The 144,179-nt window shown below is 44.0% G+C and overlaps 4 protein-coding genes and 1 pseudogene across 14 annotated transcripts in view; 2 read left to right on the top strand and 3 right to left on the bottom strand.

The window, feature by feature from the left end:
• LOC106608079 (ena/VASP-like protein) overlaps positions 1-22,750 on the bottom strand; it is a 147,355-nt gene extending 124,605 nt beyond the window's left edge. For both annotated transcript variants that reach the window (XM_045721005.1, XM_045721006.1), the window contains exon 1: positions 22,353-22,750. In XM_045721005.1, coding sequence (XP_045576961.1) covers positions 22,353-22,357 — 5 coding nt within the window. In that variant the 5' untranslated portion in view covers positions 22,358-22,750. The remainder of the gene's footprint in view (positions 1-22,352) is intronic.
• A 1,513-nt stretch (positions 22,751-24,263) lies between these two features.
• LOC106608073 (echinoderm microtubule-associated protein-like 1) lies at positions 24,264-38,286 on the bottom strand. 4 transcript variants are annotated; one of them, XM_014205753.2, is made up of 7 exons: positions 38,074-38,286; positions 33,485-33,670; positions 29,153-29,297; positions 28,846-28,962; positions 28,269-28,297; positions 27,451-27,477; positions 24,264-25,233 (listed from the first exon to the last, which is right to left on the bottom strand). In XM_014205753.2, the coding sequence occupies exons 1-7, from the start codon at positions 38,222-38,224 to the stop codon at positions 24,941-24,943; spliced, it is 948 nt and encodes a 315-aa protein (XP_014061228.1). In that variant the 5' UTR covers positions 38,225-38,286; the 3' UTR covers positions 24,264-24,940. The 4 variants fall into 4 exon arrangements, with proteins under 4 accessions (XP_014061228.1, XP_014061229.1, XP_014061230.1 ...); XM_014205754.2 differs by having other exon boundaries at positions 29,153-29,294; positions 38,074-38,281; XM_014205755.2 differs by lacking the exon at positions 38,074-38,286 and adding an exon at positions 36,060-36,510.
• Positions 38,287-42,249: 3,963 nt separating this feature from the next.
• LOC106608075 (bromo adjacent homology domain-containing 1 protein) lies at positions 42,250-84,047 on the bottom strand. Of its 3 annotated transcripts, none has more exons than XM_014205756.2 (7): positions 83,219-84,047; positions 53,718-55,502; positions 52,903-53,261; positions 52,533-52,692; positions 50,964-51,043; positions 50,386-50,477; positions 42,250-46,857 (listed from the first exon to the last, which is right to left on the bottom strand). In XM_014205756.2, the coding sequence occupies exons 2-7, from the start codon at positions 55,480-55,482 to the stop codon at positions 46,668-46,670; spliced, it is 2,646 nt and encodes an 881-aa protein (XP_014061231.1). In that variant the 5' UTR covers positions 55,483-55,502; positions 83,219-84,047; the 3' UTR covers positions 42,250-46,667. The 3 variants fall into 3 exon arrangements, with proteins under 3 accessions (XP_014061231.1, XP_045576955.1, XP_014061232.1); XM_045720999.1 differs by lacking the exon at positions 83,219-84,047 and adding an exon at positions 72,440-73,494 and having other exon boundaries at positions 52,903-53,192; XM_014205757.2 differs by lacking the exon at positions 83,219-84,047 and adding an exon at positions 72,440-73,481.
• Positions 84,048-90,750: 6,703 nt separating this feature from the next.
• On the top strand, positions 90,751-92,795 carry LOC106608072 (uncharacterized; annotated as a pseudogene).
• Positions 92,796-98,360: 5,565 nt separating this feature from the next.
• LOC106608076 (nascent polypeptide-associated complex subunit alpha, muscle-specific form) lies at positions 98,361-120,606 on the top strand. 5 transcript variants are annotated; one of them, XM_045720997.1, is made up of 14 exons: positions 105,840-105,999; positions 107,248-107,287; positions 107,401-107,642; positions 107,849-108,076; positions 108,303-108,594; positions 108,810-109,196; positions 109,487-110,385; positions 110,521-110,615; positions 110,720-110,765; positions 115,483-115,665; positions 115,873-115,984; positions 116,116-116,262; positions 116,946-117,098; positions 117,341-120,606. In XM_045720997.1, exons 3-14 carry the CDS (start codon positions 107,535-107,537, stop codon positions 118,888-118,890), a joined length of 4,200 nt encoding a protein of 1,399 aa, XP_045576953.1. In that variant the 5' UTR covers positions 105,840-105,999; positions 107,248-107,287; positions 107,401-107,534; the 3' UTR covers positions 118,891-120,606. The 5 variants fall into 5 exon arrangements, 1 of the variants encoding a protein (XP_045576953.1); XR_006770321.1 differs by lacking the exons at positions 107,849-108,076; positions 108,303-108,594; positions 108,810-109,196; ... (6 more) ...; positions 116,946-117,098; positions 117,341-120,606 and adding exons at positions 98,361-98,557; positions 99,905-101,267; positions 101,424-102,177; ... (5 more) ...; positions 105,090-105,318; positions 105,450-105,640 and having other exon boundaries at positions 105,837-105,999; positions 107,401-107,636; XR_006770324.1 differs by lacking the exons at positions 107,849-108,076; positions 108,303-108,594; positions 108,810-109,196; ... (6 more) ...; positions 116,946-117,098; positions 117,341-120,606 and adding exons at positions 98,377-98,557; positions 99,961-101,267; positions 101,424-102,177; ... (5 more) ...; positions 105,090-105,318; positions 105,450-105,640 and having other exon boundaries at positions 105,837-105,999; positions 107,401-107,636.
• Positions 120,607-144,179: the final 23,573 nt, after the last annotated feature.

The raw sequence follows: 144,179 nt of genomic DNA, 5'->3' as shown, positions 1-144,179 counted from the left end.
CTGAAATGCATTCCAGGTGACTAGAGAGAATTTCAAAAGTGTACAAAGCAGTCATCAAGACAAAGGGTGGCTACTTTGAAGAATCTCAAATATAAAATATCTTGATTTGTTTAACACTTTTTTGGTTACTACATGATTCCATATAAGTTATCTCATAGTTTTGATGTTTTTACTATTATTCTACAGAAAATAGTAAAATAAAGAAACACCCTGGGATGAGTAGGTGTGTCCAAACTTTGGGCTGGTACTGTAGCTTCCACAGATTACACAGACACAAAGAATTAGAAAACAAATCAAACATCGATAAACTCCCATATCCGTTAGGCGGAATAACACAAGGTGCAATCACATCAGCAACATTTGTGGCCCGTTGCCATGAGAAAAGGTCAACCAGTGGAGCTCAAACAACATTGTAAATACCACTAATATTTGTCTGTTTATTTATCTTCCCCCACTGTTCGTACTGCAACTATTTTCACATTGCTAAAACAGTGTACATACTGTAGCTGATAATATAACACTTGAAATGCCTTTATCTTTTTTAAACCGTTTTGAGTGCAAAGTTTACTGGTAATTTCTAATACTTTTTGGTTGATGGTTGATGTTATTAAATTGATGTTATTAAATTTGTTTCTTCTCACTTTTATTTATTGCTTATTTCCCATGCCAGTAAAGCCCCATTGAAATGAATTGAAAGAGAGCAAGAGAACAGGTTAGAAAGGGAAAGACACAGACAAACAGACAGATGGAGAAACAGGTAAAGAGAGGGGAAAGCCAGGATAGACTGGGGGCAGGGAGAGAGAGTGAAATAAAACATAGGAAAGAGGGGGAGCGAGAAAGAGAGAGAGTGAGAAAGAGAGAGAGAGAAAGAGAGAGGGAAAAGAAACCCTGCCATGGTTTGGTTGCATACTGGGCCCCTCCCCCCACCTCTCTTTCTCTCTCTCTCTCTCTCTCTCTCTCTCTCTCTCTCTCTCTCTCTCTCTCTCTCAGGTTAGTGGTTGGCTGCAGATTGCATTCTAATCCTTAAAGAGACACACCTTAATTTGTGTGTGTGAGAGAGAGAGGGTCTGTATTTGTGTGTGTGTGAGAGAGAGGGTCTGTATTTGTGTGTGTGAGAGAGAGAGGGTCTGTATTTGTGTGTGTGTGAGAGAGAGAGAGGGTCTGTATTTGTGTGTGTGTGAGAGAGGGTCTGTATTTGTGTGTGTGAGAGAGAGAGAGGGAGAGAGAGAGAGGGTCTGTATTTGTGTGTGTGAGAGAGAGAGAGGGTCTGTATTTGTGTGTGTGAGAGAGAGAGAGGGAGAGAGAGAGAGGGTCTGTATTTGTGTGTGTGAGAGAGAGAGAGGGTCTGTATTTGTGTGTGTGAGAGAGAGAGAGAGAGAGAGGGTCTGTATTTGTGTGTGTGTGAGAGAGAGAGGGTCTGTATTTGTGTGTGTGTGAGAGAGAGAGAGAGAGAGAGAGAGAGAGAGAGGGTCTGTATTTGTGTGTGTGTGAGAGAGAGAGGGTCTGTATTTGTGTGTGTGAGAGAGAGAGAGGGAGAGAGAGAGGGTCTGTATTTGTGTGTGTGAGAGAGAGAGAGGGTCTGTATTTGTGTGTGTGAGAGAGAGAGAGAGAGGGTCTGTATTTGTGTGTGTGAGAGAGAGAGAGAGAGAGAGGGTCTGTATTTGTGTGTGTGTGAGAGAGAGAGGGTCTGTATTTGTGTGTGTGTGTGTGAGAGAGAGAGAGAGAGAGAGAGAGAGAGAGAGAGAGAGAGAGAGGGTCTGTATTTGTGTGTGTGTGAGAGAGAGAGGGCCTGTATTTGTGTGTGTGTGAGAGAGGGTCTGTATTTGTGTGTGTGTGAGAGAGAGAGGGCCTGTATTTGTGTGTGTGTGAGAGAGAGAGAGAGAGAGAGAGGGTTTATATTTGTGTGTTTGAGAGAGAGAGAGAGAGGGTCTGTATTTGTGTGTGTGAGAGAGAGAGAGAGAGAGAGAGAGAGAGGGGGGGTTTGTATTTGTGTGTGTGTGTGAGAGAGAGAGGGTCTGTATTTGTGTGTGTGTGAGAGAGAGAGGGTCTGTATTTGTGTGTGTGAGAGAGAGAGAGGGGGTCTGTATTTGTGTGTGTGAGAGAGAGAGAGAGTGTCTGTATTTGTGTGTGTGAGAGAGAGAGAGGGGGTCTGTATTTGTGTGTGTGTGAGAGAGAGAGAGTGTCTGTATTTGTGTGTGTGTGAGAGAGAGAGGGGGTCTGTATTTGTGTGTGTGAGAGAGAGAGAGAGTGTCTGTATTTGTGTGTGTGTGTGTGTGTGAGAGAGGGTCTGTATTTGTGTGTTTGAGAAAGAGAGAGTGTCTGTATTTGTGTGTGTGTGTGAGAGAGAGGGGGGGTCTGTATTTGTGTGTGAGAGAGAGAGAGGGTCTGTATTTGTGTGTGTGCGAGAGAGAGAGGGACCGGATTTGTGTGTGTGAGAGAGAGAGAGGGTCTGTATTTGTGTGTGTGAGAGAGAGAGGGTCTGTATTTGTGTGTGTGAGAGAGAGGGAGAGAGGGTCTGTATTTGTGTGTGTGAGAGAGAGAGAGGGTCTGTATTTGTGTCTGTGTGTTGGAGTGCTAACAGCCAGTCCATTAAAATACTGCAGGGGAATAGCCTTCTGTCTGACACATACCATGAGATGGAGGGAGAGAGAGATAGGGAGGATAGGGAGAGATAGAGGTAGAGAGTAGAGAGGGAGAGAGAGATAGGGAGGATAGGGAGAGATAGAGGTAGAGAGTAGAGAGGGAGAGAGAGATAGGGAGGATAGGGGGAGAGAGAGAGAGAGAGAGAGAGAGAGAGAGAGAGAGAGAGAGAGAGAGAGAGAGAGAGGGAGGATAGCGAGAGAGAGGGAGAGAGAGAGAGAGAGAGAGAGAGAGAGAGAGAGAAAGAAAGAAAGAGATAGGGAGGATAGCGAGAGAGAGGGAGAGAGAGCGAGAGAGAGGGAGAGAGAGATAGGGAGGATAGGGAGAGAGAGGTAGAGAGTAGAGAGGGAGAGAGAGAAAGAGATAGGGAGGATAGCGAGAGGGAGAGAGAGAGAGAGAGAGAGAGAGAAAGAAAGAGATAGGGAGGATAGCGAGAGAGAGGGAGAGAGAGCGAGAGAGAGGGAGAGAGAGATAGGGAGGATAGGGAGAGAGAGGTAGAGAGTAGAGAGGGAGAGAGAGAAAGAGATAGGGAGGATAGTGAGAGAGAGAGAGAGAGAGAGAGAGAGAGAGAGAGAGAGAGAAAGAGATAGGGAGGATAGCGAGAGAGAGGGAGAGAGAGAGAGAGGGAGAGAGAGAGGAAAAGAGAGAGGGAGAGAGGATAGGGAGAGAGAGAGAAAGAGATAGGGAGGATAGCGAGAGAGAGAGAGAGGGAGAGAGAGAGAGAGAGAGAGAGAGAGGGAAAGAGATAGGGAGGACAGAGAGAGAGAGAGAGAGAGAGAGAGAGAGAGAGAGAGAGAGAGAGAGAGAGGGAGAGGGAAAGAGATAGGGAGGACAGAGAGAGAGAGAGAGAGAGAGAGAGAGAGAGAGAGAGAGAGAGAGAGAGAGAGAGATGTATAGTCAGTACACAGGAGAGACAGCGGGGGGAGAGTAAGAAGAGAGAGGGAAGAGTATAGAGAGGGTGACAGAGGGTGAGAGTGTAAGGGCCAGGGAAGTGATCGGGAGGGAGGGAAGTGTGTGTGTGTGTGTGTGTGTGTGTGTGTGTGTGTGTGTGTGTGTGTGTGTGTGTGTGTGTGTGTGTGTGTGTGTGTGTGTGTGTGTGTGCGTGTGTGTGTCCTCGCAGCTGTCTTTAAGCTGATCTCTGGTCAGGTTCAACGGCGCTCTCCAAGGTCAGAGACCGGGGAGCTTTGGAATTGGGCAGGAGTAACAGCTGCAGCAGCCAATCAGATCCATCGCTTCTGTCGCCAGTCAAACCCCTGCCACAGCTGATTTTTCAAGAGCTCTCATATGGGGGAGGGGCAACGTCAGGTTTAGAGCAGACGCCTTTTGCTTGTGCTGTTAAATCCACATACAGAAACCTTCATTCTTATCTGCTTCATTCATTCTCCCACCACTATATTAATGGCCTGGTTCTACACTCACTGGAACCCAGAGGGTTCTCCTATGGGGACAGCCAAAGAACCCTTTTAGAACCTTTTTTTCTAAGAGTATAGGAGTGTGTAGCAAGATGAGCCCATGTGACTATGTGGAGATAGTCATCACACGAATCCAAGATGGCGTAGCAGTCAGACGTCTTTGTCTTTGTCCTGTCGTGTCCCTTGTATATATATTTTTACATATTTTCCTTCGCATATCTTTTTTAAATATTTTCCTAAACCTCAACTTCTAAATACTCTCCTGCAACCCGCCTCACCCAATGTGGCGTGGATCTGTTTTTTCTAAAGTATTTCTATTTACTTCGGATCTGGAATCCCTCAACTGAAGCTAGCCAGCTAACTAGCTACCAGCTATCAGTCAGCAAACCACTGCTAGCGGTCATCAGTTAACCTTTAGCTCGGAAAGCTCTCGCCAGTTCGTACAACGTGACTCAAACCAGAACATAACGGACCTATTATTATTTTTTATTTTTCTTCCCCATATCCCCGGATTCCTACCGCAAACTCTGAACATTTTCATCTGGTTCTTCGCAACTAGCTAACCGCAATCCCGGATGACTACTCCTGGTTAGCGTTTCCATCCCGGAGCAAGCACCAATTAGCCAGAAGCTAGCCTGGTCAGGGCTCCTGTGCTACCACTGAAGTCCACTCCTGGGCTACAATATCCGGACCCCTTCTACTGCCGGTACAGGGCACGGAACCCCGCCGATCCTCTACGACTGGAATATCGACATAATCTGCCTGAGGATTCCAACAGGCCCCTCAGGCGCGATGTCCGCAGAAGGCCCATTCTGTTAACCGCGGCCTGCTAGCTACCTAGAGCTACTTGGAACCCTACTAATTCCACGGCTGGTCTATCGACGTCACCGCACGAAGAGGAAAAAACAGACTTACCCCCATTGCGACGTCCCCCAAAGGCTAACTTGCTAGCCCCGGTCTGTTAACTGCTAGCTTGCTTGCCCCGGTCTGCTAACTGCTAGCTTGCCTACCCCGGTCTGCTAACTGCTAGCCACGGTCTGCCAACTGCTTGCTTGCTAACCCGGTCTGCTAATTGCTAGCTTGCCAGCCCCGGTCTGCTAACTGCTAGCTTGTTTAGCCCCGGCCTATTAACTGTTAGCTTGTTAGCATCGGCCTGCTAAGTGTCTGAACCCATATGTTCACTTGGCTACGCATGCCTCTCTCTAATATCGATATGCCTCGTCCATTACTGTCCTGGTTGGTGATTACTGTCTTATTTCACTGTAGAGCCTCTAGCCCTGCTCAATATGCCTTAACCAACCATGTTGTTCCACCTCCTACATATGCGATGACATCACCTGGTTTAAACGTCTCTAGAGACTATATCTCTCTCATCATTACTCAATGCCAAGGTTTACCTCCAATGTACTCACATCCTACCTTACCTTTGTCTGTACACTATGCCTTGAATATATACTATCGTGCCCAGAAACCTGCTCCTTTTACTCTCTGTTCCGAACGTGCTAGATGGCCAGTTCATATAGCCTTTAGCCATACCCTTACCCTACTCCTCCTCTGTTCCTCTGGTGATTTGGAGGTTAATCCAGGTCCTGCAGTGCCTAGCTCCACTCCCACTCCCCAGGTGCTCTCATTTGTTGACTTCTGTAACCGTAAAAGCCTTGGTTTCATGCATGTCAGAAGCCTACTCCCTAAGTTTGTTTTACTCACTGCTTTAGCCCTCTGCCAACCCGGATGTCTTAGCTGTGTCTGAATCCTGGCTTAGGAAAACCACCAAAACCCTGAAATCTCCATCGCTAACTATAACATTTTCCGCCAAGATAGAACTGCCAAAGGGGGCGGTGTTGCAATCTACTGCAAAGATAGCCTGCAGAGTTCGGTATTACTATCCAAGTCTGTACTTCTAAAAATCCATCTTTCCAGAAACAAGTCTCTCACTGTTGCCGCTTGCTGTAGACCCCCCTCTGCCCCCAGCTGTGCCCTCGGTACCATATGTGAATTGATTGCCCCCCATCTATCTTCTGAACTCGTGCTACTAGGTGACCTAAACTGGGACATGCTTAACACCCCGGCTATCCTACAATCTAAGCTTGATGCCCTCAATCTCACACAAATGATCAATGAACCTACCAGGTACAACCCCAAATCCGTACCCTCAAATCCGTACCCACGGCACCCTCATAGATGTCATCCTAACTAACTCACCCTCCAAATACACCTCTGCTGTTTTCAATCAAGATCTCAGCGATCACTGCCTCATTGCCTGCATCCGTAATGGGTCTGCAACCAAACGACCACCCCTCATCACTGTCAAACGCTCCCTAAAACACTTCTGCGAGCAGGCCTTTCTAATCGACCTGGGCGGGGTGTCCTGGAATGACATTGACCTGATCCTGTCAGTAGATGATGCCTGGCTATTCTTTAAAAGTGCCTTCCTCACCATCTTAAATAAGCATGCCCCACTCAAAAAATGTAGAACCAGAAACAGATATAGCCCTTGGTTCACTCCAGACCTGTCTGCCCTTGACCAGCACAAAAACATCCTCGAATAGCCCCCGTGATATGCAACTTTTCAGGGAAGTTAGGAACAAATATAAACAGGCAGTTAGAAAAGCTAAGGCTAGCTTTTTCAAACAGAAATTTGCATCCTGTATTACACACTCAATAAAGTTCTGGGACACTGTAAAGTCCATTGAGAATAAGAGCACCTCCTCCCAGCTGCCCACTGCTCTGAGGCGAGGAAACACTGTTAACACCGATAAATCCACTATAATTGAGAATTTCAATAAGCATTTCTCTACGGCTGGCCATGCTTTCCACCTGGCTACCCCTACCCCGGTCGACTTCTCGGCACCCTCCACAGCAATCCGCCAAAGCCCCCCCATTTCTCCTTCACCTATCTAGATAGCTGATGTTCTGAAATCGCTGCAAAATCTGGACCCATACAAATCAACTGGGCTAGACAATCTGGACCCTCTCTTTCTAAAATTATCAGCCAACATTTTTGTAACCCCTATTACTAGCCTGTTCAACCTCTCTTTCGTATCGTCTGAGATTCCCAAAGATTGGGAAAGCTGCCGCGGTCATCCCCCTCTTCAAAGGGGGTGACACTCTAGACCCAAACTGCTACAGACCTATATCTATCCTACCCTGTCCCGCTCAGCCCAGTCAAAACTGTTCGCTGCTCTGGCACCCCTATGGTGGAACAAGCTCCCTCACGACGCCAGGACAGCGGAGTCAATCACCACCTTCCGGAGACACCTGAAACCCCACCTCTTTAAGGAATACCTGGGATAGGACAAAGTAATCCTTCTAACCCCCCCCCCCCCCTAAAAGATTTAGATGCACTATTGTAAAGTGGTTGTTCCACTGGATATCATAAGGTGAATGCACTAATTTGTAAGTCGCTCTGGATAAGAGCGTCTGCTAAATGACTTAAATGTAAATGTAAATGTAAGGTCTTCGAAAGCCAAGTTAACATACAGATTACCGACCATTTCGAATCCCACCGTACCTTCTCTGCTATGCAATCTGGTTTCAAAGCTGGTCATGGGTGCACCTCATTACTGTGCAGCCGTATTCATCGACCTGGCCAAGGCTTTCGACTCTGTCAATCACCACATTCTTATCGGCAGACTCGACAGCCTTGGTTTCTCAAATGATTGACTCGCCTGGTTTACCAACTACTTCTCTGATAGAGTTCAGTGTGTAAAATCGGAGGGCCTGTTGTCCGGACGTCTGGCAGTCTCTATGGGAGTGCCACAGGGTTCAATTCTTGATGTTGCTCTTGCTGCTGGTGATTCTCTGATCCACCTCTACGCAGACGACACCATTCTGTATACTTCTGGCCCTTCTTTGTACACTGTGTTAACTAACCTCCAGATGAGCTTCAATGCCATACAACTCTCCTTCCGTGGCCTCCAACTGCTCTTAAATGCAAGTAAAACTAAATGCATGCTATTCAATCGATCACTGCCTGCACCTGCTCGCCTGTCCAGCATCACTACTCTGGACGGCTCTGACTTAGAATACGTGAACAACTACAAATACCTGGTGTCTGGTTAGACTGTAAACTCTCCTTCCAGACTCACATTAAGCATCTCCAATCCAAAATTAAATCTAGAATCGGCTTCCTATTTCGCAACAAAGCATCCTTCACTCATGCTGCCAAACATACCCTCGTAAAACTGACCATCCTACCGATCCTCGACTTCGGTGATGTCATCTATAAAATAGCATCCAACACTCTACTCAACAAATTGGATGCAGTCTATCACAGTGCCATCCGTTTTGTCACCAAAGCCCCATACACTACCCACCAATGCGACCTGTATGCGCTCGTTGGTTGGCCCTCGCTTCATACTCGTCGCCAAACCCACTGGCTACAGGTCATCTACAAGTCTCTGCTAGGTAAATCCCCGCCTTATCTCAGCTCACTGGTCACCATAGCAGCACCCACTCGTAGCACGTGCTCCAGCAGGTATATCTCACTGGTCACCCCCATAGCCAATTCCTCCTTTGGCCGCCTTTCCTTCCAGTTCTCTGCTGCCAATGACTGGAACGAACTGCAAAAATCACTGAAGCTGGAGACTCATATCTCCCTCACTAGCTTTAAGCACCAGCTGTCAGAGCAGCTCACAGATCACTGCACCTGTACATAGCCCATCTGTAAACAACCCATCTATCTACCTACCTCATCCCCATACTGTATTTATTTATTTATTTATCTTGCTCCTTTGCACCCCAGTATCTCTACTTGCACATTCATCTTCTGCACATCTACCATTCCAGTGTTTAATTGCTATATTGTAATTACTTCGCCACCATGACCTATTTATTGCCTTATCTTACCTCATTTGCACTCACTGTATATAGACCTTTTGTTTTCTTTTTTTCTACTGTATTATTGACTGTATGTTTTGTTTATTCCATGTGTAACTCTGTGTTGTTGTATGTGTCGAATTGCTATGCTTTATCTTAGCCTGGTCGCAGTTGCAAATGAGAACTTGTTCTCAACTAGCCTATCTGGTTAAATAAAGGTGAAATAAAATAAAAAACACACACACACACACAAACACACACACACACACACACACACACACACACACACACACACACACACACACACACACACACACACACACACACACACACACACACACACACACACACACACACACATAGACCATCACTGCTGTGAATGGCTCACACACACTGCATCAATCACTCTGTCACTGTCAGTCACATCGCTAATCAAGACGCAGTCATCACAGGCACAGAATTACGGACGCACATATACACAGTTGGAGAAATTCATCATTAAATGATAGCCTCACTTTACAGAAGACAAAACAAAGTGTACAAAGTCTACACTTAGAAAAAACAGTTCCAAAATGGTTCCGCAGCTGTCCTCATAGGATAACCCTTTTAGGTTCCAGGTAAAACCATTTTTGGATTCCATGTAGAACCCTCTGTGGAAAGGGTTATTTTTGTTGTTGTTGTACTTTAACCCATTTTTCTCCCCAATTGGTAGGTACAGTCTTGTCACATCACCGTAACTCCCCTACAAACTCAGTAGAGGTGAAGGTCGAGAGCCATGCGTCCTACAAAACACAACCCTGCAAAGCCTCACTGCTTGCTTAAAGTGGAAGCCAGCCGCACCAATGTGTCAGAGGAAACACCATCCAGCTGGCAACTGAGGTCAGCTTGCAGGCACCCGGTCGCCACAGAGTCACTAGATAGGACAAGGAAGTGCCGGCCGGCCAAAACCTTCCCTAACCCGGACGACGCTGGGCCAATTGTGTGCAGCCTCATGGATCTCCCAGGCACAGCCAGCTGTGACACAGCCTGGGATTGAACCCGGGTCTGTAGTGACATCTCAAGCACTGCGATGCCCTAAACAGCTGCGCCACTAGGGAGGCTGTGGAAAGGGTTCTACATTGAACCCAAAAAGGTTCTACCTGGAACCAAAAGGGGTTCTTCAAAGGGTTATCCTATGGGGACGGCCAGGGAAACCCTTTAAGGTTCTAGATAGCACCATTTTTTTCTAAGAGTGTACAAAGTGTTTGTTATCAAGGCTGTTCAATTAAAGCTACTACTGTCTCAAAGTACTATACAATGACAACGAATGGACAGAGTGTGGGAAAGGAGGAGAATGGCAGCCTTACCCATAATCGTCCAACGAGTACATGGCCTTGGAGAGAAAGAGGAGAGGAGAGATGCAAAGAGGGGGGAGAGGGGGGAGAGGATAGAGAGGAAGAAAAGGGGTACGAATCTGACAACTGTCAAGCAGGAGGCACATGCCGCTCGTCGCACCCCTGACACATACAGAGAGTGAGAGAGATAGAGAGATCGAGAGAGAGAGAAAGAGAGACAGAGACAAAGAAAGACAGAGACAGAGCGAGAGAGACAGACAGACAGACAGAGAGAGAGACAAAGAGAGAGAGGAAGTGAAGGAGGGAGTCCAAAGATCTGTGACATCCTGTCTTCTTGGGTAACTCAGACAAGCTCATCCGCTCAGGGGATTGAATGGCAGTGGCACACATACAAACTGAAACACACACACACACTCTCTCTCTAGCTGATCTTTTTAATTACCACACACTGCAGGGAGCTGGCAGAGGGGAGGTAGGAAAAGTGTGTGTGTGTGCTTTTGGTTTTACCATCCTTTTGGAAACCAGAAGTCCTCACAAGGAAGGATAGTAAAACAAGGAAAATTTGCACAAGTGCGGACATTTTGCTGGTCCCCACAAGGAAAAAGGCTCATTCAAATCAGCTATTTGGTTAACCTGTTAGCAGTCGAATGGCTTAGGGGTAGAAGCTGTACATTAATACAGCTGAAGTCGGAAGTTTACATACACTTAGGTTGGAGTCATGAAAATGACACAAGTCATTTTTCCAACAATTGTTTACAGACAGATTATTTCACTTACAATTCACTGTATCACAATTCCAGTGGGTCAGAAGTTTACATACACTAAGTTGACTGTGCCTATATAAACAGCTTGAAAAATCCCAGAAAATTATGCAATGGCTTTAGAAGCTTCTGATAGGCTAATTGACATAATTTGAGCCAATTGGAGGTGTATCTGTGGATGTATTTCAATGGCTACCTTCAAACTCAGTGCCTCTTTGCTTGACATCATGGAAAAATCAAAACAAATCAGCCAAGACCTCAGAAAATAAATTGTAGACCTCCACAAGTCTGGTTCATCCTTGGGAGCAATTTCCAAATGCCTGAAGGTACCATGTTCATCTGTACAAACAATAGTACGCAAGTATAAACACCATGGGACCACGCAGCCGTCATACCGCTCAGGAAGGAGACGCGTTCTGTCTCCTAGAGATGAATGTACTTTGGTGCGAAAAGTGCAAATCAATCCCAGAACAACAGCAAAAGACCTTATGAAGATGCTGGAGGAAACAGGTATAAAAGTATCTATATCCACAGTAAAACGAGTCCTATACCGACATAACCTGAAAGGCCGCTCAGCAAGGAAGAAGCCACTGCCCCAAAACCGCCATAAAAAAGCCAGACTACGGTTTACAACTGCATATGGGGACAAAGATCGTACTTTTTGGAGAAATGTCCTCTGGTCTGATGAAACAAAAATAGAACTGTTTGGCCATAATGACCATCGTTATGTTTGGAGGAAAAAGGGGGAGGCTTGCAAGCCGTGAAGCACAGGGGTGGCAGCATCATGTTGTGGGGGTGCTTTGCTGCAGGAGGGACTGCTGCACTTTACAAAATAGATGGCATCATGAGGAAAGAAAATTATGTGGATATATTGCAGCAACATCTCAAGACATCAGTCAGAAAGTTAAAGCTTGGTCGCAAATGGGTCTTCCAAATGGACAATGACCTCAAACATACTTCCAAAGTTGTGGCAAAATGGCTTAAGGACAACAAAGTCAAGGTATTGGACTGGCCATCACAAAGCCCTGACCTCAATCCTATAGAAAATTTGTGGGCAGAACTGAAAAAGCGTGTGCAAGCAAGGAGGCCTACAAACCTGACTCAGTTACACCAGCTCTGTCAGGAGGAATGGGCCAAAATTCACCGAACTTATTGTGGGAAGCTTGTGGAAGGCTACCTGAAACGTTTGATCCAAGTTAAACAATTTAAAAGCAATGCTACCAAATACTAATTGAGTGTACGTAAACTTCTGACCCACTGGGAATGTGATGAAAGAAATAAAAGCTGAAATAAATCATTCTCTCTACTATTATTCTGACATTTCACATTCTTAAAGTAAAGTGGTGATCCTAACTGACCTAAGACAGGGAATTTTTACTGGGATTAAATGTCAGGAATTGTGAAAAACTGAGTTTAAATGTAGTTGGCTAAGGTGTATGTAAACTTCCGACTTCAACTGTACATGCATTAACAGAACCAAATAACAAGGATTAACGACCGGTATTACAAGCGGTAGGCTACCACATGGGCAATCATTAAAGTGCATTGTGGGCCGACACTGTATAGCCTAGGCTACTATTCTACTTTTTTTTGCCAGGTTGGAGGTGATTGGAGCATTGGCCATTTGACACAACATTAGCGCATTATAGCCTCAGAAATAGAACAACCTTGTCGACCGCTGTTGAATCATTAATGAATAGTCAGACACATCCAACTCTTTTTATAAGACAGATTGATTTATTTACTAGCAAGCAATGAAAATGTGCATTGTATAAAAGAAAGTCCACAGAAACAATTGTTTTTACTGAAGTGCCATAGTGCTATACACACCGTGCATCTAGCATTTAGCATCTAGTGTCTAGCATCTAGCACCTAGCATCTAGCACCTAGCATCTAGCACCTAGCATCTAACACCTAGCATCTAGCATTTAGCACCTAGCACCTAGCATCTAACACCTAGTATCTAGCACCTAGCACCTAGCATCTAACACCTAGCATCTAGCACCTAGCATTTAGCACCTAGTGGAGTAGCTGCTGTAGCATCAAAGGACAGTTGGAAAGAAGAGGAGACGTGAACACTTTAATAGACAAACTAAGTTAGCAAAAACAATTGCTTATAATCATTAGTAAACACTCCCTCTATTAGGTAAAGTTTATCCACATGAAAATAAAGTTAATAAAAATAAAATAAATTATAAATGAATGTAGGCCTATGGTTTTATTTTATTTTCATGACTGTCTTCATCCTTAACCATCAGTTACGTGGTTATTCACAGCGCAAGTGCTCAGCCCTCAATTTCCTGTATTCCACAATCAGCTTCTTTGTCTCGCTGACGTTGAGGGAGAGGTTGTTGTCTTGGCACCACACTGCCAGATCACTGAGGGCACTATGGTGTTGAACGCTAAACTGTAGTCAATGAACAGCACTCTCAGCTAGGTGTTCCTCTTGTCCAGGTGGGAGAGGGCAGTGTGGAGTGCAATAAAGATTGCGTCTTCAGTGGCTTAGGGGTTAGGTTTAGGGTTTTCAATTAGGGTTAGGGGCTAAGGTTAGGGGGGAAGTTAAGTTTAGGGTTAGGGTTGGATTAAGAGATAGGGTTAGGGGTTAAGGAAAATAGGATTTTAAATGGGAATCAATTGTTTGGTTCCCACAAGGATAGTAAAACAAACATGTGTGTGTGTGTGTGTAAGAGAAAGAGAGAGAGATTGGGGGCGTAGAGTAAAGGAGGGCACATTTTTTTTAAATCTTATTCAAAAAGACTTGATTACCTCTGACTCTCTTTGTGGATTATTCTGACACAACACACTGCAGCAGCCTAGCCACACTGCCTTAAAGACTCTGCATGGTCAATCTGACACCTGCAGTAGCCGTACAGCATTTACTGTGATGCAGCCTCCGCAGAAATCAGAGCAAACATACTTTTTGCGCTTCTCGGAGCTGAGCAGAGCTGTTGTGAAGGAAGCTGTCAAGGAAGTGAGTTTGTATTTATACCGGACCTCCCACGGCCACCTACCGTCAACCAATCATGTCAATGCGGAGTGCTACAGCGATGTGGTACGGCGCTCAATTTAGCCTCCGCAATCATACCGTCCTTAAGCAGCCTCCCATTTTCAGAGCATGCATAAATTAGCATTTAGGAAAACAGTCATTTATGACGCTTGATGATGATGCACTACAGCTCTCCTTCCTTACTCTCTGTTCTACATTATCACAGCTTTACGTAACTTACTTCACCAATTTACAACCAATGTTAACTACATTTCATTTCATTTCATTTCATTTCATTATGCAACCAATGTGTGAGTACTTACATTTGCAAAGTGGAGAATAACTAGGAGAAAAAAAGTACAGAAAATATTTACAAAATAATAAACAGGAAGAATAACAACATAAACTGACCGAACCGAGACTAAAAAATTCAGGCAAAGCTGATAGCAATCAATGTGCTAAACCGTGCCTTATGTTACACATCAATTTATCAATGATCTTCCACCTGGGACGAACAACACAGTTAAAAACATTGCGCTCTCAAACGTACCCCTGTTTGCAGTCACAATCTCCTACCAGGCAAAGTGATGAACACCTCTACAATTACAAGGAAAAACAAAGCACGCCTTTATATTTCAATTACCTGAAGCGATGATTCTTAAACAGGATTACTTTGTAGTTGTATAGAGTATCTTGTGTGGCCGCAAACAAATGTTTGCCACCAAAATCAAATTCATTCTGTGCGACCACAGAAACTCTCATACATTCACGTTTCACGTGTTCAACCATCAAACTATCGGAGAAAAATGCTGCAAACATCAAAATGTCTTCTAAAAAAACAGTTTTACTGCATGAATTCGAAAGATACAAATTCCACAGCTTGGAAGTGTACTGTATCTCTCAGCCGTGCCTCTGCCTCATATCTAGGAGTTAGGATTTTCCAACAATTAACTATAGTTTACTTCAGAGCACACAGCTGTGGGACTACAAAGCACTCACCTGTGCTAGTTCAAAGTGCACAGTGAATGGATTCCACCTGGAACCAAGCCTTACAGTAAACCTCAAAGGACCAAGAAGATCCATATAATTCAGCCGCAGGGGTTGAATTACAGGGGTGCTCAGGTTAGGGGTAAAGGCTTGAAAGGTAGCATCATGGTACTCTCATAAGCAAAGGATATTCCAGAAGCAGTGACTATAAGCCTAGGTCCAGCCCCATAGTTTCAGGGTATCCTCAAACAAAGATATTGGCACGTATTCCCATCTCTCTACTGTCTGCAGTACTCTCTGTGGTGCATCGAGTAGTGAGGGGGCTGCCATGGAACTGGAATTAGTCACTTGAATTATACTTGGTAGTCACCCCTAGCTCAGCTGAAACAAGCACACACATATCACCATCCACCAGCACACATATGGATCACACACACACACACACACACACACACACACACACACACACACACACACACACACACACACACACACACACACACACACACACACACACACACACACACACACACACACACACACACACACACACACACACACACACACACACACACACACACACACACACACACACACACACACACACACACACACACACACACACACACCATTAACCACACACTCCAATACACATCAACCCAAACCATTAAGCTTCGTGCTAGATCGATGGCCCACATGCTTTCAGTGCTAAATTACATTTCAGAATTCTCTCACAGGGAGGTTTAAGTGCATCAGTTATATATATATATAAATCAACTACAGCTGGATAGAAGTGTTAGGCTTTTAATTGGACCTGCTGGAGACAGAGAAATGACCTAAACCTGTCTTTTTCATAATATGTATACTAACACCAACACTACCTAAAGTCTGTCTCTTCTATACTCCCTCCAATACTTCCCAGCAGTAATGAGTGAGTCTATTCTCACATTAGTCTGTGGTTAATGGTTGGCTTACTCGTTAAAGGGTTTAACTCACCAGTGTGACAACAGCAGATTCATTGGAGACGACACTGCTGCTGTCTGATCACAGTCACAGTAAAGACTATCAATTAGAAGTCGACCCATTATTCACAATGGCCGATTAATTAGGGCCGATTTCAAGTTTTCATAACAATCGGCAATCGGCATTTTTGGACACCGATTGTGGCCGATTAAATTGCACTCCACGAGGAGCCTGCATGGCAGGCTGACTACCTGTTACGCGAGTGCAGCAAGAAGCCAAGGTAAGTTGCTAGCTAGCATTAAACTGATCTTATAAAAAACAATCAATCTTAACATAATCACTAGTTAACTACACATGGTTGATGATATTACTAGTTTATCTAGCGTGTCCTGCGTTGCATATAATCGATGCGGTGCCTGTTAATTTATCATTGAATCACAGCCTACATCGACAAACGGGTGATGATTTAACAAGCGCATTCACGAAAAAAACACTGTCGTTGCACCAATGTACCTAACCATAAACATCAATGCCTTTCTTTAAAATCATTACACAACTATATATATTTAAACCTTCATATTTTGTTAATATTGCCTGCTAACATGAATTTCTTTTAACTAGGGAAATTGTGTCACTTCTCTAGCGTTCCGTGCAAGCAGTCAGGGTATATGCAGCAGTTTGGGCCGCCTGGCTCGTTGCGAACTGTGTGAAGACCATTTATTCCTGACAAAGACCGTAATTAATTTGCCAAAATTGTACATAATTATGACATAACATTGAAGGTTGTACAATGTAACAGCAATATTTAGACTTAGGGATGCCACCCGTTAGATAAAATACGGAACGGTTCCGTATTTCACTGAAAGAATAAACGTTTTGTTTTCGAAATTATAGTTTCCGGATTTGACCATATTAATGACCTAAGGCTTGTATTTCTGTGTGTTATTATGTTATAATTAAGAGTATGATTTGATATTTGATAGAGCAGTCTGACTGAGCGGTGGTAGGCAGCTGCAGGCTCGTAAGCATTAATTCAAACAGCACTTTCCTGCATTTTCCAGCAGCTCTTCGCTGTGCTTCAAGCATTGAGCTGTTTATGACTTCAAGCCTATCAACTCCCGAGATTAGGCTGGTGTAACCGATGTGAAATGGCTAGCTAGTTAGCGGTGGTGCGCGCTAATAGCGTTTCAATCGGTGACGTCACTCGCTCTGAGACTTGGAGTAGTTGTTCCCATTGCTCTGCAAGGGTAACAATGCTTCGAGGGTGGCTGTTGTCGATGTGTCCCTGGTTCGAGCCCAGGTAGGGGCGAGGAGAGGGACGGAAGCTATACTGTTACACTGGCAATACTATAGTGCCTATAAGAACATCCAATAGTCAAAGGTATGTGAAATACAAATGGTATAGAGAGAAATAGTCCTATAATTCCTATAGTAACTACAACCTAAAACTTCTTAGCTGGGAATATTGAAGACTCATGTTAAAAGGAACCACCAGCTTTCATATGTTCTGAGCAAGGAACTTAAACGTTAGCTTTTTTACATGGCACATATTGCACTTTTACTTTCTTCTCCAACACTTTGTTTTTGCATTATTTAAACCAAATTGAACATGTTTCATTATTTATTTGAGGCTAAATTGATTTTATTGATGTATTATATTAAGTTAAAATAAAAGTGTTCATTCAGTATTGTTGTAATTGTCATTATTACAAATAAAAAAATAAATCGGCAGCGGGTTTTTTTGGGCCCTCCAATAATCGGTATCGGTACTGAAAAATCATAATCGGTCAACCTCTACTATCAATCAGCAACTAACAGGAGACAGTAATAACATCACAGAGAGCGAGAGAGACAGAGACAGAGAGAGAGAGCAAGAGAGACAGAGCGAGACAGAGAGGGAGAGGGGCCTCTATATTCATAGCAATAAGAGAATACTATGTAATACATCGTCTCTATCTTGTGACTTTGAAGTGCTAAAGAAATGCAAAGAAAATAAAGTTAACTTGAAACATGAATTGGAACACAAAAAAACGTACACAAACACACCATGACAAGCCAACAGGGTGAAACCGTGAGTGCACACACGTCAACAGGCAAAACTATGCCCACCACATACCCACACACACATCCTGAGAGAGCCACCTTCTCCAACACGTTCACATCTCACCTTAATACACATAATATTACTACTCTAACTGATAACCTGCTAATAGACTTAACATGTAATAATATGCCTCAATCTGGTCTCAGAGCATTTCATATTATTCTGTACGTAAATCCAATAAAGTTTATTTAGTATGATATGTTACGATTGGTGTGGTGATATGTTATGATTGGTGTGGTAATATAAGACAGATGGTTGATATAGGCAAAAAAGGACCCAAAGGTTGCGAGTTCGAATCTCATTACGGAAAACTTTTGCATTTGAACTAATTAGCAACTTTTCAACTACTTACTACTTTTTAGCTACTTTGCAACTACTTAGCATGTTAGCTACCCTTTCCTTAACCCTTTTAGCTAACCCTTCACCTAACCCTAACCTTAACCCTTTAACCTAACTCCTAAACTTAACCCTAACTTTAACCCTAACCCCTAATCCTAACCCCTAGCCTAGCTAACATTAGCCAGCTAGCATACATTAGCCACCTAGTTAGAATTTGTAACATATCATACGTAATGGGTGATGGACATCCACAAATTAATACATACCATACGAAATGTAACATATACTAAATGGAGTGTCTCGGATTTATGTACTGAATAATACGAAATTCTCTGAGACCAGGTTGCATGACTGGGGCACAGACTTAAATATTATCATGCCTTATTTTAATATAATCCCCCTCACCCCTCTCACCTCACCCTTTTTATAATATAAATTGTAATTCGTAACATATCTTACGAAATGGGTGATGGACATCCACAAATTAATACATACCATACGAAATGTAACATATACTAAATGGAGTGTCTCGGATTTATGTACTGAATAATACGAAATTCTCTGAGACCAGGTTGCATGACTGGGGCACAGACTTAAATATTATCATGCCTTATTTTAATATAATCCCCCTCACCCCTCTCACCTCACCCTTTGGGAAGTTTAATTCAGATAAGTAATTTATTAGTTCCATTTAAGCAAAACCCCATACACTTGGGGTTAGTCTGATTAAATAGGAAACTCTATTAGTGATGTGAAATTCACCATGAACGTGACTGAATGCAGGTCAGTGTGTGTGAACCAACAGTGAGAAAAGCTTTTAGTCCAGTATACTGTAGGTTAACTCTGAATGGAAACAGTGTCTGCATTCCAAATGGAACCCAATTCCCTACGTAGTGCACTTTATAGGGAATAGGATGGTATTGGGACGCACCCAGTGAGGTTCTGAGTCTGTAACCTTGACTAATGTATGTTTGACCTGTAGAGATTACTTCATCTGGTTAGAATCAATGGCCATTATGTCACTGTTAGAGAGACCAACAATCACTTACTGGCCTACATACATAGCATGGAGAGGGTCACGTGATGAACATTTGTCACAATACACAAACACACACAATCAATCAAGAGCATACATGAAAGTGCATGCACACTGACACCACGCGAACACACACTCACACCCTAAAACACCCATACACATTACTACAGATGAAGAATGGTTGAACCACAGTCAATGTTGCCACCTACTGTACAGCTCTATAACAGTGTAGGCTACATGAGTTTACATCCCCAGCCAGACATATATGACGGTCACAGACATTATGTAACCATTGAAGTCAGTCAGTTTGGTAGGGTCAGCTTGGGTTAGCTCATGGCACAGTAAGCATACAAAAACAGCTGATGAAAAGTGTCTTGGGTAGGGTATACGCTATGCTCAATGCCAGGGTGGCAGGGAAGGGGAGAGGGTAAAGGAGAGACAGGGTGCATGGGAGAAAGGGGAGGAGATGGGGATGAGGGAGCAGTGTGATAATGGAGGTGGAAAGAGTAGGCCGGAGGCCTAGGTGAAAGAAGGGGAGACAGAAGGAAAGGTGAGGAGGGGACCTGACCTGTAGATAGAGGGCACTGTCTGACTGTGGGCATTCTTGGCACACTCCCACTCTGACCTTGGGAGATACAGCCTAGACACACGCACGCACACGCACACACATACACACACACACACACACAGAAAGAGAGAGATTGGCTGCCCAAACACTGCCAACAACAATTAGCCTCAACCTGGGGTTCCTCTGCCTGCAGCAGACCTGTGCCAAAGGCTGGCAGTCACCACAGAGCGACAGTAAAACCTTGGCGGATTGGCCACGATTCAGTGTTACACTACAGTAAGGCCAGTTCTGATTGGGTTGGTGATCTGATTTGCAGGAAGAACTGTCCCTTTTGGTTAGGGTGGCTGTGTTCGGTGTGAGATTTGATAGAGCAACTGAGTTCTGGGTATGGCTCAGTGAGATAATACTGGAACTGGCTCAGTGAGATAATACTGGAACTGGCTCAGTGAGATAATACTGGAACTGGCTCAGTGAGATAATACTGGAACTGGCTCAGTGAGATAATACTGGAACTGGCTCAGAGAGATAATACTGGAACTGGCTCAGAGAGATAATACTGGAACTAGCTCAGTGAGATAATACTGGAACTAGCTCAGTGAGATAATACTGGAACTGGCTCAGTGAGATAATACTGGAACTAGCTCAGTGAGATAATACTGAAACTGGCTCAGTGAAATAATATGGGAACTGGCTCAGTGAGATAATACTGGAACTGGCTCAGTGAAATAATATGGGAACTGGCTCAGTGAGATAATACTGGAACTGGCTCAGTGAGATAATACTGGAACTGGCTCAGTGAGATAACACTGGAACTGGCTCAGTGAGAAAGTACTGGAACTGGCTCAGTGAGATAATACTGGAACTGGCTCAGTGAGATAATACTGGAACTAGCTCAGTGAGATAATACTGAAACTGGCTCAGTGAAATAATATGGGAACTGGCTCAGTGAGATAATACTGGAACTGGCTCAGTGAGATAATACGGGAACTGGCTCAGTGAGATAATACTGGAACTGGCTCAGTGAGATAATACTGGAACTGGCTCAGTGAGATAATACTGGAACTGGCTCAGTGAGATAATACTGGAACTGGCTCAGTGAGATAATACTGGAACTGGCTCAGTGAGAAAGTACTGGAACTGGCTCAGTGAGATAATACTGGAACTGGCTCAGTGAGATAATACTGGAACTGGCTCAGTGAGATAATACTGGAAATGGCTCAGTGAGATAATACTGGAACTGGCTCAGTGAGAAAATACTGGAACTGGCTCTGTGAGATAATACAGGAACTGGCTCAGTGAGATAATACTGGAACTACACCTGCATTGCTTCTACACCTGCATGGCTTGCTGTTTGGGGTTTTAGGCTGGGTTTCTGTACAGCACTTTGAGATATCAGCTGATGTAAGAAGGGCTATATAAATACATTTGATTTGATTTGATTTGAACTAGCTCAGTGAGAAAGTACTGGAACATGGTAAATGCTTTTGAACCAGTAGGAGCTGCTGGTCACAAAACGGAGACCACAATCAACACAAGACACAGAGGGGAAAGCATTCCCTCTATTGGAAGTAAACACTGATCACAGACCAGTTGACCTGGGTCTGTGTGTCTTGTGTGTGTGTTCACCTGAGCATGTTGCAGGATCTGATGGCCTGATAAAATTACATTTGTAGGTTGTTTTTGGTGATGAGAAATCCTATAAGTTAATGTTGTGATCAGACAACTGTGTACCCTACAATCCAAAAAGGCCCATAGAATCAAAACCATAGAATCAAAATTCCAATTCCATGGCATTCTGGAACCATTTATAACGCAGAATAGAATTAGAATGGATTGAATTATATTTCTATGTTAGAGCCACCACTTATAACCATGTTACACATGACGCACGTGTAGTCTGGTTTCTATGACAACAGATCCATCTGCAGACTACTCCCTCGGTGTTGGTGACACATCACAGAGATTGTATGGGAGCACGAGCAAGAGCTGGGTTGAGACGTTTGCTGCTTTTGTGTTTTATCAACGCTTTCTCCCCTGTGTCTATGGCCATGCTCGTTGCTTTTTGACACTGAAGCGGATTCCTTTTCCCCTATTCACATGGAGAATTCACAGCCCCACCTCATAGGCTCAAATAAAGGTAGAGTCGCCGGTCATCCTAAAAACAAAATTTGACTATAATAAAAGCCTGGCTTTAAGAGCGGCATATTTGCTAAGTGCGTCCTCGACAGCACGAATAAAATGTTATACTATGAATTTGATATTTTCGGTTTATCCGACTCTATCCCTTACAATCCCATCAAGTCCGTCCTCGAATCTGATCCAGCCTTGCAGTAGCAGCAGCGGCAGTCTGTGTGTGGTTCATTGTGCATTAATAACGCGGACGGCCAGAGCATGCTTTGCTTACCTCATCTTCTTCTCTCCACCGTAATGATAAATGACGAATGACCTGTATTCAATATGTCACCCTTTCTGGACGATTCTCTCAGTCCAGAATATAGTCGATGTAAATATTATAATATGTATTATGTAGCTATAGCCTAGGCTACGCCAATGCTACGAATCCTGCCGGCGATATGCAGAGCAAGGTGCTAGAAAGGCGACAGGGTGGGGTAAATGCCACAAAACGATGCCACAGTTTTAGTCTCTTTTAAAGTGAATCTCTAACCAGTCCCTCTCGAGGTCCTGCTGGTGTTTTCGGTGCCATTTCAGAACGCTACGGAGAACTGTCCTGGCGAGAGACCGGTCTGTGCAGCTGACAGCGGCTTCTGGGGTGCCATCTTCCCTTCGTCCAGCACACGGAGAGTGGACGCGCGGGGGGGGAGGGAGGGAGGAAGGGAGGGATATAGAGGGGGGGGCAGTCACCGTGGCTTCGTTCGCTGAAGGTCTACAGCTGCTGTAGCTACTGTACGCTAAGTCTATACCACCCTTCTGTTTCCTCTCCAAACCAATGATATTCAATGGTCGTCGGGTTCAAACTCAGGTTTCTTTTTTGAAGTGTGACCACTAAGCCTGTGACCCTGACAACACCACCAGGTAATAATGTAACATGTCTAGCACTTAATGTAGGCTTGGTTTTGGGTTAGGACACCTGAAACCTATTTTTATTTTATTTATTAATTTAACCTTTATTTTACACGACTAAGATCTTCTGACCTGCATGCAGACAAAGTACAGGGCCAAGGACATAACATCAAGGAATCACCGACGACGGAATCATTGAACATAGCCTGCAAGATGGCAGGTGTGAATGATCTGTACCCAACTAAGATGCTGGTGTGGTCACAGACTTTCACTTCCACTGTCTAGCCTTGATTTTCAAGCCACATATTCTTCAGATACCATTAAAGAAGAAATATCCTTGAAGTTGAGCCAACTTAAAGGGGCATTCCAGTTAAATTGTGATTTTAGTTTTTTCTTAAATTATATTTCCACACTATGAGGTTGAAATAACACTGAAATTGTGAAAATTATGATAATGGCTATTTTGTTTAAGAGCCGGGATTTTCAGACTGTTCAGGTGGAATGGAACTTTTGGCCCACATCAAGACATTCACAATGTGATCTGTTTATCTGGGAAAGGGGGTGGGCTCTAGACCATCCCATCAGCCAATCAGGTCTGTGTATGTAAATATTTTCTATTTTGTTTCCTAATGCCTACACCATCAGACCGAGCATTTCAAGGGCCAAGGAGGCTCAGGGAAATTAAGTTGTTTTATTAGACATACAGTGATGATTTAAAAATACAATTACAAAGATTGCATGGGGGCTTTAAAGTCTCTGGGAAAGGAAACAGAGAGGGGGTGCATACACAGTAAACTAGCCTACCCAATGTCATGTTGTCACCGAGTTGGATAGCATACATCTAGCCTTCTGACCCTCACGTACGCTGAGGCCTACAGTTTCTGTGAGCCGACGGCAGAGATTTCTGCCCCACTATGCATCTCCATAGGAGGTTTCTAACAGAACTTATCCAAGATACTATGTACAAAACACACACACATTCACTCACACACACACACAGAGTAGAACTCCAAACACCATGGACATATCTTGTAATCATTTGTTATTACATTGTTATTATTACAGCAGGCTGTAGGGGGCGCCAGGTAGCCTAACAGTTAAGAGTGTTGGGCCAGTAACTGAAAGGTCACTGGTTTGAATCCCTGAGCCGACTAGATGAAAAATCTGACAACGTGCCCTTGAGCAAGGCACTTAACCCTAATTTCTCCTGTAAGTCGCTCTGGATAAGAGCGTCTGCTAAATTACTTTAAACATTTGTGTTGTAAGAGAAAGGAGAAAGAAAAAGTAGTCGAAGCAGGTGATCACTGAAATGTTTATTAATGGCTGTCAACAGAGACAGAGATACACGCAGAAATCGAATAAGAGAATTCACTCATACTGTACATCCCACCCAAAGTCAGGGAGATTTCAATGAAAACGCATACATCCATATTTTACTGACATAAAGCTACAAAACAAACGAACCTGGATATGAGTGTCTGCTAAATTACTCAAATGTAAAACGTAAATGACATTAAGACAAAGAAACAGCAGAAAAAATAGAGGCTTCCAGTTGACAGAGACAGAAATATGTAAGAAATTACAGAGAACAAAGTGAAGAGGACTATGGTCACTGATGGTGCTAGGAAATTCAACAAAAACAATCAAATAAACTCACTATTCTCTTTTCTGGTCATACAAAAACCTCAAAGCCAAACTTCGTAACTATCAGTCCATCTCAAACATTACTAAAGACAACCTCCACTTCTACAGTAAATACCTCACATTGGTATACATTTTACAACATTTGGAAAACCGATTTCTCTTACAGGCCTACACTTGTAATAGCCCAAATATACGTTGCCCTTAACCACAGATCTAGGATCAGATTACCCAACCTCCAACCATAACCATTATGAGGATTAGAACAATATCTGACCCTAGACCTGTGTTTAGGAGCACCTTCTACATCCTCATAGCCTACTCTATTGCCTAGTAACAGATCTGGAAGTAATGGCTTGGTGATTTGAGGGGGCTTTTGTAATTGAACGTGTCCAGAGGAGAATACGTATTTTGATTGGTGCTTTTCTGCAGGGGGAGGGTGAAGGCAGGGGGTGTTTTGCGTGTCTTGGGCTTGGTCCGGTCGGAGGTCAGGGGGACTCCTTTGGTCTGAGGGGGGGTGCTGGTTCTGGTTGGTCTGGAGTTGGGGACCGTGGGGGCTGATTTGGCCACTTCAGAAGACCCAGTCCTTTTTGTTTGGGGGCTCAGATAGATCTGCATAGTCACTAAGTGAAGAGGTGAAATGAGGGGTTGAGGGTGAAAGTAGGGAATGAAGTGAGGTATGTTAGTGTGAGCAGATGGTGAGGGGTTGAAGTGTTGGGGTGTGAGGGAGCAGGTGGTGAGGGGTTGAAGTGTTGGGGTGTGAGGAGGTGGTGGGGGGTTGAGGTGGTGAAGTGTTGAGGTGGTGAGGGGTTGAAGTGTTGAAGTGTTGAGGTGCGAGGAGGTGGTGAGGGGTTGAAGTGTTGAGGTGTGAGGAGGTGGACAGGGGTTGTAGTGTTGGGGTGTGAGGAGGTGGTTGGGTTGAAGTGTTGGGGTGTGAGGAGGTGGACAGGGGTTGTAGTGTTGGGGTGTGAGGAGGTGGTCGGGTTGAAGTATTGGGGTGTGAGGAGGTTGTGAGGGGTGGAAGCATTGAGGTGGTGAGAGGTTGAAGTGTTGGGGTGCGAGGAGGTGGTGGGGGTTGAAGTGTTGAGGTGGTGAAGTGTTGAAGTGTTGAGGGGTTGAAGTGTTGAGGGGTTGAAGTGTTGAGGTGCGAGGAGGTGGTGAGGGGTTGAATTGAGGTGGTGAAGTGTTGAGGGGTTGAAGTGTTGAGGTGGTGAGGGGTTGAGGTGGTGAGGGATTGAAGTGTTGGGGTGCGAGGAGGTGGTGAGGGGTTGAAGTGTTGAGGTGGTGAAGTGGTGAAGGGTTGAGGTGTGAGGAGGTGGTGAGGGGTTGAAGTGTTGAGGTGGTGAGGGGTTGAAGTGTTGAGGTGGTGAGGTGGTGAAGTGTTGAGGTGGTGAGGGGTTGAAGTGTTGAGGTGGTGAGGGGTTGAAGTGTTGAGGTGGTGAGGGGTTGAAGTGTTGAGGTGGTGAGGGGTTGAGGTGTGAGGAGGTGGTGAGGGGTTGAGGTGGTGAGGGGTTGAAGTGTTGAGGTGGTGAGGGGTTGAAGTGTTGAGGTGGTGAAGGTTGAAGTGGTGAGGGGTTGAGGTGTGAGGAGGTGGTGAGGGGTTGAGGTGGTGAGGTGGTGAAGTGTTGAAGTGTGAGGAGGTGGTGAGGGGTTGAGGGGTGAAGTGTTGAAGTGGTGAGGGGTTGAAGTGTTGAGGTGATGAGGGGTTGAGGTGTGAGGAGGTGGTGAGGGGTTGAGGTGGTGAGGGGTTGAGGTGGTGAGGGGTTGAAGTGTTGAGGTGGTGAAGTGTTGAAGTAGTGAGGGGTTGAGGTGTGAGGAGGTGGTGAGGGGTTGAGGTGGTGAGGGGTTGAGGTGGTGAGGGGTTGAAGTGTTGAGGGGTTGAGGTGTGAGGAGGTGGTGAGGGGTTGAAGTGGTGAGGGGTTGAAGTGTTGAAGTGGTGAGGGGTTGAGGTGTGAGGAGGTGGTGAGGGGTTGAAGTGTTGAGGTGGTGAGGGGTTGAAGTGTTGAGGTGGTGAAGGTTGAAGTGGTGAGGGGTTGAGGTGGTGAGGGGTTGAAGTGTTGAGGTGGTGAGGGTTGAAGTGTTGAGGTGGTGAAGTGTTGAAGTAGTGAGGGGTTGAGGTGTGAGGAGGTGGTGAGGGGTTGAGGTGGTGAGGTGGTGTAGTGTTGAAGTGTGAGGAGGTGGTGAAGTGTTGAAGTGGTGAGGTGTTGAAGTGTTGAGGTGGTGAGGGGTTGAGGTGTGAGGAGGTGGTGAGGGGTTGAGGTGGTGAGGGGTTGAAGTGTTGAGGGGTTGAAGTGTTGAGGGGTTGAGGTGTGAGGAGGTGGTGAGGGATTGAAGTGGTGAGGGGTTGAAGTGTTGAAGTGGGAGGGAAAGGTGTGGATGTGTCGTGGAGAGGGAATGGGAAGGGAAGAGAAGTCATGATGATACATGGTGAGAAAATGAGAGACAAGGATAAAACAAGTGTTCAAATACAGTGCTTACTTGTACTTTAGAAACCAGAAGATGTATATGCCACAGATTAGATTTGAGCTTTTAGTAGATATTATTCCATAAACTTGACAAACTTGACAGACGTTGTCTCTTCTGAGATAGATAATGCATGGGATCAGTAACAGGCGGTGGAGAATACAGTCATAGTATGTAGAACTCAGTGGAGGCTGCTGAGGGAGGACGGCTTAAAGTAATGGCTGGAATGAAGTCAATGGAACGGTATCAACAACATGGAAACCAGTTGTTTGATACCATTTCATTGGCTCCATTCCAGCCATTACTAGGAGAGCTAGACTAAGACATATCCAGTTGAGGTTAAGAATGTTATTCCAGGAGGTTGGACTGAGGTCTACCTTTACAGTGTGTCACACGCCTCGACCCTGTAGACAACAAACACAGAACAGAGAGAGCAGGTCACTATGTGGGAGTTATAGTAGCCACTCTAACCATTTGTCAGTGGTGTAAATTACTTAAGTAAAAATACTTTCAAGTACTACTTAAGTCGTTTTTGGGGGTATCTGTACTTTACTATTTATATATTTTTGTCAACTTTTACTTCACTACATTCCTAAAGAAAATAATGTAGTTTTTCTCCATACATTTTCCCTGACACACAAAAGTACTCATTACATTTTCAATGCTTAGCAGGGCAGGAAAATGGTCCAATTCATGCACTTATCAAGAGAACATCCCTGGTCATTCGTAAATAAAAAAAAAGAAAATTGTGCTGTCTGGTTTTCTTAGTATAAGGAATTTGAAATAATTTTTACTTTTAATACTTAAGTATATATTAGCATACATTTAGTATATGTATACATTTACGTTTGATACTTAATTATATTTAAAACCAAATACTTTTACTCAAGTAATATTTTACTGGGTGACTTTCACTTTTACTTAGTAATTACTTAGTCATTTTCTATGAAGTTATCTTTACTTTTACTCAAGTATGTACTTTTTCCACCACTGGCATTTATCAATGGTATGTTACAGTAGGATCAATCTAACCAACAGCTTGTTTTCCATTTCATTAACCTTAAATAAAGGTTAAATCCCCCCAAAAAATCATTCAACCTGGCCATTACTCTACCCAAGACCTGTTGTCCATCTTAGTGCTGCTCCCTGCTAGTGGGAAGAGCACACTACAGTAGACATTAAATAATGATCTTACCTACACTGGCTGTAGGCTCCTTGGTTTTGCTGCAAGAAGAGAGTGAGAAAGGAGAAGTTAGGCCCCATCCCACAAGCATGGAAATTATTCTCAATCTCACGTCTATTCTCAATCTCCCGCTCGTCTATAACAAGGATGGACAACTCCAGTCCACGAGGGCCACAGTCCTGATGCTTTTAGTTTTTACACCAGGTTACCCAGACACAGATATAAACCAGTGTCTGATTGACGAACAAGGATGAAAACCAGCAGACCTTCAAGGACCAGAGTTGTGACTCCTGCTGTAGGGATGTATTTGAAACTACGTAAGAGCCTTATCGACTCAGTACAGAACAGTTCTAGCCACGGGAAGATGTTTGGGCATGGGGCTGCTGCTAATGCAGGACTTATAAAGGCCCAGTGCACTACTGTTGTGAGAAATCCCAACAAAAATGTCTTGTGATTTGTTTCAGGGCATGCTACAGCCCTCTCATCACCCTTACTTTCCGTGGCTATGTTCAGAACACATTTAAACACCCCTTCTCTTTTACTGACACTGACGTCTAGGTTCCTGTGCAGTATCTGCCTACTAACCTACCTATCGGCTTTCTTACTGCCGGGGGCCGCTGTAGAGCCTGAGGGGCCAGGTCGGGGGCCGGGCCGAGCTGTCTTAGAGGTACAGTCCTTCAAACTGCCTGCTGAACTCTTCACACCACTGAGGGAGAAAGGGGGAGGGGGGAGAAAAAAGAGAGAGGTGGGGGAGAGAGACGTTAGAGAGAGTGGAACAACAGCAAGTGTATGATTCATTTGTTGAAATGTATCTAGCTAGAGTTACTGTAGAGGTTTAGTAATCATACTGTACCTCTCTGTGTTTGCAGGTGACTGTTAGTGATTGTGTACTGTACCTCTTGGCTGATGCTCCTGGTAAGGGGCTGTAGTTCCGTGCGGTGGAGGTAGAGGGCATTGTAGAGCTTGTGGAGCTTTTCTTCAGAGAGGCAAGGTTGTTCATTGATGGTCTGGACGGCAGGGCCAGAGACACAGGCCTAGCTGCTGGTGCATAGGGGAAATGTGGGTGAGGAGGGTGTGTTTGTGTATGTAGCATTGCCTCAGAGCCATAGAAAACATACTATACACATTTCTGAGTACCTCCAAGACATAGGATACTGATGTACTAATGATTTTGTTACTTTAGACAGAAACAAAAGTAGGGTGGTTGGTTGTGAAGGATGGGTGGGTGTAATCAACGACTGTCTATCAATCCAAAGGTTGTGTGTTGGGGACAACTGTAGCATTTTAGCTTACCCTAATTCGAAACCAAACCCAATTCACTTAACCTTTCACGTAAATTCACCTAACCTTTGTCTTATTTTTTTTAATTAACCGTTATTTAACTAGGCCAGTCAGTTAAGAACAAATTCTTATTTTCAATGACGGCCTAGGAACAGTGGGTTAACTGCCTTGTTCAGGGGCAGAACGACAGATTTTTACCTTGTCAGCTCGGGGATTCGATCTAATTCTCCCCATAATTCTCCTTTGATGTTATGACGCAACAAGCAACTTGGTCTCAGAGAAAGACGCATAATACTATACATCCTCCAAGATCTATGTAAGTTACATCATCCAATTCGTGCTATTGTACGACTGGGTAAGAAGCATGATACTGTACTTCCTCTAATTCATATGATATTGTGTGACCCCTATTCCATTCATAATGTAACCTAACAATGTAACATACAGTATCATACTATTTATTTATTTATTTTTCCCCTTTATTTAACCAGGCTAGTTGAGAACAAGTTCTCATTTACAACTGCGACCTGGCCAAGATAAAGCAAAGCAGTGCGACACATACAACAGAGTTACACATGGGATAAACAAACATACAGTCAATAATACAGTAGAAAAAAATCTATATACAGTGTGTGCAAATGAGTTAGGATAAGGGAGGTAAGACAATAAATAGGCCATGGTGGCGAAGTAATTACAATATAGCAATTAAACACTGGAATGGTAGATGTGCAGAAGATGAATGTGCAAGTAGAGATACTGGGGTGCAAAGGAGAAAGATAAATAAATACAGTATGGGGATGAGGTAGTTGGATGGGTTATTGACAGATGGGCTATGTACAGGTGCAGTGATCTATGAGCTGCTCTGACAGCTGGTGCTTAAAGCTAGTGAGGGAGATATGAGTCTCCAGCTTCAGTGATTTTTGCAGTTCATTCCAGTCATTGGCAGCAGAGGACTGGAAGGAAAGGCAGCCAAAGGAAGAATTGGCTTTGGGGGTGACCAGTGAGATATACCTGCTGGAGCGCGTGCTACGGGTGGGTGCTGCTATGGTGACCAGTGAGCTGAGATAAGGCGGGGCTTTACCTAGCAGAGACTTGTAGATGACCTGGAGCCAGTGGGTTTGGCGACGAGTATTAAGCGAGGGCCAGCCAACGAGAGCATACAGGTCGCAGTGGTGGGTAGTGTATGAGGCTTTGGTGACGAAACGGATGGCACTGTGATAGACTGCATCCAGTTTGTTGAGTAGAGTGTTGGAGGCTATTTTGTAAATGACATCGCCGAAGTCGAGGATCGGTAGGATGGTCAGTTTAAAGAGGGTATGTTTGGCAGCATGAGTGAAGGATGCTTTGTTGGCTAAATAGAAAGCCGATTCTAGGTTTAATTTTGGATTGGAGATGCTTAATGTGAGTCTGGAAGGAGAGTTTACAGTCTAACCAGACACCTAGGTATTTGTAGTTGTCCACATAGTCTAAGTCAGAACCGTCCAGAGTAGTGATACTGGACGGGCAGGCAGGTGCGGGCAGCGATCGGTTGAAGAGCATGCATTTAGTTTTACTTGCATTTAAGAGCAGTTGGAGGCCACGGAAGGAGAGTTGTATGGCATTGAAGCTCGTCTGGAGGTTAGTTAACACAGTGTCCAAAGAAGGGCCAGAAGTATACAGAATGGTGTACAGAGAAGAGAGTCTGCCCGAGATTTGAACCCTGTGGCACCCCCATTGAGACTATATGGAGTGTCACAGAGTTACGTACAGAATAATACGAAGATTCTCTGGTCTGATGAAACCAAGATTGAACTCTTTGGCCTGAATGCCAAGCGTCACATCTGGAGGAAAACTGGCACCATCCCTACGGTGAAGCATAGTGGTGGCAGCATCATGCTGTGGGGATGTTTTTCAGTGGCAGGGACTGGGAGACTAGTCAGGATCGAGGGAAAGATGAACTGAGCAAAGTACAGAGAGATCCTTGATGAAAACCTGCTCTAGAGCTCTCAGGACCTCAGACTGGGGCGAAGGACAACAACCCTAAGCACACAGCCAAAACAACACAGGAGTGGCTTCGGGACAAGTCTCTGAATGTCCTTGAGTGGCCCAGCCAGAGCCCGGACTTGAACCCGATCAATCATCTCTGGAGAGACCTGAAAATAGCTGTGCAGAGACGCTCCTCATCTAACCTGACAGAGCTTGAGAGGATCTGCAGAGAAGAATGGGAGAAACTCCCCAAATACAGGCTTGTCAAGCTTGTAGTGTCATACCCAAGAAGACTCAAGGCTGTAATCGCTGCGAAAGGTGGTTCAACAAAGTACTGAGTAAAGGGTCTGAATACTTATGTAAATGTGATATGTTTTTTATTTTAAATAAATGAGCAAAAATGTCTAAAAACCAGTTTTTGCTTTGTCATAATGGGGTATTGTGTGTAGATTGTTGAGGAAAAAAACAATTTGATGCATTTTAGAATAAGGCTGTAGCCTAACAAAATGTGGAAAAAGTCAAGGGGTCTGAATAATTTCCGAAGGCACTGTATATACTGAACAAAAATATAAACGCAACATGTAAAGTGTTGGTCCCATGTTTCATGAGCTGAAAAAAAAATGCCACAAAAAGCTTATTTCCCCAAATTTGGTGCAGAAATTTGGTTACATCCCTGTTAGTGAGCATTTCTCCTTTGCCAAGATAATCCATCCACCTAACAGGTGTGGCATATCAAGAAGCTGATTAAACAGCATGATCATTACACAGGTGCACCTTGTGCTGTGGACAATAAAAGGCCACTCTAAAATGTGCAGTTTTGTCACACAACACAATGCCACAGATGTCTCAAGTTGAGGGAGCGTGCAACTGGCTTGCTGACTGCAGGAAGGTCCACCAGAGCTGTTGCCAGATAATTTTATGTTAATTTCTCTACTATAAGCCACCTCCAACGTTGTTTTAAAGAATTTGGCAGTATGCTCAACCATGTAGCATTTACAAAAATATAAACAAAACATTCAACAATTCAAACAATTTTACCGAGTTACAGTTCATATAAGGAAATCAGTCAATTGAAATAAATTCATTAGGCCCTAGTCTATGGATTTGACATGACCGGGCAGGGGCCATCCATTGGGGAGCAAGGCCCAACCAATCAGAATTTGTTTTTCCCCACAATATGGCTTTATTACAGACAGAAATACTCCTCAGTTTCATCAGCTGTCTGGGTGGCTGGTCTCAGACGATTGTAAATAAGAATAGAATATCTTTCTAAACACTTCTACATTAATGTGGATGCTAACATGATTATGGCTAATCATGAATTAATCATAAATAATGATAAGTGAGAAAGTTACAGAGCGTCAAAGATCATACTCCCAAGACATGCTAACCTCCTCTGTTATTGGTAATGGTGAAATGTTAGCATGTCTTGGGGGTATGATCTTTGACCCTCTAACTTTCTCACTCATCCTTATTCCCGATTCATTAAGGATGACCTGTAATCATGGTAGCATCTACATTAATTTAGATGTCTTCAGAAACATATTCTATTCTTATTTATAGTAAAAGTGACTCCAAAATGACACAATACATGATTTACTAATTGGGCACAAAATAATCTGAAACACAACCAAAACAAACTGCAAATACATTCAACAAGTTTGTAGAGTCACAAGCATGATGTAGTCATTGCTTGCTAGGAATATGGGACCAAATAGAAAACGTTTGACTACTTTATTCATAAAGAATCCTTAGGGGTGTCAATCATTTTGACTCCTACCATTTTGAGAAGAAAAAAAAGGATTACTAGTTAAACATAATCTCTTTCTCTGAGCAATTGTATTAGTATAAAATAATATAATTTCCCAAATTCTTTTTGCATACAATATAGCTCATTATTTGAATTGTTTATTTTATACAGTCATTATTGCTCATCTTTATCAAGGATGTCAATCATTTCGGACCCCACTATGTGTGTGTACCTTTCTCAGCAGGTCCTTTCTTGGCGTTGGTGGCCTGGTGTTCCTCTGAGATGTTGAGTCTCTTGAGGATGTCTGCCAGGGCCATCTTCAGAAGCTGGATCTCATCATCCTGCATCTGCATCCGCTGCTCCAGGTATGTCAGGCGGTCTGCTACATCTATCCCGCTCGCTGCAGAGCTGCGGTCATCTGGGGAGCACAACCACACACAGAGTTAGCCCACTGAGCTAAAGCCACTGCTTCAGGTACGTCAGATGGTCCACTATATCCATCCCGCATGCCACCAAGCTACGGTAACATAGACAGCTAAAGCCATTTGTACCCAACCAGCGCCACTAACACTGTCTTAGCCCAGTGAGCTAAAGCCACTGCCCATTGGGCAATTCAAGACCATGTTAGCACACACACACACACACACAGAGTTACTGATGCTTCCAGGTGATTGATATAGACTCATCAAACAGACTCTGAATAGAGTCACAGATTCATTAAAATAGACTGAACAGAGTCACAGACTCATACAGACTGAATATTCACACAGATTCATCAAACAGACTTACCAGTCCCAGACTCAAACAGAATTTTTCACATATCACAGACACCTTACACAGTAACATAAATACTGTAGACATAAAAGCTGAAACAAACAAAAGCACGTGCACTATAATTCACACATAACAAACACCACACACACATGCCACAGACACACATCATTCGGATAAAAACCAAGAGACAATATTCTATAAATTACATCAATAGGAAGAACACTCCTAATAAATTGCATAATTTTGTATATATATACTGTTCAAAAAAATAAAGGGAACACTTAAACAACACATCCTAGATCTGAATGAAAGAAATAATCTTATTAAATACTTTTTTCTTTACATAGTTGAATGTGCTGACAACAAAATCACACAAAAATAATCAATGGAAATCCAATTTATCAACCCATGGAGGTCTGGATTTGGAGTCACACTCAAAATTAAAGTGGAAAACCACACTACAGGCTGATCCAACTTTGATGTAATGTCCTTAAAACAAGTCAAAATGAGGCTCAGTAGTGTGTGTGGCCTCCACGTGCCTGTATGACCTCCCTACAACGCCTGGGCATGCTCCTGATGAGGTGGAGGATGGTCTCCTGAGGGATCTCCTCCCAGACCTGGACTAAAGCATCCGCCAACTCCTGGACAGTCTGTGGTGCAACGCGGCGTTGGTGGATGGATCGAGACATGATGTCCCAGATGTGCTCAATTGGATTCAGGTCTGGGGAACGGGCGGGCCAGTCCATAGCATCAATGCCTTCCTCTTGCAGGAACTGCTGACACACTCCAACCACATGAGGTCTAGCATTGTCTTGCATTAGGAGAAACCCAGGGCCAACCACACCAGCATATGGTCTAACAAGGGGTCTGAGGATCTCATCTCGGTACCTAATGGCAGTCAGGCTACCTCTGGCGAGCACATGGAGGGCTGTGCGGCCCCCCAAAGAAATGCCACCCCACACCATGACTGACCCACCGCCAAACCGGTCATGCTGGAGGATGTTGCAGGCAGCAGAACGTTCTCCACGGCGTCTCCAGACTCTGTCACGTCTGTCACGTGCTCAGTGTGAACCTGCTTTCATCTGTGAAGAGCACAGGGCGCCAGTGGCGAATTTGCCAATCTTGGTGTTCTCTGGCAAATGCCAAGCGTCCTGCACGGTGTTGGGCTGTAAGCACAACCCCCACCTGTGGACGTCGGGCCCTCATACCACCCTCATGGAGTCTGTTTCTGACCGTTTGAGCAGACACATGCACATTTGTGGCCTGCTGGAGGTCATTTTGCAGGGCTCTGGCAGTGTTCCTCCTGCTCCTCCTTGCACAAAGGCGGAGGTAGCGGTCCTGCTGCTGGGTTGTTGCCCTCCTATGGCCTCCTCCACGTCTCCTGATGTACTGGCCTGTCTCCTGGTAGCGCCTCCATGCTCTGGACACTACGCTGACAGACACAGCAAACCTTCTTGCCACAGCTCGCATTGATGTGCCATCCTGGATGAGCTGCACTACCTGAGCCACTTGTGTGGGTTGTAGACTCCGTCTCATGCTACCACTAGAGTGAAAGCACCGCCAGCATTCAAAAGTGACCAAAACATCAGCCAGGAAGCATAGGAACTGAGAAGTTGTCTGTGGTCCCCACCTGCCGAACCACTCCTTTATTGGGGGTGTCTTGCTAATTACCTATAATTTCCACCTGTTGTCTATTCCATTTGCACAACAGCATGTGAAATTTATTGTCAATCAGTGTTGCTTCCTAAGTGGACAGTTTGATTTCACAGAAGTGTGATTGACTTGGGGTTACATTGTGTTGTTTAAGTGTTCCCTTTATTTTTTTGAGCAGTATATATATATATATATATAAAATGTTTACTAAACCATATGAAAGTACGACCACAGAGATCAAATTAAATACATCTGCTACTACAAAGACCAAGACAATAGGTGCCATCTGTGTCCTATTAGTAGACTGTAATCCCTATGAGAGTGATGCTAGGAAGTGACTGGTGGAATGGTAAACAAAAAGAACAGAAGCTGTTGTATACCTTTGGAAACCCTGTGCAGTGAGGAGTTGTCATAAAGATTCCTCATACTGGGTAACCCTTCCTCCACTCCAGAACTCCTCCTATCTTCCACTGTCTGACAGACAATATCTTCCTCCATCCTAGTGATTGCCAGCTCTCTCTCTCTCTTTGTGTTCCACTGGCTGGTGTTCTCATCTCCACTGTTCCATCCTCTGTTCCAGTTGTGTCACACAGTAGAACGCGCACGGAGCTCTTCTCCCTTCCTCTCCGCTCTAACCAGCCTCACACCAAGATCACAATATGTATATCACAACAACTGTTCTCTCCTCTCTTCCTGTCCTGTTTTCCTCTGTAACAGCATCAAATCCAGGTCACAAAGACTGAGTCCATGGTGAGATTATGAAACATTATTAAGGGTTTTTTCTCTCGGTCTCTCCTTTATCACGCTCCCTCTCTCTCTGGGTGGTGTCTGCCGTTGTGTGGCATGGTGATGTTTACAACATTGCTTCAAGCCTTGATCTGAGATAGCGTGTGCATGTGTGTGTGTGTAGGGGTGTGTGCATGTGTGTGTGTGTGTAGGGGTGTGTGCGTGTGTGTGTGTGTGTGTGTGTGTGTGTGTTTATACAATAGCACAATGATAATCCCTCAGACTGAGCCTCTTTGGCACGAGCAACCCCACCCCCACCCTGATTAACCTTCTGTCAGACTGACAGACAGAAAGAGGAAGAGATAGAGGGAGAGGTGGACAGAAAGATAGAGAGCTGATAAAGAGGGAAATAGAAAGGGAGGGAGAGAGAAGTGGACAGAAAGAGAGAGAGAGAGATAGAAAGGAAGAGAGGAAGAGGCGGACAGAAAGAGAGAGAGGAGAGGAAGAGAGAGGGAGAGGGGGACAGAAAGAGAGAGAGAAAATAATACAGATGGAGAGAGAAAGATGACAGAGAGAGAGAGTTAGACACAAATAGAGATGTAAAGTAAGAACACACAGAGAGAGAGAGACAGGTTGCATGGCCTTGTATTGTTCTCCTGTAAGAAGCTTGTCCAGCTCATTGATCATCCGCTCTTCAGTCTTTTATTTACAATAGTACAGGCCACTCTGACTGATGGAGGCTGAACGTGACACACAACACATGCTAATACACCAGCAGTGACTGACAAACCATGCCAAGTGTCAACACATCTCATTTATTTAGGAGAGTGAATATGTGAGGATATACCATAGCACTTAGCGAATACAGGTTATTTTAGGCATAGTCAAGCCATATATGCAGATAAGCGTAGTCTTCTATATTTGGCATTGTGACCCGGTGTACTCTCTGACTTAGTGTTTCTCTTCCTGTTTTTGGCTGTGACATCAGGCCTGTGCCACCTCCAGAAACCTAATGTGGGATTGGGATTAGAATAGCCTGTAATCCCAGCCCTGGAAAAGGGAATTAGTAGCACCCAGCTCAAATCTCTATTGCTGCACTAACTCAGCTATACAAACCCAGCCTTCACACACATACGCACAGCCTACACACACACCCTACACACACAGCCTTCACACACACACACACTTCACACACACACACAGCCTTCACACACACACACACACACACACACACACACACACACACACACACACACACACACACACACACGCTCAAGCTAACAGGAATATGTAATAGAATCCCACTACACAACATAGAAACAACCCTAAAACAAACATTTACAAAACCATAGGCCTATAGCGATGATGTTGATGTAGAGGGCAGTCATTTGGTATTCTCCTTTCCAAGATGGTGTGCTTTGAGAATGGCAGAATGAACATGTCTATTCATATCCCAAATTCACCACCCTCTTTGCATACCCACACAAACCCTCTGACAGACACCAATACCCCCCCATCACACAATCAGGCCCCAAATTACTAGAAGTAAAGTAAAACTTTGTAGTGATAGGAATTGCCCCCCCCCAAATAATGTATGTTCAGAGGAATCTTCGTTACTTTACCTATATGAATTGTACCCCACCCCGCCATCCCCCACACATACAGTACCGGTCATGAAGTCTGTGTCTGGAGCCAGCAGGGAGTCATGGTGGTAGGTCTCCCGAAGAGAGGGCCTCCTCAGTCCCGTCTCCTCCATCCCCAACCCCTGGTCCACCAACTCCTCCATGGGACTGTCCTCCATCGACGTCCCAGACGCCATGCCTACCCACCTCTGTGTGTGCGAGTGTGTGAGGGTGTGATCCTACAAAAGGGTTGCATACACTCCTCCTCTTCCACTGAGCTCAGTCAATCACCTTCCCTTATCCGCTTCCCTCCCTCCCTCCCTCTTTCATCCCTGGTTCCAGAGCCAGAGGAGTGTAGATGGAGCCTAGAGGGAGATGGGTGGGAAGATGATGTCATTAAGGAGAGATTAAAATGCCCTGGTAAGCCATCTCAAGCCCTCAGCCAAGAACGACAGCATAGTGGAGTGATGGAAGAAGAGGGGGAGGAAGGTAGAGGAGTGGAGTGCAGGAAGGGAGAGAGGGGAGAGAGGTGAGAGGGCACTTGGTCTCAAACAGGTTAACTTCAGCTTCCACCAGAGATGCGGGCAGGGGTTGCTATGACTACCTGGGTTTGTGTAACAACGCTCTCAGAGCCAAAGTGAGAATAGTTAAACACACAATTCATATTCCTCAACAAAGATGTATTGGTCTTGTACTGATACCGAACTGCTGATGTTTTCAAAAGATGTATCCATCCACCCACACTAAAGCAAAGTGCTTGCATCAGACTGCCAGCTGGTCAGGCTGCTGCATCGTAGGCCTAGTAGAGCTGATGAGCTACAGAAGATTAGGAGGGAAACTTTAATTCATTAATTAAAGGCATCACAGGGACAATAAGCTGACCATGTTAACTATAATTATGGGGAAGGCAGCTCCGGATAAAAGTTACCCACTGATCTACGATCAGCTCTAACCCTCCCCAATCCTATCCTTAATCATCAGGGTGGAAACACTCAAACATACCTTATCAGTGTCTAGGGGTAAGTATATCCTACTGTGCAGTAAAGGAAGAGTTGAACAACAGATGAAAGGGCATTAGGGCACAGCAAGGGCCTCACCAATAAGACCTAGAGTAAGCTTCTTCCTTTGTCTATTTTGCACTTTACTAGATTGGTATTCCAGCAGATGGTCTGCCATCCCAGTGTGCTGCACTGCACAGTATCAGTGTTTGTCCTGCCCACTGCTGATGTAGCGTAGTTAGTTCCAGATAGTATTGCACACACACACGTAGTGGCATCACCTTCCTTCCATAAGACCTGTGATACCGCCGGTACCGGTCACCCTCATAACTGCGTAACTGTCCCCCATAGAAGCCACCCAGCCTTTCCTTTTCTAATAGCAGGCCTACAGTACTGTTGGGAGTGGATTGTGGGTGCTGGAGGCCTACAGTACTGATGGGAGTGGATTGTGGGTGCTGGAGGCCTACAGTACTGATGGGAGTGGATTGTGGGTGCTCGCGGCCTACAGTACTGATGGGAGTGGATTGTGGGTGCTCGCAGCTTGCAGTAGTGATGGGAGTGGATTGTGGGTGCTCGCAGCTTGCAGTAGTGATGGGAGTGGATTGTGGGTGCTTGCAGCCTGCAGTACTGATGGGAGTGGATTGTGGGTGCTCGCGGCCCTACAGTACTGATGGGAGTGTATTGTTGGTGCTGGAGGCCTACAGTAGTGATGGGAGTGTATTGTGGGTGCTGGAGGCCTACAGAACTGATGGGAGTGGATTGTGGGTGCTGGAGGCCTACAGTACTGTTGGGAGTGGATTGTGGGTGCTGGAGGCCTACAGTACTGATGGGAGTGGATTGTGGGTGCTGGAGGCCTACAGTACTGATGGGAGTGGATTGTGGGTGCTGGAGGCCTACAGTACTGTTGGGAGTGGATTGTGGGTGCTCGAGGCCTACAGTACTGATGGGAGTGGATTGTGGGTGCTGGAGGCCTACAGTACTGATGGGAGTGGATTGTGGGTGCTCGAGGCCTACAGTACTGATGGGAGTGGATTGTGGGTGCTGGAGGCCTACAGTACTGATGGGAGTGGATTGTGGGTGCTCGCGGCCTACAGTACTGATGGGAGTGAGGATTGCTGGTGTCTTATGCCAAGACTGATGGCTTGATGGGAATGGGTTTAAAGGTTTCAATAAAGGTTTATGAGCTGGGTGCTACTCAGAAACAGACTGGCCATAGGGCAGTTCAGGCAAATGCCCACTGGGCTGGTCCACCTTGAGGCCAGTGGGCTGAGCTCATGGGAGAAAAACATTTTGGTTGAAAAGAAAAAGGCGTGTGCCCATGGGCCTGTTAAGAAATATTATAATGATTTTGGAGCAGAACGATCATAATTTAGATAACTGGTTGCTGTCCCATTTCATAAACACTGGCCCAGAAAAAAAAAATGGGCCAATGTTTCAGAAATGCCCGGGCCGATTTCTGGCCTGCTGGCGCTGTTGAGTTGTCAGATCCTCCACTGTAGTGTTCAGTGATCCCGCTCTGTACTGTCTGTGTGTCTAAGTCCGTGGGATGGACATCAGTAGCTATGCTGTGCTAGTGTCTGGCCACATAGAGCACTGCGCATTCCTAATGCCCTGAGCCGGATTAAGCATTGTACAAAGATGGGCCGAGGGAAATATGTCTCTGAAGAGGAGGCCAAAGTCTGTGTCCTGAACCTGTAGTATATCTACTGACACCTTGTGGTCGTTGGTTGCAACTTACATACCAGTATACCTTCGAAAGCCACGATGACACACACACACACACACACACACACACACACACACACACACACACGGCCATCTGATTGTTAGTTTTGCATTCAACTTTCAAAGCAACATATGGCAGAATCACAATAAAGAACACGCGAAAGATTTTTTCACAAAGGACTTAAACTTTATAAATAGTCTTTCAATGGAACATTAAATCAGCAGGGATTCTAGAATTCTTACCAAAAACCCAAGAGATTTTCAGAGAGCATGACAAAGTGACAGTTATCTGATACACACATCCTTTATCTACTCCAAAAATATCTAGACTTTTAGATCCCTCATTGTTAAATATATCAAAATATATGCTGACACTTAGCAGTAATACAGAAGACCACAAAAAGCAGAGTTTCAGGCATTGGTCAGGTGATTAGTTTAGATTGGTGCAGAGATAAAAACACTTCCTGGGTAAGTGAGAAGTGGAATGGTGGAGATCAGAGGTCAGGAACATTTGACCCATGTTACCATGGAAACCATACGTACACATGACATATCATGACCATGTCCCAATAGCCCAAACATAATATACCATCTCCTTTCCTCACTTGTCTTGCCATAGGACTTTAAATGTTTGACAGTTAAATATCACACAACACCTATACTATATCATTTCCCCATCCTCTGTGACATACATGAAAGGAGATGAGGAAAGTAAATGTTAAAGAGCTATGGGACATAGCCAGGGTGTTCTATTCTGAAGTTGTCAGTGGGACACCCAATTTCTGTTCATGTAGTGCCCTCTACGGGCTCAATACTGTAAATACACGTCTGGGAGTAAAGCCATGGTGGGTCTGTCTGTGTGCTGATGGTGCAGAACAGCTGATCAGGTCAAGTCTGTATCTTCAACTCTCTCATATGAATCTTCCCATGAAACAATGTGACTAAGTCAAAATCCAAAATAACAATATACGACGTCACAAAAAATATCAGCAGCAAAACCCCACTAGACAGAAAACTGCCGCAGAAAGATAAAGTTTATCGTCCTATAGCCAGGCCGTCTCAGGTGTAGAGTGACTCTGTCCTCTAATTGGATAGATCGATGAGGGGAGGGCTCAGGTGACCCCTGTTACCATGGCAACCTCCCAGACGTCAAACCCTAAAGTCAGACAAGTAGACACTTGACTCCCTAAACCACAGATGTAGGATCAGCTTAGATTCACCCTCCAACCACAGGGGGATGGGGACATATCTGACCCTGGATCAGTGGTTAGAGTGGAACTTCTACTGCCCCTAACTTTGTGTCAGAATGTGCTTTGGTCTTCTTTACCTCTGATGCCAAGTGGCACCTCTAGTTAGAAACCAGCTCTGGTGCCAGTCTGTTTCTGCTGCAGCCAACCTGGCCTTGCCATTGTCTGGCTGGGCAGTAATATAGCATTGTTACAGAAACAATCTTCTACACCGCTAGCTATATAAGTACAAACTACTACAACCTCTGTGAATCTCCATTCAATAATTTAATCTCCAAACTCATAAATTACTAATAACAAGAAACCAATCGTTTTTCATTATTGACCACGAAAGTCTTAGCAAGAGGACTTTTTTCAATTAATTAAACACATTATCCAAATAAGTTAAATTGAAATCTTTATATATTGTATTGGTTTACTCCATTTAAATATTTATGTATTCATTTTTAAATATAATCATCAGCTACAGGTCTTGCAAAAAATACTACTACTGCACTGTGCAACTGCTGTCTACAGAGGGTCAGGGGTCACCGAGTCAGGGTTGAAATATGTACACTTAATCATTTCAGAAAACTATTTACAGTCCTCTTTTAGCTGGTATTTCTATAGTATTCAGAAAGATATTAAGTGGTAACACCACAGCAGAATACAGAGTAGGTCACATCTCAAATGGCACCTTCTGTCTTCTGCTTATTATTTCAAAGAATTCAACTCAGGTTGGTAACTACTTGGTACCAAGTTATACTTTTTCCAATGAATCCTTAAGAAACTAAAATGTAATTACTAAGTAAATATGAGTTAAATAACTGCCATTTAACCATGCAAATTCAAAGTAAATACCAGGGCCCAGATTCACAAAACCTTTTTAAAGAAGACATTTCTTCTTAACTGCCACTTTTTCCTGAACTATAGACTTAAGAAGAAAGTTAAGACAAGTTGCTATTCCTCAAAAAGGTTCTTGGAAATTTTTCTCCTTAAGTAAAGTTAAGAAGAAATTAGATTCTTAAATAAAGTTATTGGAAATGTTAATTCCAAGATAGCTAAACCGTTGTCTTAAACTCAGGGCAGTGAGAGAAGAAGCTCATGAAAGCAATTGAACATGTTTAATTCTCTCACAAACTTAATCTGAAAGTTTCAGTATTGATTATTTTAAACACAAAAACATGTTTTAGAACAGTAATCTCAGGAATAAATATGCTAACATGATTGGCATATGAGCTAGATAGCTAGTTAAAACAGTTGCCTTTCAACAAACATTTTAAGATGATTTGTAAGAAGATATTTGAGAAGTTTGTAAGAAAATCATTAAATCTTAAGATATTGTTGAGGAATTGCACTTATGACAATCTTATGAAGTGTTTTGTCAATCTGGGCCCAAGTGAATACTGGACTGTAAAATAAAGTGTAATCAACATCTTTTAGGTAGGGACCTCAGATCTTGCACCAACCCTTATAGTCAGAAATTAACCAAAACGTAACCTAACCCTTCCCATTTCTCGTCTTCCAGGTTTTTGGTCAAATCTCAATTTATGACTTGTGATTCAAATTCAAAACTAAGCTAAAATAAAATGAAAAAGTTTTACTTCCTCGATTTACACATACATTTGTCAAAAATAGTCCCTCTGAAAAATATATTGCATATGCCATCTTAAGAAATTGACATAATAAAATATTTTTGATAAGGAAAAATTGTAAAGTAGGAGAATATATATTATTTTTTTCAAAGAATCTGGGCACCACTAGCAACAAAATACCTATTGATAATATTTAAATTTAAACCTTTATATGATTTATCCGATACAAGCTTTGTTTAGTCGCTATTTTGGGGTATGATTCAAACTGTTAGAATGGAAAATGTTTCAGATGGCTATTGGGTATTATTCAAAACTTTGCAGATTAGGCACAAAGTCCAGCAATAGAACATTTGCACAGTAAGAAAGCAATCCAAGGTAGTGTTTTAAGAAGTACTAACTCAGTCAGACACTGCCGCTTGTCTAGGACTACACGTGACGGACAGACACTTCTGCAGAAGGTTACAAGGCAATGTTGAATGATTGTGGTTAAAAACCAACACATCTCAATAACGCATATCAAAAGGACATTTTTCAGAGATTCCAAGCCAAACCTCTGGAACATCACATTACGTCATTCCGCACAGCGAGTTACACCAAGATGCCAACTCACCTGAACCCCCCCTGGACAGCGTGGATGAATAACAATAATACCAGTGTGGATCCACAATCTACAGGAATGATTTTTCATTGGACATATTTCATTATATGATATGACAGGTTGGTTAGCAGGTAACACATAAACCAGAGGTGGCTATCACTCCTCCTGGAGATCTACTGAATATGCAGGTTTTTGCTCCAGCCCTGCTCCAACTAACACACCTGATTTTACTAATCAGCTGTTAGGGCAGGGCTGGAGCAAAAGCCTGCATACACAGTAGCTCGCTAAGAGTAAGGTCGTCCACCCCTGAAGTAACACATAGATAGTATGCTGGCGGATCTCTCTAATAGTAAAACACATAAAGTAGTTATGCATTGATAAAAGTTGCCATGACACAGCCTTAGTTTCCATTCTCTACTAAGCGCACAGACAGTGATAATACACAGTATTGTCCCCAGTTATAATATAACATATTAGTAGCTTAACATAAATCAGAACACAATCATAGACGTTGTAATTAAGTAATGGATTAGTGCAATCTAACAAGGGAGGGAGGAGACGAGAGGAGGGAAGAGGACAAGAGAAGAAGGAGAGGAGTGGGGGTGCTCTGCTTCGTGACATCCTTTGGTTTATCTTGGAGAGGGCGGAGCTTCGAAGGATGGAAAGGGATGGGGGATAGAAGTAGAATGAGTAGAATGGACAAAGATCCACAACATGTGGACCAGCAGCCATATTGGATGTACCATGATGTGATGTCGAATAAAACGCTTATCACTCGGAATCTCTGAGGAAACCAAGCCTTTCTCAGTGTTCTACTCAAACAACAAAAATGGCAAAGTGTTGACCGTGGTGAAATCTATGTGGATTTTGTCTGTGGTTTAGTACTTTTTCCATTCTACTCATCCAATTTCTAATTGGGTGGGATTAGCTGCCTAAAGCTCTACCTGCAAGTCATAAGGCAAGTCATGGGAACAACAGGGTCGCGTTCAGGAGAGTGCAACATTACAGAAAGTTAAGATAGACATGTATAGTAAGCAATGGTCTCTGCAATACGTTACATTTCCATTTGAACGTTCTGGAATGTTTCAGCCTTCTGAACACTCCAAAGGAGGTGGGCACTGACATCAACAACCCTCCTTCTGATAGGCCAACGCAGAGCATGGGAGAGGTTAGCCCTCCACAGTAAGGGGGCTCTCCATTGGACCGTTGGACAAAAGCATGACAACAGTCCTGTTCTTAGGAACAGAAAAAGGGGGTCAGGGGGGGATTCCATCTCACATGACCCTATTCTTCATATAGTGCCCTGTCTTTGACCAAAGCCCTATACAGCAGGGGTTCTCAGTTACATTCAGCCGAGGACAATTTGTTCTTGAGCGGATGGTCGGGGAGCCGGAAGATGGTTCCAAATTATTTGGACCCTGCAAACTGATCACAAGAATCCCAAACAGATATAGTATTTCACAAAAACATAATTTCAAACCTTGATTACACTGGGAAATGATCATCTCCATTTATGCGTGGGAATACTTGAGGACAGATTTCCTAAATTAAAATCACTTTGAGCTGATTTCAGTTTTTTATGTCCCACAACAACCATTATTTAAAAATAAATAAATATAAATAATTTTGTTCAGAAAACTTGGGGGGCTGCTTATTGGGGAGCCCTGCTATACAGTAACATTTATCTGCTAAGTAATGCACTTTATGAGGAATAGGGTATGATTAGAGACTCAGCCAGCGCTGAGGGTACTTCAGAATAGTGTGTCGTGTTCTGTTCGGACAATGCAGGAGGGGAAGGTGAGACTTCCACTTCCTTTGTGAACCTGCACCTGTGGTTTCACTGTAGCCAACAGACTGAACACACACGTGGTCAGTCTGAACACACACACACACACACACACACACACACACACACACACACACACACACACACACACACACACACGCCAGGGACATAAAACCTCATTGTGTGTGTGTTCAAGCTGCAAGTGCCCTCTCGATCACAGCTGCCTCAGAGATGAACACAAATGAAGAAGAACGTTGTCATCACATCAGGCTCTAACATCAACGTCATGACGAGCCCTGTATGGCTCTGGTTGAGCAGTTCTTCCTCTTGTTAGGTCACCAACATGGCCGTCCATGCACATGGTGATGAGCCCTGGTATAGCAGGACATGGTTAACCAGGACAGCTAGCAGATCTCTCCCTTCTGTCCAAGCCGGTACAGTTCTAGTTCCAGTTGAGGGGGTCAAAACATCACCTCCCTAGTAACAGTTGTAAAAGGGGGTAAGGTACTTCAGTACCCACTCCTTCAATGCCATTCTGGGGATTCAGATATCAGTGGTTCCCCTCCAATACTTGATCCTTCAACAGCCCTCCCTCCAGTTCAGGGGACCCCCAAAACCCTTCCGGGGTTCCCCCTCTCATCCTTCAGCCCCATGTGTAGGAGTGCGTGTGCTCCACTATGGGTGGCTCTGTCTGCCTGTCCTCTGCTGTCCCCTACTGCAGGTTCTTCAGGATGCGTCCATAGCGGAAGTCGTAGACGTGGCGGCAGAGGTACACCAGTTCAGGGTCTATGTCGGCGGGCACCTGGCGGTGGTCTGGGGGGTCGAAGTCTGAGGGGCAGGGGACCACTCTGGCAGCACCAGGGGGCACGCCCTCTGCACGCCGCTTCACCAAGGCACAAAATCTATAGATGGAAAATCAAAGTGAGTTTTGAATGCAGTCGCGCCTTTTCTTCTCCCTACTTTACTTTCCTACCTCCAGTCAAGTGAACTTGTGTCAGTGATACTACCCACTAAAGAATGCCTTGACGATGAAAAGGTGTCAATTCAGAGGAATCTTACCCTCTGCACTGCGCTAAAGCAAACAGCAAGGACTTTCACCTACAGTTGAAGTCGGAAGTTTACATACACCTTAGCCAAATACATTTAAACTCAGTTCCTCACAATTCCAGACATTTAATCCGAGTAAAAATTCCTTGTCTTAGGTCAGATAGGATCACCACTTTATTTTAAGAATGTGAAATGTCAGAATAATAGCAAAGAGAAGGATTTATTTCAGCATTTATTTCTTTCATCACATTCCCAGTGGGTCAGAAGTTTACATACACTCAATTAGTATTTGGTAGCATTGCCTTTAAATTGTTTAACTTGGGTCAAACGTTTCAGGTAGCCTTCCACAAGCTTCCCACAATAAGTTAGGTGAATTTTGGCCCATTCCTCCTGACAGAGCTGGTGTAACTGAGTCAGGTTTGTAGGCCTCTTTGCTCGCACACGCTTTTTCAGTTCTGCCCATAAATCTTCTACAGGTTTGAGGTCAGGGCTTTGTGAAGGCCACTCCAATACATTTATTTTGTTGTCCTTAAGCCATTTTGCAACAACTTTGGAAGTATGCTTGGGGTCATTGTCCATTTGTAGACGAATTTGCGACCAAGCTTTAACTTCCTGACTGATGTCTTGAGATGTTGCTTCAATATATCCACATAATTTTCTTTCCTCTTGATGCCATCTATTTTGTGAAGTGCACCAGTCCCTCCTGCAGCAAAGCACCCCCCACCACATGATGCTGCCACCCCCGTGCTTCACGGTTGGGATGGTGTTCTTCGGCTTGCAAGCATTCCCTGTTCTCCTCCAAACATAACGATGGTCATTATGTCCAAACAGTTCTATTTTTGTTTCATCAGAACAGAGGACATTTCTCCTAAAAGTATGATCTTTGTCCCCATGCGCAGTTGCAAACCGTAGTCTGGCTTTTTTATGGCGGTGTTGGAGCAGTGGCTTCTTCCTTACTGAGCGGCCTTTCAGGTTATGTCGATAGAGGACTCGTTTTACTGTAGATATCGATACTTTTGTACCGGTTTCCTCCAGCATCTTCACAAGGTCCTTTGCTGTTGCTCTGGGATTGATTTGCACTTTTCGCACCAAAGTGCGTTCATCTCTAGGAGACGGAACGCGTCTACTTCCTGAGCGGTATGACAACTGTGTGGTCCCATGGTGTTTATACATGTGTATTATTGTTTGTACAGATGAACGCGGTACGTTTGGAAATTGCTCCCAAGGATGAACCAGACTTGTGGAGGTCTACAATTTCTTTTCTGAGGTCTTGGCTGATTTCTTTTGGTTTTCCCATGATGTCAAGCAAAGAGGCACTGAGTGTGAAGGTAGGCCTTGAAATACATCCACAGATACACCTCCAATTGAATCAAATGATGTCAATTAGCCTATCTGAAGCTTCTAAAGCCATGACATAATTTTCTGGAATTTTCCAAGCTGTTTAAAGGCACAGTCAACTTAGTGTATGTAAACTTCTGACCCCCTGGAATTGTGATACAGTGAAATAATCTGTCTGTAAACAATTGTTGGAAAAAATACTTGTCATGCACAAAGTAGATGTCCTAAACGACTTGCCAAAACTATAGTTTGTTAACAATAATTGTGTGGAGTGGTTGAAAAACAAGTTTTAAATGACTCCAACCTAAGTGCATGGAAACTTCCGACTTCAACTGTCCTATGTTGTGTGTTAATGATGGATATATGGTCTTTCTCAGTGTGTGTGTGTGTGTGTGTGTGTGTGTGTGTGTGTGTGTGTGTGTGTGTGTGTGTGTGTATATATACTGCTCAAAAAAATCAAGGGAACAGTTAAACAACAAAATGTAACTCCAAGTCAATCACACTTCTGTGAAATCAAACTGTCCACTTAGGAAGCAACACTGATTGACAATACATTTCACATGCTGTTGTGCAAATGGAATAGACAACAGGTGGAAATTATAGGCAATTAGCAAGACACCCCCAATAAAGGAGTGGTTCTGCAGGTGGAGACCACAGACAACTTCTCAGTTCCTATGCTTCCTGGCTGATGTTTTGGTCACTTTTGAATGCTGGCGGTGCTTTCACTCTAGTGGTAGCATGAGACGGAGTCTACAACCCACACAAGTGGCTCAGGTAGTGCAGCTCATCCAGGATGGCACATCAATGCGAGCTGTGGCAAGAAGGTTTGCTGTGTCTGTCAGCGTAGTGTCCAGAGCATGAAGGCGCTACCAGGAGACAGGCCAGTACATCAGGAGACGTGGACGAGGCCGTAGGAGGGCAACAACCCAGCAGCAGGACCGCTACCTCCGCCTTTGTGCAAGGAGGAGCACTGCCAGAGCCCTGCAAAATGACCTCCAGCAGGCCACAAATGTGCATGTGTCTGCTCAAACGGTCAGAAACAGACTCCATGAGGGTGGTATGAGGGCCCGACGTCCACAGGTGGGGGTTGTGCTTACAGTTTGGCATTTGCCAGAGAACACCAAGATTGGCAAATTCGCCACTGGCGCCCTGTGCTCTTCACAGATGAAAGCAGGTTCACACTGAGCACGTGACAGACGTGACAAGAGTCTGGAGACGCCGTGGAGAACGTTCTGCTGCCTGCAACATCCTCCAGCATGACCGGTTTGGCGGTGGGTCAGTCATGGTGTGGGGTGGCATTTCTTTGGGGGGCCGCACAGCCCTCCATGTGCTCGCCAGAGGTAGCCTGACTGCCATTAGGTACCGAGATGAGATCCTCAGACCCCTTGTGAGACCATATGCTGGTGCGGTTGGCCCTGGGTTCCTCCTAATGCAAGACAATGCTAGACCTCATGTGGCTGGAGTGTGTCAGCAGTTCCTGCAAGAGGAAGGCATTGATGCTATGGACTGGCCCGCCCGTTCCCCAGACCTGAATCCAATTGAACACATCTGGGACATCATGTCTCGCTCCATCCACCAACGCCACGTTGCACCACAGACTGTCCAGGAGTTGGCGGATGCTTTAGTCCAGGTCTGGGAGGAGATCCCTAAGGAGACCATCCGCCACCTCATCAGGAGCATGCCCAGGCATTGTAGGGAGGTCATTCAGGCACATGGAGGCCACACACACTACTGAGCCTCATTTCGACTTGTTTTATGGACATTACATCAAAGTTGGATCAGCCTGTAGTGTGGTTTTCCACTTTAATTTTGAGTGTGACTCCAAATCCAGACCTCCATGGGTTGATAAATTGGATTTCCATTGATTATTTTTGTGTGATTTTGTTGTCAGCACATTCAACTATGTAAAGATAAAAGTATTTAATAAGATTATTTCATTTATTCAGATCTAGGATGTGTTAATTTAGTGTTCCCTTTATTTTTTTGAGCAGTATATATATATATATATACATACATATATATATATATATATTTTGGTTTCTTACCGACAGTACTGCGCTAGTGGGAGAACATAGCATCGGTCTTCGATGCAGGCCACACTGTTCTCGTCTTGATGCCGAGAGGCAAAAATCTCATTCTGAAAAGAGAGAAACAGACATAGAAATATCAAATCACCACACAATCAAAAGGTACAGAGACAAGATGGATGAGAGGCACGGAATCTCATTATTCTTCTCATGTCTTGCATCTGTACTGATGGAGAAACAGAAGACAGGTGAAAGCAATATTGTGGAAGCCTACTGGAAACCTGCTTCCACCAGTTATGTCAGCACACATCAGTGCAGATGAAGGAAAGGAGACAAGGAGAGGGCTCTAGACTATTGAAATTAAGGAATGGAGACGAAGAAAGGAGACAAGGAGAGCCCTCTAGACTATTGAGAGGAAGGAAAGGAGACGAAGAACAGAGACAAAGAGAGCCCTCTAGACTATTGAGAGGAAGGAAAGGAGACGAAGAGAGAAGACAAGGGGAGGCCTCTTTAGACTACTGAGATGCAGCCAGAGTTGAGTTGAGTTGAGTAGAGTTCTCCTGAGTTGTTCTGTGGAGTCAGAGAGTTGTCCTCACCTCACAGTGCATGCTGGGGTCTCGGACTCCCTGTGTGTGTTCAGGTCGATAGTACCAGAACAGGCTCATCATCAGCTCTCCTGAGGAGGAGACACACACCCACACGGTCAAAACACCAGACAGGGTGACACGCATTAGCACGTGCACAAACACAAACAAACACTCACACCCACGTGCACACACAACAGACAGTGAAACAACTACAGAGGATCAAAGGACCAGCCCAGTCTTTAACCAGCCAGACATAAGCAGCATTTCAGACATAAACAACCATTCACAGTACACACACACACACACACACACACACACACACACACACACACACACACACACACACACACACACACACACACACACACACACACACACACACACACACACACCAGGGATTTCATTAGCCGGAAATAGTCCTTTTTTTGGCCCACCAAAAAAATGAAAAGCTGATAAATAAAACTGTTGCAGGCCAAAATGACTGGTAGAAGGGAAAAAATCCCATTGCAAAAGAATGCTTTTTATTAATTTATGGAAATACCAGTCGATGTAAATTAATTTGACCGTCATGCTTATCGGTCTATAGATTAATTTGCATAATTTAGTGGAATTAAATTGGCCTGTGTGTGTTTTCGTTAGTCATCATGTATCTTATTCATCCAACACAACCATCACACGCGCACAGCATACAGAGCATATTCTGAGCAGGATTTCTCCTGCAGAGCCTCAGCTGGGTGCTGCTGGAGTAAAACTTAGGCTTTTACAAGCCCATTCATTGCACAACAATTCTAAATGCAATCGCGTGTTATAAACAGTTTTGGTGCACAATTAAAGAGCTACTATTTTTATTTCTGAAATGGTAATTGAGGCACGCCTCCCATTCCCAAATAGGCCTATGAGCTTGTGATTTGAAACAATCCACAGCTATTTATTTAAATAATCTAATGATTCCCAATTCCTCTGTGGCTAAGTCATGCTTTCTGGAGAACTATTCTGTATAGACAGGCGTAATTCTTCCCTGTAGCTCAGTTGGTAGAGCATGGTGTTTGCAACGCCAGCGTGGTGTGGGCAACGCCACGGTTGTGGGTTCGATTCCCACGGGGGGTCAGTACAAAAAAAAAAAAATGCATGAAATGCTATGAAATCTATCTATTCACTACTGTAAGTCGCTCTGGATAAGAGCGTCTGCTAAATGACGTAAATGTAAATGTAATTATACAATTTACATTTACTTCCCTACTGGACCAACCACTATGCCATTTCTCTCTTGTTGTATTTGTTTTCATATCAACTTTCTTTTGTTGCCCAGAAGCCAAAGGCACAGTCCTAGTCATCTTAGCAACCCATCCTGCTGCATCTTTAGATTCCCCCTCTTTCTAAGTTTCTAACAGAGATGTTCGTTTCTAACAGAGATGTTCATCTCTGTCACATATGGAACCGCTATCAGGTGTGCTGTTTAGAATGGTGTTTAGAAAATATTCAATCTTCCCGGCCACGTTGTCCGGCGCCGGAAACCCTGACACGCACACAATTATTATACCCCAACAACAGGTTCAGACATCCTGCTGTCTCTCTCACCAGATTTGGGGTCCTCCCATAGCGCTGATATCTTGGCGACGTAGGGCAGGGACTTCTTCCGGGGACCGGCGCGCAGCAGCACTGTGTCTCGGACACGTATCACTTCGCCGTCTCTCTGTACTCCTTCATAACACTGCCGTAAGGCCGTCTCGTCCTCCCCCTGATACACACACAGTCAAAACACAAAACACACTTATCTTTATTCTCCAGTCTCTGGCGATATCAGCAGTATTCTATCAGAAAGGTCTCGGAACACATTCTCATTAACAACAATGAGCCAATTGAAAGCTAGGGATGGTTAGGTTGCCATGGTAGTATGAGGGAAGTAAACTCTCAGTACCACAACACACACAAACTTGATCCCACATACCGCAATGAACACTTCTTTTTCTGTGGGCACTCCTACAGGTAGCCACCCGTTGGTGGCCCGTCGGTGGCTGACCCTCTTCTGCTTGGCGGGGGATAGGCTGGGTGTCGGAGCTGGCTGTTTCTGGGACAGCCTGGTTCTCCCCATGGACAGAGAGCCGTTAGGGGGCTTGGAGCCCTGAGGGCACTCCCTGGCTAGCTTCAGCCTGGCCTGGGGCACACTGCGGTCAGACAGGGGGGTGAGGAGACGGGGCTTGGCCTGGGTGGAGGACGGGGTGGTAGGGAGGGGACAGCCTGAGAGGGGGAGAGAGGGAGAAACCAGGAGGGAGGGGTTGTGGTCACCCTGGGGGGAGGAGTAACCCTCTGGAGAGAGAGCGAAGGGAGGAAGAATAGACTAGTGTTTACTCCATAAACAATGCTACATAGGCCTCACTAGATGTCATGCTACATAGGCCTAACTCGATTCCTATGTCATGCTTTTCTCTGATTCCCTGTAGATACTGTTTGCTTACTGCAATGTACTCAATGTCTGGGACAGAGAGACAAAGATATGTCTTCCTCTTGTAAGATAATAAACATAATTCAGTCACGATCACGCCAAATGGCGAGAACACACAGGTGATAATAACACATTCTCATTTGCAATCTGAGAAGCATAAACAATGGATGTGCCTTTGAGTGTGTGCTCAATGAGTTAGAATTCCCTTATAAAATATATTTACAGTACATGCACTACATAATTCCAAACTACCACTACTTTTTAAATCAGCATATAGGGGCCTAGTCAGTAGGCCTACATTCCCCGTGTCCTCCTCTTACCTGTCTTGATGCTGTGTGTACACCCGGAGCAGCCTGTGGAGAAAGAGCACCCCCTGCTGTTGACCGGCTGCATGGCTCTGTATGTGTAGCCGCTGACCCGGCAGGCCTCGCTGTAGCAGGGAGTGCCCACTGAGCCACAGAAGGCAGGATGGGCCAGCGTCGAGGAATGGGACACTGGAGGACCCAGCAGCTTGGACCCAGACACCCTGCCGGGACACAGCGTCGAGGAGCCAAAGTTCAGAGGTCGCGAGCTGAGGTTGGCTGACGGAGCTCCAGGGTGTGTAGGATGGGCGATGTGGACGTAGTAGCTGGAGAAGCAGGCGGGGTCGGCGGTGCAGAGGCAGGGGTGGGGGCTGAGGGTCAGGGCTGTGTGGGAGTGGGGATGGGAGGGTGACGTCACTAGGCACTCCCGTTTCACAGAGGTTAGGGCAGAGTTTAAAGGTCGTTCTTCAGAGTCGGCGTAGGCCTGCTGACCCAGGAACAAGGCCAGGCGGTGGCAGTACTCCACAGAGCCCTCTGGGGGGCAGCAGTAGTATGGGCTCAGCTCTGCCTCCACCTGCTCCTCTTTGACGACGGGCTTCAGCGGGTAGGCTAGCATGCTGCGCGACTGGTAGCCTGGTTTGGTTAGCCGGTGGGTGCAACCGCCAGACTCCCACTCCACTTTGGGCTCAAAGTTGGACTTCTTGCAGGCAGAACAGCCTACCTCTTCTGGAATCAATTGCCTTCCCTTCTGCTTAGGCTGGCGGCTGCACGGTTTAAGAGTTGGTCGCGGTTGCTTCTGCTTCACGTCAACTGATGCGGTGCTCGTAGCCTTGCAGTCCATCGTCGTAGTCGATGTTGTTTTCACTCGCTGTTTGCTAGTCGCCGAGGTGCTCGTTAACTTTAGCAGCGCGGCAGCGTTGAGTCCAGCTAGCCGTCGGGGAGCAGGGGTGTGTAACATCTGTAAAGTCATCATCTCTTTCTTCTGTCCTCTGTCTGGTTTGGCCGGTTTCTTGGAGACCTTCTTAGTCTTCCTGGAGCTTTGGCACGGGTCAGGCTTGTGCGATGTGGAGGCCTTGCTGCTGGCTCTTGGAGCATTAGGACTTCCGGTCACCCTGCGCCTGGCTGGATCTGTCCCCAGGAACGACTCACCGTTGGTGGGCTCATCCTGTTGTCTCCTGGCCTGTTTAGAAGCCGGCTGGTTCTCGTTAGGTCTCTCCAACAGCAGACTGTTCACGGCCTCAGCGTTGAGAGAAGCTAGCCGTCGCTTACGCGGCTCTGGAAATGGCGACCCCTGCTCATCACTGGTGGTTTTTGATTTCGTTTTTGGTATCATCTTTGCCAGGAGTTTCCCCTTGGCTTTGCCTTTTCCTTTGTCCAGTTTCTTGCTCCGGGATTCAGGTTTGACGGGCGGGTGAGTTGGCGAATCATTCCCCCTCTCACTGGTGTCCTCCTGCTCCTGGATGTCCTTCTCCAGTCGGGTGAGCAAAACGTGACAGCTAAGTCCCTCCTCCTCCTCCGGAGCACCTCCCCTTCCTCGTAAGGGATAAGATTTCCTGCTCCGCCTCCTATTCCGCTCCGGAGTCTTCTCCCTCCTGTCCATCATCTCTTTAACCCCGCCCCTTCCTCGCTTAGTCCCGCCCTTCTTCATGGTCCTGCCAAATCGCAGCGTGCGCTCAGGCCAGGGTCCACCCATGGTCTCACCATGTGGCCTATCGGGGCAGTGTTCCCGCGTCACTGTGCTGCGACTCTGGCTAAGAGAACCTTTGTTCTGGGCGTGGGTCATCACATGCTGCACCACTAGGCCTGGGGAGGAGAGACGCACTGTTAATGTCACTCCTAAAAACAGGGTAATATGGCCCGGGTCGTATTCATTAGGCACCAAACGGAAGAAAAAAGAACAAGCAGGGAGGGACTACCTGAATTTGTCCAATAAAAAAAAAGATTGTTTCTTTTCATATTTCTTATCGTTTCTGTTTTGCTACACTGTGTCCTAATGAATACAACCCTGGTATCTCTTTAATCCCTAGCCTATCACCTAAACCAGTGCCGAGATCTACCGCTTAATTTGTTTTTAAACAAGACTTAAAGAATGTACCATTAACCTAATAAAAAAACAGTTCTGTAACTGGCCTGCCAATATTGTTCTTCTCTACCATATTATATTTCAAAACTTGAGCTTTGATTACAAAATATATCAGTTGGTGTAGCACTTCCGAGGCACAGCTAGGAAGTGCTACACCAACTGTTGCGGTGACCGTATTACCGCCACACCAGCGGTCACGAGTCATGAAGGCAGTGAAATTCCACGTGACCGTTTGGTGACGATAATTAGGCTTCTCCAAGCTCTGATGCTGCTGCTGGTCATTAGTAACCTACCAAACATGCTAACGGCCTGGTACTCAGCATTCTATTTTCCCTCTAATCACTGACATCAATGCAAACATATTGAATAATCTAATCAAACACTTCATGAGAGCCCATGAGCTCATGTTGCGCAACATTTCTATAGGCTATGCAATTGTGGGAGAAAACAGAGTGATGGCTGCTAATAAAAAGACGAGGATCCCATCAGCTTTCTATAGGCTAGACCTACTGTATTTATTTCTCAACTCTCCTAATACTAAGCACATTGCTTATATTTACAACGGGAGTATATCCTACCTGGCTGGCATGAAAATAAACCACAGGGAAAAGCATCCTCCATTCGCTATTTAAGTGCATAGATGACATGTATTTTTCCCCCTGCCCCGAGACAGGTGCATAATGGTCCATTCTAAATCAAAACAAATGTCACACATATATTATTTAGTATATGTAAAGACAAGATTAAATGAAGAACAGTCTGATGGGTGACAATATTATCACTTGTGAATTATATATCTTCACTTGGTGGTTACAGTCTTGTCCAATCGCTGCAACTCCGAAATACAACCCAGCCAAGCCGCACTGCTTCGCTTAACCCTGAAGCCAGCCGCATCAATGTGTCGGAGGAAACACCTGGCAACCGTGTCAGCGTGCATTGTGCCCGGCCCGCCACAGGAGTCGCTAGAGCGAGATGGGTCAAGAACATCCCTGCCGGCCAAACCCTCTAACTGGCATATATAAGCAGCGCGTGACTTTCATTTTCACCATAAAAATGCACCTTTATAATAAAATGCATAATTGCATTTGCGGTCACTGTTGATAATGGTGTTTTCCTCTAATGGGACATTTGCGCTTATAGCCTACTACCATGTGCGCATTGCTGCGCCTATAATGTGAAGAAATAGCCTATAGTTTATAAACATTTTAAGCTAAACATTCTGATCTGTTGCGTCAGCCACATTGCATAAAAAGGTTTTTTGATGCTAGTGGTTTTATTAATTTGGGATCTAACGCATCCCACAACATGTTTGGAATATTTATTTATTGTACAGAATAGGTCGACTTTTGTACTATGGGGGATAGTAAATTGACATAGTCTAGTGCTTTTGCTGTTCGTTAGGCCTACTGATTTTGTTAGCTGGCGGAAAGTAAATGTGGACATTTCTTCCAATATCTTCAATATGCACCTCGGAATTGGATAAGGACGCACGCAGTTGCGTCCCCGATGTGTCGGTCTTCACTTGTAGCCTGTGAGTGAGAGGCGCTTTGGATTGCGCAGCACACTCAGGGATCTTTGACACTTCTGTTTTCTCAATGACATTCAAAATCAGCATTGAAAAAAGGCGCAAGTTTAAGTTTGTTCCACCTGAGCGAGTCTGACCACAAGTCAGAGACCACTATGATGACACACCAAATGTGTTTGATGGAGCGCGGGAAAAGGGCAGGAATAGACTTTTGTAGGCTACAGTCCACGCTATGTCATCAAATGGTGCGACTGCTGTCGGCATCTAAAGATTATCCAACTAGAATAAACGCTAGGAGGTAAAGACGAGAGCAGTGGTGTAGTCTACGGCGATACGGACATGACTTATTATTGATATCTACATAGCGCATTGATGTGAATCACACTGCTGCTCTCCCATTTATCTATTTGCGCCATACAGATTGTGGTTGTTGTGGATGGCTGTTCAGAAATATAAATGTGTATTTGAACCCAATAATGGTTGAATTTGAGAAGTTTAAGCTGCCTAGCAATCATTGTTTTTGAAACCAGTGGACAGCCAGTGAAAAATGCGCTCTTGCAACAGCTGCATAGTGCGGATCCCAGCCTATGGAATAAAAGCGGGGCTTATATTGCTCAATCTAATTCCTGCTGATAAAATATATATATATCGATAGGACTAATGGACACATGCTCAAACTCGCACACATTTGATAGACTTAAAGGGGAAATCTGTAGTTGCCACATACATAACATAACATTAATGTGATGTAACATAATATAACATTAATGTAATGTACATACATACAGTCGAAGTCAGAAGTTTACATACACCTTAATCAAATACATTTAAACTCAGTTTTTCTAAATTCCTGACATTTAATCCTCGTAAAAATTCCCTGTTTTAGGATCTCCACTTTATTTTAAGAATGTGAAATGTCAGAATAATAGTAGAGAGAATAATTTATTTCAGCTTTTATTTCTTTCATCACATTCCCAGTGGGTCAGAAGTTTACCTACACTCAATGAGTATTTGGTAGCATTGCCTTTAAATTCTTTAACTTGGGTCAAACGTTTCAGGTAGCCTTCCACAAGCTCCCCACAATAAGTTGGGTGAATTTTGGCCCATTCCTCCTGACAGAGCTGGTGTAACTGAGTCAGGTTTGTAGGCCTCCTTGCTCGCACACGCTTTTTCAGTTCTGCCCACAAATCTTCTATAGAATTGAGGTCAGGGCTTTGTGATGGCCACTCCAATACATTTTTCCACAACTTTGGAAGTATGCTTGGGGTCATTGTCCATTTGGAAGACCCATTTGCAACCAAGCTTTAACTTCCTGACTGATGTCTTGAGATGTTGCTTCAGTATATCCACGTAATTTTTTCCCCTCCTTTTTCCGCCATCTATTTTGTGAAGTGCACCAGTCCCTCCTGCAGCAAAGCACCCCCACAACATGATGCTGCCACCCCAGTGCTTCACGGTTGGGATGGTGTTCTTCGGCTTGCAAGCATCCCCCTTTTTCCTCCAAACATTATGGCCAAACAGTTCTATTTTTGTTTCATCAGACCAGAGGACATTTCTCCAAAAAGTACAATCTTTGTACCTATGTGCAGTTGCAAACCGTAGTCTGGCTTTTTTATGACGGTTTTGGAGCAGTGGCTTCTTCCTTGCTGAGCGGCCTTTCAGGTTATGTCGCTATAGGACTCGTTTTACTGTGGATATAGATACTTTTGTACCTGTTTCCTCCAGCATCTTCACAAGGTCCTTTGCTGTTGTTCTGGGATTGAATTGCACTATTCGCACCAAAGTACATTCATCTCTAGGAGACAGAACGTGTCTCCTTCCTGAGCGGTATGACGGCTGTGTGGTCCCATGGTGTTTATACTTGCGTACTATTGTTTGTACAGATGAACGTGGTACCTTCAGGCATTTGGAAATTGCTCCCAAGGATGAACCAGACTTGTGGAGGTCTACAATTTTTTTCTGAGGTCTTGACTGATTTCTTTTGATTTTCCCATAATGTCAAGCAAAGAGGCACTGAGTTTGAAGATAGGCCTTGAAATACATCCACAGGTACATCTACAATTGACTCAAATGATGTCAATTAGCCTATCAGAAGCTTCTAAAGCCATTGCATCATTTTCTGGAATTTTCCAAGCTGTTTAAAGGCACAGTCAACTTAGTGTATGTAAACTTCTGACCCACTGGAATTGTCATACAGTGAATTATAAGTGAAATAATCTGTCTGTAAACAATTGTTGGAAACATTACTTGCGTCATGCACAAAGTAGATATCCTAAACGACTTGCCAAAACTATAGTTTGTTAACAACAAATTTGTGGAGTGGTTGAAAAACAACTTTTAATGACTCCAACCTAAGTGTTTGTAAACTTCCGACTTCAACTGTATAAATGCCTCATGAGCTTAGTTCAACTGTTACACTCCATGACAACCCAAAATATAACCTTGTTTATCTCCAATGTTTGTAAACGTTGTAAATGTAAACAAACACTGTGTAACCTTATAACATGGTTAAAACTATCATTTTGATATCACTGATGGTCAATCCTTGCATCCATAGCTGTCTGTTAATCTGAGAGTGGTTACATTTCTCCAGGCCCATCCCTCAGCTTTTTACCAAAACAGAGGCAGGGCGGCCCTTTTGTTATTATTTCATACGTAGATTTGCCCTTTAAATATCTGTATATTATCAAGATATCAAAGTGTCACCAACAAAAAGGTAAACAATAGGCCTACAGCAAAGGCAGCATATGGCATTCATTTTTCACATGTAAATAGCACTTTCAGTAGTGCTCAAAGCATGCCATTCAATGAGCGCAGCATTTAATTTTTCATTTCAATTGGAATCAATGAACCCAATCAGTCCTCCATGACAACAAAATCATAAACAACAGAGTAGGGCTGGCTAATAAGTCTTTAGTTTTGGGGTTATGCTGAGGTAAAACCATTTGGCTAGTCTATACTTCCATATTTTCAAGTCCTATTCTTGAAGATCAGGGAGTATAACATTTATTGGAATAACTGGAATTCTGATACTTTGGGTTTTAATATAAAGATATAATTTCATTGTATTATTATATGTAGTAGAAAGTGATGGGTTAGAAGAAGCATACATAACCAACCCATAAAGTAAAATGTAACATCCATATGGCCAGCTATGTAAACTTTAACATTGATTTATCCTGCAATAGATGTCGTTCAATTGGTAACATACATTTTTGTCTTCATCTAATGCCTCTTAAGGGGAAAGTAACTGAATGTAATTAGTTTACGTTACTGAGTTTGTGTAATCCAAAAGTTACGTTACTGATTATAATTTTGGATAGGTAAATAGTAACTGTAATGGATTACATTTACAAAGTAACCTACCCAAGCCTGAGCCTTACAATCTATTAAAAATCTAAACATATAGGCCAATGTTTGTAGAACAACTAAAGTTACATTAATTACTCTAAATTAAGCATATAGGAGTACCTATTTTTTTGTTACTCGTGCAACGCAGAATAGCCGCATGTGCGCAATCCCTCAAATCGTTTGGAGAAAATATATTTTATTCAGCTTTGTTCAATTGTATTCTTCATACTATAAAATAATTGTCACGTCCTGACCAGTTAAGGGTTATTTGTTGTTGGAGTTTGGTCAGGATGTGGCAGAGGGTATTTGTTTTATATGGTTTGGGGTGGTGGTGTAGGTAGTAGGTTGTTTTATTTGTGTATTCCGGGGTTTTGGGCACTGCTGTGTTTATGTATTTCTAGGTTTAGTTAGTTAGTTGTGGGTATAGGTTCTAGGTTTGTTTTCTATGTAGAGTTAATTGGGATTGGACTCCCAATTGAAGGCAGGTGTGTTGAGTTGCCTTTGATGGGGAGTCCTATATTAGTAGGGTGTGTTTGTCGGTAATTGTTTGTGAGCACTGCGTTTGTTTTAGCCTGCCACACTGTTGCCGTTGTGAGTATTGTTTTTTGGTTTTCCAGTGGATACTTTACTTGTTTTTTTATCAATAAACATGAGTATCCACATTCCCGCTGCGACTTGGTCCTCCTTTCCCAACGACGGTTGTGACAGAATTACCCACCACAAAAAGACCAAGCAGCGGAGAAGAGGACAGAGGGAAGTCAAGGAGGACTATTGGAAGCAGCGCGCTCGGGAGGAGATGGATTCCTGGTCACTGGAAGTATTGGAGGAAAGGATTGACTGGACATGGGAGCAGTTGCGGGTCCACTGTGACAACCTGCCTGGGAGGCAGGTAGAACCAGAGAGGCAGCCCCAATAATTTTTCAGGGGGGGGCACAAGGGCTATTTGGCGGGGCGAGATTGGAGCCCCAGGCCAGCTCCCCGTACCCTTGTAGGGCAGACTGGACAGGTCCCGTGCTTTGGGGTTGGGGCTGTGGTGAGGCCTGGGATTTTCAGGCCGGTGTGCCAGGGCGAAGTAGGCATCGAGCCTGAAGGGGTGATGCCAACCCTGTGCTCAAGACCGCCGGTGCGCCTCTACGGTCCGGTGTTTCCCGCTGTGCACACTAGCGTGGAGGTGTGTGTCTCCAGGCTGGCACGTCCAGTACCAGCCCCACGCATCAGACGTCTAGTGCGTCAGCCCAGCCTCGCCAGTCAGGGTCTGCCAGAGTGGCCCGACTGCCCGGGTCTGCCAGAGTGGCCCGACTGCCCTCCGGCCCAGCCCGAGTGGCCCGACTGCCCTCCGGCCCAGCCCGAGTGGCCCGCCTGCCCTCCGGCCCAGCCCGAGTGGCCCGCCTGCCCTCCGGCCCAGCCCGAGTGGCCCGCCTGTCCTCCGGCCCAGCCCGAGTGGTCCGTCTGCCAGGGTCAGCCCGAGTGACCCGTCTGCCCGGCGCAGCTATCGGCGCCACCGAAGTGGGCGACGCCGAAGGTGGAGCGAGGTCCACGTCCTGCACCTGAGCCACCTCCAGGATAGGTGGGTTGGGGAGGGAGGGTGTAGCACAGTGCCGTCGTTGACGGCAGCCACCTTCCCTCCCTTATTGTTTAGGGGGATATTTTTGTTTGGGGGTTTGTTTTTTCTTTTAGGTGCATTCCGGGGTCTGCACCTTTAGGGGGGGGTACTGTCACGTCCTGACCAGTTAAGGGTTATTTGTTGTTGGAGTTTGGTCAGGATGTGACAGAGGGTATTTGTTTTATATGGTTTGGGGTGGTGGTGTAGGTAGTAGGTTGTTTTATTTATGTATTTCCGGGGGTTTTGGGCACTGCTGTGTTTGTATTTCTAGGTTTAGTTAGTTAGTTGGGGTATAGGTTCTAGGTTTGTTTTCTATCTAGAGTTAATTGGGATTGGACTCCCAATTGAAGGCAGGTGTGTTGAGTTGCCTTTGATTGGGAGTCCTATATTAGTAGGGTGTGTTTGTCTGTGTGTTTGTGGGTAATTGTTTGTGAGCACTGCGTTTGTTTTAGCCTGCCGCACTGTTGCCGTTGTTATTGTTTTTTGGTTTTCCAGTGGATACTTTACTTCTTTTTTTATCAATAAACATGAGTATCCACATTCCCGCTGCGCCTTGGTCCTCCTTTCCCAACGACGGTTGTGACAATAATACCACCAAATTATAAGCACATCTTGTCTGCTAAATGAACAAGTGTAGCCCACAGCCATTTGGCATAGCCACATCAGGACAACTCAGAGTACGCTATTATTTTCTTCTGAAATAGACTACATTTTCTTCATATCATGCTTCTTTAGACCTGTCTAAAATAAATAATGTACCGTAATTTCCGGACTATTAAGCGCACCTGAATATAAGGCGCACCCACTGAATTTAAACAAAATTATTATTATGAACATAAATAAGCTGCACATGTCTATAAGCCGCAGGTGCCTACCGGTACATTGAAACAAATGAACTTTACACAGGCTTTAACGAAACACGGCTTGTAACAAAAATAAATAGGCTTTAACGAAACACGGCTTTAATAACTAGGCTTAAGCTCGGCTTGTAACAAAAATAAAAAATTAGCAGTAAACAGTAGCCTACCAAGAAAGTCATTGGTCACCATCTTCCTCCTCCTGTGCACTGAAACCACTGAAACCATCTCCTTCGGTGTCGGAGTTGAATAGCCTCAGAATCGCTTCATCCAATATTGGATCGTTTTCATTGTCGCTCTCGTCACTTTCATCCGGAGGCGAATCCCCCGCTGAGCCCTCTTCAACACGCAGCAGTCCAGCCTTTCGAAACCCGTTGATGATAGTGGATTTTTTGACAATGCTCCACGCTGTCAGGACCCACTGGCAGACTTGACCATAAGTTGCTATTCGCATGCGGCCCGTTTTAGTGAAGGATTTCTCCTCACTTGTCATCCAAGCCTTCCACTGAACACGGAGCGCCACCTTAAATGCACGATTTACACTGATGTCGAGTGGCTGCAAATACTTTCTTGTGCCCTCAGGAATCAGGGTGACAAAATGACTACTGTAATCAGAATGATGGGAAGTTTGAGAGCGCTCGATTTAATCTAAACAGTAAACAAAAATAGGTTGTTTGACCTTAACCCGTTCGGAAATTTCATTGGTCTAATGAAAGCTTCATGCCGCCAAAAAACTGAGCACGTCACAGAATGTGTTTTTTTGGGGAAAAAAAATTGAAAGCGGGAAAAATCCATATATTAGCCGCGTCATTGTTTAAGCCGCGACGTTCAAAGCCTGGGAAAAAAGTTGCGGCTTATAGTCCGGAAATTACGGTACTTATTGTGAAGGTGTAGGCTATATTACATGGATTTATTGTGAAGGTGTAGGCTATATTACATGGATTTATTGTGAAGGTGTAGGCTATATTACATGCATTTACTAGACTTTTTAAAATGGCTTGTAGGCTGTGTGGAAGCCAGGAGATGCTAAATATGTTTGTGTTAGTTAACGGTCAATTACCGTGAGACCGACAGTTATTTGCTTAACAATCACTGGCAGAAGACATTTTGTGACCGCCACAGCCCTAGGCACAGCTGAGCATAAACTGAAATAATTTGCTTTTTTATTATTTTTACTGGACTGATGATACCTGATGGTCATGGTGCTTTCAAGACAACTGGGAACTCTGAAAAAAACAAGATCAAATCATGTCGTCAGTGATCTTCAGGTCGGAAAGTCGGAGCTCTAGAAAGATAGAATTCTGAGTTGGATGACCATTCAAAACTATTTTTCCCCAGTCGGATCTCGCGCCCCCCTCAGAGTTCCCAGTTGTCTTGAACGTGGCATTAGTCTCAGTGGAGGGAGGGAGAGAGCAGCAGAGGGTATGCCTCTCATTGCTGAATATTTTTTTGTTGTTACATTAACTCACTCATAAGAACAGCAGCTCTTTGCTGTATTCTTTGACAGTCTCTCTCTGGTCCTGGTTTTAAAAGTTATTCGATCTCACGTAGGACAGAATCAAACTTTGCTGTGGCGGGGTTCAAGGAAGCGCTGTAGGAGCGGGTTTTGAGCCATCTGATTGGCCAGTGCAGTAAGCCTCGATTTAGCCACAGATTTCCCGGTCCGCCAGGTTGGGAAATCAGACAAATGAAATGGTTCAAAATGGGAAAACTTTGCTTACCTGGTGCACAAGGCTTCTGAATCAAATGCACCTAACGTCAACAACATTTTCAAGGCATTCCTAGTTGATTGACCGGTTGGTGACCACTGGCATAAACCCTTCCACATATATTCTGTATACACATATACTTTCAGTTTTCACTGATATAAAAAGTACTGCCCAGTTCCATTTTGCTCTCTAGTCCCTTTTCCTAGCCCTCCTCCTACCCATTTGAAAAGACTGGACAGATGAAAGCCCTATAGAAGCTCCACTTATGGAGCTAAGGGTCTTGAAGAGCTAGATGGAACATCATTACAGTGTATTCGGAAAGAGTATTCAGACCCCTTCACTTTTTCCACATTTTGTTACATTACATTCTTGTTCTAAAATGGATTCAATTAATTGTTTTGCTCATCAATCTAAAACACAATACCCCATAATGACAAAGTGAAAACAGGTTTTTAGAAAATACCTTATTTACATAATTATTCAGACCCTTTGCTATGAGACTCGAAATTGAGCTCAGGTGCATCCTGTTTCCATTGATAATCCTTGAGATATTTCAACAACTTGATTGGAGTCCACCTGTGGTAAATTCAGTTGATTGGACATGATTTGGAAAGGCACACACACATCTGTCTATATAAGGTCTCACAGTTGACAGTGCATGTCAGATCAAAAACCAAGCCATGAGGTTGAAGGAACTGTCCGTAGAGCTCCGGGACAGGATTGTGTCGAGGCACAGATCTGGGGAAGTGTACCAAAACATGTCTGCCACATTGAAGGTCCCCAAGAACACAGTGGCCTCCATCATTCTTAAAGGGAAGAAGTTTGGAACCACCAAGACTCTTCTTAGAGCTGGCCGCCCGGCCAAACTGAGCAATCTGTTAGAAGGGCATTGGTCAGGGAGGTGACCAAGAACCCAATGGTCACTCTGACAGAGCTCTAGAGTTCCTCTGTGGAGATGGGAGAACCTTCCAGAAGGACAACCATCTCTGCAGCACTCCACCAATAAGGACTTTATGGTAGAGTGGCTAGACAGAAGCCACTCCTCAGTAAAAGGCACATGACAGCCCACTTGGAGTTTGCCAAAAGGCACCTAAAGGACTCAGACCATGAGAATCAAGATTCTCTAGTCTGATGAAACCAAGATTGAACACTTTGGCCTGAATGCCAAGCGTCACGTCTGGAGGAAACCTGGCATCATCCCAACGGTTAAGCATGGTGGTGGCTGCATCAAGCGGTGGGGATGTTTTTCAGGGGCAGGAACAGGGAGACTAGTCAGGATTAGAGGTCGACCGATTAATCGGAATGGCCGATTAATTAGGGCCGATTTCAAGTTTTCATAACAATCGGAAATCGGTATTTTTGGACACTGATTGTGGCCGCTAATTTTTTTATTATTATATTTTTTAATTATTTTTTATTTAACTAGGCAAGTCAGTTAAGAACACATTCTTATTTTCAATGACGGCCTAGGAACGGTGCCTTGTTCAGTGGCAGAACGACAGATTTTTACCTTGTCAGCTCGGGGATTCATTTTTGCAACCTTCTGGTTACTAGTCCAACGCTCTGACAACCTGCCTTACATTGCACTCCACAAGGAGCCTGCGTGGCAGGCTGACTACCTGTCACGCGAGGGCAGCAAGAAGCCATGGTAAGTTGCTAGCTAGCATTAAACTTATAAAAAACAATCAATCTTCACATAATCACTAGTTAACTACACATGGTTGATGATATTACTAGTTTATCTAACGTGTCCTGCGTTGCATATAATCGATGCGGTGCCTGTTAATTTCTCATCGAAATACTTAAATACCTACTTCGCCAAACCGGTGATGATTTAGCACTGTCGTTGCACCAATGTACCTAACCATAAACATCAATGCCTTTCTTTATAATCAATACACAAGTATATATTTTTAAACCTGCATATTTAGTTAATATTGCCTGCTAACAAATTTTTTATAATTAGGGAAATTGTGTCACTTCTCTTGCGTTCTGTGCAAGCAGAGTCAGGAAATATGCAGCAGTTTGGGCCGCCTGGCTCGTTGCGAACTGTGTGAAGTCCATTTATTCCTAACAAACACCGTAATTAATTTGCCAGAATTGTACATAATTATGACATAATATTGAAGGTTGTACAATGTAACAGCAATATTTAGACTTAGGGATGCCACCCGTTAGATAAAATATGGAACGGTTCCGTATTTCACTGAAAGAATAAACGTTTTGTTTTCTAAATGATAGTTTCCGGATTTTACCATATTAATGACCTAAGGCTCGTCTTTCTATGTGTTATTATGTTATAATTAAGTCTTTGATTTGATATTTGATAGAGCAGTCTGACTGAGCAATGGTAGGCAGCAGCAGGCTTGTAAGCATTCATTCAAACAGCACTTTCGTGCGTTTGCCAGCAGCTCTTCGCTGTGCTTCAAGCATTGAGCTGTTTATGACTTCAAGCCTATCAACTCCCGAGATTAGGCTGGTGTAACCCATGTGAAATGGCTAGCTAGTTACAGGGTGCGCGCTAATTATGTTTCAATTGGTGACGTCACTTTTACTTTCTTCTCCAACACTTTGTTTTTGCATTATTTAAACCAAATTGAACATGTTTCATTATTTATTTGAGGCTTTGATTTTATTGATGTATTATATTAAGTAAAAATAAGTGTTCATTCAGTATTGTTGTAATTGTCATTATTACAAATACATTTACAAAACATTTTTTAAAAATAACATATTTTTTTTTTTATTTTATTTTATTTTTTACATTCGGCCGATTAATCGGTATCGGGTTTTTTTGGTCCTCCAATAATCAGTACGGCGTTGAAAAATCATAGTCGTTCGACCTCTAGTCAGAATCGAGGGAAAGAAAAACAGTGCAAAGTACAGAGAGATCCTTGATGAAAACCTGCTCCAGAGCGCTCAAGAATGGGGCGAAGGTTCACCTTCCAACCGCACACCGACCCTAAGCACACAGCCAAGACAACGCAGGAGTGGCTTCGGTACAAGTCTCAATGTCCTTGAGTGGCCAAGCCAGAGCCCGGACTTGAGACCTGAAAATAGCTGTGCAGCGACGCCCCCATCCAACCTGACAGAGCTTGAGAGGATCTGCAGAGGAGAATGTGAGAAACTCCCCAAATACGGGTGTGCAAAGCTTGTAGCGGCATACCCAAGACTCAAGGCTGTAATCGCTGCCAAAGGGTGCTTCAACAAAGGGTCTGAAAACTTATGTAAATGTGATATTTCAGTTTAAGTTATTATGAATATGCAAAAATTCCTAAAAACCTGTTTTTGCTTTGTCATTATTGGGTATTGTGTGTAGATTGATGTTGGGGAAAAACGATTTAATCCATTTTAGAATGAGGCTGTAACGTAACAAAATGTATAAAAAGTGAAGTGGTCTGGATACTTTCCGAATGTACTGTATACTGATTACTCATTCTCTGCTATCCATTTCTTACAGTGAAGTGGTAGGGCCCCTAGGGGAAGGGCTTAGGGGCCGAAATGAAACCATGCCAACAGGAGCCACATACCACAAAGAAGGTGGGTATCTATATCCACAACAAGACATTTCTCACAGAAATAACTGTGTATTCAAAAGTTGCCAAAAATGAATTCTACCATCTTATCCATTACCTTCACTTAAAGTCAAACATGATCATATGTATCAATCAATAGTCTGGTAGAATCAGGAGTATTTTTTTTAAGCAAACTCACTAAAAGGGATGAATAAAATGCAATGTGCTTTACGAAGAATCCAAACAGCCATTACAAGAGACATTTTATTCTTAACATCCAACATTAAGGCTATTGATGGTTATTGACACTGTCTTAAGTGTTTGGAATTTTATACTGAAGCTGAAATAAGTAGTCATTATGAACAACACAATTAAATACCCTATAATTTGTAGGGATGCACAATATATATCGGTGAGCATATCGGAATCGGACGATATTAGCTAAAAATGCCAACATCAGCATGATGTCTAGTTTAACGCTGATGTCCAAAACCGATATCAAAGCTGACGTGCATACCTATATAACGTAGGCAGATGACGTAATGACGCCACAAAAAATACAGCGTTACACAGAACAAAAGCAGAAAATACTAAGTGCACACTTCCAACAACTAAACAAGTTCAAGTCGAGCAGTCATTTGAAAGAGTAAGAACATTTCAGCAAGACAACTCAAAAGGTGAAATCCATTGACACCAAGATAATGAAATTCATTGCCCTTGACAGTCAACCGTTCTCTGTCATGGATGATGTTGGCTTTCGTCGACCAAGTAGGCGCTATTTTTCGGATGTTGCCCTACCGGAGTTCCACAGTATTGTTGAAACACATCCATGAGCTACTTGCTATAGGGGTCCCTGCTATTAGCTCACGACTGACATTTGGACCAACGATGTCAGCCCCATGAGCATGCTGTCTGACAGCACAGTGGGTCAACAAGGATTTCGTACTGAGGAAAGCCGTGTTGCATGCTCAAGAAGGGGCCGGTTCTCATACCACTGCTTCCATTTCAATGGCACTTGAGAACATGCTTGAAACTTGGAAACATGAACACACTCCTAGGGCCATTCTCTCTGAGCCTCTATACTGTGTCGACACCATGCTCGATGCTAGGTACAAGGACCGCTACTTCGATGCAGACAAGAAACAGGGTTTGCGTGAAATGTTACATACACAGCTGGACAAGATGAAAATGGACACAGTGACAATGCGCTCCGAGGAAGAGAGGCCACGGACAAACAGAGCTGAAACTTCACTGCTTGACATGTATGATGAAATCCTGGTTGAGAATGAAACGACTGAACAAATGAACAATGAAACAGCACAGAAAGTAAATGAAAAATAGGTTCTGATTATATTTTACTGGTAATGGGGACATGCATAAATGCCAACAAAATAACTTTTTGGTCAGTGTGTGTGTAACCTTTATTTAACTAGGCAAGTCAGTTAAGAACAAATTCTTATTTACAATGACAGCCTACCCCGGCCAAACCCAGATGACGCTGGGCCAATTGTGCGCCACCCAATTGTGCGCCGCCCTATGGGACTCCCAATCACGGCTGGATGTGATACAGCCTGGATTCAAACCAGGGACTGTAGTGACGCCTCCTGAACTGAGATGCAGTGCCTCAGACCGCTGCATCCGTGTGTGTGTTAACTATTTAACTGTAAGGAAAATATTGGATATCGGTATCGGCCATAAATGTCATATCGGTGCATCACTAATAATTAGGGTTGGCACAATTACAATATAACCCTGTATCTGACAGTTATGGATGAAGACTGTCATGAAAATAAAATAACCGTAAAAAAAATATAGAACGTGCTTGGAACATCGAACCCTTGCAATATGACTGGTAAACTCAATACATCAGTACACTTGCAATGGCTGCCTGGTATTGTGATGCAATAATTTCCATGTACATTTTTTATTTATATATATTTTTTTAACTAGGCAAGTCAGTTAAGAACAAATACTTATTTACAATGAACAGTGGGTTTACTGCCTTGTTCAGGGACAGAACAACAGATTTTCACCTTGTCAGCTCGGGGATTCGATCTAGCAACCTTTCGGTTACTGGCCCAACGCTCTAACCACTAGGCTACCTGCTGCCATAATGTAGAATGTTCATTTAAATTATGTTAACTGATGTGGAATGTTTTTTTTTATGCCAATTGAGCTGAATCAACAAATCACAGCCCATATTAATGGGTACACTTCCTGCTTTTACTTTCTGCTTTTACTTCCGACTTTGCTCCTATGGGTACACTCGCAATGGCCGCCACCCATTATGCCATCATTCATTTGAATGAGGATTTCTGTTCTATTCATTGTATTTCTATGGCAGTACATGCAGTCAGGACACATTTTTTTGTATATCTTTTTTTAAAACGTGTTCATTTAAAAAAAATATAGATAACCAATGCGATTCAAAACAGTTATGACTGAGACCACGGTCATTTGGCTGGCCATTTTACAGTCATCCAAAAATTCCATGACTGTCACAGCTCTACCTTTTAATATCCAAATGTATATTTTAGTCAATAACATCAACACTAATCTACGAAATAATCCAATAAATCATGAAAATAGAGGTGTCAAAATATGACTAATCTATTTATGTTGAGCTGTGAATATCAATTTGGCCTTCTTAAGTAGTCATAAAAAAGGGATTCCTTGAAATTCACTTGCCATCTTCAGCAGAGATCATTGACCCTTCCACAGCACGATCCTGTATAATTGGGTCGAACTGCACTTCACACCGCTTGAGAAAATGTTGCTCCTGGTGGGTTTCTTTTTCATTTACCACCAAGAAGCAGTAAACTTTCCACAATGTAGTCTATTCCATATGCTTCTTCTGAAAGAACGTTCTAGAATTTCTGATTCTATGCGGAGATGCTAAACAATACTTAACAAAAGGAATGCAGCAAAACTGAAGCCATGCCGACGCACTCAAAACAAACAATATTGAAGAGATGAAAATAGTCAAAACATGATGGACCGTTATCGAGTACGTGAGAGGTCGGGGAGATTTCCATATGCATGGAGACAATCTGACACATTTTGGCATTTTAAACAGTCAATCAAATTCACCAAACATTCTAATCCAGCAGACATTACATTTCAGCAAACATTCTAAATCAGCAGAAACCAATTAGACAATTACATATCATTTGTATGAAATAATTGCTATATGACTGTAGAGCCCACTGCCACTGGTTTCATTCGGTAAACAAGTTAGAAAACAAACAGTTATGTCCTGTGTTGCCTAGCCTACAGGCTACACAGACACCTAATAAGTATGTATCTATCTTGCCTACCATTTCTCAGTGCAAGCTACTCCACATTTAGACACAATTACTTCCATAACCAGGCATTCACCCTGACATTAATCTATGTAATTACATCTTAACACCGTGTGAGATATGGGGGCAATGACAAGGGGACCGACAACTTCCCCAAAATAACCCACAGGGTAAGGTGTTTTGAACTGATGCAGGGGGGTATTCTGAACACTTTCGATGCCAGAACAAAAACAATAAACACGAGGCGTCGGCTTGTTTGTCGTGAAATGCTTTTCAGAGGGTCTACTCTACAGTCCATCTACATCGATTCACGCGCTACGTGTAACACCTGAGTTTCGCCCTGGTGACCTATTTGACTTGCACAAACATACACAACGTCCTATAGCCTACTTGAGGACATCGGGGCCGACATAACGTTACAGTAGGCAGGCTGCGCCTCGCTCGCTAGACGTCTGTGAGTAAGTAGCCTGCCATCTGAAGTAACTGCTATCTACGGGGCTGTGGGCGACCCGAACACAAACCGCAGCCAAAATAATGGTGCCACAAACACTTTTTCCCTGCTATTTATGAAAATAACATCGAAATAATTCGCTATTATACCACTACTTAGTCTAAAACCCCAAGGATATCGTATGCTAGCAAGCTACAGCTATCGATTTTGCATGGTAGAAGGGGTTTCGTTCTCCGAAGCGAAAATAGGTTCTGCACTCCTTTTTGGACGGGCTCCGAACGCAACTTCAACACTCGGCACTCGAAAATCGTTACGGAAGAAATATTTGAGAGATATTAACTTACACACTCCGACGACTCCGTCATACTATGCCTGGGGAAGCGTCGAAATAGTGGTGGACTGGTGTGATGGCTGAACTGATCTCTGTACTGACTGGGGGAGAGCTGGGGAGTGGAGAGAGAGAGAGAGAGAGAGAGAGGACGGTGGCTGCCTGCGCGATGTGCTTTGCTCTTCCTGGTTTGGCTTCACGGATTTGCAGAAAACTTCATTTTAACCAATTGCTATACAGACAAGCCTCGCTGACATCCCAGTCTTCCAATAGCGAAAAGGCCTGGCGGTTAATTTCAAGACTAAAACCCAAAATATTTGTCGAATATGCGTCCCCCTGCGAAGTGGCTCGAATTAACTTGATTCAACTCGGTTAATTGCACCAGCTATGGAGCGATGTTGTCCGCCCTCAACGCCAGCCTCACCCTGTCATTTTGTCGTGACCAGACCACATTGAGTAAACCACTAGCTATATTTCCACACGTCTCCTGGTGTGTACAGCTATCACAACATTGTAATGTACACCCAAGAGAATGTAAAACATGCAGGGAAACACCAGTTCATTCTCATTGCCTGTGGTGGAATCAAATGAGAATGCTTTTCAAATAATAACCCTCCATTTTATTGGCCTAATTGATTTCTTAGCGTGCCCAAACAGTTAATTGGATATGGAAATAATTATAATTTCAATCAATATATTTCAAAGCCTAACACTCACTAGTATAGGGTCCACATGATTGAACCTTTGGACCAGGCATAAGCTGCTTCATGTGCATTAGGCTACCGCTATTACCGGTTTTATTAATCGCTTTATTACAGTATCTATTGCTGTATTATAGGTACATGCAAACACCACCCAGTCATATTGCAGAGGAAATGAATCGAGCGTATTAATAATATGCGGGCCTCCACACTCCGTGTAATAACGGGCAAATTAATATGATAAATTATAGTGATCAGGTCCTAGTTCTGTGTAGGTGTCAGGTGATTACAATGTAATAATGCATAGGCAGCAATTCTCAATAGTCTGGAGTTGCTTCCTCTCATTGTCTCCTTTCCTTCAGCAGCACAGATATGAAGGAACTGGACAGCTGAAAGCAAATCCCCAGTGGGTATCCACCATATTGCTTTTCCTTGGTATGGGTTTTCAGATATAAGCAGATGAATGAGAGGAAGCTCTTTTAGACTATCGAGATTAAGGAGAGGAGACAAGTAGAGGAAGCTCTTTTAGACTATCGAGATTAAGGAGAGGAGACAAGTAGAGGAAGCTGTTGAAGACTATTAAGATTAACCCTATACGATTTTAAATCCCCCACAACACCATGTGCATTAAGGTGAAAAATGTGTGATTTCAAGGCCGAGACATCTGGCCACGCGACCACCAATCGTCGCTCTTTCAGATGTAGGCTGTGTTTCCAGAGTATCCCTATTGAAGCCACGGTAATCTTTGTTTAAAAAAATGTAGTGGAATGTCTGTCAATTGCATCATTTCGGTCAGAAAATTGGTTGAGGAAAAGGATTTGGGCTGCAAACTGAACAGAATGTAAATTATCAGACGACTTGAAGGCTTCAACTGAGACAACTGACATTGCTTCTGTATGCGATTTGTATAGATAGAGCCATCTCGATATGTGTAACATCTGTCCTATATACAAGTTAAACATTTCACTTTAAAATCACACAGCAGCCATACATTGGATAATAATAACCAGTTAATAAACATTTTACACAGCCGTTCATATGACTGACAATTTGAAATATTTCATTGATATGTCAATAACTGAGGGCACAATCAGTAGTCAGCTCCTGAAAAGTGCACTTCAGCTAAGCTAAATGCACTACCGTTCTTCAGTTTCACACTGTCACAACAGTCCCAAGCCAGTAGCCTATCAGGAGTCCACTGCATTATAGGCTGATGAGACCTCTGTGATACAACCAAATTAAGCATAATGCAAACAAGAACAAATATGTTATTGTCACATAGACAGATAGGTGCAGTGAAATGTGTTGTTTTACAGGGTCAGCCATAGTAGTACTGTGCCCCTGAAGCAAATTAGGGTTATTTGATTTTTCACCTTGACGGCTCGGGTATTCGCCTTAACCACTAGGCTACCGGCTGCTTCCCTACAAAACTACAGCTAGTGACTGAATAACTTTTATATACTATAGCCAACTACAGTACCCTCTACCCCAGAGATTAATGTCTAATCGGCAATAAACCAGGGCATCAAAGAGTAACCATTTATCTGTTTATAATCCTGCAAATGGAGACAAAAATCACTTTAATAATATTAAAACAAAAACAAGGAACCAAAAATCCTCGCATTGACAACATTTAAACTACACTGTTTTAAGGTGATATATGAATCACAAACTCTATCCATGGGCTGTTCACCAACATCATAAAGTCATGGAATTGTTTTTCAGCTCCGGTAATATGTAGCAGGAAGGAGAGAAAGAGCAGAGTGACTAATACAAAGTGGTAATTTCCCAAACCATTTATCTGATGACACTTCCATGCTGTACCCTCTTCCCCACCTAATGGCAAGGGAACATTTCTGTGCTGTTGTTTCCAGGGGACTTTTATCACAGTCAGTGACACCCTTACGTTTACAATGACAAATACTTCCCATTCCCCTGTCCTCCATACAGGTCTGACTGGACTTGTTGTAATGATGTTGCACCCCAAACTTCATCTACACCTGTGAGAGATGGACTATACTGTGTGAGGGGAACATCTGTAGAAGGGCGGTTTTGTGTAAAAGTCGACCTGAGCATGTGTAGCTCATGGGGATGTGTGAAACTTATTCCTCAGCCCAAGTTTCCCCACTTGAGCCAGCAAATAGCTAGCTTTTTGCGTGGCGCCGACTGGTAAGATGCTTCAGGAGGGCAGCCACGTGTGCTAGCAAGGCAGAGGTCCTGAGTCCGAGCCTCGTTGTGAGCCGAATCAGGAGGAAGCTGTACTGACTAAGCAAGAAGTGTGACGTCTTTTACACATGCACATTAAAGTTAGTCATTTCCATAATTATCCTTAAGGTCTACAGTATATGTTGGAGTTCAGGCTTTATTTGAAAAGTAGAAAATTGACTAAATTTGAACCATTACAGAGTAGGTGTCCAAGGCTATTAGAATGGGCTCAAATAGCTTGTTTTTCCACTCACAGCTGTCCCCAGTGTTAGTTATGAAGATGAGATGTTAATGAAGCAATACAAACCAAATTGAAGTGTCTTGAGTTTTGTTTGCACGTTCTACAGTCTGATAAAGATAGCAGGTGACTGGGACAGGCAATGTTACAAAACATTTGTATGATTCTTTTGGGGCAAAACATGCACTTTACATCAGATCTTGAAATGTTCTCTGTGAAGCTAACTTTCATCAAGGTTGTATTTGGTCTATAATTGGTTTCTCCCTTTTCATTGTCAGTATCCTTTTTCACCATGTTGGTATCTGTAACATCCGTAACAGCTGTGGATGTGATGGCTATCGATAAATATATATATATATATATATATATAAATTACACATATATCACACACACAGTGCATTCTGAAAGTATTCAGACCCCTTGACTATTTCCACATTTTGTTACGTTACAGCACTCTTCTATAATTGATTAAATTGCTTTTTTCCCCATCAATCTACACACAATACTCCATAATGACATAGCAAAAACAGGGTTTGAATTTTTTGCTAATTTATTAAAAATAAAAAACAAGTATTCAGACCCTTTACTCAGTACTTTGTTGAAACACCTTTGGCAGGGATTACAGCCTTGAGTCTTCTTGGGTATGACGCTGCAAGCTTGGCACACCTGTATTTGGGGAGTTCCTCCCATTCTTCTTTGCAGATCCTCTCAAACTCTGTCAGGTTGGACGGGGAGCTTCGCTGCACAGCTATTTCCAGGTTGGATGGGGAGCTTCGCTGCACAGCTATTTTCAGGTCTCTCCAGATATGTTAGATCGGGTTCAAGTCCGGACTCTGGCTTGGCCACTGAAGGACATCCAGAGACTTGTCCCGAAGCCACTCCTGCGTTGTCTTGGCTGTGTGCTTAGTGTCATTGTCCTGTTGGAAGGTGAACCTTTACCCCATTCTGAGGTCCTGAGCGCTCTGGAGCAGGTTTTCCATCAAGGATCTCTGTATTTAGCTATGTTCATCTTTCCCTTGATCCTGATTAGTAACCCAGTCCCTGCCACTGAAAAACATCCCCACAGCATGATGCTACCACCACCATGCTTCACTGTAGGGATGGTGCCAGATTTCCTCCAGATGTGACACTTGGCATTCAGGCCAAATAGTTCAATATTGTTTCTCAATGGTCTGAGAGTCCTTTAGGTGCCTTTTGGAAGGAAGGACAACCATCTCTGCAGCACTCCACCAATCAAGTCTTTATGGTAGAGCGGCCAGATGGAAGCCACTCCTCAGTAAAAGGCACGACAGCCCGCTTGGAGTTTGCCAAAAGGCACCTAAAGACTCAGACCATGAGAAACAAGATGATCTGGTCTGATGAAACCAAGATTGAACTCTTTGGCCTGAATGCCAAGCATCACGTCTGGAGGAAAACTAGCACCATCCCTACGGTGAAGCATAGTGGTGGCAGCATCATGCTGTGGGGATGTTTTTCAGTGGCAGGGACTGGGAGACTAGTCAGGATCGAGGGAAAGATGAACTGAGCAAAGTACAGAGAGTTCCTTGATGAAAACCTGCTCCAGAGCACTCAGGACCTCAGAATGGGGCGAAGGTTCACCTTCCAACAGGACAACAACCCTAAGCACCCAGCCAAAACAACGCAGGAGTGGCTTCAGGGCAAGTGTCTGAATGTCCTTGAGTGGCCCAGTCAGAGCCCGGATTTGAACCCAATCAAACATCTCCGGAGAGACCTGAAAATAGCTGTGCAGAGACGCTCCTCGTCTAACCTGACAGAGCTTGAGAGGATCTGCAGAGAAGAATGGGATAAACTCCCCAAATAAAGATGTGCTAAGCTTGTAGCGTCATACCCAAGAAGACTCGAGGCTGTAATCGCTTGCAAAAGTGCTTCAACAAAGTACTGAGTAAAGGGTCTGAATACTTGTGTAAATGTAATATTTCGTAAAAAAAAAAATTATATTCACACTACCGTTCAAAAGTTGGGGTCACTTAGAAATTTCCTTGTTTTCCATGAAAAACATGCATGAAATGAGTTGCAAAATGAATAGGAAATAGTCAAAATGTTGACAAGGTTATAAATAATGATTTTTCATTTAAATAATAATTGTGTCCTTCAAACTTTGCTTACGTCAAAGAATCCTCCATTTGCAACAATTTCAGCCTTGCAGACCTTTAGCATTCTAGTTGTCAATTTGTTGAGGTAATATGAAGAGATTTCACCCTATGCTTCCTGAAGCACCTCCCACAAGTTGGATTGGCTTGATGGGCACTTCTTACATACCATACGGTCAAGCTGCTCCCGCAACAGCTCAATAGGGTTGAGATCCGGTGACTGTGCTGGCCACTCCATTATAGACAGAATACCAGCTGACTGCTTCTTATCTAAATAGTTCTTGCATAGTTTAAAGCTGTGCTTTGGGTCATTGTCCTGTTGTTGGAGGAAATTGGCTTCAATTAAGTGCCGTCCACAGGGTATGGCATGGCGTTGCAAAATTGAGTGATAGCCTTCCTTCTTCAGGATCCCTTTTACCCTGTACAAATCTTCCACTTTACCACCACCAAATTGGCCAGTCTGAGATATGGCTTTTTCTTTGCAACTCTGCCTAGAAGGCCAGCATCCCGGAGTCGCCTCTTCACTGTTGACGTTGAGACTGGTGTTTTGCGGGTACTATTTAATGAAGCTGCTAGTTGAGGACTTGTGAAGCTTCTGTTTCTATGGACAGTTTGCGCTGTTCTGTGAAGGGAGTAGTACACAGCATTGTACGAGATCTTCAGTTTCTTGGCAATTTATCGCATGGAATAGCCTTCATTTCTCAGAACAAGAATAACGAATTTCAGAAAGTTTAATGTTTCTGGCCATTTTGAGCCTGAATCGAACCCACAAATGCTGATGCTCCAGATACTCAACTTGTCTAAAGAAGGCCAGTTTTATTGCTTCTTTAAATCAGAACAACAGTTTTCAGCTGTGCTAACATAATTGCAAAAGGGTTTTACTAATGATCAATAATTAGCCTTTTAAAATGATAAACTTAGATTAGCTAACACAACGTGCATTTGGAACACGAGTGATTGTTGCTGATAATGGGCCTCTGTACACCTATGCCGTTTCCAGCTACACTAGTCATTTACAACATTAATGTCTACACTGCATTTCTGATCAATTTTATTTTAATGGACAAAAAATATATATATATTTAAAAAACAAGGACATTTCTAAGTGACCGCAAAACTTTTGAATGGTAGTGTATACATTTGCAAAAATGTCTACAAACCTGTTTTTGCTTTGTCATTATGGGGTATTGTGTTTAAATTGATGAGGGGGGGAAACAATTTAATCCATTTTAGAATAAGTCTAATGTAACAAAATGTGGAAAAAGTCAAGGGGTCTCAATACTTTCTGAATGCACTGTAAATACTGTAGGCCTCATCTTCAGAAGCTTGTGCAGTCACCACTTTGTGTGCTTATATTCTTCAGACTTTTACTGAAGCAATTGCCCATATCTTGAAAATTGTGTTCTAGCTAAGATTCTCTTGTCAAATGTATACAGAAATGCATTTCTGACACATGGCAATACTGTTTTTTATTTATTTTTAATCTGTGAGGAGTCCTGGGGGCTCATTTATCAAAGGTGCATGCGCACCCAAAAGTGTGCGTATCTCAAAGTACAGCTCAGACCACACGTACACAATTTCTGGCAGTTGATCAGTTGTATTGCAACCAAATATTTTTCTTATGGGGAATTTGAAGTGTTTGATGCACAGGAATTATAATAATGGTAGGCTAACAAAAACTTTGAAACGTGGGCCTAATGATAAAACAGATGCATTTGCGGTTGGTTAGGAGATCGCATAGCAGCATGTAGCCTAATGTGTTTATTTGACTTTATAGGCCTAAATCATATACTGCAGGACATGTCTCTCCTTTTCTGACATGACTGGGTTATTCCAGTTGACAACAAATATTAGGCTACTATTTATCCATTGCTCATTCAATAGCCAAGTATGTGCGAAAGTAAATAAACCGGTAGCCTTTTGACAGTATAGGCTAGTATTGCTGTGTGGTAGGAGCACGAAACCATAGCCTATTTAATCTCAGAGACTATTTTTATTTTACCTTTATTTAACTGGGCAAGTCAGTTAAGAGCAAATTCTTATTTTCAATGACGGCCTAGGAACAGTGGGTTAACTGCCTTGTTCAGGGCAGAGAGACAGATTTTCACCTTGTCAGCTCAGGGATTCGATTTTGCAACCTTTCGGTTACTAGTCCAACGCTCTAACCACTAGGCTACCTGCCGCCCAAAGACAGGAGATAGAAACACAATCATGTCCTGAAACAAAATATTGAACAACAATTTGTCTTTTGCATAGAAGTGTGGGCTGAAGTCGCTCTGGATAAGAGCGTCTGCTAAATGACTAAAATGTAAATGTAAGCATTTACTTTTAAATTGTTGAAAAGACAATCTTGCAGAATGCGAGGCCAATGTTTAGCACTCGCTATAGGCGGCATGCATTTAAAGTTGGAAGAAAGTCACTGCAAAAGATTACCACATTCTGCCAATACCGCTACAGAACTGTAATACATTTTGCCATTGTGCTTTAGAAACCATCATGGCCCAGTTCCAACATCTCAAAATCATACAGCAAATGAGAGCGTTGTTGTTAGCATACAAGGTGAATAGAGGGCGTTTTCAGGCAGGGTTGTAACCAATGATTTAAATATACACTAGATCACTGACAGGGGCTCTTTATTATGAATATCTACATTTGTTTTTGCCACGTTTATTCTATTACAGAAACCTTAAATGTATACTTTTAAATTGTGAGCTAAACATACAAAGAAAAAATATAAACGTATAAAACATTTTCCTTAAAGTGTACTTTTTTTTAAAGTTCTAATGTTACCTTCCCCCACCACAACAACAAAAATACATGTAATTTTGTTCTTGAACCATTTAATTGAAATACTGTAGAATTCCATTCATTCCTGTGGAGGACTGCTCCTTCTGGGGAGTGCCAGTAAGGCTGACCGGTGGATTCAAAGCCTCTCACTGGCCAATACACAGCATCAACCATCCAGGGTTTACATCATTGGTTGTTACGCTTGTTCACGAGCGTAGAAATATAGTATGGCTCTGATCTATTAATGAACACATGCGCATGTGTTGCGTGTGACAGTTTGATAAATCCCAATAATTTATTGCGCACGCAAATCCTAGAATCTCCACGCATGCAAGAATTTTATGAGAAATTTAAACAGTTGATAAATTAGGCCCCTGGAGTCTTTTTCAAATTAAAGCCCCCCAAAATATACTGACTTTATCCAGTGTCTACTAAAGTAGATTGGCAGTATAGGCACATGTAAGGCCTATATGGTCTCATTTGCATATTTTGAGATACACTATATATACACAAAGGTATGCGGACAACCCTTCAAATTAGTGGATTCAGCTATTTCAGCCACACCCATTGCTGACAGGTGCAATCTCCATAGACAAACATAGGCAGTAGAATGGTCTTACTGAAGAGCTCAGTGACTTTCAACATTGCACCGTCATAGGATGCCACCTTTCTAACAAGTCAGTTCGTCAAATTTCTGCCCTGCTAGAGCTGCCCCGGTCAACTGTAAGTGCTGTTATTGTGAAGTGGAAATGTGTAGGAGCAACAACGGCTCAGCCACGAAGTGGTAGGCCACACAAGTTCACAGAACGGGACCGCCGAGTGTTGAAACACATAGCGCTTAAAAATCGTCTGTCCTTGGTTGCAACACTCACTACCAAGTTCCAAACTGGCTCCGGAAGCAACGTCAGCACAAGAACTGTTCGTCAGGATCTTCATGAAATGGGTTTCCACGGCCGAGCAGCCGCACACAAGCCTAAGATCACAATGTGCAATGCCAAGTGTCGGCTGGAGTGGTATAAAGCTCACAGCCATTGGGGAGGTGGAAACGCATTCCCTGGAGTGATGAATCACGCTTCACCATTGGGCAGTCCGACGGATGAATGTGGGTTTGGCTGATGTCAGGAGAACACTACCTGCCCGAATGCATAGTGCCAACTGTAAAGTTTGGTGGAGGAAGAATAATGGTCTGGAGCTGTTTTTCATGGATCGGGCTAGGCCCCTTAGTTCCAGTGAATGGAAATCTTAACGCTACAACATACAATAACATTGTAGACGATTCTGTGCTTCCAACTTTGTGGCAACAGTTTGGGGAAGGCGCTTCCCTGTTTCAGTATGACAATGCTCCCATGAACAAAGCGAGGTCCATACAGAAATGGTTTGTCGAGATCAGTGTGGAGGAACTTGACTGGCCTGCACAGAGCACTGACCTCAACCCCATCGAACACCTTTGGGATGAATTGGAACACCGACTGTGAGCCAGGCCTAATCACCCAACATCAGTGCCCTCCCTCACTAATGCTCTTGTGGCTGAATGGAAGTAATTCCCCTGCAACAATGTTCCAGCATCTAGTGGAAAGCCTTCCCAGAAGAGTGGAGGCTGTTATAGCTGCACAGAAGGGACCAACTCCATATTAATGCCCATGATTTTGAAATGAGATGTTCTGTGTCGTATGCACACACACCATGATACTGACTCTGAGAGAAACATGCGACAAAGAACATAACAATATACGTTAAAGAAGCACAAAGCTTAATACATGTGTTATAAGGATCATAAGAAGGATAACGTTTTAAACTAAACTAAATGTTATGCTCGTTGTTGAGTCATGCATCCAGGTGGGTTAGCAAGCTAATAATAATTTGATGTGTGAAATTGGACAAATAAGCACATATGTGCATGTTTGTATTCACAAGCATGTGATGAATTTGAAATATGTTTTTGTACATATCCCACTCTCCCTAGGCTGAGTGGGGTCACGGCCCGGTTCTATCAATGACGACCCTGGAGCAATTAGGGTTGAGTCCCTTGCTCAAGCGCACGTCGACATTTTTCACCTTGTCGGATCGGGGATTCGAACTAGCGACATTTCGTTTACTGGCCCAACGCTCTGCTAGTCTACCTGCCACCATATAAAATAATATATTTAGCTGTAACATTGCCTAATTGTTGTATTTATTGAAGACTAAAAATTAATTTATTGGTAACTACACCAGATTTCAAAACTAATTGCACGCTTTTGAATCACAACATCGACTCTATTGCTCCGAATGCTCACTTCTTGGCTAGCACGAGTAGCAGTGACACAGTGGTTTCCAACCAGGGGTACTAGGACTCCTGGGGGTACTTGAGAAGACTCATGAGACCATAGGCTTACTGGTAAAATGCACATGAGTGGTTACTACAGGGGTACTCCGAGCAGAGCAAAGTTCAGATGGTACAGTAACCGAAAAAGGTTGGGAACCACTGCAGTAGCATACACGGGCTGGAGTGTATGACCACTATACATCGCGCACGCTTTTAGGCTAGCAGCACAGCCAAGTACCACTCCCCGAAACAATTTCCTATTTTCATGGCTACTTGACTCATTAATGCACACACACGACTCGAAACAAACATAGCAAACGCAATCGCCATCACTGGAAGAACAGCGAAATAGTATGGGCTAGTTTACTGGCATTATCTAGCTAGCTAGCTACCTAGCTACTCCACGAACGAACCCATGAGAAAAGAGGCAGCAACGCCAGCTACTCACCCGTATGGGTCTCCGTGGCACTCCTGTCCTAATTGGCACGCTAACAATCTGCAATCTTGGTATAATACTCTCCAGGACACCTTGTTGTTTAACAGAGGTGGACAGCTAACAACTACGAACTATCTAGCTAGCTAGTTGTCCGATGCTGGGGCTGCTGGATTCTGCTCTTTACTTGAAGTGCTTGTCTCAGCGAACGTCAATGTCGCCGAATTAGATGTGGCTTCCTCTAGCCTTTCCACACTCTTTTCGAGGAACCCCCCAAAAACAATCGACGAAAGAAGTAAACAACTCCAAGCATCATTCTATTTGCCGAAAGGTACTCCCTAGCGTTAGCTACATCAACTCAAACACGGACCTATTTCCACACACGAGTTGATACCGTTGACTGGGGCGGGCTAAAGTGTAGAGATACACGTCGATTTATCCGTTATGGCACTGTGCAACCTAGCTGCACTGTGTGGCAGTTTTCAGTTGCGCACCAGTGACAAATAAGGCTGCTCGCCAGAAACCCAAGTGCTATAGCTAAGCTACTCTGTTGCACTTGCTGTGAAAAGTGTACCAATCCTCAGCAGACCCGGGCTTCAAAGCAGGTAAAACATCTCAGAAATGTTTTCTTCGCATGTAAAAGAATATATACATTTTTTTGGCAGTGTAGCGTATTTTACATAACAGCATCACCCAGGAGGGGTGTGTGTCCGATCACATTTGAGGACAACATGGAGATACTTTTGAAAGGGGCACCAGCGCTTGGTCGGGAATCGTTCAACAGCAATATAGGGGGTATTGGGCCTTTACGGGTCCGTCCCCCAGGATGCAACTTTTTATATAGCATAGCCTAAACTTGGGTTAATGAACATGCATCCATTTTAGACAAGGCTACCACAAAATTAACAGGTGGAGGCACTCAAACACAGGCTATCCTCCTGCAAATGTTTCTATTATTTAGCATATTTGAGGAATCACCGGCCTAAACAACCATGGATCTGAGTATCTTTGTATATGAGATCTGGAGACTACCACTGCAGACGACATACTAAATGGCCTAACAGCATTTCAATTAGTTCATTCATGCACGGCTACCTACTCAATTGTCTTCACAATCCTTTTGGGGCAAATAGAGGCTGGATGGACTTCGCTCTAATATTGCCTTTGATATTGGGTGCGTTCGTAAATTCAATCTGGAGTGCCAGAGAGCGCTCAGTGAGCTCTGGGCGTTCGTAAATTCAGAGCGTTTTCAGATTGTCTGTTCGTAAATTCAGAGCGTTTCGCTCTCGGAGCGTTCTGACCTCACAATGGCAGTCAAGCACCCAAGCTAACTGGCTAAAGTTAGCTAGCTAGCTTGCTAGTTATTTCCAGATATTAATGAGAGAACTCCTCACTCTGACCATTTTACTTGCCATAGCAGAGCTGTTTAGGCTGTTTTCATTTTAACCAGAGCGTTGGTGACTGTAACTGTGCTGCCGGCAACAATTTAATTAAGCTTTTTTTGCCGATTATTACAACACCAGCCATATTCAACTGGGTGTTGAGCGCCCTTAGTCAGCAACTGTTGTTGCAGAATGTGATAATGTGAAATACATTGGTTGCCATGGTTTTCAACCAACCCTAATCACCTAAATCAAGATTGGGTATTGAAAAATCATTAGTGACCCTTAACTCAGCAAAGTGGCACAAACCTCCCTGAATACTAGAAATTGCTTTCTTGCCTAGCAGTAAGGAGCGTGAGACTGTAGCCTAAATGTGTTACTCTCCAGCAGTATTTGATTTAATAGCTGGAGTTATGATGCATTCTATATTATTGTAGTGATTCTCTCTATATGAGCCACGTTACAATTCCCAAGAGGGTCCCAACCCTATTGGTGCGATGCGTAGGGTGTTTGCCTTTCACGCCTGGGACCCGTTCACTACGTTGGTGTCAGAAGTGAGATGGCAGCCGTGAGGGGGCAACCGGACGTGTGAGGGGTCCGTGGCAGGTCGAAGCATGAGGAATTGCCTTCCCGTTCGGAGGGTGCAGTGTAGCAATCCTCTCGCTATATGAGCCACACTACAATTCCCACCAAATGGGTTAACCCTATTGGCGCAATGCATATGTTGATTGCCTTTTACACCAGCAGCTTTGGTTCGCATCCCTGTCCCTCCGTTCACTACATTATAATACCAAAGCCACAAAACTGCAGTGGGATCTGCTTCTACAATATAGCCCAAATTTTCTTCATTTTACCCTCAAAAGAAGTTCGGTGTCCGGGTGAAATCGATATCAGTGTGCTAGCTTTGCAGTATTAGCTTCCTCCTTCTCTGAATACAACTCGGGGTAAACTGTCTGTACCACAGTTCAAACCCAGTGCCCTCTGCCTCACTAACACAGGTGACTGCCCTCCTTGACAACATGCTAACCAGTTGAGCTATAGAAAAGGATCCAATTCAGCAACTACATTGGCGACATTTCCAGCTAGCTGTGGAGTAGAGCTTTTCACGGGTCCTGGTGGGATCTAATTACCTGGGACCTGACCCGGACCCCATTGGGTTTGAGTCCAAAATTCAAACTTTTCCCTCAGGTCTGTGTTGGGTCCTGTTTTATTGTCATCAGGTCTCGGGTCTATGTGTAACCGGTGTGAAATAGCTAGCTAGTTAGCGGGGTGTGCGCTAATAGCGTTTCAATCGGTGACGTCACTCGCTCTGAGACCTTGAAATAGTTGTTCCCCTTGCTCTGCAAGAGCCGCAGCTTTTGTGGCGCGATGGGTAACAATGCTTTGTGGGTGTCAGTTGTTGATGTGTGCAGAGGGTCCCTGGTTCGAGCCCAGGTAGGGGCGAGGAGAGGGATGGAAGCTATACTGTTACATTGGTGCCGTGACCTGGATCACTGGTTGCTGCGGAAAAGGAGGAGGTCAAAAGGGGGGTGGGTGTAACCGATGTGAAATGGCTAGCTAGTTAGCGGGGTGCGCGCTAATAGCGTTTCAATTGGTGACGTCACTCGTTCTGAGACCTTGAAGTAGTTGTTCCCCTTGCTCTGCAAGGGCTGTGGCTTTTGTGGCGTGATGGGTAACGATGCTTCGAGGGTGACTGTTGTCTGTGTGCAGAGGGTCCCTGATTCGTGGCGAGGAGAGGGACGGAAGCTATACTGTTACATATGTAACTAAAGCCGATAGACCTGAGTGGACTCGAATGGACCTGACCATGGCTCTGCATAGCCTATAGCATATTTATTTTCTAATAAGGTGAATTTACTGACTTATAGAAGGCCTAGAAGGCCTAGCACACATATACAGACCTATTTGTTTATCAGAAGAGCAACTCTTTTTTTGTTACTCGGGTCCAATCGGTTTTGATCTAGACCCGGACCCATTAGGGTACGGGTTGGGTCTAGGTCTGGTTGTCTTTCGGGTCCATTCGGGTTCGGGTCCCCCTTTAATACAAAATATCGGGTCCATTCATATCCGGGTCTGATTGTCCTCGGGTCTGTTCGCACCAACTTTTTGGACCCGAGAAGACCTCTACTGTAGAGTGAAACTTACCACCTATAAACTCGCTTCACAGCGACCCCAGCTGTTGAGCTGAGCACTACGCTTACGGCACGTTCTTGTCTCCGTTACACAGTGACATGCCCCTGGTCACTGTATATTCCGCTTTGTTTTTCATGTTAGTTTACTTCCTAAAAATAGTAAAGCGCCCTTTCCTGGCTTTAACAGCCACCCAATCAGTTTGCTGCCTGTTCTTCGTAAACTGATGGTGTAAAATGTGTTTGCGGTATCCCTCATGGAAGTTGCCTTGGGCCAATGTTTTTATCTGTTTTTTTTAAAGCTAAACTTGCTTTTTGCCTTAGTAACCTCTGGTGGCAGAGCATTCCACGATGACTTTATACGTACAGTGCCTTCAGAAAGCATCCACACCAAATGTTGTTGTGTCACAGCCTGAATTTAAATTTGATTAAATTGAGATGTTTGTCACTGGCCTACACACAATACCCCATAATGTCAAAATTATTTTTTATTTTACAAATTAATAAAAAATGTAAAGCTGAAATGTCTTGAGTCAATAAGTATTCAACCCCTTTGTTATGGCAAGCCTAAATAAGTTCAGGAGTAAACATTTACTTAACAAGTCAGACAATAAGTTGCATTGACTCACTCTGTGTGCAATAATAGTGTTTAACATGATTTTTCAATGACTACCTCATCTCTGTATCCCTAACATACAATTATCTGGAAGATCCCTCAGTCGAGCAGTGAATTTCAAACACAAAGACCAAGGAGGTTTTCCAATGCCTCGCAAAGAAGGGCACCTATTGGTAGATGGATAAAAATGTAAAAGCAGACATTGAATATCCCTTTGAGCATGGTGAAGTTATTAATTACACTTTGGATGGTGTATCAATACACCCAGTCACTAAAAAGATACAGGTGTCCTTCCTAACTCAGTTGCTGGAGAGGAAGGAAACAGCTCAGGGATTTCACCATGAGGCCAATTGTGACTTTAAACCAGTTACTGAATTTAATTGCTGTGATAGGAGAAAATGTAGGATGGATAAACAACATTGTAATTAATCCACAATACTAACCTAATTGACAGAGTGAAAAGAAGGAAGCCTTTACAGAATACAAATATTCCAAATCATGCATCCTGTTTGCAACAAGGCACTGAAGTAATACTGAAAAAAAAAGGTGGCAAAGCAATTAACTTTTTGGCCTGAATACAAAATGTTATGTTTGGGGTAAATCCAATACAACACAGTACTGAGTACCACTCTCCATATTTTCAAGCATAGTGGTGGCTGCATCATGTTATAGGTATGCTTGTAATCATTAAGGACTGGGGAGCTTTTCAGGATAAAAAAAATAAACTAAATGAAACTAAGCACAGGCAAAATCCTAGAGCAAAACCTGGTTCAGTCTGCTTTCCACCAGACACTGGGAGATGAATTCACCCTTTCAGCAGGACAATAAGCTAAAACACAAGGCTAAATCTACACTGGAGTTGCTTAGCAAGAAGACAGTAAATGTTCCTGAGTGGCAGAGTTACAGTTTTTCTTAAAAATCTATGGCAAGACCTGAAAATGGTTGTTTAGCAATGATCATCAACCAATTTGACAGAGCTTGAAGACATTTTAAAATAATCATGGGCAAATGTTGCACAATCCAGGTGTAGAAAGCTCTTAGAGGCTTACCCAGAAAGACTCACAGCTGTGATCTCTGCCAAAGGTGATTCTAACGTATTGACAGAGTGAATACTTATCTAATCAAGATATGTTATGTTTTATGATATGTTGTATTTTTCATACATTTTGCACAAATGTAATACTTTTTCTTCCACTTTGACATCACAGTATTTGTGTAGATTGTTGACAAAAAGTGACAATTAAATCCATTATAATCCCACTTTGTAACACAACAAAATGTGGGAAAAGTCAAGGGGTTAGAATACTCTCTGAAGGCACTGTAAAAAGCTAACCAAAGTCCCTTGTAGAATTTGTATGAAGCCATATCATATCTCTATTAAAACATTCAGTTCTAACAGCAGCATTAGGTAAAACCACTGGAGCATGTTCAGATTTTTGGCCCATGCAGTCTAGCGTGGTACTGTTAGAACACTTACTATATGTGGCGGTCAGTCAAGTGGCCATTTTGTCCTGTTTAGGTCAAAAGAGATAATGGCAAATGGCCAACAGCGAGGGCACAAGGAGCATAGCCTAGTAGTCTCTACTATGCAACAAATGACTCGTCTTTATGATTCTTGTTTGAGGTACTGTATTTGAAGGCATTAAAAGCTCCTTGGAAGCACCCAACTTTATTCAGATAAAATAAAAGCACACAATTGGAGGACGAAGGGGGAATTCAATGTTCCAAAGCGTTATTGTCCATTTCAGGGTAAACATTTCTATTCCTTTTCGACATGGTTTCCACAGTAGACACATAATACAATTGATGATTAAAAGCTGATGCAGGAGGGAAGTGGGTCTGTTTGTAAGAGAGTAGAGGAGAAGTAACGGGTTTAAACAAGGCTGTGTGGTGGTAGCTGGAGACCTCGTTTGGAGACTGTTGGAACAAACAGACAAGATGGGACATGATCTAATGTGCTATGGTGTTAGAACAGCAGGGCTGAGGACATTTTATCTCTTCACTCACGCACCAGCAGACACTCACTTACCCATTCTGGGTTGCTGGGGATACATCTCAATAGTCTAAAGTGGTTTCCTTTCCTTGTTTTCTTTTCCTCAGTTACGCTTTAAGGCCACTTAAGGGAAAACTCCACCAAAAAACTATCTTTTGGTATTTGTTTGGTATTAGTCCATTGTTGATATAGTCCCAAAATCCTTTGCATGACAGAAATCAACTATTCAAGATAAAGTATATAACTTTCAAAATACAGAAATACAGCAGGTATGATGCATTCCTCCCATCGTCTCCTGTCCTCACCACCAGGCACTCACTCACTCTCTGTATGTATCTCAATCCACTAATTGTTTCCTCTCCTTGTCCCTTGTCCACACTCATACACCACTGGGCACTCTCTCTCTCTTTCTCTCTTTTTCTCTCTCTCTGGTCTGACTGCATCTCAATCTCGTTCTAGTAAGTTGACCCTTCCCTTCTGCTCTCGTTCACTCCCCTTTACAGATCTCAAATGAGACCGGGTAAATGTTAAAGACAGACCTGTCAGTGCTGATGGAGGAAAAGAGATGTGCCGTGAAATAACACTGTCTACCTGTGAATCACAGACTGCCTACTGAAATTGGCAAAAGCTTTTCATCACGATTTTACACTCCTCCCTCACAATTCACCAATGTAGTGATATTGTGTTATTACAGATTTCCGCACTCTGTACTATCCACTGAGAATCAATCCCCACATCTTTACTCGCTGTCATATTTTGATGAGTGTGTCTTGCTTCATGAAGGCTTCCTTACAACCAAGAGAAATGAGGGAGGGGGGTGAAGAGATGAAATGGTGAGGGGGTAGAGGAGTGAAAGATGGAGAGAGTATTACAGTAAGAGAGTGAAAGTAAGGGAATGAGAATTAGGACAGAGAGATGGAATGAAGGGATGAGAGATTGAGGACAAAGAAGCGAGGGAGTGAACATGAGGTATTAAAGGAAAGAATAAAGAGAGATGGTGAGATAGAAAGGGTGAGAGTCTGAGGGATTGAAAGATTGATGAGAGGAACGAGGAAGAGTGTGAAAGGATGAGTGAACGTTCAGTGATTTTGAAATAGGTGTGTTTTACGTGCACCAAATCCAAATACCTGTATGCTGTACTAATTATAATTGTGCCTACATTTTATGCTCTCGCTCCATTTCCTGTTAATCTCTCTATTAATCCACACTGTGTAACCGCTGACAACCTAGAAATGTAACCCATTTTCTATTTGTTGTCCTTACAGAAAGGGCCTTATATGGAACTTGTCTGACTTCGGAGTAATTCTAAGTGGGAGGAGAGGTTTTGTTTAGGCACTTTTACATCCTATGTCTGAATTAAACCCATATTATGATCATCAGAATTGAATGAAATTAAATTCTTAGAGGTACTGATTTTTTGCTTCCATATGATTTTAGGTGAGACATGTTTGCAATGGAAGTAATAACTCAGAGGAAGATTGTGTGAATTGAGTTGAATGGGTAAAAATCAACCTCTACCTCCTTACGCAACAACCCAATTTAATTATGCCAGCTAATTTATTTGTGCCATGCAGTGGTATAAATGTTGAAAGTTAGACTCGGTGTTCTCATCTCAGAGTTGAGGCTGTCCAAACGAAGCTCCAAGGTGCAATTTAAGGGACTCCCAGTCCCAGGCCTCTGCTTTTCCAGCATCCTCTGCTTCCTTGTCACCTAATGAGCTCAACCAATCAGCAGTCTGGGTTCAGATGCCTTTGAAGGCATGACAACAGAGCTTGAGGTCACTGAGGCGGAAAAGTAGAAAGAAGTGGAGAAAATATCAACTATAAGCTCACACATACACACACAAGAAGTGTATTGGTGTGTGGAGAAGGACAGAACAACGGTTCTTCAATCAATCAAATTTGATGTGTATATTTATTTTTGCAAATAATCTGAGCCTATAGATTCCCAACAAGCAAGCAGAGGCGACAGTGGCAAGGAAAAACCTGCAGAGGCACAAGGCTCAAGAGAGGCAGTCCATCTTCTTCTGGCTTGCCAGGCAAGGAATTCTTACACGCACAAGACCTAGAAGTACTGTCACCCTGGATCTCAAAATTGCTTTTCTGGCTCAGTGGTAGGCTATTGACAGTGCTTTTTGTTGTGTTACAGTGTGGAGGGTTATATGAGTTTGTGCTCTGGTCGGGCGGAACAAATGTACTTATAAATCATTCCTGTCAGAAACAAGTTGACAGCAGCTGAGATAATTGTATAATGTTGTAATTGTATTGATCTATTCGTTTGGAATGTAGGTGTCGGCAAAATCGGCAGCATCCTCTTCACATTCCTCATCAGCATCTTCTGGTACCAGAAGCTCCGAGATGCTGAGAATGGGGGCATCTTGCCCGTCTTTCTGGACAACATCTGGTTGGCCTGGGCTGTGAGTGGGCTATGTGTGATGCTAGCCATGTTCCTGGGAACTCGTACCTATCTCATGAACATGGATGGTCATATGGATAACTATACGCAAGACGGAGGCTGCCCTCCAGACTTCATCCAGTGTCCCAAGGAGAACTGCCCGACCATTAACTGGGTCTTCAAGTATATTTTCATCCTGCTCTGCAACCTGCTGCCTCTATTCATCGTCATCGTCACCTGCTGTCTCATTGTAAAGGTCTGTAACCACCTTGGAGTCGGTAGAGGTTGCCCCTAACCACATCCCTCTAATAGTTAATAAGGTTAGTTTTGAGGGTAGAGTGATCGGATTCTAGATCTGTGGATAGTGGCAATGCTCTGTCTGTGAACACTTGTTTGCTTACTGGTTGTCCAGTTGACAGACACATTGTCTTGGTATGTTTTGTCTCCCCTTCTTTAGTTGAACACATATACCGTATTATAACTCATAATGTATAGAAGTTTTACTGAATGACTAAAATGTTGGTGCACCAGGTGCTGCTGGTTCAGAGGAAGGTGGTGGTGCCAGCGCTGAGTGCAGCAGGGGCGCCAGTGGAGCAGCCTCCCAGGAAGAAGGTCTCTACCTGGGGATCGATAGGAACACAGTGGACATCCTGGCTGCCATGGGGGTGTTCCAGGTGGAATGGATCCTTCAGTCTCTACGACTTCCCCTTTTGGACCGAGGTGGAGTTCTTCATCACAACGTCCTATACCACAATCAGCCCTTATGTGTATGGGATAGGGAGTAACCTGTTTTCTGTGAAACACTTTAAGAAGTAATGGAAGAAAGAATTTTTAGGCCTTAGGTGTCAGGTGTAAGCCATTTTCTGTGCAGTATGATTATGGGATAAGGGAATAACCTCTTCTCTGTAACATGTAATGAAGTAATTGTGGTATATTTATAAACCCTCTGTGTTAGATGTAGGTGATTCTCATTTTTTCTCGGAAGTCATTTCAAGAAGTCAAAGCCCGGTTTTTAGATGTAAACTACCGGTCAAAAGTTTTAGAAAACCTACTCATTCCAGGGTTTTTCTTTATTTTTACTGTTTTCTACATTGTGGAATAATAGTGAAGACATCAAAACTATGAAATAAAACATATGGAATCATTGTAGTAACCGAAAGTGTTAAACAAATCAAAATATATTTGAGATTCGTCAAATAGCCACCCTTTGCCTTGTTGACAGCTTTGCACACTCTTGGCATTCTCTCAACCAGCTTCATGAGGTAGTTACCTGGAATGTATTTCAATTAACAGGTGTGCCTTCTTAAAAGTGAATTTGTGAAATGTAATTCCTTCTTAATGCGTTTGAGCCAATCTGTTGTGTTGTGACAAGGTAGGGGTGGTATACAGAAGATAGCCCTATTTGGTAAAAGACCAAGTCCATCATGAACAGCTCAACTAAGCAAAGAGAAACGACAGTCCATCATTACTTAAAGACATGAAGATCAGTCAATCTGGAAACTTTCAAGAACTTTTCAAATGTCTTAAAGTGCATTCGCAAAAATCATCAAGCGCTATGATGAAACTGGCTCTCACGAGGACTGCCACAGGAAAGAAAGACCCAGAGTTACCTCTGCTGCAGAGGATAAGTTTATTAGAGTTACCAGCCTCAGAAATGGCAGCCCAAATAAATGCTTCACAGAGTTCAAGTAACAGACACATCTCAACATCCAACTGTTCAGAGGAGACTGCATGAATCAGGCCTCCATGGTCGAATTGCTGCAAAGACTTGCTTGGGTCAAGAAACACGAGCAACATTAGACCAGTGGAAATCTGTCCTTTGGTCTGATGAATCAAAATGTGAGATTTTTTGGTTCAAACCGCCTTATCTTGTGAGACACAGAGTGAACGGATGATCTCCGCATGTGTGGTTCCCACCGTGAAGCATGGAGGAGGAGGTGTGATGGTGTGGGGGTGCTTTGCTGGTGACACTGTGATTTATTCAAGGCACACTTAACCAGCATGGCTACCACAGCATTCTGTAGTGATACATCATCCCATCTGGTTTGCGCTTAGTGGGACTATCATTTTTTTTCTTCCAACAGGACAATGACCCAAAACACACCTCCAGGCTGTTTAAGGGCTATTTGACCAAGAAGGAGAGTGATGGAGTGCTGCATCAGATGACCTGGCCTCCACAATCACCCGACCTCAACCCAATTGAGATGGTTTGGGATGAGTTGGACTGTAGAGTGAAGGAAAAGCAGCCAAAAAGTACTCAGCATATGTGGGAACTCCTTCAAGACTATTGGAAAAGCATTCCTCGTGAAGATGGTTGAGAGAATGCCAAGAGTGTGCAAAGCTGTCATCAAGGCAAAGGGTGCCTACTTTGAAGAATCTAAAATATATTTTGATTTGTTTAACACATTTGTTGTTACTACATGATTCCATATGTGTTATTTCATAGTTTTGATGTCTTCACTATTATTCTACAATGTAGAAAATAGTACAAATATATAAAAACCCTTGAATGAGTAGGTGTGTCCGAACTTTTGACTTGTACTGTGTGTGTGTTTGTGTGTGTATATATACAGTTGAAGTCGTAAGTTTACGTACACCTCAGCCAAATACATTTAAACTCCGTTTTTCACAATTCCTGACATTTAATCCTAGTAAGAATTCCCTGTCTTAGGTTAGTTAGGATCACCACTTTATTTTAAGAATGTGAAATGTCAGAATAATAGTAGAGAGAGAATGTATTTATTTCAGCTTTTATTTCATTCATCACATTCCCAGTGGGTCAGAAGTTTATATGCTACCAAATACTAATTGAGTGTATTACCTTTAAATTGTTTAACTTGGGTCAAACGTTTCGGGTAGCCTTCCACAAGCTTCCCACAATAACTTGGGTGAATTTTGACCCATTCCACCTGACAGAGCTGGTGTAACTGTGTCAGGTTTGTAGCCCTCCTTGCTCGCACACACTTTTTCAGTTCTGCCCACAAATGTTCTATAGGATTGAAGTCAGGGCTTTTTGATGGCCACTCCAATACCTTGACTTTGTTGTCCTTAAGCCATTTTGCCACAACTTTGGAAGTATGCTTGGGGGCATTGTCCATTTGGAAGACCCAAGCTTTAACTTCCTGACTGATGTCTTGAGATGTTGCTTCAATATATCCACATAATTTCCCTTCCTCATGCAGCCATCTATTTTCTGAAGTGCACCAGCCCCTCCTGCAGCAAAGCACCCCCACAACATGATGCTGCCACCCCCGTGCTTCATGGTTGGGATGGTGTTTTTCGGCTTGCAAGCCTCCCCCTTTTTCCTCAAAACATAACTATGGTCATTGTGGCCAAACAGTTCTATTTTTGTTTCATCAGACCAGAGGACATTTCTCCAAAAGGTACAATCTTTGTCCCCATGTGCAGTTGCAAACCGTAGTCTGGATTTTTTTAATGGCGGTTTTGGAGCAGTGGCTTCTTCCTTGTTGAGCGGCCTTTCAGGTTATGTTGATATAGCACTCGTTTTACTGTGGATATAGATACTTTTGTTTCCTCTACCATCTTCACAAGGTCTTTTGCTGTTGTTCTGGGATTGATTTGCACTTTTCGCACCAAAGTATGTTCATCTCTAGGAGACAGAATGTGTCTCCTTTCTGAGCGGTATGACGGCTGCGTGGTCCCATGGTGTATATACTTGCGTACTATTGTTTGTACAGATGAACGTGGTACCTTCAGACGTTTGGAAATTGCTCCCAAGGATGAACCAGACTTGTGGAGGTCTACAATTTTTTTTCTGAGGTCTTGGCTGATTTCTTTTGTTTTTTCCATGATGTCAAGCAAAGAGGCACTGAGTTTGAAGGTAGGCCTTGAAATACATCCACAGGTACACCTCCAATTGACTCAAATGATGTCAATTAGCCTATCAGAAGCTTCTAAAGCCACGACATAATTTTCTGGAATTTTCCAAGCTGTTTATAGGCACAGTCAATTTAGTGTATGTAAACTTCTGACCCACTGGAATTGTGATACAGTGAAATAATCTGTCTGTAAACAATTGTTGGAAAAATGACTTGTGTCATGCACAAAGTAGATGTCCTAACCAACTTGCAAAAACTATAGTTTGTTAACAAGAAATTTGTGGAGTGGTTGAAAAACGAGTTTTAATGACTCCAACCTAAGTGTATGTAAACTTCTGACTTCAACTGTATATATAACATTGAACTTTGTCTATGATTGAATGTATGACACAGAGTGCCCATGACACTTGACAACAATGAAAATAAGTCTTGACTTTTTTGTTTATGTAACCTCAACAAGTTTGGTATATGTATCTGTTGCCTGGTGCAACATTTTATGTATTTTAAATTGTCAAATAAAATCATTTTGGGAACTATCCACCATGGTGTGTTAGGAGTGCAATATCTGTATGGAATAGGGAATATCCTATACTTCTCTAAAACATCTTCAGAAGTATTTAGGAAATGGATCTTTCAATTTGTTTGTGTGGAAACCAGGGTAAAAATGTTTGTAAGAGGATAGCTTACTAGTAACATGTTTTTATGTTTGTTTGAAACAAAATCGGATCAGTAGAACACTCGGAGGAACAACTGATCGTACTCATTGTGTAAATATAAATATTTGACATGCATGTTGTTACATTCTAAGCAATTTTAACTGGTAATGAATTGCATCTCAAATAAAGAAGGAAGAGAGTGATTTAGATTCAGTGATCTGTTCATAGTTACAGGAGTTACAGGTTGCAATGTGCAGAAAGGGTAAAGGCACAAGTCATCTCATCATTTCTCACTCCAATCACTATACATGATAATCTAAACCACATCAGTCATATGAGATCTATTGTCAGACAGGGAATTTTAATGAACAAAAAAAAAGGATGTCGGCTTCAGACTCGTTTTAACTCAAAATAACTGCTCAAATCCTGTTGAAATAATCTGTGATTAATCATCAATAGTAGTGATGATTATTGATTGATAATCATGAACGATTGATTTCAATTGACAAATGTAATTAGTTCAATGCCGAATTACAATAGAATAGACTAGCGTAGTCTACTTGTATTTCCCTAATGCGTCTTGATGTTATTGTTGTGAGATTTATGCCATACACACGTCGCCACTATAAGACCACTCATTCGTTTTTGCTTCTCATGATTCCTCATTCCCGATATAATTTAGATGCAAATATTATTTTGATATTTCGTAGATCTGAAATGTCGTTTTTGTCTTTTAAAATATTCATCAAACGTGCGGGTGAGGCCTGTATGTGTGTCCCACTCCTGACTGGGTAGAAACAGCGAGACAACAGCACATCATTAGGGAAGTGTTAAGCATGGTTATACCGACACTCGAAATGTTATAAACGATTGACTATTCGAAGCATTCACAACATAGCCCACAATAGTCCGAAACGTGTTTGCCGGCTATTTATTTTAGGATGACAGGATGTAGATGTTTGAGGCAGGATTTTGTCTCTAATTCCTTTTAGTGTTCTAACCTAGAAAGAAAATTGTTGTTGCGGCCCTCACAGCCTGTCGAAGGCGGCAATAGGTTGCAATACTCTGCTGGCCCTGGAGTCCTGTATCTGGGCTCCTTGTCCTTCACTCTCCCCCCGAGGTGGGCTGAGGAGTCAGGAATCACGTTGTTGATGTTATTCCAATGCGAAAAAATTACAACAATGGCGCATATAAGAGCATGGGCAATTTGCGATTGGCCATTTATAGGATACAAGTTACAAATTGAACACAACATATGAACCATTGCTGTCACTCGCGCTGAAATAACATTAACAAAATGTCCTATATGGTACTGATATAAAAATACGCGGCATAAACCATGCAGACTAACGCGTTTACATAGGGCTACAATTGTTGCTAACAGTTTGGGTGGTTTAAGTTGTAACAATTTGCGCTGTGAGCTTTTATATTTCACAGCAGTAACCATGGACAGGATTGATAGACTGGATGGTCAATACTGACTTTTAATAACTAGGCTATTTTACAAATCGCATAATTTCTATCACACTAACCTAGCCTATTGTAACATTGTATTTGGCTACATTTGAAACTTTCTGACTTTGCAGTTTGGCTACAACAATGTAACAACTTAAACACTGTGACATGGGAAAATAATAGCATAGGCTGTCTATTGGCTCCTGTCCCATATGGTAAATGTTTCTATGTATTATTCGGTGTATTGATGGCATAGCCTATGGTTTATGGCTATAACCACAGCCTATAGGCCTATCAAGTTGTGGGTAGGCTATAGCGTACCTAGTGAAAATGTAACGTGTAACAGCTGTTGACAGACGGACAGACCATCATCAGACAGACAGATCAAGACAGAGAGATCATAAGTCAGACAGGCAGACCAAATATCAGGCAGACGTCCAACCATCAGACAGGCAGGCAGATACACGCACACACGCACACACACACACACACACACAGAGATAGGCTACAGCAGGAATACAGGCTAAAATTGTCAGAGCAGATATGCTAAACGTTTTTTCCGCGTTATCAGTTGTACTAAAGATTGAATCTTATTTTATGCTTTTTTTGTGGCGGCGGCACCGAAGAAATAACTGCCCGCTAAACCTCTGGAGGGAGCCTGCGCAACACACACCGACCGAACCTGAGTGTGTGTGCCGCCATGGTAACTTACGTCACACCCCGAGCACGGATGTGTGTGTTTTGAGTGTGTGTGTTCTCCGTGGAGTGAGACTGTGTAGATAGATGTTCGAAAGGAGTGAGGGATAGCCTGGAAGTGGACGGACATGCACAAGATTCGAAGAGAGTCACAACAGACAGTTCGCTATCCGATTCCTGCACGATTCACAAAGGTAGAGTCCATTTGTGTATTTGTTATTTATTGCACAGACTTTTCGCCGGAGTTGTTCGAGGCCACGAATTGGACTCGAGGTGGCAGAGATCCTCGGGATGGACTCCCGCTTTTCCTCGCGCTGGCGTGGGAAATCACGCGCCATTGAGGGTTGATGTTGTGCATGCGCCTTGGTAGCCTGTGTGCATGGTCGATGCTAGGCTACATTGCGTGGCTTCGGCGGCCTCCATTTGCGAATTTATGTGCACGCTCGAAGATTATTTCGAGGCCTTTTGTTTCGACGACGGCACGCAACAGTTGGAGTTTGCTCTGTTATTATTGCTCTCCAAACAGCGCAACACGCCATACGGCGGTGGAAGGTAGGCGTCAGTGAATGTCCAACTTTTTAACTTGCTGGCTAAATATCTGGAGGCCTACAACAAGGCTTGGGGAGGAGAGGACGAGGGGTGTTGTCAAGCAACTTTTATACTCGACACTGGCATGTGTTTTTGAAGAAATACACGATTTAAAGCTCATGGGAAATAATAATGGTTTGATAGTTGAGATGGAAATATTATTTGGAATAACCATATTTAACAAATAATAACGGTAACACCTCCAATAAGCACTTCTATAGGCTACATGAAAGGAAGTCGTGGTATTTGTATTGTTTCTGAACTGAAATTGACAAGGACATTCCAGTTAATGTCATAATTGCATTTTAACCTGCACAGGGAAAATATTGTTGTAACGTTAGCCTAAACGTTTAGCTAGGCTAATTTAACCTAATCAGCTTAGATAACGTTTTGTAATATAGGCCTAGCATCTTTGTAACTTAAGCTAGTACCCAGGCTAATCAATTTAGTTCCATACCGGTGGTTTAGGACCCAACTCAAGACTGTGTTATCCATCTGAACTAAAGCCCATGGCAACTTCCCAATGAAGAGAGCATAGTGAGCTGACCAACCTCATCTGCTACACTTGAATGACACATTGCATGAATATAATGCCATTGTTCAAGAAAATTCCTAAGACAACTACGAGTTGATAAACAGAAAATGGATGTAACGTGTGGTGTCGGATAAAGTACAAGCTTTAGGGATCAGCCTACTGCTTTTGGGTGACACTAAACTTCACAAGATAGCAGACAGAGTGGATATGAAATAAAGGTCACACATCTGAAAACAATGCATTTTTGATCAATTCTAATCTTATTTAATCTCCATGTTTTTCTTACAATTTTCACAACTTATATATTATGCTGTAATAATTAATTTAGACATGTCCTTACATGTTGTTAGTTGGTTCACTATCTGGCCATTGACATGAGACATTTTCCTAACTTAACATAATTTTTTCATTATTCCAGGATGTCAACTGAAAATAACCATAGTTCAACTTGAGGTGCTTTTTTTTTGTTTTAAGTGAAGAAGAATAGTATACAACGTTTACTCTGTCCCATCTATGGAGGACCCTACTGTAATGGAGGGGAGGGTAGAGGACTCTGCCATTACTACCTCTGTCACCACATCAATCCCATTTGACAGCGTCACCATGGAGCCAGGCCTGGCCAACGAGGGTGGGGTGGAGGACCAAGCTGTAGCCATGACAGACAAGGATGCAAGCTTAACCAGCATAGCCATGGCTTCATCCACTGACACCATAACAAACACTGAAGTCAACCTAGCTATGGCATCATCCACACACAGTGAAGCGAACTTACCAATAGCTTTATCCACTGATGCCGTTACAAACAAAGAAGCGAGTGGAACCATACCCGTACCCATGGATAGTGGGAAAAACTCTGATGCTAAGCCAGCTAACCCACCCATAGCATCAGCATCTTTATCACCAGCTGCCACCATGACAAACAGTGGTGCCAACCCAGCCCTCCCCTCACCATTTTCATCATCTGCTGCCAGTGGCCCAGCCTCCGGAGGCCTGCAGCCCGAGGAGGGAGGCCTCTCAGCGATAAGCTCGTGTGGTAGTGTGGGGGTCACTCTGGAGAACAGCAATGTCTGGAGGGAGTTCCACTGCTGTGGAACCGAGATGATCCTCACCAAACAGGGCCGGCGCATGTTTCCCTACTGCCGCTACCGCCTGACGGGTTTGGAACCAACACGTCGTTACTGCCTGGTTCTGTCAATCACCCCCGTCGACACATACCGTCATCGCTGGAACCTGAAGGAGTGGGAACCCAGTGGTCCTGGAGAACCACACACCCAGGCCTCATGCCGACTCTTTCCCCACCAGGACTCGTCAGCCCTGGGGAAGGTCTGGATGGCCAGCCTGGTCTCCTTCTATAAACTCAAACTGACTAACCACTGCCTGGACCAGGAGGGACATGTGTTGCTGCATTCCATGCACCGCTACAGGCCCAGTTTACACGTGATCCCCGTCGCAGATGGAGACGACCTTGGCTTTGACCCTAAGCTGCTTGACCTCCAGCTCCTTGGCCCGGAGGTCATGACCTTCACGTTCCCGCAGACCGAGTTCTATGCAGTGACGTCGTACCAGAACACCAGGATCACCCAGCTGAAGATAGATTATAACCCCTTTGCTAAGGGCTTCCGGGAGGACAGCGGCAGCCCGCGCCTCGCAAAGCCCAGGCCGGAGCACCCTCAGGCGGGGAAGGGAGATATCCGCTCCCCTGGTCGTAGCTCTGCTAGGTCTAATGGTGGTGAGGGGACTGAGCATATTGTGACTGTAAACGATGTTGTGGCTGATATCAGGTGAGTGAAGCTTTCTGTTATCGTGTTGTACTATAATTCCGGTGTTTTCCTTACAATTCACCGAATGTTATGTTTTACTGTTGCTATTGAGTTTTCCATTTGTTCTTGATACACCGCTAATATTTTTTCCCATCTGCACCCCCCATTGTCTTGTAGCATGAAGAAACGTTCTCTCCCTACAACTCACCCTGTGGGGGCTGAAGTCTCAGGGAAGTTAAGGAAAGTAGCTCCTGGTACAGCAGATTCAGACGCCAATCAGACTGATGTGTCTGCCAGTGAAGAGGGGATGGATCTGGACTACAGTGATAGTGACCACGTCTTCCACAGGCAGTACCTCCGAGCCCAGCTAGCCCTGCCCTCAGGAGCCTCCAGGCCAGAGAACAGCCCGGGGGCTGGGGTGGAGAGACTGGGTGCTGGTATGGACCCCTCCATACAGGCCAGCCTGACTGCTAACCCTCAGAATACTACACAGTCTACTGTGTTACACACCAACAGCTGTTCAAAGCCTTTAAAACCTTCCACTGTAGAACCAATGGAGTCTGAGGTTCCGTCTTCACAGAAGGTTATGCTTGTAGAACCAACCATGACCGCACCCATTTCGCTTAGAGAAACTCAGAAGGACAAGGCTGCGAGCTTAACCCCTAAAACATCCAAAACTCAAAAGATTGCACCCAAGCCTTCTCCTACCCCCTCACCTCTGACCCCCACCGCGTCCCCCTTTGCTGTCCCTAAGCCATGGAAGAAGGGGCGTAAACCGGGGGGCAATCGGTGGGGCAGTGTGGGAAAAGTCTCTAAGGGTACTAAGGCGGCATCAGCGGCTGTCACTGCAACTAGCAGCCCGATACCTGTTGCTATGCAACCAGAACTGGATGACGTGGAGGGTCTACTTTTTGTGTCCTTCACTTCCAAGGTAAAACACGACACTTGTGTGCGGTCAGAGTTATGGGAAATAGGAATTTCAGACATCCGGAAATGTTCATTTAGAAACCCCAGAGTCGGAAATATAGGAGGGAAACTTTGTTTAACTTTGCTGAAGGTGCAGACCGTATTGACATGGTCATCTCTTCCTCTGTGTCACAGGAAGCTCTTGGTGTCCATGTGGAGGACATGCCATCCAATAACACATCACCAGTCACTCAGGAACAGCCAGAGAGAACTGGTGAGGGGGAGCGAAGAAGTTCTATTCTACTGGGGCTTGTCAATTACAGTGTACTTGGCAACAAGACCTGCTGGAGAACTAGAACAACACCCACTACTGTTTTCACTGATTGGCATTCACAATACAGCATGCATTTCTGAAAGGCTCCAATAATGATGACACTCTGGTCTATTCTATTATTTTCTAACCTGTGTGTGTGTGTGTGTGCAGTACTGGAGAGTGTTGAGGAGAAGATTGCAGGTCTGCAGACTATCTTACTGCAAGACCTGAACACACTCAAACACAGACAGGTCATCCACCCTGTCCTACAGGAGGGTGAGTGGACAAAACACACTCACGCATGCACTCTCTGTATTTCTCTCTCTTCCTCCATCTCTCACCACACAAACCTACCAGTCTCTGCCCTAAGAGAGTTAGATATTTCACAGTAATGTTCACCATTGATCACCCTAATGTGTGTGTTCCCCCTACCTATAGTTGGGCTGAAGTTGAGCTCCCTGGACCCAGGCCTGGCCATCGATCTCCAGTATCTGGGGGTGAGTCTACCGCTGTCTCCGCCTGTGTTCGCTGGGCTGGGCAACGCTACCTCCACTGGTGAGTCACACTTAAGTGATTGGTAATTTACTAGCAGTGTAGGCCACATACAGTAGCAATAAGACCTGCAAAACAGCAGTGAGATTACAGGTTGTTTCTAGAAATGGTTGAATCTCAAAGCTCTCCAGTGATCATTATATGGGACACCAACACAATACGTATTATTTACTTTCACTGTTATTATTGGTTTTTGAGTAGAGCCATAGGTAGAGGCCGTAGGGACGTTGCCGTGGCGGCCGTAGGGACGTTGCCGTGGCGGCCGTAGGGACGTTGCCGTGGCGGCCGTAGGGACGTTGCCGTGGTTGCCAACAAGGGGACGTATTAATAGACATGTTATTATTTCCTGATTGAGAAATGTGACTGCCTAGCCTAGTATTAAATGAATTGCACTTGAAAGATGATAGCGCTTTTTCAATTGCATGGCTCAGCTAGTTTAATACATCAGAGTCACTGAGCACTTCATAGCCAGTTTACTGTCATCATCCACATTGAACCCCCTCGTCATCACAACAGAATTTAAGGACCCCACCACTGAGGGAGGTATGGTAATTTTGTTTTGAACCCACACATCCTGTCAGTATTTGCAGATCTGGAGGGACTGGATAAGAGCAATATAATGATGGCTCTACTTAGTCTCCAAACACCAGAGAGGTAGAGGCTAGGTGAAGGGTCTAGAGGTTGATTTGGAATTGGGCCTGTATCTCTTGTCTAACAGCCTTGTCTCTTCGCTGTGCAGATGGAAGCAGGTCCTTTGTCTCCAGGACGGGGAAGACCAGTGACCTGACCAAGATCAAGGGCTGGAGGGACAAGTTCATCAGGACCAAAGAGACCTCTAAGAACCCCAACCGCTCGGCCTTCTGCAGCGAAATGCTCGACCAATACCTGGAGAGCGAGGCCCAGCGAATCAGCGACCGCGCTGCTGCCTTCTCCCACAACCCCCTGGGCTCCGTGGCCTATCAGCTGCCTGTGACCAGCACCAGCTACGTGCGGACCCTCGACAGCGTTCTGAAGACACGTGCTGCCCCGCCCCCCGCCTTCTGTAGACCCTGCCCCCTCTCTCGAAAACCCCTCCTCTACGCAGCTCTAAAGAAACCCCCTCCACCTATCAACAACCACAGGACCCCTCCTAAAGCAGCCAAACCCAAACCCACACCAGCACAGGGCAAACAGCACCAGATAACACCAGCCCAGGGCAAAGCCAGATCTGCCTCTGTGCTACGGCCCATCCAGGTCACCAACAGTAACAAAACTACTGCTGCTAAAGCTACAGCTGGGGTTAAAGTCACCAGCCCTCCTACTGCTGCTAAAGCTACAGCTGGGGTTAAAGTCACCAGCCCTCCTACTGCTGCTAAAGCTACAGCTGGGGTTAAAGTCACCAGCCCTCCTACTGCTGCTAAAGCTACAGCTGGGGTTAAAGTCACCAGCCCTCCTACTGCTGCTAAAGCTACAGCTGGGGTTAAAGTCACCAGCCCTCCTACTGCACAACGGTAAGGAAATTCCACTAAAGACATTTTATATCCATGCCAAATCATATAGTTTACGCATCTATATTTGTTGTGGTCCCAAAGCAATATGAAATGGGTCTGATATGCCAGTAATGTCAATTGTCTTCATAGTTTGGATGTTATGTAGATATTTGGGATTGAGCCTGTCTAATGCAAGCCTACAACAAGTTTCCTTTTTTACCCTAAAATGGACAATAAAGCCTTTCATTAAACATTTTCCTCGTACCTCCAGGTCTCCTCCAGGTCAGGGGGCAGTGAGGAGGGACTCCAGCCCAGGGAGAAGCCTCTCCAGCGGGTTGACTGGCCTCTCTAAGAACCAGCTCAGACTGGTTGGTCTCTCTAAGATCCAGCTGAGAATGATGGAGATGGAAGATGCCACCTTCTACCAAGGACACGATAGAACACACATCACTACTGAGAGGGTGGAGAGAGCCCTGATGGCACTGCTCACTGCGCAGGTAGGACTTAGATTATATACCACACACACACACACACACACACACACACACACACACACACACACACATTTTCTGATGGTCTCTCCTCATTGTCTGTGCCCTCCAGGGTCTCCCTAAGAGCCGTGCCCCCCAGGCCAGTCCAGTGGACAGTCCAGAGTGTGGTTCTGAGTTCTGCAGGCTGGGGTGTGTGTGTTCCAGTTTGGCCCGGGTGTCCAGGGGTCCGCTCCACTGTTACAGGCCTGACTGTATGCTGGGCTGCTCCTGCTTTAAACGCAGGATCACCAAACAGACCACAGCAGCAGAGAACGGCCAGCACCAGACACTGCCTGTTTACAGTAAGTTCATACCCAGGGTGCATTTGGGGACTTGTGAGAGTTGTATTATATTCTCTATTGACCAAATGAATGACACATTGCACATCAGCCTGAACAAGTTAATGAAAGTGTCTTCTCCTCTCCCTGCCCAGCTGTGTCTAACGTGGAGCATGAGGTCCAGCCCAGTCGAGCCGTCCGTGTCTCTACCCTGTGGGACTGCACCTCAGGGGTGGACCCCGAACCCCTCTTCAGCCCGAAACCTGCCCCCAACATACCCATCAAGCCTCTAACCAGGATCTACAACCCTGGTCCCAAGCGCTACGTACCTCGTCTCACCCCCGAGGTAAATTCCTCTGTCATAGTATACTGTGGGCCCTGGTAGTGCATTATGCAGGGAATGGGGGGACATTTGGGACACATCCTAAAGTGTCAAACTACCACCCTAAATTACTCAACTGTAGTGATATGATGGAAACTTTGATTTGACAAAGTTGTATATGAAAAAGTTATGAGGGATTGTGTGTTTGTGCAATCTGCAGCTGCGAGAGGAGGACAAGGACCCAGTCTACAAGTACTTTGAGAGTATGATGACGTGCGCCCGTGTCAGAGAGTTTAACAGTAAACCGCCGCCCACAGGTGCTGCCGCCACAGGTCCACCTCTTTAAGGACAATAACCGTTCCATCATCCCCAGCAGCAGAAAGGTGAGGCACAGGACGCACACACACTAAATATTTCTTGTCTTTGTAGATGCATTAAGGAGTGCGATCGACTGGTCAATCTTCAAGGCGTTCCTAGTCAGTCATCGAACATTTCTGTAGATAAGCCAATGATAAAGCCTTGTGCTCCTATAATTTGTTTTCCTGTCTGGCGCTGTTGGCCGTAGGTGAACTTGATTCAGAAGCCCTGCATGCTGGGTAGGCAAAGTGTTCCCATTGTGAACCATTTTAATTTGTCTGAAGGGACAAACTCCGCCTACCTGGCGGACCAGGAGCGCTGTGACTAAATCAAGTGTGCCTACTGTTCTGGCCAATCAGATGGCTCAAATCATCACGCCTACAGCTTCCATGACCCCACACCGAAGTTTGATACTAGCCTACGTGAGATTTCAGAACTTTTAAAACCATGACCAGAGAGACTGTCAGAGAATACAGCAAAGAGCTGCTGTTTTTATGAGTGAGTTAATGTTTTTATACAGCACTGTCAATGCTGTTTTGATTCAACACTATTACAAAACATAAAACACACTTCTCCCTACTTCTACTCGCGCAGCTCGTCGTGTCTATTTAAATATCTAGGAACATTTCACTTCCTCTGGTCATAGGAACAACATGAATTTGTACATGAGGCAGATGCGGTGAGACTCGATCATCAGGTGGAAGACTGTGTCCCCTCTCTGGTCAGTCTCACTGGAGGAAAGGGGAGAGCAGGGACCGTGAGAGACGGACCCTCTGCTGCTCTCTCTACCTCCACTGAGACTGACCATCAGATGCAGGTAACGTCAGCCCAGTAAAATAAAAAAGCTTATTATTTAAATTGATGCTCCGCTGTGCCTCACCAACTGATCTATATTGTTATCAAAGCTTGCGTTTTCAAATATAATATGGTTTGAGAAAAACAATATTGGCAGGCCAGGCATATAGCCAATGTGCTGTGATAATGTATTAGGCCTACTGCACAAACCTCATTCCTACCTAAGTGTTTTATTAGGTTAATGTTGCATAGGCTTACATTTTTTAAAGTCATGTATGAAATCAATTCTGAGCGGTAGATCTCGGGTTGCCTTTTGACTGCGAAAATGATCTTGAAAAGGTTGGCGATCACTGATTTAGGAAGTTAATCCAGCCACTAAGGGCAGACAAACATTTTACAATGGCTATGGAAGAGGAGTAACCAAGCTAGTCTGAGTCCCTCTCAGTTAATGTCATTTATAAATGTTCTTGTCTTTGCAGAAAATTATCGCTGCCATCCTCTCACCTCCAAATAAACCAGGTAAGATGGAATCACTGCTCACCACAGTTCTTAAGAGGCCGTTCAAGATGTTATGTTTTAATCTGTTTACCCCTAAACCCTTAACCTGTGACATCTGACCTTTCCCCCTGTAGTAGTACGAGTGAAAAGTCCCTCCACCCAGGCCAAGAAGCCTAAAGTTCCTGAGCCCACTAGGCAGCTGGAGATCCAGTCAGAGTGTAACTGGGACCAGCACCGGAAACTGGTCCTGGGGGTTCTGTGTCGACGCATGACCCAGAACCGTCTGTCCGAACCCTTCAACATTGGCCCCTACCACGTCCGCCTACTCTCAAACACACACAAACGCAAGGCTGAGAGCACCATCATCATATTCAAGGTAGGGGGATAATAACCATTTAGAATAAAGCAATAAACATGCCATTTCCGTTCCTGTCTTAAAGAAGCAGTTATTTGGACCAACTCATGCTGTCATACATAATGTTCGGAATTGCTCCGTGTTTCAGATTTAAAATGCATAACTTGATCAGTGACGAATGAATGGTCATGAGTGTGATTTATTATCATCCACTTCCTTACTTCAAGGTCTGCATCAGTAAGGCTGAAGACGGTGATACCGATGATAGTGATGAATCCGATAGTGAAGTCACAGACAACAGTAGTGATGAAGATGAGGAGGAAGAGGGCATCCCTAAGCCTGAGGATCCGGAGATGCAGGTCGGAGTGACTCCCTTCCTGACAGGAGTGTTGCCAGCAGGCAGACTGAGAGCCAGGAAGAAACAACCAGCCTGCCCTGCTGTAGGACTCATCCAGGTGGGTTTATTAGGTTCACTTTACCTCCATTTTGGACATTTTTAAAATCCATTTTTGAAAAGAGACCTAGCCATAAAGTTTTTTTTTTTTAGGAGCTTCGAGTTATTTCTAATTTAACAATTGTACCTAGATTTTGTGAAAAGCTCTATCCTCCACAGGGAACCTGTTCTTTATGTTCATCTGTTCTGCCTATATCTCCTTTCTTTCTCTTTCTCTTCCTCCCCAGGTGAACGGTAAATCCTACTCCCAGGCCAGACTGCTGCTGGGGCAGATGGGAGCTCTGCACCCGGCCAATCGGCTAGCTGCGTTCGTCACCGGCAGGTTGCGCTCTGTAGCCAAAGCCCCTCAGAAGGCCCCTCAAAAGCCTCTAAACTGCATCCCCAGGGCGAAGAAAACACCTGTGGGTGCTGGGCACTTGAAGCCCGCAGCCACTGCTGTTACTCCTCAAGGCAGTAGTAGCGTTACAGCTATGGCTAAGAAAGTAGCTTTGGCCCAGAAAGTATTCCAGACCCCAGCAGGTAAGATCCTTTCACTGCTCCTCAATAGAGGCTTGAAGTAGAAGTTATCAACTTAACCTTACTGCAACACTTGCACATTTTGTTGTACTGTATTAATTATGATGTAATTAGACAGTTGAGTTACCCGAAGCCTGATGGTTCAAGGATGGCGATAGTTCTGTATTCTCTCAGAAAAGGCCTCTCTTTCTTACACTGTCACTGCGGTCTGTTTCCAGGGAAGAACAGGCTTCCTCCGTACAGACCACCATGGTCCCTAAGTGTCACCAAATCTAAAGGCAAAACCTCCACCAGTCAAACCACCACAGACTCTAAAGATCCAGTCGGCTCTCCCCTGGTACCCATGGCCCCTCCTCCTGCCCCAGGCTCGCCCCCTGGTGTATCGCCCCCTGGTGTATCGCCCCCTGGTGTATCGCCCCCTGGTGTATCGCCCCCTGGTGTATCGCCCCCTGCTGTATCGCCCCCTGCTGGAAAGATGCTACTACAGACAGTCTCTTCCTCCCAGGGCTGTAAAATGTATCGTCAGCCCAACGGACAGTTGATCAAGCTGGTACCTTTGAATCGTATGCGTCACATAAAGGCCAAGAATCAAGACAAGCCCACTCGTGAGTTTTTTTATTTTATTTGACCTTTATTTAACTAGGCAAGTCACTTAAAGACATTCTTATTTTCAATGATGGCCTACTGGGGAGCAGTGGGTTAACTGCCTTGTTCAGGGGCAGAACCACAGATTTGTACCTTGTCAGCTCGGGGATTTGAACTTGCAACCTTTCGGTCCAACGCTCTAACCACTAGGCTACGCTGCCGCCCAAAAGTTCATGAGTTCATTTAATGATGAATGTACACACGCACAACCACATCCTCAACACTCTGATGTCTTGTGTTGTCCCAACAGGTTTTGCTACCAAGCCGTCCACTCCCAAGACATTCCCACCTCCCCCCCCTCTCACCTCCATCCACCCCCCTCGCAGCCCCCCTCCCCACGCTCCCCTCATCAAATTCATCATGGGCCAGTTGGGTGCCATCACCCCATCCCAGACCTCTTCCTCTTCCTCCCCCTTGTCTCTCACTGTCTCCTCCTCCCTGAAGACCCCCAGCTTCCTGGGCCAGACTGGGACCTACTCCTTCAGGATCTGTCCTCCGACTGCAGGGGACCAGGGCTCTAGGGGTCCAGGCCAGGGCACCGTGGGAGGTCCAGCTGGAGTGTCCCTGCCTGGGGGCTTCACCCTCATCCAGCTCCCTAAGCCTGGAGGTACTGGAGGAGGTGCTCCCCGGCTACCTGAACTAATCAGAACCACAGCCGTGGGTTCTGCTGGACCTGGAGAGGTAAAGGCACAGAAGAACCCAAGAGGAACCTCTTCTTCGTCTCCCTTGCATCTGGCATTGACACCAGTTAAAACCGACGACCACTCCTACACCCCAGGGTTAAATACCAATACATCTGATTCCAGATCAGCTCTAGCCCAGAAAAAGCAGAGTTTGATTCAGTCAAAGGACCTTAAATCTGATTGTAGATCAGCCAAAGCCAACACCTCTTGTCCCGTGGAGCCCAATGAGCTGACCTGTGATGAGCAGATGCTGTCGGACGAGAGTGATGCAGAGAGAGGGGAGGTGGGGGAGGGCTCGGGACTATGGAGCCCAGAATCGTGGAAGAAAGACACTGAGCTCAGTCGGTTTACCACTCTAAGAATGCATGAGAACGGACATCCTGATTTTAAGGTCGAGGACTCTGATTCGGACAACTCGGAAGACTCCTCGCATGACTCGGATTCCGACAGTGATGAATATGCCAATGTAAGCGAGCTTAATCTTTGATGGTTTGATTTTAGTATTTTTTTTTTATTCTGTGTGTAAACGTTCAGTGTAGTTGCACTTGGTTGGGTTGTGGTGTAGTGTTTTGTAAAGCCAGATTGTTGTCTCTCACCCCAGGAGGACGAGGAGGAAGCAGTGGACATCGAGACGGTGGAGGAGAAGAGACAGGGAATCACCATCGCTCAGATGAGGGCCGCTGCCAAACACACACAGTAAGACTGGAGTGTGTGTGTGTAGGCTATTTAGCTGTATGATTTTTTTGTGATACTATCTCAAGGAAGCTGGGGTTAATACAATTAATATTTTTTCCTAACAGAAAAACCAATCAGGATGGGGAAACGGCACTAAAACCAAAAGAAAAGGTAAGACTTCTCCCATCGGTCCATTATAACTGCAGAGCAACATCTTGTTTTGTAGTAGTCTTAGGCCCTCTTACGGAGCTGTCTAGTTAAGGTCTTAGCTCTCATGTATTGTTTAAAAGGGAATGAAAGCACTAGGCTTTAGAACACCAGCTAACTGGAATTGTAAATTGGCATTGTTGCATCACTGGCAGGATTTTCCAAAAATGGCTGAATCCCAAAAGTGTCTGAAAGACCATGAACACTGCGTGCGTTAATGAGCAAAATTGACTGGTTTCCAATCATAAATGAAAACATCACAGCAACGGCGGCTGAATGTCTGGGGCGGAAGTTGGTTGGAGTTGTCAACAAAGCAGCATGACAGAAAATAAGATGCCAAGTTTTCAAACTACTGATTGTTTCTTTAAGATATGTAAAGCGATCTGTGCATTTTTCAAATCACATTTTATTGGTCACATACACATGGTGAGCAGATGTTAATGTGAGTGTAGCGAAATGCTTGTGCTTCTAGTTCTGACCATGCAGAAATATCTAACAAGTAATCCAAAAATTTCACAACACAACTACCTTTTACACACAAGTGTAAAGGAATGAAAAAGAATATGTACATATAAATATATGGATGAGCGATGGCCGAACGGCATAGGCAAGATGCAGTAGATGGTATAGAGTACAGTATATACATATGAGATGAGTAATGTAGGGTATGTAAACATTATATAAAGTGGCATTGTTTAAAGTGACGAGTGATACATTTATTACATTACATTTTTTATTATTAAGTGGCTAGAGATTTGAGTCAGTATGTTGGCAGCAGCCACTCAATGTTAGTGATGGCTGTTTAACAGTCTGATGGCCTTGAGACTGAAAAACAGCTTCTGTCTCTCGGTCCCCGCTTTGATGCACCTGTACTGACTAGAGGTCTACCAATTAGGATTTTTCAACGCCGATACCGATATTGGAGGACCAAAAAAAGCTGATACCGATTAATCGGCCAACTTTATTTATTTATTTGTAATAATGACAATTACAACAATACTGAATGAACACTTATTTTAACTTAATATAATACATCAATAAAATCAATTTAGCCTCAAATAAATAATGAAACCTGTTCAATTTGGTTTAAATAATGCAAAAACAAAGTGTTGGAGAAGAAAGTAAAAGTGCAATATGTGCCATGTAAGAAAGCTAACGTTTAAGTGCCATGCTCAGAACATGAGAACATATGAAAGCTGGTGGTTCCTTTTAACATGAGTCTTCAATATTCCCAGGTAAGAAGTTTTAGGTTGTAGTTATTATAGGACTATTTCTCTCAATATGATTTGTATTTCATATACCTTTGACTATTGGATGTTCTTATAGGCACTTTAGTATTGCCAGTGTAACAGTATAGCTTCCGTCCCTCTCCTCGCTCCTACCTGGGCTCGAACCAGGAACACATCGACAACAGCCACCCTCGAAGCAGCGTTACCCATGCAGAGCAAGGGGAACAACTACTCCAAGTCTCAGAGCGAGTGACGTTTGAAACGCTATTAGCGCGCACCCACTAACTAGCTAGCCATTTCACATCGGTTACACCTGCCTAATCTCTGGGGTTGATAGGCTTGAAGGTGTGGGTAGAATTTTTGTAACGTTCCAACAGGAATCTGTTCCAAAAAACGTAAAGTAAAAGGTTGCCAACCAACAACGCATACAAAGTAGCAACGCATACAAACCTAGCTAACTAGCTGCCGAATAGGCATCAACTCACCACGTAGCTTATTCTTAATGTTTGTCCATAGGCAACCAGAGAGAGGACAGACATTTTTCGGAATAAACGTTGATGAGTGAAAAACGCAATGAAATAGACCACTCCCTACCCGGTATCTTGTTCTGCCGCTATATGACTTTGTATGTGTTGTTTTTTGGCAACCTTGTTATTTACGAAGTTTTTGGAATAGATTCCTGTTGGAACGTTCCACAAATTATACCCACCCGGCTTGAAGTCATAAACAGCTTGAAGCACAGCGAAGAGCTGCTGGCAAAACGCACGAAAGTGCTGTTTGAATGAATGCTTATGAGCCCGCTGCTGCCTACCACCGCTCAGTCAGACTGCTCTATCAAATATCAAATCAAAGACTTAATTATAATATAATAAACACACAGAAATACGAGCCTTAGGTCATTAATATGGTAGAATCCGGAAACTATCATCTCAAACAAAACATTTTTTATTTCAGTGAAATATGGAACCGTTCTGTATTTTATCTAACGGGTGGCATCTAAGTCTAAATATTCCTGTTACATTGCACAACCTTCAATGTTATGTCATAATTACGTAAAATTCTGGCAAATTAGTTCGCAACGAGCCAGGCGGCCCAAACTGTTGCATATACCCTGACTCTGCGTGCAATGAATGCTAGAGATGTGACACAATTTCATGTTAGCAGGCAATATTAACAAAATATGCAGGTTTAAAAATATATACTTGTGTATTGATTTTAAAGAAAGGCATTGATGTTTATGGTTGGGTACATTGGTGCAACGACAGTGTTTTTTTCGCAAATGCGCTTGTTAAGTCATCACCCGTTTGTCGATGTAGGCTGTGATTCAATGACAAATTAACAGGCACCGCATTGAGTATATGCAACGCAGGACACGTTAGATAACTACACATGGTTGATGATATTACTACTTTAACTAGTGATTATGTGAAGATTGATTGTTTTTTATAAGATAATTTAAAAAAATCGGCAAATCGGTGGCCAAAAATACCGATTGTTATGAAAACTTGAAATCGGCCCTAATTAATCGGCCATTACGATTAATCAGTCGACCTCTTGTACTGACCTCGCCTTCTGGATGATAGCGGGGTGAACAGGCAGTGGCTCGGGTGGTTGTTGTCCTTGATGATATTTTTGGCCTTCCTGTGACATCGGGTGGTGTAGGTGTCCTGGAGGGCAGGTAGTTTGCCCCCGGTGATGCGTTTTGCAGACCTCACTACCCTCTGGAGAGCCTTACGGTTGTGGGCGGAGCAGTTGCCGTTTAACAGCATAAATACACCTGTTTCATTTTTGCATGTCGAAAACCGAATGACCAGTGCTGCACATCCTGCCACTTTTGAACAGATTAGATTCTACTATTTAGAATGAGCAGCCAGCTCACAAAAGAATGTAAATGTCAAAGATTTTACTGAGTTATAGTTCATATAAGGAAATCAGTCAATTGAAATATATTCATTAGGCCCTAATCTATGGATTTCACATGAATGGGAATACAGATATGCATTTGTTGGTCACAGAACTTTTTTATTAAAGTAGCGGCGTGGATCAGAAAACCAGTCAGTATCTTGTGTGACCACCATTTGCCTCATGCAGCGCAACACATCCTCTTCACATAGAGTTGATCAGGCTGTTGATTGTGTCCTGTGGAATGTTGTCCCACTCCTCTTCAATGGCTGTGCGAAGTTGCTGGATATTGGCGGGAACTGGAATAACCTGTCGTACACGTCGGCCCAGAGCATCCCAAACATGCTCAATGGGTGACATGTCTGGTGAGTATGCAGGCAATGGAAGAACTGGGACATTCTCAGCTTCCAGTAATTGTGTACAGATGTAGACATGGGACCTTGCATTATCATGCTGAAACATGAGGTGATGGCGGCAGATGAATGGCACGACAATGGGCCTCAGGACCTCGTCACGATATCTCTGTGCATTCAAATTTCCATCGATAAAATGCAAATGTGTTCGTTGTCTGTAGCTTATCCCTGCCCATACCATAACCCCAACGCCATCATGGGGCACTCTGTTCACAACGTTGACACCAGCAAACCGCTCACCCACACAGCGCCACACACGCTTTCAGCCTGGTATTGTTGAAAAGGGGATTGATCTGTGAAGAGCACATTTCTCCAGTGTGCCAGTGACCATTGAAGGTGAGCATTTGCCCACTGCAGTCAGTTACAATGCCAAACTACAGGTCAAGACCCTGGTGAGCATTCCTGAGACGGTTTCTGACAGTTTGTGCAGAAATTCTTCGCTTGTGCAAACCCAGTTTCATCAGCTGTCCGGGTGGCTGGTCTCAGACGATCCCACAGGTGACGAAGCTGAATGTGGAGGTCCTGGGCTGGCATGGTTACAAATTGTCAATATGATAATTGTATTTTGTACAGTTACATCAAAAAGACAAGATGGGGGCTAAATCAACTAGTAGCTAGCTACCTTGCTTTGTTTTAGCTGACTGTCTACTTGGCTTGTTGTCAAGTCACATACTCATCAATCGGAAAAAATACTCTAAAATGTACAAATTATTGGATACAATTTCTTACCTTAATATTGTTTCCTGATCTCAATGACAAGCTGTCAAAAGTTGTGAGAACCCTTTCAGGTCCAGTGGAGGCGAGTCGCCTTCAGGTGGCAACATTCACTTTCAGTCCCCTGCCAAAACTCACAATTTGCCCCATCCTGCCAATGACGCGTTTGCATCAGTCGCTACTATGGCAATTCAAGATGGCGCTACCCATAACTCTAATAAACATTGTTCAATATCAAAATCCTAAAAATAGAGGTGTATATGTTAAATGCACATGTTTATTAGTGGATGGAATAAATCTCTTTGCTTAGTTTTACTTCCTAAAGTGTTTCCATTTCCCTTTGAGGTCTAAGAATACCTTGGAATACCCAATAGAATGCTCAATAACTCTCAACCTTTAACCTTTGACTCCTGTTCCCTGCAGCATCAGACGGATATGAGAGAGGAGGAGGGGTCTGGGTCTGGTGAGGGAGGGGGTCGTAAGAACCGCACCCTGACCGAGAGGCTGCGTCGCGGCGAGCACCAGAAGCTCTTCACCAGACTCAAACAGGTGCTGTTCATGGAAGAACTGGACCCCAAGGTCTCCAAGCTACACCTCCTCTCACAGGTATGGGACAGTATGTTATGTGGCTGTGTAACCGGCTATTTGTTTTGGTTAATTTTGTCCTGTACTGTGGAAGACACAATAACTATACATTTATTTTCATATCCTTTTTAATGAATAAACTCAACTTTTTCATGGTGGCATTTTTTGGTATAGATGGTTAATAATACAGGTATATAAAAGGGATTTTAACATGTATTATTTCATCAGGCTCTGAAGGAGATTCGTACCCTGTCGGTGGACTCGGAGTCTCTGGAGGAGAAGAAGAGGATGCTGACTGAGATCCAGACTGTCTATGTCAAGGAGATCGCATACATGTCTGGTGCGTCTGACTGGAGCTACTTATTTCATCACTTTCTTACTTAAACATTACTTACTTGAGATACTTGTATTATGTGATTGCAAGAAGCATATTAATGTGAACTCTGGTGTGTTTTTTAATTTGTATTGTAGGAAAGCCAGAGGAGCTGATCAAGGCCAAGCTGAAGGAGATCTGGGAGAAGAAACGGACTCTAGCTGCCCAGAGGAGAGCAGCTGTCCCCCCTACCTCTAGCCCCACCTCGTCCTCTACTTCCACCCCTAGTCCCAACACCACGACAGGTAATAATAACCTGCTTCTTATGTCTGACAACAGGAGGTATAGCACTAAGCTGGATCAATGAATTAGCCAGCTAACTTAAATAAACATTCAGATACAGCTTTGTATTTGTGACACCTTTTTAATAATGATCATTTTAATGCTGTTGGCTAAATCAGGGTCACACAGAGTGATTCTTGGTAGTCTTAGACAAATCTACGTTGAAACTAAAGTATAAACATCACAGACATGGTTATGGTCTTAAATAAAGTAGACACCTGTACCATGTCAGATATAGAGTTGAAATGTATTACATTTTGAGTTTTCATCCCAATATTACACTTTCTATACATCACAGAAGACTGAAATATAACACAAGCGTTTGACATAGAAACACCAGATTTTCTGCATGTTTTTGGAATAATGTTGATTAATAATGTTCCATCCATGAGGCCACTAGAGGGCAATTTGGTCATTTGACTGCAAGAAAGGCTATGAGGTATGGCCATGCCAGCCCCCCTAGATAGCTAGTGTCTGCAGGCTTTTGTACCATCCCTACACCTATGCACCTGATTCACCTTTTTCTGTGTCCCAGTGTCCCAAGGGAGTATGGACACTAAGCAGGATCAATGAGTTAGCCAGCTAACTTTGATAAACCATTTAGATACAGCTCTTATTTATAAATATATTTATCTGTATATCCCAGTGTCCCAGGTGTCTCAAGCTAGCTCTCTGGGTCAGGCAGGAGCAGCTAGTGGCTCTGTGAAACCAGTGGCTGCTGTTTTACGCACCAAGAGCGGCAAGATCATACTTCCTGCTTCCATGCTTCCCCCTTCCATGCTTCGTGCTTCCAAACCAGGTGAGCGCATACAGGAACAGGACACCCATATTTGGTCTCGCACTCTTGTTTAATTGGTTATGCATGTTCTATATCTAGATATGAAATATCAACGATGCTGATTTTGAAGAGCGTAAGAGATGTTTTGAGGTCCACTATATGAGTAAAATGTTCCAAGGGTTATGATTGTTAGACTGGCATTCTGACTAGAATATGTTGTTGTGAGTCTCATTCTAATGGTTGAGTATTTCCTTTATCCACAGCAGGAAGATCGGTCTACACAGTGAAAGTTATGAAGAGACCAACAGTCACCTCCCTCTCAACCCCCACCTCCTCAGCAGCCAAGGAGGTTGTGGAGAAGGAGAGAGCTGCCTCTGGCCCTGAGAAGGACCAGGGGACAGTGTCTGGGGAGGCTGAGCAGCCCTCCGACAGCCCAGCAGCAGAGAGGCCAGAACTAGGTAAGGAGGAACCACAGGCCCCTGTCTGTAATGGATCCATGGAAGAAGAGACTTCCACAGAGAAGGATAACGGCTCAACTCCAAAAAAGAAGTCACTCATCAATAAAAACTCAATCAAGAGGCTTTCTGGTATGAAGTGTCCCCTTGTGGAGATGGCTCCCCTAAACAGTGCCATCTGGAGGCCGTTGGAGGAACCGCAGATGGGGGGTGAGAGTGATGCTGGAGGCTGGGGCCTGTCTCTGACCAAGGGAGAGGCAGCCATACTGGTGAAGGCGCTCTCTGAACACAAGGGCATAGTAGTGGGGCGGAAGGGCAAGGATAGCCCGGTCCAACACAATGGAAAGAAGAGCTCTGTGACACTGAAGGGCAAGGATAGCTCAGAACTACAAAAAGAACAGGATAGCACGGTGTCACAGAAAGAAGCTGATAGCCTGGTCCCACAAAAAGGAGAGGATAGCTCGGTCACACCAAAGGAAAATGATAGCTCGATCATTCAGAAGGCAGAGGTTGGCTTGGTGACATCAAAGGAAAAGGATGGTTTGTTGACACAAAAGGGAGAGGGAGGCTCGACAGACAGCTCAGATGCTCAACTACTGAAGAGAAAACGGGGAAGGCCTCGCTTGGACATAAAAACATCACAAACTGAAGATATCACTACTAACCCTGCTCCGCGGGGTCGGCCCCGTAAAGCATCACGGATTGGGGTGAATAGCCCTGTGGTAACGACCGGTGACAACGACCAGGCCAACGTGACACAAACTGCAGGTAGTGCTAGTATCCCTACCTTAGTCACAAGAATACCCCCAGGTCGAGACACTAACACTGGGGGTGGTGAAATCCAGCTAACACCAAGGGAACGTAGCCTAAGCCCTACGAGGCGGGGTAGACGGCCTAAAGTATCTCAGGTTGGGGGTACTACTAGCCCTGTGGTGACAACTGGGCCTGGGGGTAGTACCCCTACCCCAGTGACTCAAGCAGGGGGTAGGCCTGTGAAGAGTGCTGCCGGTAGCCCTACAACTTGGGGTAGGCCACCCAAGGTGCGGAGAGCTGGAGAGGGTTCTAGTCCGGCCAAGATGACAAGGGATGCGGTTACTAGCCCTGTAACTCGGGCTGGGTTAAACCCGGCGAGGTGGACTCGTGCTGGGGGGGGTGTCCCTGTGGTGAAGACGGAGGGCAGCCCAACCAAACCACCACGAGGAGGGGCTGGGGTTACTAGCCCTGTAGCAACGACTAAAGGAAGCCCAGGTAAAACGCCACAGGCTGTGGGTCGGCCTGGAACACGACATGTGACCCGCGCTGTATCGGTGAAGGGCCTTGTCAGTGGGAAGAGGACAACAAGGTCTGATAAGGCCTAGTGAAACTGAGACTAAGGCTGCATTTCCACACTGTTTCCATTGGTGCATCTCGATACTGTAGTAGTCTAAAATGGCTTCCACAACTTGTTTTCTCTCCTCCCACTCCGATGCCACTGCATTTCAGCCTAGCTCTAACCAGAGGAGCAAGAGAATCATACTCCTAACAGACCTGCCATTAACTGTCATTTAAAGCTAGAATCCTTAGTTGCTGCATCCATTGATTCTTGAAGAATATAACTTATAATTAAATGCCTCATGAGCTTAGTTCAACTGTCATACCTCATCAGAACCCCAAATATAAGCTTGTTTTACTCCAGTGTTTGTAAAAAGTAAATGTAAACCAACGCTGTATAGCCTCAACGTGGTAAACATGTTTTATATCTTGGATGGTTAGTCATTGCATCCATAGCTTTTTCTATGAATTTGAGTGGTTACATTTCTCCAGGCCCGTCCCTCAGCTGCTTTTTATTTTTTTTACAAAACAGAGGCGGGGAATCGCTTTGTTATTGTTTCAATTAAGGATTCAAGCTTTAATTTGTGGAAAGAGGTCCTGAAATCCCATTGAGACCACCGCATGTGCCTGTTCACAAATCCAAAGGACCCTGGACATTTATGCCTGTGTGAGTTAACCCTCTCTTAGCTTTAGCACTCATCTGCCTTCTCTGGAACACAACAAAGTAGACAATAACTTACACCTAAAGGACAGTCCATTTTCCCAACATCCTAAGTCTTTGAGCAAAACATTAAATTAATGTACTGTATGAATGTACTGCAGGTTTGACTGCTGTTTGAGCCGTTGTACAGGTACATAGGACGTTAGCCCCATATTGGGGTGAATGTGACACGTCATGCATTTTTGATGAAGTCTTGTTATTATGTTCTAGAAAGTTGATTTATTGTTATTTAATCATCAAACCACTAATTTTTGAAGATTACGGTATAGGGAAGGTCTGTATTTTTTTTCTCTTCAGTATCACGGTTTGTTCATGACTTCACTCCCTGTGTCTTTATTAATGTAGGGGTGTGTGTTTTCTTCGATTTAACTTACAAAATAATGGACATGCATGAACATGACAACAAAACAGATCAATTACTTTCTGGCCCAATTGGCCATGATCAATAGGCCCTGAAAATCATTCATTTGAGATGTACAACATTCATGTTTGTTCATGTCAAAAACACTGTAAATGTTCTTTCTATGCCACTGTAAAGACTTTTTGTATTATAGCTGTGGTTGGTGCGTCCAGTCTTTCAATTACACTCTTGGTTCCCAGGCCTATGAATTAAAAAAAATCTGAATTAGCACTTTAAATCTTCTATAACTTCTACACTGTCACAACCATGTTGAATGTTTTGGTTTACCTTATGGATTGCTTCCCCATCTGTTTTCCAATGGTACTCATTTTTCAATGATTCTTATGTCTGATTTTTGAGGAACTTATGCATAACGTAAAAAAAACACCAAAAAAACAGTATTTGTAGTCAATACATTTGTATTTCAACCTTGTGTGTGTGCCTCATCATGACTTAATCTAAGCTATATTGTAATCTATGAAAATAACCTTTGTAAATATGTGTTTTATTTTTTATATAAGTCTGTCTTGTTGTATAATGTTCCTCTTTCCTTTTTTTGTAAAGAAATGACCGTTTTACTTAAGTCACTCAGATGTGCTGGCAAGATACTGTGGCCTTTAAAGGAATAAACCTGTACATGCATTTCTTTGCCGTGGCAGTTGTCTTAACCTCCATGAAACCCAACCAATTCACAATGTGATGGTGTAGAATATTATAGAAAAGTCATAATTTGACTAGTCATTCTAGCTGTAATTATTGCAGTTATAGGAATTAATTATTGTTTTGTTATTGGTTCTAATGGCACAAAGCTTAAACTGATATTTTAACTGTTTTAAACGTCTGTTACACTGGCGAATACGGGTAATGATTGCATTATAACACAGATTATCCATTATATTGACCAGATATTCAAGTGGCCGCTCTAACAATGAAAAGTAATAAAAAAATGGAAATCAGTCGGGAGGAGGCAAGATCAGGTGGGATCATTCTAGCCAATTTTATTTTAATTTCACCTTTATTTAACCAGATAGGCCATTTGAGAACAAGTTCTCATTTACAACTGTGACCTGGCCAAGATAAAGCAAAGCAGTGCAACAAAAACAACACAGAGTTACACATGGGATAAACAAACGTACAGTCAATAACACAATACAAAAGTCTATATACAGTGTGTGTGCAAATGAAGTAAGATCAGGGAGGTAAGGCATTAAATAGGCCGTAGTGGTGAAATAAGAGTGATGGAGTGATGTGCAGAAGATGAATGTGCAAGTATAGATACTGGGGTGCAAAGGAGCAAAAAAAAGATATACAGTGAGGGGAAAAAAGTATTTGATCCCCTGCTGATTTTGTACGTTTGCCCACTGACAAAGAAATGATCTGTCTATAATTTTAATGGTAGGTTTATTTGAACAGTGAGACAGAATAACAACAGAAAAATCCAGAAAAACGCATGTCAAAAATATTAAATTGATTTGCATTTTAATGAGGGAAATAAGTATTTGACCCCCTCTCAATCAGAAAGATTTCTGGCTCCCAGGTGTATTTTATACAGGTAACGAGCTGAGATTAGGAGCACATTTTCAAAGGGAGTGCTCCTAATCTCAGCTTGTTACCTGTATAAAAGACACCTGTCCACAGAAGCAATCAATCAGATTCCAAACTCTCCAACATGGCCAAGACCAAAGAGCTCTCCAAGGATGTCAGGGACAAGATTGTAGACCTACACAAGGCTGGAATGGGCTACAAGACCATCGCCAAGCAGCTTGGTGAGAAGGTGACAACAGTTGGTGCGATTATTCGCAAATGGAAGAAACACAAAAGAACTGTCAATCTCCCTCGGCCTGGGGCCCCATGCAAGGTCTCACCTCGTGGAGTTGCAATGATCATGAGAACGGTGAGGAATCAGCCCAGAACTACACGGGAGGATCTTGTCAATGATCTCAAGGCAGCTGGGACCATAGTCACCGAGAAAACAATTGGTAACACACTACGCCGTGAAGGACTGAAATCCTGCAGCGCCCGCAAGGTCCCCCTGCTCAAGAAAGCACATATATATGCCCGTCTGAAGTTTGCCAATGAACATCTGAATGATTCAGAGGACAACTGGGTGAATGTGTTGTGGTCAGATGAGACCAAAATGGAGCTCTTTGGCATCAACTAAACTCGCCGTGTTTGGAGGAAGAGGAATGCTGCCTATGACCCCAAGAACACCATCAAACATGGAGGTGGAAACATTATGCTTTGGGAGTGTTTTTCTGCTAAGGGGACAGGACAACTTCACCGCATCAAAGGGACGATGGACGGGGCCATGTACCGTCAAATCTTGGGTGAGAACCTCCTTCCCTCAGCCAGGGCATTGAAAATGGGTCGTGGATGGGTATTCCAGCATGACAATGACCCAAACACACGGCCAAGGCAACAAAGGAGTGGCTCAAGAAGAAGCACACTAAGGTCCTGGCGTGGCCTAGCCAGTCTCCAGACCTTAATCCCATAGAAAATCTGTGGAGGGAGCTGAAGGTTTGAGTTGCCAAACGTCAGCCTCGAAACCTTAATGACTTGGAGAAGATCTGCAAAGAGGAGTGGGACAAAATCCCTCTTGAGATGTGTGCAAACCTGGTGGCCAACTACAAGAAACGTCTGACCTCTGATATTTTGTAAATGACATCGCCGAAGTCAAGGATTGGCAGTATAGTCAGTTTTACGAGGGTATATTTGGCAGCATGAGTGAAGGATGCTTCATTGTGAAATAGGAAGCCGATTCTAGATTTAATTTTGGATTAGAGATGCTTAATATGAGTCTGGAAGGAGAGTTTGCAGTCTTACCAGACACCTAGATATTTGTAGTTGTCCACATATTCTAAGTCAGAACCGTCCAGAGTAGTGATGCTAGGCGGGCAGGCAGATGCGGGCGTTTAGTTTTACTTGCATTTAAGAGCAGTTGGAGGCCACGGAAGGAGAGTCGTATGGCATTGAAGCTCGTCTGGAGGGTAGTTAACACAGTGTCCAATGAGAGGTCAGATACGCGTGTGCACAACTTGGGTGTAAAGTGTTTTTCTCAAAGTTGTCACGTGTCCTACTTATATCAGTACACTCGTAACAACCAGGGATGGGCAACTGATAGGGGTGGGGCCACAAAAACAACGGAACTCATCATGGGGGGCCGCAGTGGGTCTGCGTACCCACACCATGCCTAACTTGCGAACAAAACATTTGAGTTTTAAAGTTAATTTCCTGAAATTCTACACATTTTGCCATGGGGTGGAGAGAGAATGTTGCAATTGTATAACTAATTTCATGCAATTCTACTTATTTTGCTATGGGAAGGAAAGAAAAATGTGCTGTTTTACAGCTAATTTCTTGCAATTCTACACATTTTGCCATATGGTGGAGGAAAATGTTTGCAGTTTTTAATATGATAACTGATGATCAATGGGCCCCACTTCAGTCGGTTTTACTAAAAGTTTACATAGCTGGCCGCTAGACTAACTTACCAATCAAACGTTAAAAATAATTGCTGACAATAATTTGTGACATATGCTAACTGAGTGACTGCTGTTGAACAAACAAATGTCGAAATTGCACCATGTGTATTCTATTATTCTAAGTCAACAGTAAATTTAGACCCCCACTGAGTGAAATTGCACCATGTGTATTCTATTATTCTAAGTCAACAGTAAATTTAGACCCCCACTGAGTGAAATTGCACCATGTGTATTCTATTATTCTAAGTCAACAGTAAATTGAGACCTGACTGAAATTGGTCCACAGGCCTACAAAACGGGGTCTGCGAGCCGCCATTTGCCCGTCCCTGACCTAAGCATTACTAAACTTCTATTAGATCAAATAAGTGACATGTAGCAAAAAAGGTATTGCATTTCTTGTAAAACTAATTCGACACACTCATTGACCTCCATACAAAAACTCGCTTGGTGAGCAACAAAAAAAAACTCTACCTGGGCCCAATTATCCCTTTCGCTTGGCCTCTTCCACTCTGATTAAAGGCCTTGTAGGCTACAGTGTTCAGTTGTAGGCTGACTTTAGTTGATCTACTAAATTCAATCATATTAATTGCACTTTCATATTAGATAAATAACATTTTATTTATTGCATGCAGATTATATTTCTATTGGGTGTCATTTTGGAAACATTTTAAAGCAACAATTTGCTTTAGTGTGGTATAAATGAACCCAGATAATAGAGTAACGTGGGGTAACTACCTCCCCCTAAGATTAGCGTCTTAAAATACATTTTGTAAATATTTGTTTGACATTTCTTTTGTAATGAACTACTAAAAGCTAAAGTCTAGGTATCTTATTTAAATTAAATCAAATAATCTCATTATTAATATCCTCACTATGGTGTTTTGCACCAAATCATGTCCAAATCATGCTAAAGTATCTAAAAAATGACTCTCAATGAAAAACAATTACTCTGTGTAACTACATTGGCTTCAGAAAGTATTCATACCCCTTGATTTAGTCCACGTTTGGTTGTATTACAGCATGAATTCAAAATAGATTAAATCGACAACTTGTAGACTTGTTTACGTGCTGCTGTGCGGTTTGTTGCTAACCTTCCTTTGCTACCTGCCAACTTTACGGTTTTAACTTTTTAATTACCGTTTATATTTGTAGTTTTTCCCTCGCTCGACTTTTTTCATTCAAGTTTTTCACCCCGGACGCTTTATCTGGACGTGGTTCGTCAGGAACTCCAACAGCCGAAGCTAAGTAGTAACATTAACATGATGCCTTCTAATTTTAGTCACTGTACTGATAATATACAGGAGAATGATCGCCTTAAGGCGAGGATAGCTCAGCTTCAGACGCAATCGTTAGGCACGGGTAATTTCAGTGTAGGAAAGGATGAAACAGCGTCTGTGCCACCAGTAAGTACAGATGGTAGTATAAATCCCCTCGCAGTCACCGCAGCCGGACAATTTTCTCATGGCTTCTGGAAGGAAATGCTGTAGGAATGCTCAACCGGTGTCGCTCATTCAGCCGACAGAAACTTTCAACCGGTTCTCCCCATTAAGCAACAGGTCGGAGTCAGAGGCCGAGCCTTCTCTGGTCTCTACTCCTCCCGTTACAGGCCGAAGCCTCCCACCATTAGCTCTGACAAATTGAAACCCCTAGTCATTGGCGACTCCATTACACACAGTTTTAGACTTAACACGAATCATCCAGCGATCATACAGTCTGGCCAAAAGTTTTGAGAATAACACAAATATTAATTTTCACAAAGTCTGCTGCCTCAGTTTGTATGATGGCAATTTGCATATACTCCAGAATGTTATGAAGAGTGATCAGATGAATTGCAATTAATTGCAAAGTCCCTCTTTGCCATGCAAATGAACTGAATCCCCCAAAAACATTTCCACTGCATTTCAGCCCTGCCACAAAAGGACCAGCTGACATCATGTCAGTGATTCTCTCGTTAACACAGGTGTGAGTGTTGACGAGGACAAGGCTGGAGATCACTCTGTCATGCTGATTGAGTTCGAATAACAGACTGGAAGCTTCAAAAGGAGGGTGGTGCTTGGAATCATTGTTCTTCCTCTGTCAACCATGGTTACCTACAAGGAAACACATGCCGTCATCATTGCTTTGCACAAAAAGGGCTTCACAGGCAAGGATATTGCTGCCAGTAAGATTTCACCTAAATCAACCATTTATCGGATCATCAAGAACTTCAAGGAGAGCGGTTCAATTGTTGTGAAGAAGGCTTCAGGGTGCCCAAGAAAGTCCAGCAAGCACCAGGACTGTCTCCTAAAGTTGATTCAGCTGCGGGATCGGGGCACCACCAGTACAGAGCTTGCTCAGGAATGGCAGCAGGCAGGTGTGAGTGCATCTGCATGCACAGTGAGGCGAAGACTTTTGGAGGATGGCCTGGTGTCAAGAAGGGCAGTAAAGAAGCCACTTCTCTCCAGGAAAAACATCAGGGACAGACTGATATTCTGCAAAAGGTACAGGGATTGGACTGCTGAGGACTGGGGTAAAGTCATTTCCTCTGACGAATCCCCTTTCCGATTGTTTGGGGCATCCGGTATAAAGCTTGTCCGGAGAAGACCTGTGCTGTGTCATGCCAACAGTAAAGCATCCTGAGACCATTCATGTGTTGCTTCTCAGCCAAGGTGTTACGGATACTTTCAACATGTGTATGTATCCTGTGTGTGTATTTCTTTTCTCTCCTTCGCCCCTCCTCACAGGTGGCAATCATCATTCCCCAATCAGTCACCAATCAGTCGCTAATCAGAAGACACCTGCTCCTTTTCCCCACCCAATCACATCCCCATTCCCTTTGTTTAAAAACCCAGTCAGTTGTTTTCTCTGGGGCTCGATCTCTCTCTGTCATTCAATCTCTGTGTCCCCATCGCTCTCTATGGATTGAGCTCACTTTTGTTTTTGCAACTACGTGTCACTTTGTCCGCCTGTGAGTATTGTTTTGTTATAGTATTTGACTGTTTGTTTGATGGTGGGAAAAGGGGGGTACCCAGACCAGTCGCCATGGGCCTACATTACCCGTTGGAATACTTTGTCTAAGTACCCTAGTTAGAACTGGGCGGACCACCCACTGTATTTTTGGTTAGTTAGCTGGCTGTTGTTGAAGCAGGTAGACTGGCTTAGGGGTGTTTTTGAATAATTATTATTTCTTTCCTTGGGTCTAGCTCAGCCCCTTTTCCCGCCCCCCTTTACCGTGTGTTTAACAATAACCCTATAGTGTTTGACGGTAGATTTAAGTTGTCTGTGGTTTTTGTTCTCACTGTTCGTTTTCACTGTTATAATTTGCATGAGTTATGTTACGGGTCTCGTTTCCATCCCCCCCCCCTAGACTGCAAGGCCAAAGGACTAAGAACACAGGACTAAGAACACAGCCATGAATAAAGAATGGTACCAACACATCCTCCGAGAGCAACTTCTCCCAACCATCCAGGAACAGTTTGGTGACGAACAATGCCTTTTCCAGCATGATGGAGCACCTTGCCATAAGGCAAAAGTGATAACTACGTGGCTCGGGGAACAAAACATTGATATTTTGGGTCCATGGCCAGGAAACTCCCCAGACCTTAATCCCATTGAGAACTTGTGGTCAATCCTCAAGAGGCGGGTGGACAAATTAAAACCCCACAAACTCCAAGCATTGATTATGCAAGAATTGGCTGCCATCAGTCAGGATGTGGCCCAGAAGTTAATTGACAGATTGCAGAGGTCTTTAAAAAGAAGGGTCAACACTGCAAATATTGACTCTGCATCAACTTCATGTATTTGTCAATAAAAGCCTTTGACACTTATGAAATGCTTGTAATTATACTTCAGTATTCCATAGTAATATCTGACAAAAATATCTTATAGTCAATTAACTAATCACTGATCATAATCTTGATGTGATTGGCCTGACTGACACATGGCTTAAGCCTGGAGACCATATCCCCCTGCATCCCGCAAAGGCGGTGTTGCTAACATTTACGATAGCAAATTTCAATTTACAAAAAAACCCTGAATGTTTCGTCTTCTGAGGCTCTAGTCATGAAATCAATGCAGCTTACGCAAACACTTTTTATAGCTACTGTTTACAGGCCTCCTACAGCGTTCCTCACTGAGTTCCCTGAATTCATATGGGGCATTGTAGTCATGGTAGATAATAGAATTTTTTTTGGTAACTTTAATATTCACATGGAAAAGTCCACAGACCCACTCAAAGGCTTTTGGAGCCATCAACTCAGTGGGTTTTGTCCAACATAAGGTGACCAGATTTCTGAAATGAAAACTGGGGACATTTCCAGTTCGGCGGTCAATAAATAATTAAAATATCCAATGTTTTTTATCTGTGAAATAAAAAAGGGGATAATTCCGGTTTCATGTATTTAGTCTAACAGGCACACTGTGATGGAGAAAACAACTATATTACAGATGCACTACAGACAAGACAGAACTGTCCGATCTGAACAGCCATTCAGTGGTCCTGGTAGTCTGGGTAGAATAAGAGCAGAAGAGAACATGAGCAAAATTTAAAAAACAAGACTATAGTATATGTGAAATACTTAACATAATAAAGAAAAAAGATAATGATGAGATTGGTAATGACATAATATACTTATACCTACCTAATCTGTATATTTCTCAGAAGAATGTATCTTCTTCAGGATTGCTGTCTTTGGCCAGCTTCTCCATGAACTCCTGGCAGGGGAGGTTGAAGTTTGTCTTCACAATAAGCATGGCCTTGATGGTAGGAACAGTGAACCTATTTCTTGCTGCTGTCCATGTATCATTCATTTGGGAGAACACTCTCTCGACTGGTGCATTACTTCCAGGTAAGCACATGACAACAGACGCTAATCTAGCCAGGTTAGTGTGTGGGATGACGTTCTCTTTGAAGTGGGTAACCACCGTGCTCCATCTCTGACTAAGCGGTGTCTCAGATGTTTTCCATTCTTCAAGCGATCTCCCCCTTTAGGAACTCTTGCAGGCCAGTAACCTCGTCAAACAATGCATCCTCATTGATGGTCACATTGGGGCATTTTTCCTGCAGTGTGCCTGCTGCCTTCTGGATCTCTTCACACAGAGGTTGCCTTTTTAAAAGGAGACAATGTAAATCTTTTAGATTATCTGTGTGCTTTCCCCATGCTTGCAAGTAGTTCACAGCCATAGTGAAGAATGATTTGGATGTTTTGAGAAAGTTCTCTTTAGACATGGCTCCATTTTCCGCAGCGGACTCCACAGCACAGCGGTCCTGGCCTCCAAGCATCTTGATCGTGTCACTGAATACGGTAAAGTTTCCATGGACAAAGGCCAGCCAAAGTTCAGTCAGTGGATCTTCGAACATTGTTCGCAGGACAACAGTGCATTTGTCTTCAGAAAGAAAAAGGGATTTCAATGGCACATACATTTTCAGCACTATTTCCAGAGCAGGGAGCATGGACAGCCAGCGAAAATTGCTGTGTCCTAAAATGTTATGGTACTCCTGGCCAACAAAAACTCTTCAGTCTTTCTAGTCTGATGGTGAAAATATGAAAATATCCAAATATCTTTGTGAGCAGGTACTCAACATTTCCAAAGCTGTTCTGGCTGTGTTATGAATAATGTGGGCAGGACAAACTAAGCCAATCACCTCCCGCTGCAGAGCATTTTTAACTTTGGTATGGACATTGACCCTCCCCAGCCTATTCAGTCCTCCAAAGTTGGTATTTGTGTTGTCGGCAGAGAATGTTTTCCAGGTTACATTTTTAGATGACCACCAGGACCTCAGCTGCAATTTCCTCTGCTGTTTCTCCGTTCAATTCAACAAAATCAAGCAGTTTTGTTTACACAGATGTGCTGCCATCATATACAGCTGAAGTCGGGAGTTTACATACACCTTAGTCAAATACATTTAAACTCAGTTTTTCACAATTCCTGACATTTAATCCTAGTAAAAATACCCTGTCTTAGGTCAGTTAGGATCACCACTTTATTTTAAGGATGTGAAATGTCAGAATAATAGTAGAGTGATTTATTTCAGCTTTTATTACTTTCATCACATTCCCAGTGGGTCAGAAGTTTACATACTCATTTAGTATTTTGTAGCATTGCCTTTAAATTGTTTAACCTGGGTGAAACGTTTCAGGTAGCCTTCCACAAGCTTCCCACAATAAGTTGGGTGAATTTTGGCCCATTCCTCCTGACAGAGCTGGTGTAACTGAGTCAGGTTTGTAGGCCTCCTTGCTCGCACATGCTTTTTCAGTTCTGCCCACAAATTGTCTATAGGATTGAGGTCAGGGCTTTGTGACGGCCACTCCAGTACCTTGACTTTGTTGTCCTTAAGCCATTTTGCCACAACGTTGGAAGTATGCTTGAGGTCATTGTGCATTTGGAAGACCCATTTGCGACCAAGCTTAAACTTCCTGACTGATGTCTTGAGATGTTGCTTCAATAAAACCACATAATTTTCCTGCCTCTTGATGCCATCTATTTTCTGAAGTGCACCAGTCCCTCCTGCAGCAAAGCACCCCCACAACATGATGCTGCCACCCCCGTGCTTCACGGTTGGGATGGTGTTCTTCGGCTTGCAAGCCTCCCCCTTTTTCCTCCAAACATAACTATGGTCATTATGGTCAAACGGTTCTATTTTTGTTTCATCAGACCAGAGGACATTTCTCCAAAAAGTACGAACTTTGTCCCCATGCGCAGTTGCAAACCGTAGTCTGGCTTTTTTATGGTGGTTTTGGAGCAGTGGCTTCTTCCTTGCTGAGTGGGCTTTCAGGTTATCTCTATAGGACTCGTTTTACTGTGGATATAGATACTTTTGTACCTGTTTCCTCCAGCATCTTCACAAGGTCCTTTTGCTGTTGTTCTGGGATTGATTTGCACTATTCGCACCAAAGTACGTTCATCTCTAGGAGACAGAACGCGTCTCCTTCCTGAGCGGTATGACGGCTGCGTGGTCCCATGGTGTTTATACTTGCGTACTATTGTTTGTTCAGATGAATGTGGTGCCTTCAGGTGTTTGGAAATTTCTCCCAAGGATGAACCAGACTTGTGGAGGTCTACAATTTTCTTTCTGAGGTCTTGGCTGATTTCTTTGGATTTTCCCATGATGTCAAGCAAAGAGGCACTATGTTTGAAGGTAGGCCTTGAAATACATGTACACCTCCAATTGACTCAAATGATGTCAATTAGCCTATCAGGAGCTTCTAAAGCCATGACATAATTTTCTGGAATTTTCCAAGCTGTTTAAAGGCACAGTCAACTTAGTGTATGTAAACTTCTGACCCACTGGAATTGTGATACAGTGAAATAATCTGTCTGTAAACATTTGTTGGAAAAATGACTTGTGTAGTAGATGTCCTAACCGACTTGCCAAAACTATAGTTCGTTAACAAGAAATTTGTGGAGTGTTTGAAAAACGAGTTTTAATGACTCCAACCTAAGTGTAACCTAACCTGGTCTAGGTCCTGTGTTACCAAAGTAGTTGCCCATGTTGCAAACACGTTACTCACTATGGCGTCACATTTTGTCCTAGCACGTAAACTTTGGCTCAGTAAACATGTAAACTTTGTCAGTTGTGCTGTGCAGTCCATAGATCTGTAACTATGATTGTGTCGCATAGTGTGGTATGCAAAGACACCCTCCTGCACAGCTAAACCATATTCTTCTTGGGAAGGCTCTACCTTCTTTCAGAATGTGGTGACAGAGGGCATACCAACACGGGCAATCAGAGAGGCTTTATGCTTTTTAGTCTGTTGATGTTCTACCACTGCCATTCTTCTCCGGCTGCCAATTGAAAGAGAGGAATTACAAAGGGTGCAGTGAACCATTCTATCGTCTTGACCTGAGTGTATAAATGGAAATTCTCTCATGTTGTCATAAAAAGTGCATTTCCGTTTCTTGGAAATTGTTCATTGTACCTCCTTCTGCTCTTCTTCATTCTCCTTTTGTCACTCTTCTTACTCTCAACTTTTCTTCTCCTCTAATCTTTCTCCTCGTCTTTCTTCCTTTCCTTCTCTTTACCTTTCCACCTCACTCTTCTACACTCTCTTCGCTTCACTCTTTTTTTCTCCCTTAATTTTTCCTTCTCCTTCCTCTCCAATCTTAAATAATAAATAGTACACTATTCGATAAATTACTTTGGTTAACAAATTCCCATTGCTTGCCTAATTTTTGTATTTTATCTCAAAAACATTGTTTGGAACAATAAATTGGCAGGCTCTGTAATCATATCTGTGGTCCCGTGTGGCTCAGTTGGTAGAGCATGGTGTTTGCAACGCCAGGGTTGTGGGTTTGATTCCCACGGGGGACCAGTACGGGGGGAAAAATGTATGAAATGTATGCATTCGCTACTATATGTCGCTCTGGATAAGAGCGTCTGCTAAATGACTTAAATGTACAAATTATATCTTTACCCTTCATTCTTCTTCCTATCCAGTCTTCCTCCTCTCCACTGCTAATGTTATCCATGAACATTTCAAAATATATTTTCACACTACTTATTATAATGCCAAACCATTAAAATTGTAATCTACAAAAATATTCTCATAATTAATTGTGCATTCATTTAATATAATCATATTTTCAAAATAGCCCGTCCACTGCATGTTTACAGCAGTTTTCTCTAAAACTAGCCCGAGCAAGTAGTTAGTAGAAGAAGAAGAGTGAATGAAGCTGCTATAGCGAGCAGCCCCCTCTGTTGGCCAAAACCAGACGCAGGCCTCCTTACTGTCCCTAGAATTTCTAAGCAAACAGCTGGAGGCAGGGCTTTCACCTACTAGAGCTCAATTTTTATGGAATGGTCTGCCTATCCATGTGACAGACGCAGACTCGGTCTCAACTTTAAATTTTTTATTGAAGACTCATGTCTTCAGTAGGTCCTGTGATTGAGTGTAGTCTGGCCCAGGAGTGTGAAGGTGAATGGAAAGACACTGGAGAAACGAACCGCCCTTGCTGTCTCTGCCTGGCCGGTTCCCCTCTCTCCACTGGGATTCTCTGCCTCAAACCCTATTACAGGGGCTGAGTCACTGACTTACTGGTGCTCTTCCATGCCGTCCCTATGAGGGGTGCGTCACTTGAGTGGGTTGAGTGACTGACGTGATCTTCCTGTCCGGGTTGGCGCCCCCCCCCTTGGGTTGTGCCGTGGGGGAGATCTTTGTGGGCTATACTCGGCCTTGTCTGTAAGTTGGTGGGTGAAGATATCCCTCTAGTGGTGTGGGGGCTGTGCTTTGGCAAAGTGGGTGGGGTTATATCCTGCCTGTTTGGCCCTGTCCGGGGTATCGTCGGACGGGGCCACAGTGTCTCCCGACCCCTCCTGTCTCAGCCTCCAGTATTTATGCTGCAATAGTTTATGTTTTGGGGGGCTAGGGTCATTCTGTTATATCTGGAGTATTTCTCCTGTCTTATCCGGTGTCCTGTGTGAATTTAAGTATGTGCTCTCTAATTCTTTCTTTCTTTCTTTCTTTCTTTCTTTCTTTCTTTCTTTCTTTCTTTCTTTCTTTCTTTCTTTTTCTCTCTCTCGGAGGACCTGAGCCCAAGGACCATGCTTCAGGACTACCTGGCCTGAAGACTCCTTACTGTCCCCAGTCCACCTGGCCGTGCTGCTGCTCCAGTTTCAACTGTTCTGCCTGCGGCTATGGAACCCTGACCTGTTCACCGGACGTGCTACCTGTCCCAGACCTGCTGTTTTCAACTCTCTAGAGACAGCAGGAGCAGTAGAGATAATCTGAATGATTGGCTATGAAAAGCCAACTGACATTTACTCCTGTGGTGCTGACCTGTTGCACCCTCTACAACCACTGTGATTATTATTATTTGACCCTGCTGGTCATCGATGAACATTTGAACATCTTGGCCTTGTTCTGTTATAATCTCCACCCGGCACAGGCAAAAGAAGACTGGCCACCCCTCATAGCCTGGTTCCTCTCTAGGTTTCTTCCTAGGTTCTGGCCTTTCTAGGGAGTTTTTCCTAGCCACAGTGCTTCTACACCTGCATTGCTTGCTGTTTGGGGTTTTAGGCTGGGTTTCTGTACAGCACTTTGTGACATCAGCTGATGTAAGAAGGGCTTTATAAATACATTTTATTGATTTGTTTTCTCACCCGTCTACACAATATGCCCCATAATGACATATACCCCATAATTAGAAAACACACACATTTACTAAATAAAATACAGACATTTCGAATTTACATAAGTATTCACACCCCTGAGTCAATACATGTTAGAATCACCTTTGCAGTGATTACAGCTGTGTCTTTCTGGGTACGTCTCTAAGAGCTTTGCACATCTGGATTGTACAAAATTTGCCCATTATTATTATTTAAAAAATGATTCAAGCTCTGTCTGATAATTGATTGTTGATCATTGCTAGACAATCATGTTCAAGTCTTGCCATCGATTGTCAAGCAGATTTAAGTCAAAAGTATAACTCGGCCACTCAGGAACGTTCACTGTCTTCTTGGTAAGCAAGAAACAATGGCTGTGATAGGAAATAACTGAAAATGAATCAACAGCATTGTCGTTACTCCACAATACTAACATAAATTATAGAGTGAGAAGATGGATGCCTGTACAGAATACAAATATTCAAAAACATGCATTTGTTTGCAATAAGGCATTACTGCAAGAAATGTGGCAAATAAATAATATTTTTGTCCTGAATGTTTGGGGCAAATCCAACGCAACACATTGCTGAGTAACACTCTTCATATTTTCAACCTTGGTGGTGGCTGCATCTTCTTATGTGTATGCTTGGGTAGGAGGAAATGGAAAAGAGTTAAGCACAGGTAAACTCCTAGAGTAAAACTTGGTTCAATCTGTTTTCCAACAGAAACATGGAGACAAATTCACCTTTCAGCAGGACATTTACCCTAAACACAAGGCCAAATATACATGTTCCTGAGTGGCCTAGTTACAGTTTTGACTTAAATCGGCTTGAAACTTTGTGGCAAGACTTGAAAATGGCTGTCTAGCAATGATCAACAACCAACTTGACAGAGCTTGAAAATGTTTTAAAAGTATAATGGGCAAATATTGTACAATCCAGGTGTGCAAAGCTCTTAGAAACGTACCCAGAAAGACTCACAGCTGTAATCGCTGCCAAAAGTGATTCTAACATGCATTGGAGGGGTTAAATCTGTTCAATACACTTTATCTCAGTTTCTTGATCTCTGACAGATGAACATGACAAATCACCAAATCAGAAAGGTGGCTTTAGGCTTAAAAAAATTCCTCAGCTCAGAGTGTCAGAGATGACTGACACTTTTCCATTGCATGAGGTTGAGTCAGTGGAGCCTCCATCTGATCATGTGATCTATTGTTGAGAAAACCAAGAACAGAACAGCACACACTAACAGTGTGCTAACTAATCAATCAAGCCTCCTCTCATACTGTATCGATAATAGATGCAATTCAATGTCCAAACATTCCAGTGAGGTATTAAAGTGTTTATTTACCTGTCCAGACCCCAAAAGCTGTTTAAAGCATCACCATTTGTCCATCAGGACTAATCTTCCTGGGTTCATAAACAAACATGCAATACCTACCTATAAAACCCTCTCAGAACTCCACTAGTGCATAATGATTACAGGCTAGGGGCCAGGGATCGGGGGCTATGGGTCGATTTGGGAATGGGAAAGATGTTTGTTAAAATGGCAACTCTCTGTCTCCCCCTGTATGTGACTCTGGAGAGGGTCCTGGGAATCAAAGCATCTGACAACAGTGGTCTGACCTGTGACCACCACTCTGGTTTGGTGGCCTATCCTGCTGGGTGAGGAGAGAGAGAGATTCGTGCTTGTATTTGTAAACAACAAAAGAGAGATTGTGCACTGTTTGTGGTAACTGTGTGTGTTGTGTGCTATCATGGAGAAACCAAGTTTTTCCTCTGTTCTGACAGTGCTCATCAGATGTTTAAACCCATCAAGATGGCTCTGTAATACTCTGCCTTTATCCCGGGACTCATTTCCTACATTTGTTCCTCTGTTCTGAGGTTTTGCTTAGCTGTGCTCTACACAAAGTTGCTGTTGCCTCATGCAGATTATGCAAGGTCCTGGCTCAACATTAGCAGTGCTGAATGAGTCCACACTAAGATTGGCTGGGGTTAGAGTGATGGACAAATGAAGTACTTAGTGGATAGTCAGAGTTTCTCAGGGTTGCTGCTAACACTGCCTGTAAGCAGAAACATTAAACAGAGGCAGAAATGCAGTAAGTAGGCTCTCCTTCCTAAAAACCTCTGTCATAACCGTATTATCATGCCAATGCCTGGAACAACAAGATCATTAGGTCCTTGGACTAGCTCTGTGCCAAGGACTGTGTGTGTGTGTGTGTGTGTGTGTGTGTGTGTGTGTGTGTGTGTGTGTGTGTGTGTGTGTGTGTGTGTGTGTGTGTGTGTGTGTGTGTGTGTGTGTGTGTGTGTGTGTGTGTGTGTGTGTACTGCATGCTCCTGGTACACTTAATAGTCCAGGGACCTGGTTCACGCAGAGCTGTGTTAAATATTAAGAGCTGCCAGGGTGTCTGCAACCCCATAATAACTGTGATCTGGAAGTGGTGATAGCAGGAAGTGATAGACATGCATTATGATGGCAGGCAGGTAGAAGCTCAAAGAGTTTCACACGATTATCAGCCTGGCTTAGCTATACTGTTTAGGATCAATGGAAGCTTTGCAGTATTAATACTACTTTACATATTACATAGTCAGGATTAAGAGAAGCATTGTTGCAGGAATCAGAACAGTAGAATAAACAGCCCTTTGGAATCCTGTTAGTTAACTAACACACCTGTTGGGTTGCTAGTGTTACTTCAGACATAGCCCTACTGTTCTGTCCCTTCTGTATTCATAAAATACCAAACCACAGCCTTTTTGGAAACGCAAATTGCCTTTATGTCATGTAGTTATTCTAGACAAGGCATGAGAGGCAATTTTTGAAAATGACACTGCATGGGCAAGTTCTGGTTCAATAAAGTTAACAGTATAGTAGTTACAGTAGTAAAGACTACTGTGTAACCCTGGGGTGTGTGTGTGTGTGTGTGTGTGTGTGTGTGTGTGTGTGTGTGTGTGTGTGTGTGTGTGTGTGTGTGTGTGTGTGTGTGTGTGTGTGTGTGTGTGTGTGTGTGTGTGTGTGTGTGTGTGTGTGTTGGAGAGTTCTCCAACTCTCTCTTCTTCACACTTAGTTAGGCAGCTTAGCAAAACAAAAAGCACCACATTTAGCACAGATGTATATCTATGTACTCTTAAAAGTCTACTCTCTCTCATGTTGCTTTGATTTTAATCCTCAAAAGCTGATTAGCGGGTTTGCTTGAATATCTCCCTGTGTTGTACAGTACAGTAGATGTGTTAATGTTATCGCTCCATAATGTTGTGTTGATCTTCTGCGACGCGTTAGCCTAATCCGTTTTGTCACCAAAGCCTCATATACTACCCACCACTGCGACCTGTATGCTCTCGTTGGCTGGCCCTCGCTTCATATTCGTCGCCGAACACACTGGCTCCAAGTCATCTATGTCTTTGCTAGTTAAAGCCCAGCCTTATCTCAGCTCACTGGTCACTATAGCAGCACCCACCCGTAGCACGCGATCCAGCAGGTATATTTCACTGGTCACCCCCAAAGCCAATTCCTTTCCTTCCAGTTCTCTGCTGCCAATGACTGGAACGAATTGCAAAAATCACTGAAGCTGGAGTCTTATATCTCCCTCACTAACTTTACGCCTCAGCTGTCAGAGCAGCTTACCGATCATTGCACCTGTACATAGCCCATCTGTAAATCGCCCACCCAACTACCTCATCCCTATATTATTATTTATTTTTTGCTCCTTTGCACCCTATTATCTCTTCTTGCACATTCATTTTCTTCACTATCCATCACTCCAGTGTTTAATTGCTAAATTGTAATAATTTTGCCACTATGGCCTATTTATTGCCTTACCTCCCTAATCTTACTACATTTGCACACACTGTATATAGATTTTTCTATTGTGTCATTGACTGTACATTTGTTTATCCCATGTGTAACTCTGTGTTGTTTGTGTCGCACTGCTTTGCTTTCTCTTGGCCAGGTCACAGTTGTAAATGAGAACTTGTTCTCAACTGGTCTACCTGGTTAAATAAAGGTAGCCTACCTGGTTAAGTAAAGGTGAAATATATATTTTTAATCCCTGCTAGCCAATCAGAGCCGATAAAATCTCCCTCGCTGTCAGTGGATGAGTGCTCCGGAGTTGCCATAGCAGCAGGGGTCAAAGTACCAAGTACCATGCCCATAGGACTGCTATTGGTTATTTTGAGGAGGGTATGTCAATTGAATGCTTCCTAAATGTCCTTTTCATTTGGGTCATGGTTGAAGACTATAATATCCCAAATTGACTCTGTGATTATATTGATTGAAGTCCCCTACTATGAGGTGATGATAAATCTGTTACTGGAAGCAGAACAATCAGTAGGATGTGTCAGAGATAAAGTTGATGTCATAATCTTCGTCTTCTGAGGAGTAAGAAATATCGGACCAATACGCAGCGTGGTAAGTGTCCATACTTATACTTTTATTTTTTAAATGTGAACACTAAAGAAAACAAACGCCAGTCCTGTAAGGCTACACAGCTATACAAAGGAACAACACCCACAAACACAAGAGAAAATAAACCCACTTAAATATGGCCTACAATTAAAAGCAACGCCAACCAGCTGCTTCTAATTGGAGGTCGTTCCCAAAACTAACATAGAAATAGACAAACTAGAAAACCCACATAGAAATAGAAAACATAGAACATAAACCAAAAACCCCGAAACACACAAAACAAACACACCCCTGCCACGTCCTGACCAACTACAATAGCAAAATGACCCCTTTACTGGTCAGGACGTGACAGTTGAGGATATCCCTGCATCCCTGAGAGGATGATCTGACAACACACACACACACAGGAGCTGATCCACACACAATGTTTTTCATAGAGTCCCTGTATCCTCGGTTGACCCTGTCCTGAACTCTGACGTGGCCACAGTCAGGTTAAAGTAACAACCTCTAGACCTCTGATAGTGTGTGAGATGGTTCAGACAGAGTATATTGTGGCTGACACAGCATGTGTAATATCACTGTGACTTTATCCTTTTACCCATTCTAATTTGCCCTGTGTGACATTTCTGTGAATCAATAGTATCTACCCTTCCGCTATACATGTTGTGTTTGCAGAAGAACACAGTAATTGCTGCTAACAAGGTGTCCAGTAAGGTGGCAGCGGTGTTCTTCTCTGAGGACAGCTCCTACTTTGTGACAGCAGGGAACAGACACGTCAAGTTCTGCTACCTGGACCACCCCAAATCTATCAAGGTACTTCCATCTTTTTGTTTTCACTGCAGCGTTTGTGTGCAACAGTCACCAACCCTGGTTTGGATGAACCTGATGAACTCTTTGGTCTCTCTATAGGCCAGTGCTCCAGTCTCCTGATACTAACACCTATTAGCTAATAATACTACCACAGGAGGTTGGTGGAACCTTAATTGGGGAGAATGGGCTTGTTCTAATGACTGGAGCAGAATAAGTATAATGGTATCAAATACATCAAACACATGGTTTCCAGGTGTTTGATGCCATTCCATTTGCTCCTTTCTGGCCATTATAATGAGCCGTTCTCCCCTCAGCAGCCTCCTGTGAATACTACTAATAATACTAATAATACTAATAACACTAGTGTTTCTGTTGTCTCTCTACAGGCCAGCGCTCCAGTCCCTCTGCTGGGGCGCTGTGGTCTCCTGGGGGAGCTGAGGAACAACTTATTTTGTGTTGTGGGTTTGGCTATAAGGCAGACAGCACCTTCAGCATCACATTCACAGGCCCGCTCTGTGAGCTCAACAGCAAGAGGATGCTGGACCAGTGGGTGGGTCTATGGGTGAGTCACTGCGTTTACACAGGCAGCCCAGTTCTGATCTTTTTCCCCCTGGGGAGGGGCTTGGTGAATGACATTGGAGTGTGAAGATGCCTTTAACAGGTGGCTTCATGCTAAGACATGGCTGGCGTGTGTCTGTTGTGTGAAAGGGGTTCATGTCTGTCTTTGGTATGGACTCTGTCCAACTGTAGGCTCTATAGAGGTTTGTGTGTGTCCTGTGTCCTGCCAGCGATAAGGGGATCACAGAGAGATAATAGTTAGGGACGGGGACAGGATGTGTTTGTAACTCTTCCAATGGGAACACCTTCATCCATCCAAGTCCAACCAGGAGTGAGGCCAGGACACTGAGCTTAGATGTAACCTAGAACATTACTGACTGGATCCTTGTGTCCTTTAGACTAGATTTTCTCTGTTGCATCATTTCCGGTCTGTAGACCTCTATGTCTGAGAAGTACCTCCAAGTTACTTTTTAATGATATTGATTGATTAATTGGTAGACTGATTGACTGGTTGATTGATCTCCTCCTGCCCCTGTAGACCAGTGTGGCCAGGTCTCTGTGTGTGTCAAAGGAGCTGGTCTTCTGTGTCTGTGCTGATGGCATGGTGTGAGCCTTCAGCCCCGCTGACCTGGGCTTTCATCTGTACGCTGCCACGACTACACCACCTCGGCACTGACGTGTCCACTGTTACACAGGCCAGGTGTGACACACACACACACACACACACACACACACACACACACACACACACACACACACACACACACACACACACACACACACACACACACACACACACACACACACACACACACACACACCCACCTTTGGCTAAAAGTTACCCTTAGGTACAGATCTAAGAACATCTTACCTTTCCCAATGCTAACCACCATTTTTATATCAGTGTCTATGGGCAACTTCACATCCCTGTTTTACAAACACCATATTATGAGATGAATGAAGCAGGTTCCTCCTGGTATACCATGCATTAATATTAGTCACATATTCCTTCCTTCCTCCCATCAGCCACCTGTTCACTAAAAAGATGGCCGCCCGCTACCCTGACTTGGTGGCAGTGACCTATGACCCGGTCAGTCATTAGTTGAGCTGTGAGCTGTGTGTATAACAACCACAGCCTGTATGTGTGGGACGTCAGGGACCTCCATAGAGTGGGCAAGGTGCACTCTGTTCTCTATCACGCTGCCCGTGTCTGGGACCTGCAGGTAAGAAAAAGAATGGCAAGATATCAGAGTGACGTGACGGCTGTAGAAATGATTCATTGTGCTGTGGTTGAGGGTATAAGGAAGTACCTCAGCACTATACAGATTGTGTTACTATACTTTTCCATCGTATCCTTCTCCATTACTTTTTTCTCCCCGCGCTGCTGATGGCTATTTTGGTCCGCTCCTACAGGAGTAATAAAGTAATTCTACTTCCCGCCGCTATGCTCTCTGTTCTCCAGATGTTCCCAGAGGTCTCAGAGGACCCAGAGTCTGGCTTGTCTTCTGGAATGTTCCTCAGCTGTTCAGCAGACAACACAGTCAGACTGTGGAGTTTAGAGGGTCAAGGACACACTAAAACACACCATGTTCTCTGTAAGGTGAGTGTTCCACGTCTCACAATGTAGTCAGGTAGATACACTATTGCTGCTATAACAGCCTCCACTCTTCTGGAAAGGCTTTCCACTAGATGTTGGAACATTGCTGCGGGAACATGCTATCATTCAGCCACAAGAGCATTAGTGAGGTCGGCCACTGATGTTTAGGCCTGGCTCGCAGTCGGCGTTCCAATTCATCCCGAAAGGTGTTCGAAGGGGTTGAAGTCAGGGCTCTGTGGAGGCCAGTCAAGTTCTTCCACACCGATCTCGACAAACCATTTCTGTATGGACTTCGCTTTGTGCACGGCGGCAGTGTCATGTTGAAACAGGAAAGTGCCTTCCCCAAATTGTTGCTACAAAGTTGGAAGCACAGATTTGTCTAGAATGTCATTGTATGCTGTAGCGTTAACATTTCCCTTCACTGGAACTAAGGGGCCTAGCCCAAACCATGAAAAACAGCCCCAGACCATTATTCCTCCTCCACCAAACTTTACAGTTGGCACTAAGCGTTTGGGCAGGTAGCGTTCTCCTGGCATCCACCTAACCCAGATCCGTCCGTCGGACTGCCAATTTCCACTTCTCCAGATTCCAATGGCGGTGAGCATTATTTACACCACTCCAGCGGACGCTTGGCATTGCGCATGGTGATCTTAGGCTTGTGTGCGGCTGCACGGCCATTGAGACCCATTTCACGAAGCTCCCGACAAACAGTTCTTGTGTTGACGTTGCTTCCAGAGCCAGATTGGAACTTGGTAATGAGTGTTGCAACCAAGGACAGACGATTTTTAAGCGTTATGTGCTTCAGCACTCGGCGGTCCCATTCTGTGAGCTTGTGTGGCCTATCACTTCGCGGCTGAGCCGTTGTTGCGCCTAGACGTTTCCACTACACAATAACAGCACTTACAATTGACCAGGGCAGCTCTAACAGGGCAGAAATTTTACGAACTGACTTGTTAGAAAGGTGGCATCCTATGACGGTGCCACGTTGAAAGTCACTGTGTTCTTCAGAAAAGCCATTCTACGCCAATGTTTGTCCTATGGAGATTGCAAGGCTGTGTGCTCTAATTTATATACCTGTCAGCAACAGGGGTGTCCACATACTTTTGTATACATAGTGTAGCAACCCACCTCTTCACGTGAAAAGCTGTATTGTGTTGAGATAAACTGTTAAACATCTTGCTGTATTGGTTCCTGGGAGTATTCATGTTCCCTCACTTCCGCTGCACTCCAGCCATCCTTACTTCATTCATCCACCTCTCTACCCCTCAGGACCTGTTGAAGGTGATCTATATGGATGGAAACACCGCCGCCCTGGTGGATACAGAGGGAAGTGCGTCAGTAAGCACAGAGAAGACAGACAGTCAGACAGCAGAGACCAGGACAGGCATCAGGACCATCTGTGTCAGCCCCAATGGGAAACACCTGGCGTCTGGAGATCGCAACGCGATACTGAGGTGGGGAACGGGATCAGAACAGGATAAAAAATGGTATTGGGATGGAATGGGGATGGGATGGGGATGGAATGGGATGGGGATGAAATGGGGATGGAATGGGGATGAATGGTATGGGGATGGGGATGGGATTGGGATGGAATGGGGATAGAATGGGATGGGGATGGGATGTGGATGGGGATGGGATGGGATTGGGATGGGATGGGATGGGATTGGGATGGGATGGAATGGGATGGGGATGGGGATGGAATGGGATGGGATGGGATGTGGATGGAATGGGAATGGGGATGGGGATGGGATTGGGATGAGATGGAATGGGATAGGATGGGGATGGGGATAGGATGGGGATGGGGATAGGATGGGGATAGAATGGGATGGGGATATGGAATGGGATTGGGATGGGATTGGGATGGGATGGGATGTGGATGGAATGGGGATGGGGATGGGATGGGATTGGGATGGGATGTGGATGGGATGGGATGGAATGGGATAGGATGGGGATGGGGATAGGATGGGGATGGGGATAGAATGGAATGGGGATGGGATGTGGATGGGAATGGGAATGGGATTGGGGTGGGATGGGATGAGATGGGGATGGAATGGGATGGGGATGGGAATGGAATGGGGATGGGAATAGGATGGGATGTGGATGGAATGGGGATGGGGATGGAATGGGGATTGGGATAGAACGGAATGGGGATGGGGATGGGATTGGGATGGGATGGGGATGGGATTGGGATGGGAATGGGATGGGATTGGGATGGGATGTGAATGGGATGGGTTGTGAATGGGATGGGTTGTGGATGGAATGGGGATGGGATAGAATGGGATGGGGATGGGATGTGGATGGGATGGGGATGGATGGGATGGGGATGGAATGGGATGGGGAGGTGATATGGATGGGATGGGGATGGGATGGGGATGGGATGGGATGGGTGATCAGTCCAGATTACGGTGATCAGTCCAGATGAGAAAAGGGTGGCGCGCCCCCTCAAGCCAATGTCTCCACACCTTCAGGGCCCTGACCACGGCTAGCAACTCCCTGTCCCCCACATCATAGTTACGCTCCGCCGGACTCAGCTTCTTAGAAAAGAAAGCACAGGGGCGAAGCTTCGGGGGCGTGCCCCACCCCAGCCTCGGACGCGTCCACCTCCACTATGAATGGCAAAGAGGGATCCGGATGCGCCAGCACTGGAGCATCGGTAAACAGAGCCTTCAGCCGACTAAAAGCCCTGTCCGCCTCCGCCGACTACCGCAATCGCACCGGCCCCCCCATCATCAGTGACGTAAAGGGAGCCGCCACCTGCCCAAAGCCCCGGATAAACCTCCGGTAGTAATTGGCAAACCCCAAGAACCCGCTGCACCTCCTTCACCGTGGTAGGAGTCGGCCAATTACGCATGGCCGAAATGCGGTCACATTCCATCACCACCCCGGATGTGGAAATGCGATACCTCAGAAAAGAGACGGCTGGTTTGGAGAACTCACATTTCTCGGCCTTGACATACAGGTCATGCTCCAACAGTCTCCCAAGCACTTTGCGCACTAGAGACTCATGCGCGGCGTGTGTGGCGGAGTAGATCAGAATGTCATCGATGTACACCACCACACCCTGACCGAGCAGGTCCCGGAGAATCTCGTCCACAAAGGATTGGAAGACGGCTGGAGCATTCTTCAACCCATACGGCATGACGTGGTACTCATAATGGCCAGATGTGGTACTAAATGCGGTTTTCCACTCGTCTCCCTCTCGGATACGCACCAAATTGTACACGCTCCTGAGATCTAGTTTTGTGAAGAAGCGCGCCCCGTGAAATGACTCCACCGCCGTGGC

Source organism: Salmo salar, chromosome ssa06 (assembly GCF_905237065.1).
Source record: "Salmo salar chromosome ssa06, Ssal_v3.1, whole genome shotgun sequence".
Lineage (NCBI taxonomy): Eukaryota > Metazoa > Chordata > Actinopteri > Salmoniformes > Salmonidae > Salmo > Salmo salar.
The sequence above is the reverse complement of the archived record's forward strand: the minus strand, read 5'-3'. Positions and strand labels throughout refer to the sequence as shown.

Coding starts and splice junctions, on each gene's coding strand:
- LOC106608075 (XM_014205756.2), bottom strand. CDS start 55,482: ATGACCCACGCCCAGAACAAAGGTTCTCTTAGCCAGAGTCGCAGCACA. Junction 51,044..52,532: donor ATGGGAGGACCCCAAATCTG/GTGAGAGAGACA, acceptor TCTCCTCCTCAG/GAGAGCTGATGATGAGCCTG. Junction 50,478..50,963: donor ACCCCAGCATGCACTGTGAG/GTGAGGACAACT, acceptor CTCTCTTTTCAG/AATGAGATTTTTGCCTCTCG.
- LOC106608076 (XM_045720997.1), top strand. CDS start 107,535: ATGACCCAGAACCGTCTGTCCGAACCCTTCAACATTGGCCCCTACCAC. Junction 110,766..115,482: donor CACTAAAACCAAAAGAAAAG/GTAAGACTTCTC, acceptor TGTTCCCTGCAG/CATCAGACGGATATGAGAGA. Junction 117,099..117,340: donor GCTTCGTGCTTCCAAACCAG/GTGAGCGCATAC, acceptor CTTTATCCACAG/CAGGAAGATCGGTCTACACA.
- LOC106608073 (XM_014205753.2), bottom strand. CDS start 38,224: ATGGCGTCTGGGACGTCGATGGAGGACAGTCCCATGGAGGAGTTGGTG. Junction 28,298..28,845: donor GGCAGTAAGAAAGCCGATAG/GTAGGTTAGTAG, acceptor CTCTTCTTGCAG/CAAAACCAAGGAGCCTACAG. Junction 27,478..28,268: donor GGAGCCTACAGCCAGTGTAG/GTAAGATCATTA, acceptor TGTTGTCTACAG/GGTCGAGGCGTGTGACACAC.